This window comes from Hakea prostrata, chromosome 7 (genome assembly GCF_041222555.1).
Source record: "Hakea prostrata isolate BN-2017 chromosome 7, UWA_Hpros_2, whole genome shotgun sequence".
In the NCBI taxonomy this organism is placed as follows: domain Eukaryota; kingdom Viridiplantae; phylum Streptophyta; class Magnoliopsida; order Proteales; family Proteaceae; genus Hakea; species Hakea prostrata.
The window spans coordinates 44,660,791-44,794,354 of NC_142606.1; the positions used below are offsets into that span (position 1 = coordinate 44,660,791).

Here is a 133,564-nt window from a genome sequence, read left to right on the forward strand (position 1 = left end):
TTTGACACTAATTCAGGCGAAGGATGAGAAGGATGAGCTACACCAAGAGAAGGATGAGCTTCATCACTTGTCACCCGACGACGCTTCCTCGTGGCAAAATCCTCCAACTCAGAAGGAGAGGAGGAGGATGCCAAACAAGCACTAGAGTTAGAAATAGGAGCAGCACCTGCTGGGACCACACCTTCATCAGACGCCAACATAGTTGCCTCAGATGCCCGAAGAGTCTCCTTCGGGGGTGCACCAACAAGCTCACCAACAGGCTCACCAGCAGCACCATCGGCAACGGAGTGATCAAGATCTTCCTGGGAAAGACGAGCGATCACTTCGGGCAAAGGAGGCGCAGGGACGGCATCAATAGAAACTGCGGGAATCGACTTGAAGATTCACCGCCCAGCCGCCTTACGCTTGGAGGATTCACTAGCTGAAACCACCGCACTGGCCCCAACCACCACCGACGGAACGCTTTTCTTGCAAGATTTTGCTCTAATAAAGTTCGGGTTGATCTTGGGAGCCACTATGCAAAACAACAAAAAAACCAGCCGTATCAGTACAGAAATAAACGACATCAACAATGGGGAAACCCTAGTTTTCTAAAGCTTCGACTGGACCAACAAACTAAACCCCAAGTATAACTACTGTGCAGTTTACTTCGGGGGAAGTGGGGAAAGAGATGAGAAATCAAAAAACTCACTTGTTCGGAAATGGATAGAGCTGTCGTTGGAGTACGAGGAATACGGAAGCGAGGCCGAAGGACGAAAGGTTGCTTTGGCACTTTAGCAAATCTATCTTGCGAAGTCGGGATAGATGGAGAGTACCCACGAAGGCTTTAAATAGCCTAAGCTATAAGACGACGGTTGAAGGCTAAGGACAACCGACGACCCTGATCGAAACGACGCTTTGAAATCCGCAAAAAGCAAGATCAACGGTCGAAGGGATGCCACATGGAAACATGTGGAAGCGAGCACTGATGCGAGAGAAACCTCCAATCGTCGCACTTGCCATTAAAATAATGGATGTATTTCCGATTCATTGGAAACAGTGAATGGTTTACAAAAAGCGGGAAAACGTTTGAACTTCGCAGAAGGGAAACGTGTGGACTTTGCAATAAATGAAGTAGTGGGGAAGATTAACGCATCTTCCCGAAACGCATCTTCACAATATTTCTATAAGATCATTATTCGGCGAGGAATGAAAAGTTAAGTGATAAGTTTTATCATTAATACTTTGATATTGGCAAGACTTCGGCAGGAGACGGGGAAATTTTGAGGCCAACATGAATAAAGAAATGTCTATTCATTAAATTGAGGGTACATCTTTACAAAAGAACAACTCCCTAAGCCTTTTCTTCTTTGTTGCCCGAGGGACCCTGGTCAGGAGGACTTTTCTCAGAACCATGAGAAGAGCCTTCCTCAAGAGTGGCATCGGCTGAATCCTCTACAGCAACAACTTGAGACTCGGCTTGTGATTTCTCCTCCGGAAGTGCCGGCTCGTCATTCAGATATGCCTCATATTAAGGGTCAGCTAGAAAAGGATCATCTTCTCCCTGAGCCCAGTCTGGAAGATCCATACCAACTTTCCCAAAGACCTCTGGGTGGCATACCTCGCGAAAAGGAGCAAGTGTCGAAGTCGGGGATCGTTCCAAGGATCTGCTCCCAAACGTCGTTTTGCCCCATGCGATAAGCCTGAATGTTGTAGAAATCTAGCAATTCGGAGAAAGGTACGCTGTTCGGGTATTTCCGAATGCACTCCTTCCGAAGGTCCGGCTTTATATGCTCGGGCTTGCTAGGGATTGCCAACTTCGGATGTTCTTCGAGCTCCCTACTTTTGATTTCAAGGCTGTCACCAAACAACGTGGTAGCTGCCTTTTGCTTCCTGGCCTCGCGCTCGGCAGCGAGAGACACGAATTCTCGAAGCTTCAAGAGCTTCCTTGAGGGAGATCACTTCTTCCTCATGCTTTTTCTGCAGCTCCACGGTAGCTACGGTCAGCTGGTCTATTTCGGAATTGGCCTTGGCCAATTTCTCTTCACAAGTTTGCAGCAAGGAGCTGGTGCGACCAACCCGGCTCAATGCTTCCATGTGTTGATAAAAGCTCAACACAGCATTCCCTGGGAAGACGGAAGATATTAGAAGAAGTCATAAGAAATTATGAAAACATAAGTAAGCAAGAAGACCGGTACCTTGTAGATTGACTAACAAGGGAGGTGTCATCCAGGGCTTCAAACTCCGGCGATCGAAGGAGCAAAACCGAGGGAGCTCCACTGCAGCTTTCTCGGGATCCCGAGTGACCCCGTCGGTCATCTTCGGGGTCCACTGGGGATGAAGACCTCCTCACCATCCGTCGAAGCTTCGGATTTTTTGTTAGAGGGAGCATCAATTGTGTCATGCCTCCTCTTGGTTCGGACGGAGGAAGAGACGTTAGCCCTCTCCACCATTGGTTTCTTCCCTTTACCCAAAGCATCAGCTACAGGCTTGATATTCCTGATACCCCCGTAAGAGGGGTCGGGAGAGGGAAGAGAAGCCTCTTGATTTGCAGTCAAGACCCTGGGCGATCGTTGCTCGGCTGTCACAACGGCCCTAGCGGCCTTCACCCGCGAGGCTTTCGAGTTCGTTCGGGGAGGCACTTGCAAAGAAGAAGGACAAGAATCATAATTCAAGACATATCACTTCAGTCAAATCAAAGGATGATGGTTAGAAGCTCACAATGAGCCAAGCCCCGAAGATTGAAGGATGGAGTTATACTCCACTTCATATCCATGTATCTCTTGATACCACGGAATGGATTTGATCTTCCTGATGGCCGCCTCGTCTTCTTTGGATAAGGGTAGGCCCCGGTTACTTTCGGACGAAGAAGTAAACCTCCTCCAGGTGGTCGGGAAGTTAAGATCTGATGGAGGCGCTCGACAGAAAAAGTATCGTTCGCGCCATCTTTTGTGATTAGAAGGGCAAGTTCCTTTGACAAGGATGCTGCACCTCCAATCAAGTTCAGCCTTATTGCGTTTGGAAAGAAAGACCCATCCGGGAGGATGGGAGATAGAAAGAACATGAAAATGTACAAAAAGAGAAAGAGATGGCGTAATGCCAAGCTCAAAACACAAACCCAAGAAGCCAACGATGAGACGCCAGCTATTGGGGAGGAGCATTCCGGGACAAATGTTCCAGTGATTCAAAACTGTGGAGAATAAAGGATTAAAAAAGGAAAGCGAACCCCGCTTTCCAGGTGCATCTATGTACAGAGAAAATTCACCCGAAAGGGATGAATCAACCCTCTCATCAGGGTGGGGAGCCCTAACCTGATAAGAGGAAGGAAGGTCAAAATCTTGGACAGTTGAAAGAAGGGTTTCTCCATTATAAATGGAAGGAACAAAGCCAGGCCCACCATTGGACCCGGAGGTTTGAGGCTGCCTAGATGACTCGACAATCTTGGAAGATCCAGACTCGAGAAGGACAGGAGAAGTTTCGGTTTTTCTTTCAAAACCTTTTTGAGAAACTTCAGCGAACTCCTGCCAGAGGACGGTTAGGGTTTTGTTATCACTATCCGACTGTTCGGGAGCTGGAGAAGCAAAAGCATCACTGCTATCACCAACATGGGGTACTAAAGAAGCCCTATTGTCCGCCATTACTCGTTTCAGTAAACTACAAAAAGAAAAGACCAGTAAACTTATTGATTCAGTGAGACGGAAGCTTGAGAGCAGGAAGGCGCGAAGCAGACAACAAAGGTTCAAATTCCAGACAGGAAGAATGAAACCTACGAAGACAACGAACCGCTTTTAAAACTCCCGCACGAGTGTTCGGGAAAATCAACGATCAAGATTGAAAGACGTTTTGAAAGTTTGAACTCACGAATCCGAAATAGGCGTTCGGAAACCGTCGCCTGGATGACGTGAGCCACGACAGATCAACTGCAACGAAGATACGTGGCCTTACACTCACAACGCTCGAGGAAAAGTGACCACCGCATTAAATGTGATATGACATTTAATGAAGCACGCAGAGATCATCACCTGACGACGAACCCAGTTAAAAACCAAGCCCTCGGGATCGATCGAACGCTTGGTCTGGGGGGCTCGTGATATGGAGAGTTTATGATCAGACCGGGTTCATACCTGGTCCGACCCTCGACCCCGGTCGAGACGGAGAAAACCGAATCACTCCCGAGTGAACCGGATCCGGAAGATGGCTTGCTGAAGAAGAAAGCTTATTCGGCTGCAAGCGTGCCCTAATCTAACTTATGGATTAGGGTAATCACCCTGATGACAGCAGACTCAAACTGACGGCTGCGGATAATCATCATCAAAGGGATAACTATCGCATAACCTAACGGTTATCTCAGGCGTCCTCTACTAGTCCAAACTAGTAGAAGTCTATCGCTCAATTGATCTCAGTGATAAGATCCAACGACTACCCGAAGAAGGCTCGAGTGCATCCAACGAAGGAGATTCGAAGGTACACTCTATATAAACCTCACTACCATACAAGGTGAGGGAGAGATCAATCGATCAAAAAGAATACTATCTGAGACTCAGGTTCAGATACATACTGATAGATCCAAACTATCAGCGTCCTGCTATCTAGATCACCTTTCTCGTTTCTTCATTCATTAGCTCTGTGCTTCTAGCAGAGCCGTTTGTGATTAAGTTCATCAACTGACTTAGCCTTCGGAGGTGGACTCCCGACCCCAGCGGTCGGGCCACATCTGACACTTTCGTTTTGCAGGACATCACGTGGAGATCCAAGGGCTGAGCAGATTTTGGACGCATCACCCTCATACAAATATACTTTCCCCACAAAGAAGCCACCTTTAGTCATAATAAATTTATCTAACTCAAATACAAGTTTGAACCTTACTTACAGACTTGCAGACACATCCTAACTTTTGGGACATGGTAAACATCTGTCAAAGTGAGGGTTTTTCCAGAGATGAACTCAAGTTGCACTTTCCCTTTTCCTTTCACTGTAGTAGTAGAAGCATTTCCTATATAGTGAATGCTCCCATCTTCTTTTGACTTATACTCAGAAAAGAGACTTCTGTCATTACAGACATGTCTAGTTGCACCAGAGTCGACCCATCAGGAAGTGTCAACACCAAGAACATTAGCTTCATAAATCATAGCCACTAGGTTCTCTTTATGGTTGTTCTTTTCATCTAATTTCCTTTTCAGAAGTCAACATTCCTTCTTGATATGATCCATCTTGCTAGAGTGATAATAGTGACCCTTTTTCTTCTAAACATACTTTTGTTTCTTGTTGGGATAACTCGAGTTCCCCTTCCTCTTCATTTTACCATTGTCATTGTTGATGCAGAATTTGGTCCCTCCTAGTCGAACGCTCGAACCTGCAAAAACGTGCTCGACCAAGGTGGTCGAGTTTCGTCTCCGACGAACAAGTTAGTTCAGACGAACAAAGGAAGCTAGCTCAATCTCTCGATGTATTCAATAACTTAAGAGTGCATACTTGATAATGATGAATATGTGGGTATTTATAGACTTTAGAAGAGGTTACCTTCTCTGTGTAGTAATGGAGTTCGAATAGAACTATGTCATTGTTGCTAGCTTCCTGGGGAGAGGAGTCTTATCCGCCAAGACAGTATTACTTGGATTGTAGTTGTGGAGTCCGATCTGGATTCTAAGAGTAACCCGACTTGATCGAAATCCTTATCCTTATCTTTAAGGAGGTTGGATATAATTCAAATTGTATACCTTGCTTAGTACCTTCGTATTATTCGTGGTCTGACCAAGGTTTGATTGGTCTGGTTCTTCTTTGGTCGACCCATACAGGTCTATTATAAAATATCCATAACAGTCATTATTTTTCTTCCTCTCTTTAGGGTCTTTGCCTTCCTTCACTACAAGAACTTTGGATTTATCAGTACCATCACGGATTATGTCCTCTTTGATGAGCACATTTATGTGTGAAATCTTAGGGCATAAAGCAAGCATTTTATACACTTAGAGTGGAGCTACCTTGGGTTTTATGTTGTTTCTACAGATTTTATGACTTTTCAAGATTTAAGCAAATATTTGGAGTTTTGGGTATGAAACATGTAATTTTACACATCAAGAGCTACGTTCAAATTTTCAAGTGCGAAAATGGGCTTGATCTGGAGCATGATGGGCTAGTGATATGATTATGGGCCAACTCCAAAATATTTTAGAGATAAATAAGCAAATTTTATCTATGGATGAGATTAGAAATTTCAATCAAATCTACAGAGATATTATTGAGAGAGTCCTAATGGAGAAAAAGAGTCCTTGCATACTTCAATATCTTATTTCCTATTTGGATGTGATCAAAGAAATAAAAAGAGGAAAAAGAATTATATTCAGAAAAGGAAGAGGGAAAAATTCGGTTTTTGAATGTCTCTGTCCAATTTCAATCAAACCCTCCATCGAATGGTCATCTGGTGTCCGATTGAGCTTATTTTTTGAGGAGAGCTTCACGACTTCTTGATCCTCAAATCCAACGCTGGAATTGTGCATTTGATCTCTCTAAGTTAGTCCGATTAGTACGCCAAAACCCTAATTGGTTGAGTCAGATAGGAACTCTGAGTTTGATTCAAACTTTGTCAAGATTCATACTCCATGTAAACTCTATAAAAGGAGAGCATACTCCATCAAGGAAAAACGGGTTTTAGAGCTTAGTAGAAGCACTCTTTCTTTTCTCTTTAGTTTATTTAGGCTTTCTCTAGTTTTCCTTGATTACTTTGTGAGATTATAATTTCTAGATTGAATGTTTAGGTTTAATTTTTCTATGTAATGTAATTTCAAGTTCAAGTTTCAAGTTTCAAGTTTGAGGATTCGTTTTTCTCTAGTCTAACAATTGCAGATCTAGATCTGGTTGTTAGGGTTGGTTGATATTCGAATCATTTGTTCAATTCTTTTTTATTATTTGAAGTTCAAAGATGCAAGTAAGTAACATTCTTCAATAATCTTCTCCCCCCCCCCTCCATTCCCGCTTCTATCTACCCCTCCATATTCTTAATTTAGGATTTACTTTCAGCATTTATTTATTGCTTTCCCTTCCACTGGGTCTTTGATCAAAGATGCCTACAGTCGTGCCTCTCTTTGGTTAAGGTTTCCTTTTTCCTTTTATTGCTTTGTTTTTTACTTTCAGCATTTATTTATTGTTCTCCCTTCCCCTGGGTTCTTGATCAAAGATGCCTACAGTCGTGCCTCTCTTTGGTTAAGGTTTCATTTTTCCTTTTATTGCTTTGATTATTTCCTTTCTGCAATTTTTTTTTTAATATCCGTTCCCCCGATCAGTGGACTGTAAGCTACGGCAAAGGGTCCACGGTCAAAGTCATTATAATTATACTCCCCTTCCCTAGATCTAGAGCTGACACTCGGATCACTTCCCTTTTATTTTTATTTATTTATTGTTCGCATTTTTTTCTGCCTTTTATTAATTATGCGTTGGTTGTGTTTGCTTTATTTTTCGTCTCAATTTGATTGCATTAGATGTATGGATTAGGACCGCTCTTTGAGTTTAATTAATTAGTTAACAAATTTGAATCATTGCACTCTCGCATTATCATTAAGAGGGTTAAATTCTAAAGTGGCATATCTCCTTGAGATCGACCCGTTAGCTACACGATACCGTGCGCTTGCGGTTACTTTTAATTTCACAAACACTCTTCTTCAATTTGCATATCACTCTCTAATCCTACAAGAGTGACATCTTCGTATTTGTGTTTCAGACATTTTTTGTAGTCTTTCTAGGAGGTAGGCAGCTTATCTAAAATGGCTTAGACAATAATGCTTTCATCCATTTTCATACCATGTTGGAAAATTTGATTGAGGATTTGATTGATTTCATAAAACTGCTCCATTTTTCTACTATCTACCATAGTGTATCAGAAAGAGTTACTTTGCAAGGAACTTCTTGCTTGTCCCATCTTCCACTAGGTAGGTGTTCTGCAGAGCATCCCATATCTCTTTTATAGACTGCTTCTCATGGTACATGTCTAATAGAGTGTCAGACAAAGAATTCCAAATATGACCTTTGCAGCAATAGTCATCAGTCTCCCACATCTGCCTATTTCACGTCTTTGTGACTGTTTCATTCTCCTTCTCTTCTGGCTTGGGTGTCATCAATACATACACCACACTTAATTCACTCAATAGGAAATGCCTCTTATTCCCGCGAACTTGAAGTTGGTTCCATCAAAACGATCCAAATTGATATGTCCATGGCAAGTTGCTTCAGTGACTGCCATCTCGAAAATGAATTATGTCTTAAGATTGTAAATTTACAAGTATCAGAAGCATGAGAGCACAATGTGAAAGCTGGAACTTCTAGGTGCGTTACTATAGTCGTTGTCTTGAAGACGTAATTCGCCACCCACGAAAGGTGCTATAAGGTACTGGTGAACCGTCTCCCAGGATACATAGAAGCCCAACTCAAAGTTGTTTTCCCCAGGTTTTGCAAAGCATAGACAAAACCCAATAAAAGAGAAAATTTCGGATTCTTTTTGTGTCTTACTGTTGAGAAGCTAGAGGGTATTCATAGGCATTGAGGTGTCTGTACTGAACAATTCATAACCCTATTCATATGGGTGCACCTCTCTATAGGGATACAAATGCCTACGTTCAGATCTGAGCCGTCGAATCGTTCGGCTGCATGATCTAACGGTCCATATTGAACCATCGAATAGATATGTGTATCTTCTTATACCGGATTCTTGGAACTCATTGGATTTAATTCCATCACCCTTGATCAAAATACAAGGTTCAGATCTAAATGCTAAGTGCATGCGCCTAAACAGCCCACTACCCACGCCGCGCATGAACGAGTGCGCTCGGATGGTACATCGTCCTTGCTCGTACACTGCACATGTATTGGCGTGTCTTATTACTATAAATCAAAGTTAATAGGCATGCCTATTAATTAACTTGGATTCTGAATTTTCGGTTTCTGATGTGTGAATAAATAAAAACATTTCCTGAGATAAATAAAGGAAAGTTTTATGCACTTATAAATCCAATAAAATGGAACCTTCATTAGTATTTTTTTATTATATTAAAAATAATACAACAAATCTTTCATCTAAATCAGTAATCTATTGACAAATAGCATTCTAGAAATTCAAGTGCAGTAGTACGAGTCTCATAATAAGTATATATTTCCCATTTGTGTTGCAGAATGGCTGTCCTTAGTGGTGACTTTAAAGGCCCATGGATGTTCAAGAATGTTTCACTAGGGATTTTGTTGCCTACAACTTGGAACATGCTGATGATAAATGCCAAAAGCCCTATCTAGTATGGCCATTGTAGGGGATCAAGCTCAGATTAACACCTATCGATTTTCAGTTCAACCTTTGAAACTACAAATCTTACTTTTAGAGCCAAGGGGAAGAGAGAGGAGAACATTCATGAGCCATTAAAGGACAAAAGCCCAACCATGTTAGCCTTCTAAGAGCAGCTGGTGTTCTGTTTTCTGCCCCTCCTTAATCCTCCGTGTTAATATTAGTGGGTGTGTCACATCCACCCAGCCAATACCCTACCTGGCATACCCAAGTGTGTGATCCATAGCCCCGAAGATCAAGTATCGAGGAAATCATCCTCCCACATAAGCAATAACATAATCAAGAACATAAATAATCAATGTGCAAAGTATAAATGAGATATCCAAATAAGGAAGGAAATAAATCATATATCATCAGAGTACGAAAGGTAACAATAATGTCAAAATCATAAAGTAAAGTGAGGCGGAAATCTCACTCTACCAACAGCGAAATAGTAGTTCAGAAAGAAAAGGAAAAGAGATAAAAACTAATCCCAATAACAAGTGCAATGAGTAACTTGTCACACCCCGCCCGCAAGGCCCGGGTTACCCGCCCGACAACCTGTGGGTGCGATCCGTCACAGGATCCATGGTTTTAGTCTATCAATAATAATAAATACAAATACATGAATCAAGAGCAAGAATAGTACAATAATCAATAAAAAGGTTACAGGAGTCCAAATACTCCAATAAATATCCAAGAACGAACGAAAGAAGGAAGATCAAGAATCAAAAGTAATATCGAGTTCAGCGGAAGCAAAATAAGTAACTAAATAATCTTCATCTTCAGGAGGCTTCATGCTCTGCAAGTTCATGTATCACTGTCTGTGCCACATCAGCTTCAAATGAGAAGGCTCTTTCATACGAATCATCTCCAACTTCCGACGTTGTGCAACCATCTGTACAGTTTATATAATACATACAATGAAAGGAATGAGTTCCAACGAACTCAGTAAGGAACAAGCAATTCTCATATATATGTCAATACAATCCACGAATGCACAGATGAAATGATATGGATGGTATGCAGAAATATGAATGCTACTAAGATCTAACTATGCAAATCTCTAATGGCTGACATGCTTTAAGATATACACCAGCCCTCCTCTGGGTAAGTCTCATCACTCTGATCCGGCAAGGACTGGTTACCTCTCGTAGGGATCCTGGGCAAAGGGGTAAGTCCACACCTGGCTCTCAAAACCGTGGCTGGGTGTTAAGTCAAAACTCTCTCACCACGACCATTGGCAATGAGTACTGGCGCATGTCGGGGTTTCTAATCCAATGTAAGGTCATAATGGTAACATACTATATGAAGTCCAGATACTTCCCCTATGGCACCAACCAACTCGGTTCAGTATCCTTCGCAACCTAGGAGTGTGAATCCTCACGAACTGGCTACCTCTGTTGGACTCCACTCCTTAACCCTATGGTCATCCACATATTATTGGGGCGGATGCTCTCATGACTCCTCGCGACACCCGGTCCGCTCCTTGGACGTCCATGAGCCCAACCCTAACATATGCAACCCTAACATGACCAACAGTGGACCACTGAGTCTCCGCACGGACTGGTTACCGCTGTTGGATGAAACATAGTCACGTCACCATTGTCACGGGTCACCCGGCTTCAATTCCCCTGCCGAAAGGGTAATAGCATGTGGGGTACCTAGCCATGCAATTCTAGACTCCCTAAGTATGTCATCAAGTAATCATGATAGTGCTGGAGACATCAGCAGGCATGTATCCCATTCCACAGCCTTCTGATATCCCAAGCCAAGATATCCCAAAGGAATACCCCTTCCATCACAACTACACTACAATCACTCTTTATCATACCATGAACAGTTGTGCAATATCATGAAAGATGAAGTACATCAAGGAATACCACAAACAGCAAGTGTACAATAAGATTCACATGCTTTATACAATTACAGCAAGTTACATGATCAAAGAATAGTAAATAGAACAACAGAATCATCATGTATATGTAATTGCATATAAATAAGAATGCATGTCCTTACCTGTAATTATGTAAAATTCCTCTAACTTGAATTCCATAAACTATTATAAGACTTTTACTTGAAACAGAGAACACCTAGGCATAAGGTTACAAGAATATATAAGAGTCAAGAGTCAAAACAAATCCAAAATCAAACTTACACAGACACTGGAAACCGGCCGGTCACTTGAGCCAGTCGCTTAGGTTGAGCGACCGCCACTAGTGACCGCCCCAAAAACAAAGAGTTACAGATCCAAAACTTATGCTTCTGATCATCCGTTTTCAATTTGGATTTCGAGTGATCATGGCCAAAGTCTCGAATCTAACACTCCAAGAGACACTAGGTGAAAAGGAACCTAACAATTATCATAAATGGATTACCCAGAAACTTTCCCCTTGACTAGATCCATCCATTAACAAATGCAGGGATTTGTTTCTAGACAGGATCTCATCAAGAACATTGGAAAGGGAGTACAACAAATCAATTGGGTAACCACCAACAAAAAGGGGATGGGTTCATATCAATTAGAGCTTAAAAAGAAGAGAATTGCAGATGGAGATTCATTACCTTAATCAGAATCACCAAGAATAGAAGAGAAAAGGTTTCATAACATTAACAGCACTTCAGAGTTGAATCCCGTACGTTTCCACAGCCGCCTAATTGCCCAAAATAGCAATCCCGAACATAATAATGCGTTAATAGGGCGAGGGATGCTATTTATAACGAACAGGGGGCAAAATAGGGCAAAACCCTGAAAACAGACCGGGCGGTCGCTTCAGGCGGTCACTTGGTTCAATCGACCGCCACTAGCAACCGCCCCCATGTATATTGCTATACAAGGGTGCTTTGCTCATGGGGTTGAAGACCAAGTACAACCTAACCCAAATGAAGACATGGGGGAGATCATAGTCCGAAAAATCAATCTCAATAGGTCAATAATAAAGGGGTTAGGGTTTCATCATAACATATGGCTCATGAAAAGGTTATGATCATGGAAAGAGAGGGAATGATTGTTATCAAGAAAATAACAAGAAATCATAGGAAATATAGTTTAGGTTAATAGAAACATTACCCATGAGGTTTCCCTCACATGGAAGGTTACAAGAGGTTTCCAGAAAGATCATTCAAGGGTTAGGGTTAAGGTTTCAAGAATCTATTAGCTAGGGTTAAGATCATGATGATGATCATAGATCTCAAAGAATAGAATGAGATCATGGAATAGATGGTTGCAAAGATGCATCATCTTTTTCTTGATCTCAATCAAGAACAAGAACGAAGAAAGAATAATTAGAAATCCTAATTAGGCTAATTAGGTTAAACATGAATCATGAAGAAAATATAGTGATCAAGTTTAGGTTAACACAAATATCACCCAAGGGAAAGAGAAACAACAAATCAAGATTCACCCATGGGAAAGAGAAACAAAGAATGCACAATCTGAAAAAGTGTTGGAAAGTTTCCAACAGATAAAAGAACATTAGGGTTTCAGATATGGTTACCTCTCATAAGAGTTGGTTACCTCTCATGAGAGTTACCCATAATTAATTCTCACAAAAACAACCCAAGATAGATAAGGGAAAATCTCATTAGTATTTCAAAATAAAGAATGGAATTAGGAAGGGTCTACCAATGAGAGAAAATAAGGTTCTCAATTAAAGTGAAAGGAAAGAAATTCAAATCATATAATTAGGGATTTACTAACAAGAATCCGTGTATCCCACGAAAAGACTAGGGATAATAAAGATTCACCCTTAGGGCAAAGAATTTACAATCAAGAAAGGTTTTGGGGAGGGTCCAAATGAATTAATAGAAAATAAAAGGGTTGCCAATTGGTTACTCTCTCATGAAGGTTACCCAAGAATTTCCCCTCAAAATCTCTCCCTTTTTGGTTCCAATGGTCCAAGGAATATCAAGGATCAACTCCTCAATCATGAGGACGGACACAAGGGAAGGTCATGATAATAATATGAGACCTTCCCCACAATTATAAAGATAGGTAGAAAATTAGGGAAAGTATCATTAAGAGCTTTGGTGGAATCAAATTCAAGAATCATCGCCATATGGCTTCAAGATCATAGAGTGAATTGGGGGATTCACTTAAGGCTAAAAGAATTAAAGAAGAGGTCATTACAGTAGTGTAATACCCTTCTCATGATCAGAATATCAAAAGTAGAGAAGAAAGAATGAATTAAAGAAGAAACGAATTGAATACTAACCTTTTAGAAGAGGAACCGATGAAGAAATTTGAAGAGATGCTTGAGGATCTTCCTTGACTTCGAAGAAGAGGATCTAGGGATCTTCCCACGTTCTCCCAAGGCTTAGAAACAGATTGAGAGTGAAACACATGGAGTTCTCCCTTTTAAATAGCACAAAGAGTTCAAGAGTTACTAGGATTTCACCAAACTGACCCTGGTGGTTGATTGATTGCCAAAGAGGAAGTTCAACGGTCGATCCCACGCTATCAAGAGGTTTAGAAACATAATGGGAATATTTTACCACGAAATTAAAGAAATAAAGCTTTTGAAAACCTTCAAAACAGATATTTACCAAAATGCCACTGCCTGGACAGCTTGTTCAAAATAGGGATTTAATGGGCCTAACTTCAATATTTTTGGATGGGCTTCTTTCAACACATCATACTACTTACCTAGTATGGAGGGATGTCTTCAAACCAAGTCCAACTAAGCTTTAGGTCCATCAATCAAGTTCTTCTTCACAAATAAATAGTTCAACACCAAATCAAATAAGGTTTCCATGAGGAAACACCATCATCAATATCCATGGGTTTTGGGTCAAACACCATATCTTCTACTGAGATGGCCCACAAAGACATCTTCCTAATATTTCAAAGATAGTAAAACTGAAATCACGGTCAAACTTCAAGGTCAACATTAAACAAAACCTACAACACCCAAAACAGATCGGGAAACCGTTTTCAATCATATAGAGAACATCTCTATAAGTATAAATCTCAAAAATAGCACAAGGGCGCTTCCACTCTATCGACGAACTAAGCATTGTAGTAGCATGACCACCCGCGGAATCTTCAATGTAATCGTCGTAACCGCAATCACCTTCTTGGAGATATGTCTCCTCTCCCTGCGCTTCTTCATACAAGCAGTCATAATACTCTGAGCCTGTAGAGTAATCTAACAAGACATAGCACAAAAGGAGTGAATTTCAAAAGAAACTCAGTAAGGTAGTTAATCCACAATAACATAAATGGCAGGATTTCAAAGCAAAGTAGATGCAATGTGATATAAAACATATGATGCATTATGATTCTAACTCTAGGTATGCTGGTCTCTATTGTCAGACATGCTTTAAGTCATAGCACCGTACTTCTTTAAGAAGGTCTCATCACACAACGTCGTTTGGTGGTGGGTCCTCCATCCCTCGGGACAATCCATGGCTGAGGGTATAGGTCACCACTCTCTCACATCACCATTGGTCTAAGTACTAGTGCATGTCAAGGTAAAGCCTAGCCAAATGCAAGTCTTCTACTTAGTTACATCAACTCAACTTCAGATACATCCATTCCTCGCCCCTAGAGATCCTTTCCGGTATCCTTCACACTAGAGTCCTCATAGTCCTTGACTACGGACTCATCAACCCTATTGGTTATCCACATATGGTAAACGGAAAGCTCTCATGTCCCCTCACGAGTTGGTTACCGGTCTTGAGCGCCCATGAACCCAGGTCTATCTATATGCAACCCTACCAATGAATGGCCCCCACAATGTGATTCCTGTCCTCTCACGGGTTGGTTACCGGTCTTGAGCGCTCATGAATCCCCATTGCTACCACAGGTCGTTCGGTCTCAATACCCTTCCGATTAGGGTCTGATATAATGGGACATCCTAGCCAAACACTACTAGACAGCCCTAGGTATGACAACCAACAGTTTAGGAAGGTGTCAAAGGGCATCTCTGGAAACATCTCATAATATTCCCGTTGATGTCCAAGGACAGAAGTGTCAAAAGGACACCTCTCTTTTCCCAAACCATACCTACTCAGTTACAATCATCAATCAATCACATCACAAATATAGTAACTCCCCATATGGAAAGTAATCAAACACATGATCCAACTCATATATAATTGGTAAATAAAGTCATACATAAACTAAGTAATGTAAACAAGTAATGCTACTGTAATTAGAGTAGTTGCATCAATAGTACATCAATATAAGAATCTATTTATGGAAATAAATCAGAGAGATTCAAATATGGAAACTAAATCATGCAATCTATGTAGTTAAGGAAATAACTATCTTTACCTTAATTACTTCGCAAAGGATCTCGAGAATCAAGGAAGATCTTTTCTAAACTTGGAAAGGGATCCTAGACAATGTACATACCTTATTAGGGAAGATCTCCAGAAGATAGGAATCAAATCAACCAAAAATAAACCAAAACAGAGGCTACTATCTTCATTGGTCGATTGATTGGTCTACTGACTCAGTTGACCAACAGAGTCAGTGACAAACAAAATCAGAGATTTCTGATCCAAAATCCAAATTTTGTGATTCAAATTGCCACCAAACAAGAGGGAATATACAATGATAGTGTATTGGTCTATAGAGGACTTCAAAACCCTAATAACATCAAGTCTTCAAGTCACAAAATAGGAAATAAAAACTTACCATAAATAGGTCAGTCAAGGTTCTTGGAGAAATCATGGCAAATTCATGGAAGAGAAACTAAAGAATGATGGATTACTAATCTGATAAAGAAATCATAGAAAACATGTATAGAACTTCTAGAAAAACAGATCTAAGGTTGAAGAACTTTGAATCTAAAAAGGGAAAGAAGATGAAGACATAGATTCCTTCAAAAGCGAGTGATGATCTTGATTAAGATCATCCATCAAGCTTTAAATCCTTAGGAAAAGAGAGAAGATGAGTAAAGTGATGGTTGCAATAGAGATGCAACATCAACTCCACTGTTTTCAATTAGAAAAGAAAAGAAAAACTACAGAAACTAAAGATGGAGAAGAGAGGAGGATGATCCCATACCTTGTGATGCAAATGCAAGAGATTTGACGAAGATCCAACAAGAAAACCTCCAAGGATGCAAAGGAGATGACTTGAGAAGAGCTCTGGTTCGTTCCAGGAAGTTTGGACGCACAAAAGACGAATTAGACACGAAGTTGGGCTTAAATAGAGAAGTTAAGACCTAATTCAACAAAATAGACCTCATTGGTTGATTGATTGGTCGACTGGCCCAGTCGACCAAGCAGTCGACCAATCAGGACAACAAGTCCAAAATAGGGAATTGAACGCTCAGATCAAATCCAAACTTGAAGGGGTTTTGCACACACACCAAGTGGCTTACCTAGTATGTGGAAATGCCTTCGAACCAAGTCAAAAAGTACTCCAAGTCCATCAACTAATCCCATCTTTATCAGGGTGCAGTTTCCTTTTCAATCCTGAACAAGTTTCCATAAATGGAACACTATCATCAACTTCCATGGATCCTAAGCCAGACACCAAGTCTTCCATAAATAGTTGATTTCTTGCTTTACTTCGGGTTGTTAGACCTACAATCAACAGGGTTTCTGGGTCAAGGTTAGGGCTGGATTTCACAGGGTGGGTCCCACTACAATTTGTTCCATAGGTGGCGGCAAGATGGTTATGTAGTCTAAGATGACTACTGCTCTATTTAATTAAGTCTAAAGAGGACTCTAATTCCCTCCCTAAGATGAGTCTAAGGAAAACCCTAATTAAGGATTAGGGTTGAGGGAAAACATTATAAATAGAGGGATGGAAAACCAAACAAAAAAAACACATGATTTAGAATACTCTCTCATGCTCTCCGAATTCTCCAAGCTAATCCTGAACCTCCATCATTGTGGTTCACTGATTTGGAAGCGTGGAAATAACCTGTAGAGTTCACAAGCTGAAAGAACGGAAAGGAAACGCAAAGAGGCACCTCCAATGTCTAGATCCATTGCAGAAAATCACTAAGGTAAAGGATCTAAAACTCTTCCTTTCATTGATTTAGTTTAACATTGGTATCCGAGCCAGGTTGGGGTTAGGGTCGCTGGCAACGGCTAGTTTTATGGGTGTTGGTTGATAAGATCCATTGACATTAATGAGTGCCAAATTCAATCCTTAACCAATTTCTTGATCTCTACCCAATCTGTGGTATGAAATTGGATAAGTAGTTTTCTTTTCTTTTCTTTGTGTAGAAGGGTTTTTTTTTATGATTAAAAAAAAAAAGAAGGGGAGTTCTTGATAACCGCTCCTTACCATTTTTTTTGTTTAAAAAAAAAAACTAAGGGAGTTCTACGGAAGAGCTGTGAGATCCTCTTTGTAACCGAAATCTGTTGGATTTTTTTTATTTAAGAGAGAGTGAAACTAAGGGAGTTCTACGGATGAGCCGTGAGATCCTCTTTGTAATCGAAATCTATTGAGATTTTTTTTATTTAAGATATGGACTCCTAATCTCTCCTCTTTATGTGGAAGGGAGAGAGAGAGAGAGAGAGAGAGAGAGAGTGATCCACGTTTCTCTGTGATGTTTTTTTTGTTTTTATTAGAAAAAGATGCCTTTTTTTTAGGTTGAACTATTGCTGGAGTGAGGTTTGAACTCCTAAATTTGTGGTTATTAACCACAAACTCAAACCATTGGAGTTCTACTAGTACTATGTTTTGTTTTTTGAATTAAAAAGTTATTAGAAAACTGGAGTTATTTATGATTGCATATTTCTCTGTTTTGCATAAATTTTGTTTTTGTGCAATTTTTGTAATCATTAGCTTTACTGTCATGTTAGTTATATTGTTTTAACTTTCTTTGTTATGATGATTATGCAAAAATGAATTAGCAGTTAAACATTCCCATGGCGGTTTAGACCTTTGATTCGCTCCACTTGGTGGATGCAGAATCAATCTCTTCCACAATAGACCATAAAAAAAAATTTATTTATTTATGGAAGAGATCCTATTTGGTGTTACCATAACGACACATTTTATGTATATACGCTAGAGTTAGTATTTGAGAGTGATGTAAAGTGTGTATACCCTAGTAGTGTTGTAGTAGGATTCTTTGAGATATAATTAATGGGATGTAATTTTATTTATTTTTTGGAAGCCATGTAATAGGGTTGCCACCACACTGCGCATCACAATCTTGTACTGACTCGATGTGTCATTAGAAGTACCAAACTTTGGGTTCCTCTGGTGGGACCCATGCGCACCCATATGTACAGCTCAATTATGTGATAGGAGATGCCCATTCCTTCGATGTATACTTATTAGAATAATTTAAATTAATTATTCTCGATACATTTTTTGTGGGGTTTCACATCGAACAATGTTAGATGATTGACACCACAATATGGATTAAGGATAATTAATTTGGAAAAAATTCCAATGAGTGGTGAAAAAAATATATATACTATGTCCTTTTTTCGCATTCTGGATATAGTCTAGATGGCCTCTAAAATGTGATTGCTGACCTTCTCATGGGTGAGAAACTTCTCGTCCATGAGAACTTTGAGAAGTGGCAACGAAAAGTCCAGTACTACCTTAATGACCAAGATAGCATGGAGCATCTTACAACGGAAATGACTGTACTGACCAATCTCCCTTGGGAAAAGAGACTACCCAATCTCGTAGAGATAAGGATCTCTATGATGCTTGGGTTAAGAAAGACCGAAGTGCGTGGTTTTTCAGGCTAAGTGCCATGCAAGATGACCTACAAGGGGAATATGAGGTTTTCCTAACAACTAAGTCCATGTGGGACGAGCTGAAGCGTGCTCTTGGTGGTACATCCACAACTAGACTGCGAGGTATGATCCTCAAGTTTGAGATGTACCGAATGGGACCCCAAGCATAAAATGACTGAGCACATTAGAACTGTCAAGGAAATGGTTCGCAAATTAAAAGATGTTGCACATGACCTTTCTGATGAGCAACAGATCCATGCCTTGATTAGGACCTTACCTGATTCTTGGGTACCAATGAAACAAGTACTTGCTCATCTCGAGAGAATCAAGACGTATGCTGATCTAGCTCAACACCTTGAGATGGAAGCAGAGCGCCTAGAGGCGACCCGGACAACTGCTCTTGTTGCTCAGGCAAGTACACATAAGGGCAAATGGCCCAAATGTAAAGGACTTAAAAGAGGGAATCAGGAGGGCACCAGGAACTTGGCACCTAGGGAGGGAATGGTCAAACAGAAATGTGGAAAGCTTGGGGGTAAGGAAGACATGTCCAAAATAACGTGCTAAAACTGCCAAAAGAAGGGACACTTTGCTCGTGATTGCACTGAGTCAAAGAAGGTACCATCTTTATCTTTTCCTCGAACCTTGGGCTCTGATACCAATCTATCACGCCCTCCCAGCCGGTACCCTATCTGGCATACCCGAGAGTGTGATCCACAGCCCGAAGATCAGGTATCGAGTGATCAACCTCCCACATAAACAATAACATAATCATGAACAATCATAATAAAAGTGCGGAAGATAAACCATAGATCCAATAAAGAAAGAATGAATCATAACTGAATCAAAATAATAGATATAATCAGAGTGTCAAACAGACAAGTAAAGTGAGGCAAATATCCCACTCTACAACCAGCGAAAAAGTAGCTCTAAAAGAATAAACTAGACAAATCCTAATCCCAGTAGCAAGTACATTGGGTAACTAAATTGTTCTCCACTTTATAGACAACATCCTTATAAGTGTAAATCTCATAAATGGCACAAGGACGCTTCCACTCAATGGTCGGACTAAGCATCGTATGGAGCATAACCACTCGCGGGATCTTCAGAGTAATTGTGGTAACCGCAATCACCTTCCTGGAGATATGCCTCTTCGCCTTGCGCTTCTTCATAGGGACCGTCATAGTACTCAAGACTGCAGGATAGTCTAACAAACATTGTACAATAAAGGAATGAGTTTCAAAGAAACTCAAGTAAAGGCGATTAAAATCCATAATAACATAAATGGCGGGATTCCGGAACAATCATAAATGCAATATGATATGAGACAAGCAATGAATGAATGAATCTAACTCTATGTATGCTGGTCTCTATTGGCAGACATGCTTTAAGTCATAGCACCGTACTTCTTTAGGAAAGTCCACTCACATCCTCAACCATTTAAGATATCCTGGATTCTCTCACGGATCATTTCACCGGTCTTGAGCAGCCGATTGGTAATGGGTCCTTCATCCCTCGAGACAAACCATGGCAGGGGGTTAAGTCAACACACTCTCTCACAACCATTTGGTATAAGTACGGCGCATGTCGGGGTAAAACCTAGCCAAATGCAAGTCTTCTACTTAGTTACATCAAGTCAGATCCGAGATACTTCCATTCCTCGTCCCCGACGATCCTTTCCGGTATCCTTCACACTAGAGTCCTCATAGTCCCCGACTACGGACTCATCAACCCTATTGGTTATCCACATATGGTAAACGGGAAGCTCTCACGTCCTCTCACGGGTTGGTTACCGGTCTTAAGCGCCCGTGAGCCCAAGTCTAACCATATGCAACCCTACCAATAAATGGCCCCCACAATGTGATTCCCTGTCCTCTCACGGGTTGGTTACCGGTCTTAAGCGCCCATGAATCCCCATTGCTACCACGGGTCGTTCGGGTCTCAATACCCCTCCTATTAGGGTCTGACATAACAGGACATCCTAGCCAAACACTACTAGACAATCCTAGATACGTCATCCAACAGCTTTAGGAAGGTGTCCAGAGGGCATCTCCGGAAACATCCCATAATATTCCCGTAGTAGTCCAAGGACAGAAGTGTCAAAAGGACACCTCTCCTTTCCAAACCATACTTAAGCATACACATACATCAATTCATATCATCACATATATGGTAACTTCATATATGGAAAGAAATCAATAATTACCATCACTTGTATAACATTGATAAGTAAATCATACATGAATCAATTTAATATGAATAAGTAATGCTACTGTAATCAAAGTTATGCAACAGTAGTATATCATTGTAAGAATCTAATTTAGGAATCATATCAATGATATTCAAATATAGAAACTAGATTCATGCTATCTATGTAATTAAGGAAATAACCATCCTTACCTTTTATAACTCGCAAAGGAATCCTAAGAAATCAAGTAAGATCTTGGCAAACTTGAGAAGAAGGTCCTAAACAAGTATATACAACATATTAGGAAAGATCCCTAACAGAAAAGATACCAAAACATCCAACACAGACCAACTCGGAGTTGTTGTACTCATTGGTCGAGTGGATTGGTCGACTGGCCCAGTCGACCAATCAGACGACCAATGCAGACATTAGCCTAAAAAAAACAGAGTTTTAAGATATGAAATCCGAATTTGGTGGTTCAAAAGGGTACTAATCAAGGGGTAAACTACATCAGTAGTATTCTAACATATAGGGGAACTCAAAACACCAATCAAATCAAGATATCAAGATCCAAATTAGGAAACAAAAAGTTACCATAATTAGATCAACCATGGATCTTGATGAATTCGAAATAGAAATCAAAGACAAGAACAATAGAAGGATGGATCATTGCTTCAGGTAAAGGTATCATGATAACATACTTAGATCTTCAAGGAAATAGGCTTAGAAGCATAAATCTAAATAAGGAAATAAAACCTACCATATATGTAACTACCATGCTTTATGAAGAACACATAGTATGGTAGAAGAGAACAATTAGAGATTGATAGATTATGGATCATGGAAAGAAAACACAGTAATTAACTACTAACAAGATCAATATCGAAGATCCAAAGAGATCAGAATTCAAATCAGAAGTTTAACAAGATTAGATCATGGTTTGATCATGATTCCTTCAAAAGCTTGCAATGATCATGGTTAAGATCATTGTTCTAGCCTCAAATCCTTAGGATGATCATGAGAACATGTTCAGAGATGTTTGCAACAGAGAATGCAGCATCTCTTCTACTGTCTCAACTCAAAAAGGAAAGAAAAACAAAGATGGAGGAGAAGAAGAGAGAGTAGACATACCTTTTGATGCAAAAGGAAGAGTTTCGACGAAGATCCGTCAAGAAAACACCAAGGATGCAAGGGAGATGACTTGCAGAGGTCTTTGGTTCGTTCTCCAGAGTTTGGAGGCAGCAAATACGAAGTGGACTCGAGATTGGGCTTAAATAGAGCAAGAAAAACCTAATTGCCAAAGACAGCACTCATTGGTCGAGTGGATTGGTCGATCGGCCCGACGACCAATCAGTCGACCAATGCCGATCAAGCAAGTCCAAAACAGGGAATTGAAGGCCCAGATCAAATCCAATCCTAAAGGGGTTTTGCACACAAGTCAAGTGACTTATCTAATAGGTAGAAATGCCTTCAAACCAAGATAGAGAGCACTCCAAGTCCGTCAACTAATCAGATCTTCATCAGGATTCAGTTTCCATAAATAGAACTTCATCATCAACTTTCATGGATTCAAAGCCAGACACCAAGTCCTCCACTAGGATGGCCCAAAGCTGACTTCTTACTTTACTTCGGGTCACTGGACCTACAAATAACAAGGTTTCCGGGTCAAGGTTAGGGCTGGGTTTTACATTCTCCCCCCTTAAAGAAATTTCGTCCTCAAAATTGAAAGCGTACTCGTGCTTCCAAAGAGGTAAGGAAACTTCTCCTTCATGTCTTCTTCCTTCTCCCAAGAAGCTTCTTCAGGGGTATGGTTCTTCCACCGAATCTTCACCAAAGGGATGGTGCGATTCCGCAGCTGCTTGTCCTTCCTATGCAAGATTTCGGCCGGTTCTTCATCGTAGGTCAAATCAGCACTAAGTCCTTCAGGTGCTTGCTGCAAAATGTGTTCCGGATTCTCTATGTATTTTCGGAGCATCGAAATATGAAACACATTGTGAACACCAAGCAAGAGGCGGAGGTAATGCTAATCGATACGCAACAGGTCCAACCTTTTCCAAAATCTCGAAAGGTCCAATGTAGCGAGGGCTAAGCTTTCCCTTAACATTGAATCTCATCACACCCTTCATTGGTGAAACCTTCAGAAAGACTTTCTCTCCAACTTGAAATTCCAAATCGGTCCTTCTCTTATCAAGCATAAGATTTCTGTCTTGACTGGGACTACTTAATCCTTTCTCTTATCATATCTACCATAGCACTCGTAGCTTCAATCATTTCAGGACCTAAGACTTTTCTTTCACCTGTCTCAGTCCAGTACAAAGGTGTCCTACAAGTACTGCCATACAAAGCCTTGAATGGAGCCATGCCTATTGTTGCTTGATAACTGTTGTTGTAGGCAACTCAACCAAAGCTAGGTGTTCATCCCAATTACCACCCATATCCACCACACAAGATCAGAGCATGTCTTCCAATGTCCGAATTGTCCGCTCGTATCGTCCATCGACTGTGGATGATGAGCTGTACTCAAGTTCAATTGGGTTCCCAAGGCCTTCGCAAACTATTCCAAAACCTTGAGGTGAACCTAGGATCACGATCCGAAACAATACTCAATGGCACACCATGCGGACGAACCACATTATCCACATAAAGCCTTGCTAGCTTATCCAGAGTATGAGTGATCTTCATAGGAATGAAATGGGCTGATTTGGTCAACCTATCAACAATCACCCACACAGTGTCATTGCCTTTACTTGTTCGAGGCAAGCTAGTCACGAAGTCCATGGAGATATCCTCCCACTTCCAACTAGGAATAGGAAGGGGCTGAAGTAATCCAGATGGAGGTTGTCGAACGGCTTTCACACGCTGGCAAGTCTCACACTTGGCAACAAAATCATCAACATCCGCCTTTAGACCAATCCACCAAAAATGTTCCTTCAAGTCCTTGTACATCTTGGTGCTTCCCGGGTGTATAGTAAAGACTGACTGGTGTGCTTCCTTTAATATTTCCTTCTTAACTTCTTCGTTTGCAGGCACGCATAGTCTTCCTCTAAACAACAAAGCACCATCCATGGATATACCAAAGTCGGGGTCCGACTCAGGATTCGAAGAAATCTTCTCAACTTTGATCAAAAACTCTTGATCGAACTTCTGCAGAGCAACAATCTTATCTCTAAGACCAGATCTTGCCGTCATGGCGAGAAAGAATAAAATCAGAATTCTCGGGACGATTTCCAAATCAAAACTCTCAATAGAAGACCACAATGGTAAACTCAAAGCATTCAAATCCAAAGTCTTCTTCTGGTTCTTCCTACTAAGAGCATCAGCAACAACGTTTGCTTTTCCGCGGAGGTGATACTCGAATATCACAATCATAATCAGAGACTAGTTCCAACCATCTCCTTTGTCTCATGTTCAACACCTTTTGGGTAAAGAAGTATTTCAAACTCTTATGATCCGTGAAAATGGCAATCTTCTCACCGTAAAGGTAATGTCTCCAAATCTTCAAAGCAAAGACAACGGCGGCAAGTTCTAGATCGTGAGTGGGGTAATTCCGCTCATAATCCTTCAATTGCCGAGAAGCATAGGCTACGACCTTGCCATGTTGCATCAGTACACAACCCAAACCAATTTTTGACGCATCGGTATAAACTGTCATACCACCGGAACTATCAGGTATAGTCAAAACCGGGGCACTTGTCAATCTATCTTTCAACTCTTGGAAATTCTTCTCACAAAGGCGTCAGACCAAGCAAACTTTTCTTCTTTCCTGGTCAACTTAGTCATAGGAGCAGCCAACCGAGAAAAGTTCTCAATAAACCTTCGGTAGTAACCCGCCAATCCAAGAAAACTTCTTATTTCCGTTACTGACTTCGGTCTTTCCCAATCAGCCACAGCTTGGACCTTTTCAGGATCGACACGAATACCTTCGGCTGAAACTACATGACCAAGGAATACCACTCTCTTAAGCCAGAAATCACACTTGCTAAACTTAGCGAACAACTTCTTTTCTAACAACCTTTGCAACGTGAAACTTAGATGACTCGCAAGCCCCTCTCCCCCCTCGGGAAATAGATCAAGATGTCATCAATGAAAACAATCACAAACTTATCAAGCACATCATGAAATACTCGGTTCATGAGGTCCATGAACACCGCAGGAGCATTGGTGTCACGCCCTCCCAGCCGGTACCCTATCTGGCATACCCGAGAGTGTGATCCACAGCCCGAAGATCAGGTATCGAGTGATCAACCTCCCACATAAACAATAACATAATCATGAACAACCATAACAAGAGTGCGGAAGATAAATCATAGATCCAATAATGAAAGAATGAATCATAAACGAAACGGAATAATAGATATAATCGTAGTGTCAAAGAGATAAGTAAAGTGAAGCAAAAATCCCACTTTACATCCAAATGGAAAAGTAGCTCGAAAGAATAAACTAGATAAAAGCTAATCCCAAGAGCAAGTACATTGGGTAACTAAATTATTCTCCACTTTGTAGACGACATCCTTGTAGGTGTAGATCTCATAAATAGCACAAGGACGCTTCCACTCAATGGTCGGACTAAGCATCGACGGGGGAAAAACACCCGGGGGGGGTCGGGGGGAGGGGGGGGGCCGCCAACCCCCCCGGGGGGGGGAGGCCCGCCGCGGGGGGGCGGCGCGGGGGGGGGGGGGGGGCGGGGCGGAGGGGGGGGGGGAAAAAAAAAAAAAAAAAAAAAAAAAAAAAGAAAAAAAAAAAAAAAACGGCGCTTAAAATCCATAATAACATAAATGGCAGGATTCCGTAACAATCATAAATGCAATATGATATGAGACAAACAATGAATGAATGATTCTAACTCTATGTATGCTGGTCTCTATTGGCGTACATGCTTTAAGTCATAGCACCGTACTTCTTTAGGAAAGTCCACTCACATCCTCAACCATTTAAGATATCTTGGATTCCCTCCAACCATTTAAGATATCTCGGGCGACCGATTGGTAATGGGTCCTTCATCCCTCGAGACAAACCTTGGCAGGGGGTTAAGTCAACACACTCTCTCACAACCATTTGGTATAAGTACCGGCGCATGTCAAGGTAATACCTAGCCAAATGCAAGTCTTCTACTTGGTTACATCAAGTCGATCCAGATACTTCCATTCCTCGTCCCCGACGATCCTTTCCGGTATCCTTCACACTAGAGTCCTCATAGTCCCCGACTACGGACTCACCAACCCTATTGATCATCCACATATGGTAAACGGGAAGCTCTCACGTCCTCTCACGGGTTGGTTACCGGTCTTAAGCGCCCGTGAGCCCAAGTCTAACCATATGCAACCCTACCAATAAATGGCCCCCACAATGTGATTCCTGTCCTCTCACGGGTTGGTTACCGGTCTTGAGCGCCCATGAATCCCCATTGCTACCACGGGTCGTTCGGTCTCAATACCCCTCCGATTAGGGTCCGACATAACAGACATCCTAGCCAAACACTACTAGACAATCCTATATATGTCATCCAACAGCTTTAGGAAGGTGTCCAGAGGGCATCTCCGGAAACATCCCATAATATTCCCGTAGTAGTCCAAGGACAGAAATGTCAAAAGGACACCTCTCCTTTCCAAACCATACGTAAGCATACACATGCATCAATTCATATCATCACATATATGGTAACTCCATATATGGAAAGAAATCAATATTTACAATCATTTGTATAACATTGGTAAGTAAATCATACATGAATCAATTCAATATGAATAAGCAATGCTACCGTAATCAAAGTTATGCAACAGTAGTATATCATTGTAAGAATCTAATTTAAGAAACATATTAATGATATTCAAATATAGAAACTAGATTCATGCTATCTATGTAATTAAGGAAATAACCATCCTTACCTTTTATAACTCGCAAAGAATCCTAAGAAATCAAGTAAGATCTTGGCAAACTTGAGAAGAAGGTCCTAAACAAGTATATACAACATATTAGGAAAGATCCCTAACAGAAAATATAGCAAAACATCCGAAATGCACCAATTCTCGGAGTTGCCGTACTCATTGGTCGAGTGGATTGGTCGAGTGGTCCACGACCAATCAATCACGACCAATGCAGATAAAGAGCTTAGAAAATCAGAGTTTTGAGATATGAAATCCGAATTTGGTGGTTCAAAAGGGTACTAATCAAGGGGTAGACTACATCAGTAGTATTCTAGCATATAGGGGACCTCAAAACACTAATCAAATCAAGGTATCAAGATCCAAATTAGGAAACAAAAAGTTACCATAAATAAATCAAACATGGATCTTGAGGAATTTTGAAATAGAAAACAAGGACAAGAACAATAGGAGGATGGATCATTGCTTTCGGTAATGAAAACATGAAAACATGCATAGGTCTTCATAGAATAAGGCTTAGAAGCATAAATCTAAATAAGGAAATAAAACCTACCATATATGTACTATCATGCATCATGAAGAACACATAGTAAGGTAGAAGAGAACAACTAGAATTCTATGGATTATGGATCATAGAAAGAAAACACAACCATTAACCACTAACATGATCAATGAAAGAAGATCCAAAGAGATCGGAATTCAGATTAGGAAATTAACAGAGATTAAATCATGGTTTGATCATGAATCCTTCAAAAGCTTGCAATGATCATGGTTAAGATCATTGTTCTAGCCTTAAATCCTTAGGATGATCATGAGAACATGTTCAGAGATGTTTGCAACAGAGGATGCAGCATCTCTTCTACTGCCTCAACTCAAAAAGGAAAGAAAAACAAAGATGTAGGAGAAGAAGAGAGAGTAGACATACCTTTTGATGCAAAAAGAAGAGTTCCGACGAAGATCCGCCAAGAAAACTCCAAGGATGCAAGAGAGATGACTTGCAGAGAGGTCTTTGGTCTGCTCCAGCAGGGTTTGGAGGCAGCAAATACGAAGTGGACTCGAGGTTAGACTTAAATAGAGCAAGAATCAACCTAATTGCCAAAGACAAGACCCATTGGTCGAGTGGATTGGTCGATCGGCCCAGCCGACCAATCAGCCGACCAATGCAGACAAAGAAGGCCAAAACAGGGAATTGAAGGCCCAGATCAAATCCAAACCTAAAGAGGTTTTGCACACAAGTCAAGTGACTTACCTAGTAGGTAGAAATGCCTTCAAACCAAGATAGAGAGCACTCCAAGTCCATCAACTAATTAGATCTTCATCAGATTCTGTTTCCATAAATAGAACCTCATCATCAACCTTCATGGATTCAAAGCCGTACACCAAGTCCTCTACCGGGATGGCCCAAAGCTGACTTCTTACTTTACTTCGGGTCATCGGACCTACAAATAACAAGGTTTCCGGGTCAAGGTTAGGGCTGGGTTTCACATTCTCCCCCCCTTAAAGAAATTTCGTCCCCGAAATTGAAAGCGTACCGTGCTTCCAAAGAGGTAAGGAAACTTCTCCTTCATGTCTTCTTCCTTCTCCCAAGAAGCTTCTTCAGGGGTATGGTTCTTCCACCGAATCTTCACCAAAGGAATGGCGCGATTCCGCAGCCGCTTGTCCTTCCTATCCAGGATTTCGGCCGGTTCTTCATCATAGGTCAAATCAGCACTAAGTCCTTCAGTGCTTGCTGCAAAATGTGTTCCGGATTCTCTATGTATTTTCGGAGCATCGAAATATGAAACACATTGTGCACACCAGCAAGAGACGGAGGTAATGCTAATCGATACGCAACAGTCCAACCTTTTCCAAAATCTCGAAAGGTCCAATGTAACGAGGGCTAAGCTTACCCTTAACATTGAATCTCATCACACCCTTCATTGGTGAGACCTTCGTAAAGACTTTCTCTCCAACTTGAAATTCCAAATCGGTCCTTCTCTTATCAAGATAAGATTTCTGTCTCGATCAAGCGCAGACTTAATCCTTTCTCTTATCATATCTACCATAGCACTTGTAGCTTCAATCATCTCAGACCTAAGACTTTTCTTTCAATTGCCTCACCCAAGACAAAGGTGTCCTACAAGTACTACCATACAAAGCCCTGAATGGAGCCATGCCTATTGTTGCTTGATAACCGTTGTTATAGGCAAACTCAACTAAAGCTAGGTGTTCATCCCAATTACCACCCATATCCACCACGCAAGATCCGAGCATGTCTTCCAATGTCCGAATTGTCCGCTCGCATTGTCCATCGACCGTGGATGATGAGCTGTACTCAAGTTCAATTGGGTTCCCAAGGCCTTCGCAAACTGTTCCAAAACCTTGAGGTGAACCTAGGATCACGATCCGAAACAATACTCAAAGGCACACCATGCAGATTGAACCACATTATCCACATAAAGCCCGGCTAGCTTATCCGTAGTATGAGTGATCTTCATAGGAATGAAATGGGCTGATTTGGTCAACCTATCAACAATCACCCACACAAAGGTCATTGCCTTTACTTGTCCGAGGCAAGCTAGTCACAAAGTCCATGGAGATATCTTCCCACTTCCAACTAGGAATAGGAAGGGGTTGAAGTAATCCAGATGGAGGTTGTCGGACGGCTTTCACACGTTGGCAAGTCTCACACTTGGCAACAAAATCGCCAACATCCGCCTTTAGACCAATCCACCAAAAATGTTCCTTCAAGTCCTTGTACATCTTGGTGCTTCCCGGGTGTACAAGAAAGACCGACCGGTGTGCTTCCTTCAATATTTCATTCTTAACTTCATCGCTTTTGTGCACACACAGCCTTCCTCTAAACAACAAAGCACCATCCATGGATATACCAAAGTCGGGATCCGACTCAGATTCGAAGAAATCTTCTCAACTTTGGTCAAAAACTCATGATCGTAACTCGCAGAGCAACAATCTTATCTCTAAGACCAGATCTTGCCGTCATGGCGTAAAGAATAAAATCAGAATTCTCGTGGACGATTTCCAAACCAAAACTCTCAATAGAAGACCACAATGGTAGACTCAAAGCATTTAAATCCAAAGTCTTCTTCCTGGTTCTTCCTACTAAGAGCATCGGCAACAACATTTGCTTTCCCAGATGATACCGAATATCACAATCATAATCGGAGACGAGTTCCAACCATCTCCTTTGTCTCATGTTCAACTCCTTTTGGGTAAAGAAGTATTTCAAACTCTTATGATCCGTGAAAATGGCAATCTTCTCACCGTAAAGATAATGTCTCCAAATCTTCAAAGCAAAGACAACGGCGGCAAGTTCTAGATCGTGAGTGGGGTAATTCCGCTCATAATCCTTCAATTGCCGAGAAGCATAGGCTACGACCTTGCCATGTTGCATCAAGACACAACCCAAACCAATCTTTGACGCATCGGTATAAACCGTCATACCACCGGAACTATCGTATAGTCAAAACCGGGGCACTTGTCAATCTATCCTTCAACTCTTGGAAATTCTTCTCACAAAGCGCCGACCAAACAAACTTCTCTTCTTTCCCGGTCAACTTAGTCATAGGAGCAGCCAACCGAGAAAAGTTCTCAATAAACCTTCGGTAGTAACCCGCCAATCCAAGAAAACTTCTTATTTCCGTTATCGACTTCGGTCTCTCCCAATCAGCCACAGCTTGGACCTTTTCAGATCGACACGAATACCTTCGGCTGAAACTACATGACCAAGGAAAACCACTCTCTTAAGCCGTAAATCACACTTGCTAAACTTAGCAAACAACTTCTTTTCCCGCAACCTTTGCAAAGTGAAACTTAGATGACTCGCATGCTCTTCTTCGCTCTTCGAATAGATCAAGATGTCATCAATGAAAACAATCACAAACTTATCAAGCACATCATGAAATACTCGGTTCATGAGGTCCATGAACACCGCAGAGCATTGGTCAATCCGAAAGGCATGACTCTAAACTCGTAGTGACCATACCGCGTTCGGAAAGCTGTCTTGAAGATATCACTAGACTTCACTTTCAATTGGTGATATCCGGACCTTAAGTCAATCTTCGAGAACACAACCGCACCCTTCAACCGATCGAAGAGATCATCGATTCTGGGCAGTGGATATCTATTCTTGATAGTCAACTTATTCAACTCACGGTAGTCGATGCACAAGCGCATACTACCGTCTTTCTTCTTGACGAACAAGACCGGAGCTCCCCAAGGTGACACACTAGGCTGTACGAAACCTCTATCAATGAGCTCATTCAACTGATTTTGCAACTCTTTCAACTCAGTAGGAGCCATCCTATACGGAGCTTTAGATACCGGAGCGGCACCAGGGACGAGATCAATAGAGAATTCGACATCTCTCGTCCGGAGGCACTCCCGATAGATCATCGTGGAAGACATCAACAAAGTCGCAGACAACTCGACTTCGTCGACCTTTTCTCCACTATACCCTTGCCTTCAGATGAAGCATCATCCACTAGGGCATAGACTTGCATCAAGCAGCAGCATAAAGACCTTCTTACAAACCCTTCTCTTTTCACCTTGAAATTCAAAGACCGGACTTCCACATATATGGAACTCGAATCTTCTTTGAGGAACAAAGGAACACAGCTTTATGGGCTGTCAACCAATCAATTCCCAAAATAACATCGAAGTCCTTCATGTCAAGAATCACAAAATTGGCTTCCAAGTTCTTCTCACCAATCAACACAGACATTTAGATAACCCCTTATCTAGTTTCACAACAGACCAAGAGGTGTACTAATCAATAAACAACTAGACAACTTCTCGTGGATTAGGTTAGTCTTCTTGATGAATGCAGATGACATGAACGAATGAGATGCACCCGTATCAAATAAGACAAATGCAGAAATAGAAGCGACTAACAATGTACCCGTAATCACATCATGGCTTGGATCCCGCTCAAGATCGGAAATACCGAAAACTCTACCGTGAGGGAGGAGCAGGAGCACTCTTCACCACGGGGCAAGCGCTGGGCAGTGCCGCTTCGGGACAGCACGAGCAAAATGACCAGCTTGCTTGCAAGAGAAGCAAACCGGATTGCCGGATCCAACAGGGGTGGCTGCAACAGAGGACTTCCGAACAAAAGGCCTTGCACTCGCACTTGCACTTGCACTAGCATTTGCTGGTGGTCGGTTTCCGCCATACCGTTTAAACCGGCCGGGCTGCTGAAAACCCGTGTTCCCGACCTACACTCTTAGCCCGAAAGGTAGGAGTGGGGTAGGGTGTAGGTCTCACATAACGACGGTCATTGCGATCCACCGAACTGAATTCCTTGATCGCCAAGGCTTCGCACACGAGCACTTTCCTTCTCTCGTTTCTTCCAACTTCTTCGAGTTCTCGCACCACTTGAGCATAGCTCACTATAGGCCGGATCGTGAGATAAGCTTTAATGGCAGTGGCGCAGTCCTTTGAAGAACTTCTTTGCTTTGGCGAGGTCTTCCTTCAAAGAATCTGGAGCAAAGAAATGAAGCTCCTCGAACTTCGTTGGTACTCCAACACGTACAAAGTTCCTTGAGTCGAATCATAAACTCAGCTTCCTTTGCATCCTTCACCGCCTCGGGAAAGTAGTTCATACAAAAAGCCTCTTTGAATAACTCCCAAGTTACAACTCCCGCATGCAAACCTTCCAAAACAGACGAGTGGAGATCCACCATGCATCGCCTTCTTGTTGCAACTTCGCTCAAAGCAAACAAAATCTTCTCGAGCTTCCGAGCATTGCAGATGCCGGAAAGCCTTCTCCAACTCACGAAGCCACTTGTTAGGAAACAAGGGGTCCTTGGTAACACCAAGAAAAGTGGGTACTTGCATCTTCGTAAAACTCTCCATCAAAGTAGTATGAGGAGTTCCACCTAAACCTCCCGCATTCAGGATCGCGGCATGAGGATTCACATTAGCACCAGCCCGGGTCTCATTATGCAGAGTCATGAAACCCACCAACATCCGGTTGAACCGAGCCGCTTGTCGTCGCATCATATTGCCCATAATATTGGCAATATCTCTCGAAACTTCCAACATTCGGGGCACCAGGGATCTCATGAGTACCCCGATCAGCATTTGGTATCTCACCACCTCCATGAGGTACTTCACCACCTCCCCGAGGTATTTCACCACCTCCATGACCACCGGATTCACCACGCCCACTTCTCGTAGTAACCATTCTCGCAAAACCGAGAACATCAAAATACCGAATTTCGAAGATTCAACATAAACCACAAGTCCAAATGATTTGAAAACTTAAATCATGCTCAAATATATCCATATAGTCATCAAACAATATTCCATAAGGCAAAAATCACATTTTCCAAAAATTCAACAGCAAATGAGGTCACCGTGACCATTGGTCGAGTGGTTGGTCGAGTGACCCGCCGACCAATCGCCGACTAATGAAGACGTAATACGAAAATTCGCATTATAAGCCTCATTTCCACATTCCAACCTCATTCTAACTTCTTCCAAAGGTGAGAGAGCTCTAGGGAAAATATCCAAGAGTTCCCACAAGTGTTCTTGAGGTGATTTAGTGCTTCAACAACAACAACACAACACACCATCTTCACAAACAAGGTAAATCTCTCATTCTTTCTTCCATTTTCATCTTCTCATGCTTGCATTTCAATAAAACCATGCTTTACTTGTATCCAATGCTAGAAATCATGCTTAGGAATGCTTAGAAACATATTCCCTAGGTTTTAAACACAATGACATGCATAGACAACAAGTTTTAACACATTTGGTGCTCATCTCGCAAAGTTTTATACCGAAATCGATATCTTTAGAAAAATTTCGTTTTCTCTCAAACCGCTTGAAATTTTCGCACGAGATCAAATGCTACATGCTCAAGATGACATTGTAGATAGGTCCATACAATTTGATTTAACCAATTTCAACTTTTCAAAAATCCAATTTTGACCTAAATTGCAAAATCCCCAAATTTCTTCTTGCTGAATTTTTCGCTTTAATCCAAGTTTTCGATCGATTTTCATCAAAACAACTTCATAGACATGAAATTCCAAGTATTGTGCACATGCTAGTATGTTCAAATCAAATTTCCCCCAAATTTGAAATTTTCCGAAAAATTACGAAAATACCCTTTTGGCTCAAATCTTGAAATAGCACTAATTGGAAATGTCTCTTGTCTCTTCCACAGATACATCATGCAGAGGGGAGGACGAGGAGGAGGTAGAGGTAGAGGTCGCATCGTAGGTGCTCTCGGGGGGCAGAGGTCGGTTCCTTTCGAGCCCGAGAGAGGAGGTTAGGAGACCGGACCTATTTGACACACCTCGAGCCGAGTTTCGTACGAGGCCTACTTCAGCTATTGCAACATCGAGATGGGGCGTCTACTTCACTTACGCCAGCTCGTAGCCTTCAGATCCGGCAGAGGTTCGACACTTTACGGTGGACTCACCTCTTCACCGAGGATTTGCCGGTATACCCGGAGCTAGTGAGGTTGTTCTTCAAAGCAACCTTACTTACACAGAGGAGGCTCGGGGCCGGGGACATCCACTCGACTTGTCCTCGGGAGCAGTGGTCCACCAGACTCGCATTCGCTTCTCCACCCGGACACCGGCCGAGATCTTGCAGGTCCCTTACTACCCACAAGCAAGTGTGTGTGGATACCGCCGGAGCAGCACTCGGACAGCCATCCGATGCCGTACGAGCTTCGCGAGATATGCTCTACGCTATGGGATAGCCGCCGATGCTTCACACCGTGGACTAGCGGACGGATGACGGGTTCTCGCACGTATTATCGGTCGCATAGTCGGCCGGAACATCATGCCGAAAGCCGGACATCACCATCGGGTCACGGTGATGGAGGCCTTGGTCATTTACCGCATCTACATGGGCTTCGAGATCGATCTTTCTTACATCATTCAGCAGGTCATGCCGGACTTAGTTCTCGCGGCCTAGCATGCGGAACCTTTGCTATGGGAGGCTTCGACTTTGATCTTCGGGCATTTCGGGGTGAGTTTCGAGGATACTCCGATGGACACTAGATCACGGGGATACCCCATTGGGACTCGGACCATTCGACAGATGAGACTACATCGTTAGAGAGATCTCCGGTCCAGAGGGTGAGGATGATGATGAATCGGAGGATGAGGATGAGGGATCAGAGGATGGAGGAGAGGATATCGGTCCCGATAGTGATGATCAGGCCGGAGATGATACTGAGATATGCGCGAGGCCGAGCCCGTGCATCACGAGTTTCCTTCATCACACTTCGAGGCGGGTGGCCCTTCACATGCGGTTCCGGAGACTTCGGATCTTGGTGCACAGATGAGATCGATGACTTCCATGCTAGAGAGGATGGAGGTCGGACAGAGCAGATGTACGAGAGGATGGAATCTCGACAGACGAGGATAGAGCATCGGGTGACTCGGCCTAGCGAGAGGAGTTCGGAGCATATAGAGATCGAGTAGATCACCAAGATAGACCGTACCTTAGGATTTCCCATTTATGCATTTCAGATGTAATCATTGTAAAAACTTTTGAAATTAATGAAGTTCATTTTGTTTCTCTTTAATTATTGTATGTTATGCACTTTTCTTTTCCTTGCATTAGTGTCATTTGTTCAAGTATAATCATGGTACGTTATTCAGAAATGTTACGTTATGCCTCAAAGTTCAAGTTTCTAATTCAAGTGTTCTATTATTCACTTCTAAGAGTAGAAGAGTCACTTCAGATCAATGACTCGAGAATGTTCAGTTGTTGCCTTTTGTGGTTAGGATCTCCTCGAACCTTGGGCTCGATACCAATCAGTCACGCCCTCCCAGCCGGTACCCTATCCGGCATACCCGAGAGTGTGATCCACAGCCCGAAGATCAGGTATCGAGTGATCAACCTCCCACATAAACAATAACATAATCATGAACAACCATAACAAGAGTGCGGAAGATAAATCATAGATCCAATATTGAAAGAATGAATCATAAACGAAACGGAATAATAGATATAATCGTAGTGTCAAACAGATAAGTAAAGTGAAGCAAAAATCCCACTTTACATCCAAGCGGAAAAGTAGCTCGAAAGAATAAACTAGATAAAAGCTAATCCCAAGTAGCAAGTACATTGGGTAACTAAATTATTCTCCACTTTGTAGACGACATCCTTGTAGGTGTAGATCTCATAAATAGCACAAGGACGCTTCCACTCAATGGTCGGACTAAGCATCGTACGGAGCATAACCACCCGTGGGATCTTCGGAGTAATTGTGGTAACCGCAATCACCTTCCCGGAGATATGTCTCTTCGCCTTGCGCTTCCTCATAGGGACCGTCATAGTATTCCGTACCTGCAGGATAGTCTAACAACATTGTACAATAAAGGAATGAGTTTCAAAGAAACTCGAAGAAGGCGCTTAAAATCCATAATAACATAAATGGCGGGATTCCGTAACAATCATAAATGCAATATGATATGAGACAAACAATGAATGAATGATTCTAACTCTATGTATGCTGGTCTCTATTGCGCGGACATGCTTTAAGTCATAGCACCGTACTTCTTTAGGAAAGTCCACTCACATCCTCAACCATTTAAGATATCTTGGATACCCTCCAACCATTTAAGATATCTCGGGCGACCGATTGGTAATGGGTCCTTCATCCCTCGAGACAAACCTTGGCGGGGGTTAAGTCAACACACTCTCTCACAACCATTTGGTATAAGTACCGGCGCATGTCAAGGTAATACCTAGCCAAATGCAAGTCTTCTACTTGGTTACATCAAGTCAGATCCAGATACTTCCATTCCTCGTCCCTGACGATCCTTTCCGGTATCCTTCACACTAGAGTCCTCATAGTCCCTGACTACGGACTCACCAACCCTATTGATCATCCACATATGGTAAACGGGAAGCTCTCACGTCCTCTCACGGGTTGGTTACCGGTCTTAAGCGCCCGTGAGCCCAAGTCTAACCATATGCAACCCTACCAATAAATGGCCCCCACAATGTGATTCCTGTCCTCTCACGGGTTGGTTACCGGTCTTGAGCGCCCATGAATCCCCATTGCTACCACGGGTCGTTCGGTCTCAATACCCCTCCGATTAGGGTCCGACATAACAGACATCCTAGCCAAACACTACTAGACAATCCTATATATGTCATCCAACAGTTTAGGAAGGTGTCCAGAGGGCATCTCCGGAAACATCCCATAATATTCCCGTAGTAGTCCAAGGACAGAAGTGTCGAAAGGACACCTCTCCTTTCCAAACCATACGTAAGCATACACATGCATCAATTCATATCATCACATATATGGTAACTTCATATATGGAAAGAAATCAATATTTACAATCATTTGTATAACATTGGTAAGTAAATCATACATGAATCAATTCAATATGAATAAGCAATGCTACTGAAATCAAAGTTATGCAACAGTAGTATATCATTGTAAGAATCTAATTTAAGAAACATATTAATGATATTCAAATATAGAAACTAGATTCATGCTATCTATGTAATTAAGGAAATAACCATCCTTACCTTTTATAACTCGCAAAGAATCCTAAGAAATCAAGTAAGATCTTGGCAAACTTGAGAAGAAGGTCCTAAACAAGTATATACAACATATTAGGAAAGATCCCTAACAGAAAATATAGCAAAACATCCGAAACAGACCAATTCTGGAGTTGCTGTACTCATTGGTCGAGTGGATTGGTCGAGTGGTCCAGTCGACCAATCAGTCGACCAATGCAGACAGTAGCTTAGAAAATCAGAGTTTTAAGATATGAAATCCGAATTTGGTGGTTCAAAAGGGTACTAATCAAGGGGTAGACTATATCAGTAGTATTCTAGCATATATGAGATCTCAAAACACTAATCAAATCAAGGTATCAAGATCCAAATTAGGAAACAAAAAGTTACCATAAATAAATCAAACATGGATCTTGAGGAATTTTGAAATAGAAAACAAGGACAAGAACAATAGGAAGATGGATCATTGCTTTCGGTAATGAAAACATGAAAACATGCATAGGTCTTCATAGAATAAAGCTTAGAAGCATAAATCTAAATAAGGAAATAAAACCTACCATATATGTACTATCATGCATCATGAAGAACACATAGTAAGGTAGAAGAGAACAACTAGAATTCTATGGATTATGGATCATAGAAAGAAAGCACAACCATTAACCACTAACATGATCAATGAAAGAAGATCCAAAGAGATCAGAATTCAGATTAGGAAATTAACAGAGGTTAAATCATGGTTTGATCATGAATCCTTCAAAAGCTTGCAATGATCATGGTTAAGATCATTGTTCTAGCCGTAATTCCTTAGGATGATCATGAGAACATGTTCAGAGATGTTTGCAACAGAGGATGCAGCATCTCTTCTACTGTCTCAACTCAAAAAGGAAAGAAAAACAAAGATGTAGGAGAAGAAGAGAGAGTAGACATACCTTTTGATGCAAAAAGAAGAGTTCCGACGAAGATCCGCCAAGAAAACTCCAAGGATGCAAGAGAGATGACTTGCGAGAGGTCTTTGGTTCGTTCCGAGGGTTTGGAGGCAGCAAATACGAAGTGGACTCGAGGTTAGACTTAAATAGAGCAAGAATCAACCTAATTGCCAAAGACAGCACCCATTGGTCGAGTGGATTGGTCGATCGCCGATCGACCAATCGATCGACCAATGCGATAAACAAGGCCAAAACGGGGAATTGAAGGCCCAGATCAAATCCAAACCTAAAGAGGTTTTGCACACAAGTCAAGTGACTTACCTAGTAGGTAGAAATGCCTTCAAACCAAGATAGAGATCACTCCAAGTCCATCAACTAATTAGATCTTCATCAGGATTCTGTTTCCATAAATAGAACCTCATCATCAACCTTCATGGATTCAAAGCCAGACACCAAGTCCTCTACTGGGATGGCCCAAAGCTGACTTCTTACTTTACTTCGGGTCATCGGACCTACAAATAACAAGGTTTCCGGGTCAAGGTTAGGGCTGGGTTTCACAATTGGTCAATCCGAAGGGCATGACTCTAAACTCGTAGTGACCATACCGCGTTCGGAAAGCTGTCTTGAAGATATCACTAGACTTCACTTTCAATTGGTGATATCCGGACCTTAAGTCAATCTTTGAGAACACAACTGCACCCTTCAACTGATCGAAGAGATCATCAATTCTGGGCAGCGGATATCTATTCTTGATAGTCAACTTATTCAACTCACGGTAGTCGATGCACAAGCGCATACTACCGTCTTTCTTCTTGACGAACAAGACCGGAGCTCCCCAAGGTGACACACTAGGCTATACGAAACCTCTATCAATGAGCTCATTCAACTGATTTTGCAACTCTTTCAACTCGGTAGGAGCCATCCTATACGGAGCTTTAGATACCGGAGCGGCACCGGGGACGAGATCAATAGAAAATTCGACATCCCTGTCCGGAGGCACTCCCGATAGATCATCGGGGAAGACATCAACAAAGTCGCAGACAACTCTAACTTCATCGACTCTCTTCTCCACTATACCCTTGCCTTCGGATGAAGCATCATCCACTAGGGCATAGACTTGCATCGGTCGGAGACAGCACCTTCTTACAAACCCTTCTCTTTTCACCCCGAAATTCTAAGACCGGACTTCCACGAGATATGGACCCGAATCTTCTTTGAGGAACAAAGGAACACGGCTTTGTGGGCTGTCAACCAATCAATTCCCAAAATAACATCGAAGTCCTTCATGTCAAGAATCACAAAATTGGCTTCCAAGTTCTTCTCACCAATCAACACGGGACATTTAGATAACCCCTTATCTAGTTTCACAACGAGGACCAGTAGGTGTACTAATCAATAAACAACTAGACAACTTCTCGGGGATTAGGTTAGTCTTCTTGATGAATGCGAGATGACATGAACGAATGAGATGCACCCGTATCAAATAAGACAAATGCAGAAATAGAAGCAACTAACAATGTACCTGTAACCACTTCATGGCTTGGATCCTACTCAAGACCTGGAAATACTGAAAACTCTACCGAGAGGGAGGAGCGGGAGCACTCTTCACCACCGGGGCGGCTCTGGCAGGCCGCTTCGGACAGCACGAGTAAAATGACCAGCTTGCTTGCAGTAGAAGCACACAGGATTGCTTTGGATCCAACGAGGGGTGGCTGCAACAGAGGGCTTCGAACAAAAGGCCTTGCACTTGCACTTGCACTTGCACTTGCTGGTGGTCGGTTTCCGCCATCTTTGTCCTAAACCGGCCGGGCTGCTGAAAACCCGTGTTCGACCTACACTCTTAGCCCGAAAGGTAGGAGTGGGATAGGGTGTAGGTCTCACAAAACGACGGTCATTACGATCCACCAACCCAAAATTCCTTGATCGCCTGGGGCTTCGCACACGAGCACTTTCCTTCTCCGTTTCTTCCAACTTCTTCGAGTTCTCGCACCACTTGAGCATAGCTCACTATAGGCTGGACTCGTGAGGTAAGCTTTAATGGCAGGGCGCAGTCCTTTGAAGAACTTCTTTGCTTTCGCGAGGTCATCCTTCGAGAGAATGCGGAGCGAAGAAATGAAGCTCTTCGAACTTCGTTGGTACTCCAACACGGACGAGAGATCCCCGAGTAAGAATCATGAACTCAGCTTCCTTCGCATCTTTCACCGCCTCGGGAAAGTAATTCATACAAAAAGCCTCTTTGAATAACTCCCAAGTTACAACTCCTGCATGCAAACCTTCCAAAACAGGCCGAGTGGAGATCCACCATGCATTAGCTTCTTGTTGCAACTACGTTCAGCAAACAAAATCTTCCGAGCTTCCGAGCATTGCAGGATGTCGGAAAGCCTTCTCCAACTCACGAAGCCACTTGTTGGGAAACAAGGGGTCCTTGGTAACTCCGGTGAAAGTGGGTACTTGCATCTTGAGAAAACTCTCCATCGAAGTAGTATGAGGAGTTCAGCTAAACCTCCCGCATTCAGGGACTGCGGCATGAGGATTCACATTAGCACCAGCCCGGGTCTCATTATGCAGAGTCATGAAACCCACCAACATCTGGTTGAATTGAGCTGCTTGCTGCTGCATCATATTGCCCATAATATTGGCAATATCTCGGAAACTTCCAACATTCGGGGCACCAGGTATCTCATGAGTACCCTGATCAACATTTGGTATCTCACCACCTCCATGAGGTATTTCACCACCTCCCTGAGGTATCTCACCACCACCATGACCACTGGATTCACCACGCCCACTTCTCAGAGTAACCATTCTGCAAAACCGAGAACATCAAAATACCGAATTTTCGAAGTTTCAACATAAACCACAAGTCCAAATGATTTGAAAACTTAAATCATGCTCAAATATATCCATATAGTCATCAAACAATAATCCATAAGGCAAAAATCACATTTTCCAAAAATTCAACAGCAAATGAGGTCTCTGTGACCATTGGTCGAGTGATTGGTCGATCGACCCGGTCGACCAATGAGTCGACCAATGCAGACAGAATGCGAAAATTCGCATTATAAGCCTCATTTTCACATTCCAACCTCATTCTAACTTCTTCCAAAGGTGGGAGAGCTCTAGGGAAAGTCTCCAAGAGTTCTCACAAGTATTCTTGAGGTGATTTAGTGCTTCAACAACAACACCACAACACACAATCTTCACAAACAAGGTAAATCTCTTATTCTTTCTTCCATTTTCATCTTCTCATGCTTGCATTTCAATAAAACCATGCTTTACTTGTATCCAATGCTAGAAATTATGCTTAGGAATGCTTAGAAACATATTCCCTAGGTTTTAAACACAATGCCATGCATAGACTACAAGTTTTAACATAATGGTGTTCATCTCGCAAAGTTTTCATACCGAAATCGATATCTTTAGAAAAATTCCGTTTTCTCTCAAACCGCTTGAAATTTTCACACGAGATCAAATGCTACATGCTCAAGATGACATTGTAGATAAGTCCATACAATTTGATTTAACCAATTTCAACTTTTCAAAAATCCAATTTTGAACTAAATTGCAAAATCCCCAAATTTTCCTTCTTGCTGAATTTTTCGCTTTAATCCAAGTTTTCGATCGATTTTCATCAAACAAACTTCATAGACATGAAATTCCAAGTATTGCGCACATGCTAGTATATTCAAATCAAATTTCCCCCAAATTTGAAATTTTCCGAAAAATTACGAAAATACCCTTTTGGCTCAAATCTTAAAATAGCACTAACTGGAATTGTCTCTTGTCTCTTTCACAGATACCCACTATGCAGAGGGGAGGGCGAGGACGAGGTAGAGGTCGTGGTCGCATTGTAGGTGCTCTTAGGGGCAGAGGTCAGGTTCCTTCTGAGCCTAGACGGGAGGTTAGGAGACCGGACATGTTTGACACACCTCGGGCCGAGTTCCTGTACGAGGCCTACTTCGTTCCATTGCAATATCGAGATGGGACGTCTACTTCACTTACGCCAACTCAGAGCCTTTAGGATTCGGCAGAGGTTCGACACATTGCAGTGGACTCATCCCTTCACCGAGGATCTGCCGGTATACCCGGAACTAGTGAGGTTGTTCTTCAGCAACCTTACCTACACGGAGAGGAGGCTCGAGGCCAAGGACATCCACTTAGACTTGTCCTCGGGAGCGGGGTCTTCCGGACTCGATTCGCTTCTCTACCCGGACACTGGCTGAGATCTTGCGGGTTCCTTACTATCCACGGCGGTGTGTGTGGATACCTGCAGGAGCAGATCCGGACAGCCATCCGATGCCGTACGAGCTACGCGAGATATGCTCTACGCTATGGGATAGCCGTCGATGCTTCACTCCGTGGACCAGCGGACGGATGACGGATTCTGCACGGATTATCGGTCGCATAGTCGGCCGAAACATTATGTCGAAAGCCGGACATCACCATCGGGTCACGGTGATGGAGGCCTTAGTCATCTACCGCATCTACATGGGCTTCGAGATCGATCTCTCCTACATCATTCAGCGAGGTCATGCTGGACTTAGTTCTGCGGCCTAGCATGCGGAACCTTTGCTATGGGAGGCTACCGACTTTGATCTTCGGGCATTTCGGGGTGAGTTTCGAGGATACACCGGTGGACACTGGTTCATAGGGATACTCTATTGGGACTCGGACCATTCGTCGGATGAGACTACGGCGATCGAGAGAGATCTCCTGGTCCGGAGGGTGAGGATGATGATGAATCGGAGGATGAGGATCGGGGGTCGGAGGATGGAGGAGAGGATATCGGTCCTGATAGTGATGATCAGGCCGGAGATGATGCAGATATGCACGAGGCTGAGCCCGTGCATCACGAGTTTCCTTCATCACACTTCGAGGCGGTGGCCCTTCACATGCGGTTCCAAAGACTTCGGATCTTGGAGCACGGATGAGATCGATGACTTCCATGCTAGAGAGAATGGAGGTCGGACAGAGCAGATGTACGAGAGGATGGAGTCACGACAGGATAGGATAGAGCATCGGGTGACTCGGCTAGCGGAGGAGTTCGGAGCATACGAGAGATCGAGAGAAGATCACCTAGATAGACTGTACCTTAGGATTTCCATTTATGCATTTCAGATGTAATCGTTGTAAAAACTTTTGAAATTAATGAAGTTCATTTTGTTTCCCTTTAATTATTGTATATTATGCACATTTCTTTTCCTTGCATTAGTGACATTTGTTCAAGTATAATTATGGTATGTTATTCAGAAATGTTCTGTTATGCCTCAAAGGTCAAGTTTCTAATTAAGTGTTCTATTATTCACTTCTAAGAGTAGAAGAGTCATTTCAGATCAATGACTCAAGAATGTTCAGTTATTGTCTTTTGTAGTTAGGATCTCCTCGAACCTTGGGCTCGATACCAATCATCACGCCCTCCCGGCCCGGTACCCTATCCGGCATACCCGAGAGTGTGATCCACAGCCCGAAGATCAGGTATCGAGTGATCAACCTCCCACATAAACAATAACATAATCATGAACAATCATAATAAAAGTGCGGAAGATAAACCATAGATCCAATAAAGAAAGAATGAATCATAAACCGAATCGGAATAATAGATATAATCGTAGTGTCAAACGGACAAGTAAAGTGAGGCAAATATCCCACTCTACAACCAGCGGAAAAGTAGCTCTAAAAGAATAAACTAGACAAATCCTAATCCCAGTAGCAAGTACATTGGGTAACTAAATTGTTCTCCACTTTATAGACAACATCCTTATAAGTGTAAATCTCATAAATGGCACAAGGACGCTTCCACTCAATGGTCGGACTAAGCATCGTATGGAGCATAACCACTCGCGGGATCTTCAGAGTAATTGTGGTAACCGCAATCACCTTCCTGGAGATATGCCTCTTCGCCTTGCGCTTCTTCATAGGGACCGTCATAGTACTCAAGCACTGCAGGATAGTCTAACAAACATTGTACAATAAAGGAATGAGTTTCAAAGAAACTCGGTAAGGGCGATTAAAATCCATAATAACATAAATGGCAGGATTCCGAACAATCATAAATGCAATATGATATGAGACAAGCAATGAATGAATGAATCTAACTCTATGTATGCTTGGTCTCTATTGGCGGACATGCTTTAAGTCATAGCACCGTACTTCTTTAGGAAAGTCCACTCACATCCTCAACCATTTAAGATATCTTGGATTCTCTCACGGATCATTTCACCGGTCTTGAGCAGCCGATTGGTAATGGGTCCTTCATCCCTCGGGACAAACCATGGCAGGGGGTTAAGTCAACACACTCTCTCACAACCATTTGGTATAAATCTTGGCGCATGTCGGGGTAAAACCTAGCCAAATGCAAGTCTTCTACTTAGTTACATCAAGTCGGATCCAGATACTTCCATTCCTCGTCCCCGACGATCCTTTCCGGTATCCTTCACACTAGAGTCCTCATAGTCCCCGACTACGGACTCATCAACCCTATTGGTTATCCACATATGGTAAACGGGAAGCTCTCACGTCCTCTCACGGGTTGGTTACCGGTCTTAAGCGCCCGTGAGCCCAAGTCTAACCATATGCAACCCTACCAATAAATGGCCCCCACAATGTGATTCCTGTCCTCTCACGGGTTGGTTACCGGTCTTAAGCGCCCATGAATCCCCATTGCTACCACGGGTCGTTCGGTCTCAATACCCCTCCTATTAGGGTCTGACATAACAGGACATCCTAGCCAAACACTACTAGACAATCCTAGATACGTCATCCAACAGTTTAGGAAGGTGTCCAGAGGGCATCTCCGGAAACATCCCATAATATTCCCGTAGTAGTCCAAGGACAGAAGTGTCAAAAGGACACCTCTCCTTTCCAAACCATACTTAAGCATACACATACATCAATTCATATCATCACATATATGGTAACTTCATATATGGAAAGAAATCAATAATTACCATCACTTGTATAACATTGGTAAGTAAATCATACATGAATCAATTTAATATGAATAAGTAATGCTACTGTAATCAAAGTTATGCAACAGTAGTATATCATTGTAAGAATCTAATTTAGGAATCATATCAATGATATTCAAATATAGAAACTAGATTCATGCTATCTATGTAATTAAGGAAATAACCATCCTTACCTTTTATAACTCGCAAAGGAATCCTAAGAAATCAAGTAAGATCTTGGCAAACTTGAGAAGAAGGTCCTAAACAAGTATATACAACATATTAGGAAAGATCCCTAACAGAAAAGATACCAAAACATCCAACACAGACCAATTCTAGAGTTGCTGTACTCATTGGTCGAGTGGATTGGTCGATGGCCCGTGATCGACCAATCAGATCGACCAATGCGAGACGATAGCCCTAAAAAAACAGAGTTTTAAGATATGAAATCCGAATTTGGTGGTTCAAAAGGGTACTAATCAAGGGGTAAACTACATCAGTAGTATTCTAACATATAGGGGACCTCAAAACACCAATCAAATCAAGATATCAAGATCCAAATTAGGAAACAAACAGTTACCATAATTAGATCAACCATGGATCTTGATGAATTCGAAATAGAAATCAAAGACAAGAACAATAGAAGGATGGATCATTGCTTCAGGTAAAGGTATCATGATAACATACTTAGATCTTCAAGGAAATAGGCTTAGAAGCATAAATCTAAATAAGGAAATAAAACCTACCATATATGTAACTACCATGCTTTATGAAGAACACATAGTATGGTAGAAGAGAACAATTAGAGATTGATAGATTATGGATCATGGAAAGAAAACACAGTAATTAACTACTAACATGATCAATATCGAAGATCCAAAGAGATCAGAATTCAAATCAGAAGTTTAACAAGATTAGATCATGGTTTGATCATGATTCCTTCAAGAGCTTGCAATGATCATGGTTAAGATCATTGTTCTAGCCTCAAATCCTTAGGATGATCATGAGAACATGTTCAGAGATGTTTGCAACAGAGAATGCAGCATCTCTTCTACTGTCTCAACTCAAAAAGGAAAGAAAAACAAAGATGGAGGAGAAGAAGAGAGAGTAGACATACCTTTTGATGCAAAAGGAAGAGTTTCGACGAAGATCCGTCAAGAAAACACCAAGGATGCAAGGGAGATGACTTGCAGAGGTCTTTGGTTCGTTCCAGAGAGTTTGGAGGCAGCAAATACGAAGTGGACTCGAGATTGGGCTTAAATAGAGCAAGAAAAACCTAATTGCCAAAGACAGCACTCATTGGTCGAGTGGATTGGTCGACTGGCCCCGATCGACCAATCGATCGACCAATGCCGACAGCAAGTCCAAAACAGGGAATTGAAGGCCCAGATCAAATCCAATCCTAAAGGGGTTTTGCACACAAGTCAAGTGACTTACCTAATAGGTGGAAATGCCTTCAAACCAAGATAGAGAGCACTCCAAGTCCGTCAACTAATCAGATCTTCATCAGGATTCAGTTTCCATAAATAGAACTTCATCATCAACTTTCATGGATTCAAAGCCAGACACCAAGTCCTCCACTGGGATGGCCCAAAGCTGACTTCTTACTTTACTTCGGGTCACTGGACCTACAAATAACAAGGTTTCCGGGTCAAGGTTAGGGCTGGGTTTTACAAGATGTCAAGTTTCTAGAAGAAAATTACCCTAGTTTATCTGATGCACATAGAGATCTTGACTTCTATGAGATAGAGGAGGATCAAAGCATACCAAATCCTCTTGGCGAGGGTGGGGAAAGAACACATCCTTTAGTCGCTAGAGAAGATATTGGTCATAGTGCACCAAGTGGGAGCACGAATGCAGCCTTTGAACCTAGTGGGAGTGTACCTAGTGGGGACACAACACCCATAAACGATTGTGATCTCAATGCACGTAAAAGCACAAGATGACATATTCCCCGTCGGCGATTCAAGATTGAAGGGGACACCCTTTTGTGTGCCTTAGCTAATGAGGAGGAGCCTGCATCCCTAAAGGAAGCGCTATCATCACATGCTAAGGACAAATGGTTGGCTGCTATAGAAGATGAGTTGAGTTCTATGGAAAAGAACCAACTCTGGGAGTTAGTTGATCCTCCACCTAATTGCAAAACTATTGGGAACAAATGGGTTCTTAAGGTTAAGCGTAAGGCCAATGGAGCAATTGACAAATATAAGGCATGACTTGTGGCGAAAGGCTACACCCAAAGAGAGGGTGTGGACTATGATGAGACATTCTCCCCTATGGTGTGGATAGCATCCATTCATCTTATTTTGTCCATTGTGGCAAGACTAGATCTTGAACTCTTTCAAATGGACGTTAAAACGGCATTTCTCAATGGAGAACTGGATGAAGAGATCTATATGGATCAACCAGTGGGTTTTGAGTCCAAGGGACATGAGCGCAAAGTTTGCCGCCTTAAACGTTCCAAATATGGCCTCAAACAAGCGTCCAGACAATGGTATTTTGGATTTCATCATGCCGTAACTTCGAATGGCTTTGATTTCATTGAAGAAGATCATTGTGTGTATATAAAACGGTCCAAGAAAGGATTCTTAGTTCTCTCTTTATATGTTGATGATTTCCTTTTAGCAGGGAATGACATTGACATGATTGTCGCCACTAAAGAGTGGTTGTCCTTCACATTTGAGATGAAGGACATGGGCGAAGCCAACTTTGTGTTAGGCATCAAGATAGTGAGGAATCACTAAAAGAACATTCTTAGGTTTGTCTCAACAAACTTACTTAGAGAAAGTCCTTGAACGATTCCACATGCAAAATTCTAAGCCCATTGACACACCAATGGACAAAACGTGCAAATTGAGCCTAGATAAATGCCCTAAGAGTGAAGAAGAAGAAAAATCAAATGTCAAGAGTACCCTATGCTTTTGCGGTTGGTAGTCTGATGTACTCAATGATATGCACGTGCCCAGACATCTGCTATGCTGTTGGGATGGTCAGTCGTTACCAGAGTAACCTAGGACTTACCCACTGGCAGGCAGTAAAAAGGATTTTTCGTTACCGTCGTGGGACGATAAATCTCATGCTCATATATAGTGGTTCAGATTTGAGTTTGAGAAGTTACAGTGATGATGACTGGGGCAGTGATCAGGACCAGTGAAAGTCTACCTCAGGTTATGTTTTTGTCCTTGGAGGTGGAGCTGTTACTTAGAACAGCAAGAAGCAAACTTGCATTACTTTGTTCACGATGTAGGCTGAGTATGTTGCATGCTCAACTACTGTTCAAGAGGCAGTTTGGCTTAGAAGACTTTTGAGAAGTCTCAGCCTATTCTCACATGAAAATGATGTGATGCAGTGAATTAGTATATTTTATAAAGATGTCACCAGGCATGGAATTGACCCACTCACACGGGTAATTCACCTTGGCGTTTGTAGATAATGAGCAAGATGAGCCTAAGGGTTTGTAAGGCTTTAGGGGGCTTTCAAACCAATGTCAGACGCTAGTTGGAACTAAGATGAGATCTCAATGGTCGTACATAGAATCATCACATTTCTGTGTTGCTTGGATTGTAGCCGAATGTGAATCTTTTATAATTGGTCAATGTGTGACTGATTGTAGAAGAATCAGGTTAGGCGCTTTAAGTAGCGATTGAACCAAGATTTGTATGGCGTATTTTTTCTTTTGTGACATGCCCATATTAGTGGGAGTTACACCATAGCATGCATGTTTGTTGCATGTGCTGAAGTCGACTGATGATGAGAGTGATTGAATGGATCCCTGCTTCATCACTGTGTGAGCCATCAGGATCACATTTTGTTGATCCTACTTGTACCCTTTACTTTAGACTATGCCACAAAGAGGACAGTCTTTATGGCATAGTCAATGATGCTACTTTAGCTTGTTCCTTAGGATCATGGATGATGTGGTCTCGCAAGGCAAGATTGGGAAAGCAGTTGGGGATAATCCAAATGACATGAGGGCTATGGGAAAACTTTTCATTCTATACCCATTAATGATGTAACTCATTGCCTGGGCGACTTGTCATTGGACAAAGGCACAAGTACATCATATGAGGATAGTTCACATTGCTCACTATGAGGGATTGAGAATGTGGAACTGGGTATAATTGAATTGTTTAGGGTATAATGAGATAATTTTCAAGTGATGTGCTATGTTGGTTAGATGGAGATTTGATATAGCACTCCTACCCTAGATACATCTCTTAGGTCGCACGTTCCATTTCCGCATGAAAGGATTAGAGTTGATGAGAGCATTTGGATAACTTCGCCACCTTGTGGCGAGTGGGAGATGTTAATATTAGTGGGTGGGTCCCACTACAATTTTAGCCATAGGTGGCGGCAAGATGATTATGTAGTCTAAGATGACTACTCCTCTATTTAATTGAGTCTAAAGAGGACTCTAATATTCCCTCCCTAAAATGAGTCTTAAGGAAAACCCTAATTAAGGATTAGGGTTGAGGGAAAACATTATAAATAGAGGGATGTCAAACCAAACAAAAAAACACATGATTTAGAATACTCTCTCATGCTCTACGAATTCTCCAAGCTAATCCTGAACCTCCATCATTATGGTTCGCCGATTTGGAAGCGTGGAAATAACCTATAGAGTTCACAAGCTGAAAGATGGAAAAGTGAACGCAAAGAGGTACTTCCAGTGTCTAGATCCATTGCAAAAAATCACTAAGGTAAATGATCTAAAACTCTTCCTTTTATTGATTTAGTTTAACACTCCGTAAATCAGAGCCCTCAACAGAAACAAAGCTTCATCTGTCTCTAAGCTTTCTCTGCTCTCCAGATCCCCGCATGATTATTTGCTCAAACTCAGCATGGCAGTGGCGATGGTGTTGGGTAACCTGAAAGGTGGTAAGACATTGTGGAAGACATCAGAGAGATGACCTCGCAATTTCACGACTGTTTATTCGAGTATCATTTTCGGCAAGTCAATATCTGCGCTGATTTTTTGGCCAGATTTCTATTGGAGCTGGGGGAGGTGATTTTTTACTATAATCTTCTTCCGCCCAGGTTGGCTGAGTTTATTAATAGGAGCCTTTGGCAAAACTTATTTCCGTTTGTAATCTTATGTATAGTATTTCCTTCATTTATATGATACCGGTGACAGAGTACTGTCGACTCTTGTTCAATGATTTTCCTGGTAAGAAGCCACGTGATGGCTTAGATGGATCTTGTATAAAACATGGTGCCTATATTCAAGCTAAGATTAATAATTACCTAAGCCAAGAGAACTGAATAAGTCATAACTTTCGAGGAATTTGCACAACCCTATTTCAATTATGGATTCCATTGTAAATTGATATAATTAATTTTTGTTGTTTTAAAACTGAAACAAGACATAGGATACTTTCAGGGTCCTGTTGTCGCTTTTCCTCCGTCAACCAAGGCTATCACAGTAATCATTTGGCTTTCTTGGAAACAGATATTTTAAGGTCTTGGACTTGTAGGCCCTCTAGTTTAAAAAAAGAAAAAAAAAAAAAAAAGACAGATTTATATATTGTTAATTTTGGTATTGGTTTAGGTTTTGCCAAGTAATTTGACCTAATATTTCAGGAACGGATTAGTTAAATGGTATGAGAACTTCGACTAATCATATTCAAGTTGTATTTCAGTTTTCACTTTGTAAATGTAACAGCTCTATCTACAAAATTGTATTTTCCAGTGAGGAGAATGAATACACGAAGACGTTTAGACCATCTGTTCTCCATATGAAATGAAAAAGAGAGTTTTAATCTTTGCTCTGTCAATCTGCATCTTGTTCACCCGTCCGCTTTCTACCAAAAGATAAATAAAGTTGCACACAAGACCAACAGCAGAGTTCAAAATTCTAACTCACGAGAGGGAGAACTTACGAATGGATTTTCAAAAAATAATATCCGTTCACCATTTATGTTTTAAGATCAGTTTTTACCTAAAACACCATTTTTCTTAGAAACAATACTGAGAACAGATCAAGAACATATTCAGTGAACAGCCAAACGTGAGCTCAACATAAACGTTTCAGGGAGAAATAAGAAACGTTCATCTTGTCAAAGAATGTCGTTCTCAGCATGGAATTGTAACCAAACAGGTACCTAGCAAGCACAACTAGTTCTTGTTGAGCTTCTCAAAATGGGATTGACAAAGGAAGAATATTATAGAGCACCAGAAAGCACTACTCCAATGTTCTATTACTTGAAAATCATATTTACAACATGGGACTCATACAATTGTGGTTGATGAATCCCTTTTTCCACCCAATGTCTTGATTATAGCTTCCAAAACTCTAATCTCATCATCTTTCCTGGATATCTGCTCTTGCTTTGCACGCAGCTCCTCCATGTGTAACTCGAATACCTCTGCAATGATCAAGGGTTAGCATAATAATGTTTTCCTTAAGGAGATACATGTGCAAGAATAGTTGGGCATAAATTTAATTAGGGACAGTTGTATACTCTTCCTTGCTTTTATATTAATCCTGTTAAGAGAGTCAGAGTTAGAATTAAGTGCAGTTATGGTTCAGATAAAAGTAGGCACAGTATCTTTTTCAAGTCTTTAAATACCCTTCTTGTAAGCATATTATAAGATTCAGATGGATGACACAGTAATCATTGCGTAGCTTTCCCACTTGAGGCTGTGGACTGCATACGCTATCTTCTCCCAATCTTCCTTTGAATCTGAGTTCTCCTTCAGGTATTCTTTTGTCGTTTTTCTTTTTCTTTTTTCATCCTAGTAATTTTTAGTGCTGGGTGAGTACTCTGTTTTACTGCCCCTTCTCTCTCGATGTATTACTGGAAATCTTCCATTGTTGATGGTTTTGTTTCCACCTGGGATATAAGATTCTGGTTTCGTGATGTGTTGATTAATTATCATAAATCTTAGATTAACTTCCTATAAAAATGAGAAAATCTAAAATTGTTTTTGCACAGACGGGTTGATTGACTCACAACCCCCAAATTTTGGACCAGTTAGAGTTGATATGAGGGAGTTCCACCACTTGAAGGCTAACTTTCTATAGTCGAAGATCCTAATACCCAGCACAAAATACCTTTTTGTTTCTGAACATTAGTTGCGTTTATTCCCACACTTCCAACAAGATAGTCCATTCAATTAATATTTTAATCTCTTATATATCCCAGCTGATCTTTACTTGCTTTTAAGGATCTCTATGCTTCCAAATGTACGGATTTGACATTGAACTCTTGATTTGAGTCTACATTCTTTTGGGTCCGTTATCAATCTGAGTCAGGTTTTTGAACCCCAGACCTACGTCAATTATGAAGGCCAAGAATCTGGTAGTAATCAACAATGATAAGTGGTCATGTCACCAAGAAGTTACACAAGTAACGTCTACAAAAGGAGTGAGGCAAAGTCAACGTTAGGTTGAAAGCAATGAGGCTAAACCTGAGAAATTTGTGGGAGAGATTCTTGCTTTTATGAAGAGAAACCGACAAATAAGTTTCAAAGCATGAACATCTACATCAGCTCCTTCAGTTCATGCTTATAGATTGACGATAAACCTTCAAGGCATCAACCTGGTCAAGTTATACCACAGGATACCACACAACAAACCTTTTATTGGGACTATGGCGCTAACGTTAAGGTAACAGAGTTTAGTGCTGAATAAGGGCCATAGGAACTTGATTGGATCACCAAGGTTTAAAGGTCCTTGCACATCCTTGATGTAACCATAGAACAAAATTCGGTTGAAACTTGTAGAAATTTCGCATTTTGGGAACCTCGAAAAGAAAAACTAGGGGACTGAATAGAAATCCCAAGTTTCGATCAAAACTATCAAAATTTTGTTGAAACCTATCGAAACCTGGTTCAACCAAGCTGGACCAGCTGATTCATGAGAACAAAAAAAAATTCCCAATTTTTTGGGAAACATGGAAAATTTCGTGGAAACCTTGGATTTTTTTCTGCAAGTTTCGTAGTTTTCCCAAATTTTCAATTTTTTTGTTTATTTCATGTTTCCCCAAATACCACGACAAATGCCCCCTCCATCAGGACTTCCCTATCTAAATTGCGTATTCCCTCAGACTGGTTATCTTAGGCATGTTGATGACCAGACATAAAATGTTATGGGATGTTTATGTTTGTTGGTTGGAAGAGAGGATGTTCTAGGCATAGTACTACTCAGCTCACAAGATGGATCCACCGAGGCACTCCTCTTGGCATTGAGTTGTACTTTCCTTATATTGTCAGTTACTTTGTATTTGATGTTTTGAAGTATAAAGTTAGAAATTATATATTGAATGCTATATACTTAAGTAGTTAAGTTTATAGTGTACTTCTCGGACAACTCTACATTGGTGTTATGTACATTGAATGACATATCTACATTGATTTCTTTTAGCAAAATGCATATGCCAATGTGTTCTTTATACTCTAATTAGCTTAAATGCATGATGCCACCCTAAAATACTCCCTAAAACCTGTCGAAACTTGCACGAAAAAGTCTTAAGTTTCGTCCAAATTTTTCAGTTTCCCACCTAGGTTTACCATTTTCACTTGGTCGAAACTTGAGTTTCCCTCAAATTTTTTTCTTATGGATGTGACCCCAGGACGAGATTCAGTCTTCAAGATCCTCTTTTAGAGAACTAGCAGTAATTAGAGTTTAAACATTGCTATCCTAGGTCAACCCCTGGACAATTCTTAATGGACACAATTGTATATGACCAAGTCTTGCGGCAGGGGGGCCTACTATTTCCAAATCCTATGGCTAGGGTTGATCTAGGGATGATAGGGAGGGTCATTAGATTTTAAATGGGGTTCTTCATTGGTTCTAGACTGAAAACATAATCTGTTTCATACGATCTTCGTTAGTGAAGTTTTCATCCTCTATTTCTTTTGAGAACCTTGTTTTCTATAAAATTTTATGTGTTTTCTTTCAATGGCCATGTTCTAAATTTCTTCAATCAGATTTTGTAGATGGATCCCTTTATTTTCATAGATGATTGATTAATTTTTTATACAATTCGTAAGTTTCAATTCTAGTGTTCTCTTTCTCGTTTTTAATGCTTTGGGGTGACTGATTCGCACGATCTTCATTTGTGAAGTTTTCATACTCTATTTCTTTTGAGAACCTTGTTTCTATAAAAACAAAAATTCTGCATTTTCTTTCAATGGCCATGTTTTAAATTTCTTCAATCAAACTTGTAGATGGATCCCTTTATTTTCATAGATGATTGATTAATTTTTTATACAATTCATAAGTTTCAATTCCTGTGTTCTCTTTCTCGTTTCAACAGAGTTTAGTGCTGAATAGGGGCCATAGGAACTTTTTGATTGGATCACCAAGGTTTAAAGGTCCTTGCACATCCTGATGTAACCCCAAGTCAGGGTTCAGTCTTCAGGATCCTCTTTTAGAGAACCAGCAGTAAATAGAGTTTAAACATTGCTATCCTAGGTCAACCCCCAGACAATTCTTAATGGACGCAGTTGTATATGACCAAATAAGTCCTGCGGCAGGGGGGCTATGACTTCCAAATCCTATGGCTAGGGTTGGGGGGGGGGTCTAGGGTTGATCTAGGGATGATAGGGAGGGTTATTAGGTTCAGTATGTGATTCTTCATTGGTTCTAGACTGAAAACAGAATCTGTTTCTGAGTATTTTAACTTATCGTCCTAGAGTCAGGGTTTATTGGATGAGATAAGTGGAGGGTCTTCTAGGGCCTAGGGGTACGAAACAAGGGTTCTGTCAGGCCAACTTAGTGCTGGAAATTGAGAGAATTAATCATGATTCGTTGTTCTACAATTTCAGAATTAATTTCCTAATACATGATTGCTTATATTTGATTCGAATTGCATGATCATACTACTGTTTTTATGACTTACTTATAGTTACATTATTGCTGTAATTACTATAACTACAGTAGGACTTTACTCGTGTGATTCACTTGTTATTTTGATTATGAATGATTGGTTATTCTCTCATGAATGGTTTATCAGTTGTGCTTATGAGTGACTGATTTGGAATGTGTTTGCCTAAATTGTAATTGGGGAATGGGGAATGTCCTTTTGATATTTTTGTCTTTGGACACCAGTGGAGGTGGTATGGGACACTTTCCTATGGTGCCCCTTAACTCTTTCCATGATTACTGATTGATATACCTAGGGCTTGTGTAGCAGTGTTTGGCTAGGATTACCTTGTTGTATTAGACCCGATTCGGAAGGGAATTGAGACAGAGTAACCCGTGGCAGCAATGGGGATTTGTGGGCACTCAAGACCGGTAACCAACTCGTGAAAGGACATGAATCACATTGTGTGGGCCATTCATTGGTAGGATTGCAATAGTAGACTTGGGGTCATGGGCACTCAAGACCAGTAACCAACCCGTGAGAGGACATGAGAGCTTTCCGTTTACTATTTGTGGATGACCAATAGGGTTAATGAGTCCGTAGTTAGAGTTGGTTATAGCCATAGGATACGATGACTTTAGTGGGAAGGATATCGGAAAAGATCGCGAGACACGATGAATGGAAGTATCTAACCCTGACTTGATATAACTAAGTAGGTGACTTGCATTGGGCTAAGATTTACCTTAACATGCGCCAATACTCAGACCAATGGTAATGTGAGAGAGCAGTGACCTAAACCCCAGCCATGGAATGTCCACGAGGGATGCAGGATCCAATTACTACCGAAGAACCCAAGATACCGATATGGTTGAGGGAAAGTTATTTGAGACCTACCCAGAAGATTATGCTACTATGACTTAAAGCATGTCTGCCACTAAAGACCAGCATACATAAAGTTAGAAGCATATTTGCATGACTGCCTCATATCATATTGCATCTTGTATGTTTTGCTATCATGTTATATGTGTTATGGAATAAATTGCTTTGTTGTGTTCTTTTGAACTCATTCCTTTTTTGACAATGTTGTTAGATCTTTCTATAGGTTTGATGACTATGAGGGCCAATACTACGAAGCCCAAGCGGATGACTCATACAGTACACAAAGTACTAGCAGTTATGAATACGACTGTGAAGACTACGACTGTGAAGACAACTAGTATGAAGCTAGAGTTTATTAAGATTAGTCCGACTCTGGTGCTCATGTGTCGACGATGGGACATTGAAGCTTTTACTTTTAAACATACTATTTATAGATTTGAAGAGACATTAGTTTAGATATTGGTTTATTTCTTTTCTAGTACGTTTGAAACAATTGTAATCTCATTTCAGTTTTGATCTACATTTCCGCTGCTGATATAGAGTATTTTTCCGCCGAACTCTATGATTGATTTACTCTATTGGTATCTTATTTCCGCACTCTGATCGAATTGTAATCTCTCTTGAATCTTTATATGATTATTCATTTATAATATTTAAACATTGATTTAGTATTGCTCTTAATTTTATTATTGTAAATGTGGGAGGTTGATTTCCTCGAATTGGTCTTTGGGGCTATGGATCACACACTCGGGTATGCCAGATAGGGTACTGGCTAGGTGGATGTGACAATTTTTCCTGTCTTTTGGTCCATGTTTTAGAAGGCAGCCACCATCCAAGAGGAAGAAGGATCAACAAACTTGGTGAAATAAATGTATTTCAAGTTCTTATTTACTTATTGGCAATAAAATTGGTACTTTTTGAAAGTCTTCCATAAGTCAAGGCACGGGAGGATTTGAGTCCTGACTAGAAGTTAGATAAAGTTGGTCATCCAGCTTTTTTAACCCACGTGGCTCCAGCATGCCCATGCAAAGTCAATTCAGTCAGCCACGACTGACTGCGTACAGTCAAGAGCAAATGTTGTTGATACGTTTTAGGCACGCCCAATGGGACCCCAGACCAAAGGTTATGCTAAGAAGAGAAGAAATGCAGAAAACAAGACATAGTTGGTCGACTAGGGGGCAGAACCCCTACTAAGAGAGTATCAAGAAGCCATAGCCATTATCAGGTGCCACGATTTTATGCATCAACCTTGTCACAGGAATTCTACGGAATCGTTATTCAACTTTGCGGCTAGATCTTATTCTTACCTACATTGGTCATCACCAACTGGGGGCAGGCATGACTTCAACAAAGATAGGTAAATCTTGCAATTTGTGAGATCAAAGATGGAAAAAATGTTTGAAGTCTTACCTATTCAGAATTCTACTGAACTCGTGACTTCTCATTAAATAGAATCAGGGGGCATTGTTACACCCCTTGTCATTTTATGACAAGAACTTATCATGATTTTTTGTAATGGTTGATTGATAATGTATGACTAAACAGTCAATAATTGACAACCTACAAGTGACAGATTCTAAAACCATGTTATGTGCCTCATGGGGCTCACTTTGCTGTATGGTTGCTAGATTGGGTTTGCCTAGTATGGGATAGATTTGAGGGATTGATTTAACTTGTTCCATGAGATTTGGAGCTTTTAGTGCGTTGGTCAAGCCCCTAACAGATTTCATACTAGAGAAAAATGATTTTTCTTTCTACACACCTCTTCAGTGTTCCAAGATGTGTGGTTTGATTCAATCCTGGTAATGATCAGAACTAGACCAGTGTAATAGACATATTTATGTGATGTCTGTCCTATCTTGATTACTTATTCAGTTTGTTGTCTACTTTGCTTTTACTTCAGTTAAGTACGCCATTTATAACAATCTATCGTTATTTGCAGCACACAAAACATGCTGGTAGGAAACTAATACTACAAAAAGCAGTATTTTGACATGCTTCAGGTGCGAAGTGAGGTTTTCCATTCGCCTATTACATGAGGAATGATATAAACAGGATGGCTTTTAATAAGTAAACAATATAAATGTCATGAGTAGAAAAGAATCACAGCGTGCCAGCACTACTGCATGCTTCAGCAAAAGCTGCTGTGAGTATCGGAAACATCCTTAGTTCCTTGATTCATTCCATGGCATGAGATCTATTATGGTGTTTGGGATCCTTCCGCCTCTTCCCCTCTTATCGTTTTTTCCTTAACTGCTTCCTTCTTTGCCATCTGCTTCTTTGTTGTCTTCTACTTGTTCATCTTTTTCTTCTTTGTCATGATATAACAGTGTCTCCTTCTGCATCATGCTCATCCACAATGTCATGAATTCGGTGACACTTTTTTTTCTTCTTCTCTTTCTTCGGTCCAGCTAAATCCTGTTGAGTGCATTGATAAACCTTAACTATTTCATTGGAGATTGTCATCATATTATGAGTAAATGATCACATAATTCGAAGATTTCCATCTTCATATCCATGGTCATTGGATCAATCTACTTTAATACCAAATATTAGAACAACAAGAAGCCTCATCCCAACTAAAGTAGTTGGTTGGCTACATGAATCCTTGCTTTCCAATCAGCTCTATTAAGGCCTGATAAGTAAAAAATGGCATCCGGCCTGGTTGAACCACGGTCAGCTTAGTCGCACCAGTCAAGACTGGTTCACGAATTAGTAGGTACTGTAAGCATGAGGGAACCCGACAGTTATAGAAGGAGATATGATCCCGCAAATTCGAGATAGGCAATCGTGCCCTATATGGAAACTGTAACTAACTCGCAAAACCCTATGATCGACCAGCCAACAATGAGGATTACGGAATAAATCTAACGATCGGCAAAAAGAGGTAAATCTTATACAAGTCAATGCGTGATGCGAGGAGAAGGTAACTAAATCGTTTCCCTCCATTCTCATCTTTCAATTAAGCTCTGCAACTCATTAGAGCTCTGTGGTGATTCACTTATTGACTTAACCTTCGGAGGTGGCTTCGCAACCGTTTAGTCGGCCCACATCTGAAATTGTTTTGCAGGAATCCGAGGGTTGATCAATTTTTGGATGCATCATTTGGCACCGTCTACGGGAAACTATTCAAAAAGTCATGGTAAATTTCAGATCAACACTTCAAAGGAATCAAAATCAGATTCGTCCACCTCCTTTAGATGGAAATCTTGTTCCTCCAGAGGAGAATCCGTCTCGAGAGAACGATCAACACGAGGAAGAAGAAGTGATCGGAGGAGGACGTTTGAATGATCAAAATGAGAGATCCAGATGATCCTAGTCATTAAAGAACAAATGAATCAAAGCCAACAGCAGATGAATCAAATGCAGGTTCAATTCCTCGAGATGCAGGCCTGCTCCGAACAATGGCTAGTCGTTTGGGGGCTTCAAGGTACCCGAATCCTTATGATCACAAAGAGACAAGAAGGAAGGTTCGGAGAGCAGAAAGGAGGAATTCTCCAGTAAGAAGATGTTCGCCACGAAGAGGAAGAAACCCGACCGAGGGGCAAAATTTCCAGCAACCTCTTAAAAGGAACTTAAGGCAGCAAGAGGCCGAAGGCGAACGATCAAGAATACAAAGAACTGGGGAGCTCCCACAGAGAGATGATGCCAAGGTTCAGGATCAGTCACAAAGCAGTCAAACAGGGACCCTAACCCGGCTTGAGAGAGGCTTTCGGACGCATTCAACCACATCCCAACATTCGGACATAGATAGTGTGTGAACACCTAATGCCAGAGGAGTTCAAATTGATTGAAAACTGGCAAATATAAATTAGAAGCTAGGACAGCTTATAAGGGAGGGCAAGAAGATAGATGGTATATATTCAATTATCAAGAAGACCCCTTTCGTTGATGCAATTGCTAGGTAAGAATTTTCCCATAATTTCAGGCTACCAACCTTCTCCCTATTTGATGGATGTGGAGACCCGGTAGCCCATATGAGTTATTATTAGCAAACGATGGCAGTAGTTGGGATTTCGGTAGAGATCTTATGCAAGGTATTCGAGTCTTCACTAACGGGAGCAACCCAAAAGTGGTTCTCGAACCTGCCCTCGAGAAAGATAGCTAACTTCGATGAGCTCGCCTGAAAATTTATCGATCGGTTCTAAAGTGGTACAAACTAAGAAGACCGAAGAGACTATTTTCACTGTTAAGCAAGCAAAGAATGAGACCATTTGGGACTATCTGTAGAGATTCAATAAAACGACAATGGAGATCGAGAATCTTGACGAACAGATGGCAAAAACAAACCTATTTACAGGACTTACTTACAAGCGCCTTCTAGAGTTGTTGCTACAGGACATGCCAACCGCATATGCCGAACTTGTCCAAATGTGTCAAAAGGATGCAGAAGTTACAGAAATCCTTGATGTCCGACGAGGAGAAGCGAAGTTGTCCACCAAGGAGCAAAAGGCTTTCGAAAAAGGGCAGAGTTCGAGAGGACAAAAAAATGACCAAGGAAACAAGGGACGACCCGGTTGGAGAACGTTCGCCTTATCATGCTGAATACACCTAACGCTTGACGATCAAAGATTTTGATGCAGATCAAGGATCGGGACATATTGAAATGGCCGCCCAAGATGGTATCCAAATCTGAAGAAAAAAACTTGAACAAGTACTACCGATTCCACAGGGATTATGGGCATTACACCTACGAATACAGGCATTTGAAGGCGGAGATTGAGAGATTAATATCCCAAGGGCATTTGGCAAGTTATATGAAGTGTAGAGAAGATGATCGGGAAAGGAAAACAGCTAGCGAAAAAAATAAGAGAACGGTCAGGAAGTAGAGACCACAGACCTGAAGCTTCCAATCTCCTAAGAAAGGAAAGAGATAGTTAGGGCAAAGCGATCCCCAATCCTCACGATATTTAGAAGGTCAAAACCTGAATCCCTCAGGAAGTTGAAGGCAAAGTCAAAGTTTGTGGGATTGGGAGAGGTAATCAAGAAGAAAAAGACCAAGTCCTCAGGAAACAATTGTGTTCGATGAGGAAGATGAAAGTGGAATATGTACCCCTTATGATGATGCGATTGTGATAAAGGTGGAAATCGGTCATCGTGAGGTACACTAAGTGCTAGTAGATACGGGGTTATCGGCAGATCTCTTATCTTATAATGCATATCAAAAGTGGAAGATGGAAGAAGACTTGATGAGACCAAATTCGACTCATTTGTATGGGTTTCGCAGGATCCTCAACTATAGCAGAGGGAGCAATGCAATTGGATCTAACAGTCGGGACATTCCTGAAGGAGACGACTGTTTGGGTGAATTTTATTAGTAGTTCAAGAATTACTTGCGCATAATGTCGTCCTTGGAAAACCATCCCTAACCAAGTTAGGAGCAGTCATGTCAGCCAAACACATGAATAATTTCCCGACTGACAATCGAATTGGCAAGATAACTTATAATCAGAAAACCTCCAAAAAATGCTATATTTCTTATTTGAAGGACAAAGCTAAACACAAGAAGGCAGCCGCCATGCCCATCGAGGTCCATGACGATCGGGATGAAGAGACTATACAGAGACCCAAACCTATAGTGAAATTGGAAAGAATCCAGTTGGACCCCTTCAAGGAGGAAAAAGGAACCTTCATCGGTTCGGAGTAGCCAGAGGATTTCAAGGAGGAGCTGAAAGAGTTTCTTCAAAAAAATATCGATATGTTTGTATTGTCGGTAGCAGATATGCCAGGAATAGACAGCAACAAAGCAGAACACAAGTTGTGGATTGACCCAAAGGCCAAACCAGTTTTTCAAAGAAGGAACTCTTCGATTGAGAAATACGAGGCAATACGCAATGAGGTGGAAAGCTAAAGGGTTCAAGATTCATTGAAAAAATCGAGTGCCCAACCTGGTTGGCCAATGTTGTTATGATTAAAAAAGCGAATGGCAAGTGGCCAATGTGTACCGACTACAATGACTTGAACAAAGCATGCCTGAAGGACTGTTATCCTTTGTCCCGAATCGATCTACTCATTGATGCGACAGCTAGATATGAGACTCTAAGCTTCATGGACGCATACTTGGGATCCAACCAAATTTTAATGAACAAAGAAGATGAGAAGTTTACCGATCAAGAAATATTTTACTACAAGGTCATGCCATTCGAGCTAAGAAAATGCAAGAGCTACGTACCAGAGAGCGGTAAACAAAATCAAGGACTTGATCGGGTGAAACATGGAGACTTACATCAATGATATGCTCGTGAAAAGCCTTCGACGCTTGAGTCAGACCTAACAGAAGTCTTCAATGTACTAAGGAAATGTCAAACGAAGCTAAACCCAGATGAATGTGCATTTGGAGTATCTTCAGGAAAGTTCCTAGGGTTTATGGTTTCACAAAGAGGGATTGAAGCAAAACCTGTTAAGATTCAAGCGTTGATTGACATGGAGCCACCAAAAAACGTTCGGGACGTCCAATGCCTGACTGGTTTGAGGCGCGACAGGAGAACATGTTTATAGCATAGTCAAGAGAACGGTGCTTATCGTTCTTCAAAGCATTGAAAGATTTGAGGCGCGACAAAAAGGCATAATAGACAAAGGAATGCTAGAAAGCATTCGAGAACTTGAAGGAGATGTTGGGGAAGCCGCCATTGTTATCCCAACCAGAGAAAGGAGAAAGACTACAACTGTATTTGGCATCTTCGGCTTTGACAGTAAGTGCAGTCTTAGTTCGGGAACAAGAAAAGAGGCTGCCAATATACTACATAAGCTATGTACTTCTCGATGCAGACATTAGGTATTCGGAGATCAAGAAATAAGCTTTGGCGATAATGATGGCAGCAAGAAAATTAAGGCCCTGCTTCCAGGCCCACCCGATCGAGGTATTAACTAACTATCCCTTGAAAAAAGTGCTTCATAAGCTAGACCTTTCGGGAAGGATGGTAGCATGGTCGGCTGAGCTTAATGAATACCAGGTGTATTTTAAACCTCAAACAACTATAAAAGCACAAGCCTTGGCTGATTTCATAGTGGAAATCATGGCCCCCGTGATAGAAATTACCGACCCACAAACCCCAATGATGTGGAATATATAGACGGTTCAAGTAACAAACAAGGAGGGGGAGCTAGAGTTCTACTAAAGATTCTTGGAGGTTTTCTTATTTTGTACGCATTAAAGTTCAGCTTTGAAGCAAGCAACAACAAGGCCGAGTACGAAGCTTTTCCGACAGCACTTTGGTTGGCAAAGGCACTCGCCATCCTAGAGATAACCATTAACAGTGATTCTCAACTTGTGGTGAATCAAGTTCAAGGGGAGTTTGGTAAAAGAGCCCCTAATGTAGTACAGTATTTGATTGATCAAAACAGTAGCCAAATAGGACATTTCACAAGGAATCAATTTCAGATTTGATGGACTTAAGGTGAAACAGAATTCAGATGTGAAAGAGGGCTGAAACTAGAGTGGTATTATAAGGATAATAGCATTACAATACGGGCTGAATAGATTTTCAAAACAAGGGCAGAATTATGATGAAGAAATTGAAGGGACAATATGAGGGAATTGAGAATAACAATGTAAAACCCGGGCTTCATACCGCAAGGTGGATCAATTGGATCAAACACCAACCTAACTTGATCAAACACAAGGATTCTCCATAGAGAAGGAATGCTAACAAAGCAATTTGATTTCAATTGATGAGTTGGGTCTTCACCTCTTACATAAGTCTCTTTATATAGCATTCTAAAGAGACATAAATATTAATGGTAACATCCAATCACTAGTTAACACCACCTACCTATTAATAACTCAACTACTACCTAACTCTTGACAAAGGAAAACTCCTTTGACAATGAGTTCTTTTATTTTCAAACCATAGCCCCTATTATTGACTTTTCAAAAACTAGACTTAGACTTAGGTCTAGACAATGAAGTTCAACATATGTGGGCTAACTTTAACCAAATAAAATAGTCCTAGCCCATGAAAACCATAGGCTGATTCAGGTGATAGCTTTAGGCCTTTGATGGGTCTGATTCAATGGGCTTCTTCTTTCTTAAATATGTCTTCAATTCTACATCAGCCTCGATTGGTAAAGTATCAAGAAATGACACAAGTACTAAAGAAGGAATTCAAAGAAGTTCGGGTCTTATAGATCCCGAGGAAGGAAAACGAAATGGCAGATGAACTCTCAAGATTGGCAAATGCAAATGTAAAAACCCTTGAACCTTCGGTATACATCGAAGAGATTAACTTCCTGAGTACAAAGGCGAAAGAAATAATGTAAGTCTTCCATTATTTATCTTATGCTAGACCGTTACTGAGATGTTTAAGACCAGAGGGATTGAAAAGTGCACTAGCAGAGGTTCACGAGGGTATTTGCGGAGCCCATATAGGAGGACGAGTGTTGGCACACAAAGTTCTTAAGCTCATGTTATATTGGCTAAAGATGCAGGAGGATGCATTGTATGACATTGCAAAAACTGCCAAGTGCATTTTATCGTATCAAAAAACCTGCAGTACCTCTAACATCCATCTTAGATCCGATCCCGTTCGCTATGTGGGGAATTGACATAATGGGAAAATTCACCAAGGCCTCAGGAGGAAGGGAGTACTTGGTCACAGCCATCGACAACTTCACAAAATGGGTTGAAGCAGTTCCGCTTGCCACAATTACAGAGAAAAGGGTCAAGAAGTTTGTACTAGATTTAATGATACACCGATTTGGCCTCCCGAAGATATTGTTACCAATCATGGGACACGATTTGATAACCCACAATTTACCAATTTTGTGGAACCTACTTGATCAAGCATCATATGTCTTCTGTAGCATACTGCTAGAGTAATGGGCAAGTTGAAGTAACCAACCGAACCTTGTTAGATGGAATCAAGAAGAGACTGGAAGCAAATAAGGCCTTATGGGTTAAAGAACTCCTAAACGTGTTATGGGCTTACAAAACTACAGTTCGAAAGCCAACTGGGGAGACACAATTTAATTGACCTACAAAACAGAGGCTTTGGCTCCAGTAGAAGTAATGGCTGGGACTCTCAAAGAGAGGGAGAATTTGAAGAAAAGTCAAATGAGGAGGGTCTATTAGACAACTTGGAGTTCTTAGATGAAGTTCAAGCAAAGGCAACAGCCCGAATTCAACAATACCACAGAAGTGTATGATCCTATTACAATGCCCTAGTAACACATCGGCAATACCATCTGATAGATCTTGTATTAAGGAATATTGCAGCTTCAGACCCTCGGCACCAAAGGAAGTTGGATTCTTCATGGGATGGGCCATATAAGATCGTGAAATAGGTAGGATCGGGCACTTACCGACTGAAAAATCCAGCTACTCGTCGGGAATTCAACCGATCATGGAACGCAAGAAATCTGAGGAAATATTACCCTTATTTTTATTTTATGTACTTGGTCGAGATTTTGTAAAGCGCCTCAAACCTAGTAGTCAATGAAGTTATTCTTTTCAAAACCAAACCTCTTTTGAATGGGGGGCATATCTGTATGATCAAAAGAAAGAAAGAATTCAAAGGCTTCGATGCGCCCGACTAAGACCTTCTAACAAGAAAAAAAATCACAAAGGTAAGGCTTCGATATTCCCAACAAAGACCTTCTAACACTAAGAAAAAATTCTTGTGAATGTTTTCTAAAGGAAGGCTTCGGTACACCCGACTAAGAACTTCTAACACTTGAGAAATTCTCGTGAGTTTTTTCGAAGTAAAGGCTTCTGTATGCCTAACTAAGACCTCCTAACACTTAGAAAAATCTAAAGATTTTTTTCTAAGGAAAGGCTTCGATACGCCAAACTAAGACCTTCTAACACTTAAAAAAATCTAAGGATTTTTCCTAAGCAAAGGCTTCAGAAATCCCGATTAAGAGCTTTTAACAGTTAGACAAATCTGAGAGTTTTTATAGGTTTTGGTTCAATCACAATCAATCACAGTGCACAAAACAAATTCAATCCCAAGTAACAACAGATGTAGAGAATATAACTTTTATTTATTGAAAGGCCAGAGCGGGCCAACCCTTACAAAAAAATGCCGAACGCAGTCGGCATAAGAGTTACCCAAAAAAAAAAAGGGAAAGGCAAGTAAAGTAAAAGTAGGATTAACGCTTGAGAGCATAAGTGGCAAGTTCGGGAACTTAAGGAGGAGACCATTCAGGGAGATCTGTGTTTTCATCAGCAACTTTGAGCTCGGGGGAGGCAGGAGGCTCATCGCTCAGATAGCCTTGAATGTTCGAGTCAGCAGGCTCTTAGTCAAGTTTCTCAAGCATCCTTCCGGGAGCATGAAGGTTCAGTTCATTGAATACCTCAACATGGCAAACTTTTTGATGAGGCGTGGTATCAAAGGAGGCATCTTTCCTAAGGATGGACCTCCATACTTTGTTCTGCCCATCTCGGTATGCCATAGAATTATAAGAAACCATCAAAGCGCATAAGGGTTTGCTATTGAGAGACTTACAAACACAAGCTTTCCAAACATCTGCTGGAACATGTTCAGGCTCTAAAGGAATGACACAATCTTAAAGTTCGTCCGTTTCCTTTATTAACCCTTGCACCTTGGCATCAGTTTCTGAGAGAGCCTTCTGTAGCCTCACAACCTCTCACTAGAGCTCACCAATTCTACTAGTAGCAACCATAAGCTCCTCCTCAGCCCTTCTTAGTTCCACATTGTCCTCCCGAAGGCGAGAGACTTCTCTCTCCTCGGCCTTCATCTCCTCCTTGTGGCGTTGTGATCAGACGCTGAGACAACCGACCTAAAGCACAACCTCCATCATCCTATAGAAGGCGTCAACAATCACCTGCAACAAATAAAGGTTAGGGATCGGGAAAAGAAACTTGAAAGACTTAGAAAATTACTAAAGGAGCAAAAGCTTACTTGTCCGAAGAGTTAATGAACTCCTTGTCAGTGGTAGAATCAAGGATCTTGCGATCTTCAGGCATTGGTCGCCCATTCCAGTGCCAGTTCGCGACCTTGGTAACACGATCATGAACAGTAAGCTTCTAGCAAGGGACAAACAGTTCCTCTCGAACCCTCTTTGAAGCAGCATCGTCAAAAAGATCATGCCTCCTCTTGGTCAGGACGACATCATCGTGGGTTGACTCTACCACGTAAATTGGGGCTTTGCCCTTCCCGACTGGTTCTTGACGAAACCTCAACAAGCCCTTGGGGGCGTAGCTAGTGGCTTTTGGGGGTGGGTGAGGAGCTTCAGGCTCCTTTCTCTTTATTCTGGCTACCCTATCTTCAGCAGCCTTGCACCCCTAGTTCGCCAGAGCTTTCACCAACCTTGGCTTGTATTTAGGAGGCACTGCAGAAAAGAAAGCAGCAAGAATTAACAAAATACAAAGGTAAAGCAACAAAAATAAAGTACAATGATCGGGAGCCCAACAGGGGCTAAGCCCCACCATTGAAGCACTACTTCATACTCCATGGCAAGACCATGTATCTCCTGATACGTCATGGATTTTATGGTTTGAACGGCGCTGTCTTCGTCAGGAGATAGGGGAAGAGGACGATTCATCTGGGCATAAGAATTTTGACAGTTCCAGGAGATCGGGAAGTTGAGGTCCCCCGATGGCGCTCGACAGAGCAGAAACCGATGACGCCACCCTTTGTGATTAGAGGGGCAAGTACCCTCGGTAAGGATACTACCCGACCATCCCAGTTTACTCCTGGGACGTTTGGAGAAGAAAACCCAACCGGAAGGGTTGGATTTGCCAAAATAATAGAACTGAGAGAAGAGAGGCAGAGAAGGGGTAAGACCTAATTCAAAGCAAAGACTGATAAAGCCGACAATATGACGCCAGCTATACAGGAGGAGCATCTCAGGACACAGGTCCCAGTGATTAAGAATTTTTGCGAACAAAGGGAGAAAAAGGGGAATCGAACCCTGCTTTTCAAGGTATTAATATAAAGAGAAAGCTCCTCGGGAGGGTCAAAGTTAACCCTCTTGTCAGGATTAGGGACCCGAAGGAGATACGAAATAGGTATAGAATAATGGTCAAAAATATCATCAAGTGCAGCATGACAAGGAGACAAAATAACCTGGACCCTGAGAGGCCCTCTTTGACTGTCTAAAGCTACCAGCAGTGGCTTTGGAAGGAGTTTTGCGCTTTTGGGAAGTAGGGGATGAGGTAACAGCTTCGTCTTCTATAAGGTTCCTTGGTTGCTCCCTACAAGAAGACTGGGCAGAAGGACCAAACCAACAGTCAGTAATCCTAATATTCCTATCCCAAAAAGCTCAACAGAAGCAGTGGGGCTAGATTGATTGGTTGAGTCATCTCCTTCGACCATTCGGTCAATTGAGTCGTCTTTGGATGTTCTTCCACTACCCATGGCCAAAAAGAAAAGGGGATGAACTAAGGGAGTTTCCAAGGGAAAGGCGAAAGGGGACAGGTCCCTAAATTGGTAGGAGAGCTGGTCTCAGAAATGAAGAAGGAAAAAGATAGAAGAGAACAAGTAAAAGGCAATGGAGACTTAATTGTGAAGATTCAAAGGAGGTTAGAACTGATACCGAAGGCTTGAAAGCAGCAAGTTGCTCAGAGTTTGCACAAGAGAGTGCTGAAGTTCTTCGAACACAAAGAATTCGCAAATCGACAAAGTAAAGATGAAACTAGAACACGCAGGGGCTTAAATAGATCTAAAGGAAAAAATTTATACGAACGAGATTGATTCAAATCAACGTCCGAGTATGAGCTACAGTTCAAACCATACCTTCAACAAACGAGATTAATCCAAGATCAATGGTAAAAGAATGAAGACGGTTCGAGAAAGAAGCCTTCATGATGGCACCTGTTCCCAATGAACATGTGGCGTTGCAGGTGCAAGTCACGATTAACAAATGCTGCTTGAGAAGAGGTGACTTTCCTGACAATGAATGCGACGCTTGAGGGGCGGTCGAGATATCAAGGAACGCTTAAAACTTCCACCTACTACACCTAAGGCTCGCAATCGAGAAAGACATACCAAGCGATCGGTCCCCTGAATCCCAATCCTTGGTCGGGGGGCTCGTGATAAGTGAAAAATGGCATAAGGCCTGGTTGAACCATGGTCGGCTTAGTTGCACCGGTCAGGATTGGTTCACGAATTAGTATGTACTGTAAGCATGAAGGAACCCGATGGTTATAGAAGGAGATGTGATCCCGTTAAATTCGGAATAGGCAATCGTGCCCTATATGGATACCGTAAGTAACTCACAAAACCCTACGATCAAACAGCCAACAATGAGGATTACAGAATAAATCTAATGATCAGTAGAGAGGTAAATCTTTATAAGTTCATGCGTGATGCGAGGAGAAGGTACCTGAATCGTTTCCCTCTGCAACTAGTTAAAGCTCTATGGTGATTCACTTATTGGCTTAACCATTGGAAGTGGCTTCCCAACCGCTGAGTCGGGCCACGTCTAACATTGTTTTGCAGAAATTTCAAGGTTGATCAATTTTTGGACGCTTCAAGGTCATACTAGATACAAGGCCTAAACCATGTATATCCTTTCTCACCAATTCTCTTACAATTATCTTAGGTCCTACCCTAGCTCTTCTAGTTCCTTCGATTTGGATTAAATCACTTCTCTGTACAAAGGCCTTTAAAGGCCTTGGTTGGATATTGTCATACCCCACCGCAAACGGGCCGGGTCTCAGTGCCTGACCTGGTTTCACATGACACCCGATGCTCCCTTAGATCATAGATGCAATACCATAATCATTTAATCAAGTCATAACACATAATCATAAGCAGGAAAGTGAGAAGAAGATATTCAAATATCAAATATAAATATGAAATTCTATGTCATGACAATACCCGTTAGGACTCTAGTATTGCAGGTGTATACTTGCATAAACAAAAGGAGAAGCAGGGGGTCACATAAGCAGAAATAAAAAGGGAACCAAATCCGAGACAGAGATTGTAGGACAGCTCAACCAACTGACATAGAAAAAAAATGAATTGGAAAGTAGGGGGAATACATTAGGAACGAAACTGTTATATTGGGGAAGGGAAGGAAGGACGAGGTAGATTGGATTACTGCCGGGGAATTTGTAAGGTAGGCCTTGCAAGGGGAGAGCTATTCCTCTCCAGTAGCTATAGATGAAGAATGGTATTGCTGAATAAACCTAATGCTACGCGCTGAACTATGTTTGCTCTTGTTTGTTCTTGAATGAATGATTAATAAAGTTATTATCGTTGCCTTATGCTGGTTTAAATCCATTTTTGCTACGTGTTTCCTAAGTTGATTGAGAAGTGAAATCAGAGGGAGAGAAGCCACCATTAAGCCAAATTTGGACCTTAACAAAATGGTGTTATGCTTAAAACTGAAAGCATTTTTTGGTAATTGCTTAACACTTAAAGTTAAATTACCAAAAAAAAACTAGTTGGTTGAAGGTGCTCTCTTCTCTACTCTGTCACGTAGGACACAGGCAGGGGGCCCTCCTTATTTTTCTCCTCGTCTCTCTTTCTTTTGTTGGGCGCACGCACTCCACCATCAACGCTCTGCGTTGTACACCGTGCGGAGGTTTCTCAATTAACCAAAAACCATGGCAAGAACTACCCACCCTTTAGTGAGACGAATAGTGAGCATAGAAATCCAATCGGTTGATGTGGATGCTACATCTCAGTATTGTCTTATAGCTTTTTACATGTGGATGCTACATCAAAGTATTTCTTTGTTACAATCGAAAACAAATTAGAGATTCTTGTTTATTTTAGTAAAAGACGCTTCTGCTGGCACTTTTAGCTACATGAAATATTTTAAGGAACTATAAAGGGTTAGAAGAAATACACCAAAATAAAATATTTTACACACTAACAGTTTAGACTATTGATTAAAATAATTTAATTGGTTTCAAATTTATACAGCATGACATTACTTGTTTGATCAATGAATAGGAGTTTAGTGGGAACCTATTTACTTGACCATTAACTCTAGGCTCAACATTCATTCAGGCTATCATGTAGTCATTACATAACATTTTTTTGAATATGGTTACAATGTGCTTGTTTATGCTTGGTTTGACACTATTATGCATATTTTGATTTACATATTTAAATTCATAGCAATATTTGCTGAAGTACCAATGTGGAATTGATCATAGGCAGTTTTTGGTCAAATATAATGGTGGTAAATAGCTAAAGCTTCAATATCACTTTCAGCCACAGGTGGTTTTGCCACAAGCGGTTTAACCATGAGCAATTTTTCTACAGACAATTTAGTTGCAACTGGTTTTGCCACAAGCAGTTTAGCCGGGCAGTTTTACTATGAACGATTCTGCCAAAATTAGCTATTAACCTTAGTAAATAGCAGTTTGCTTAAGTACTAGGTAATATCAAAGTTTCTACTCATGAGGTAATTCAAGATACGCAAATCCTTGATTAACAAATGACCCTACAAAAGTGGTTTTATGATCATAGAGGGTTTTTGCATTCCTTATTTCTTGTCTACACCTGCAAAGAGTTCACGCCAATGAGTTGTTAATCTTGTAATGGCAGATAATTATGTTTTTGTATATTAAGAAACGTCTCTTGTTATCGTTTAAAATTGACTATTCATTCGTTGAATTTGAATCAAGTCTAAGTGATGAAGGATTATGGAAGTCATGGAAAAACACCTAAAGAAAGATGTCTTTATTAGTTTAGCCCAAGTGAGAGATTGTTAGGGTTTTGGGCTTAACTAACACTGGCCCATTATATAGGTCCATGTTCACATAGAGTTTTTAGGCAAGGGGCATTACGGACTTTGCCATTTTGGGAGTGGCTAGGGTCACGAATTGTTATAAATAATACCTTAGGTCTTCACAACTGTTACTCTTACGTGAACACGATTTATTTCCTAGCAACTAGAATAAATAGGGAAAGGTTGTGGAAGATCTAGGGTCAAGCACTTCATTAAAGCTTTGAGATCAAGAGATCGATAACAAATGCAAGGAGGCAAGAGGTTTATCTTCTTTCTTATTCAATTAACTATTGTATTCTTATTTATATATGGTGGGCCTATTGTTGGGAAAACTCGATTTTAATCAAACCCTAAATTGACCCAATACATAGAATATGATAATTAATCAAAGAGAAGATAAATTCCATACCTTCTCCTCATATACGTTGTCAATCACTTGATCTCTAAGCATTAATCAAGAGTTAGACCTTAGATCTTCCATAGCCTTTCCCTCTCTATTTTGGTTGGTATGAAATAAAACACACATGTAAAGTGATGACTGTGGAACCTAAGCTATTATTTATAATAATCCCTAACCCTAACCACTCCCACAATTAGTAATACCATTGCCTAAAAACCCTAAGTGAATATAGACCTAAGTAATGGGCCGGTGTTAGTTAAGCCCAAAAACCCAATAATCTCACCTCAGTTACACTAATGAAGCCACATTTTCTTAAATGTAGCTATAACTCCCAAAATCCTTCATCAATCAAACACTTGATTCAACCAATAAATAGTCAATTTTAAATGGTAACAAGAGATGTTTCTCAACATACAAAACATAACCATCTGCCAATACTAACATTAGCAGTTCATTAGTATGAACCCTAGGGTGCAAACAAGAGATAAGGAATGCAAAAACCTTTTGTGGTCACAAAATCATTCTTTGTAGTAGGTCCCTTTGTTGATTAAGGATCAGCCCTAAATTACCTAAAAAACTTTGATATTAAACCAGTACTTAGGCAAATCGCCATCACTTATGTTAATATCTAACATTGGCAATTGCCTATGCCCTATGGCTAAACCACTTGTGGTTATAGCTATACCGCCCATGGCTAAACTGCCTATAGCAAAACTGCCCGTAGCAAATGCACCTATGGTTAATCGCCATATTGTAAGCTTTGGCTATATACCACCCTTATCTTTGGCTAAATATTGTTTGTGACCAATTCCACATTGGTACTTTGGCAAACATTGCTTTAAAGTTGATAGTCAATCAACATATGCATAATAATGGTAGACCAGGCATAAACTAGCACATTGTAACCACATTAAACAAATTATGTATTAAATATATGAAAATTTAAATGAATGTTGAGCCTAGACTTAATAGTCAAAATAGATAACCTCCCAATGAACTCCCAATAATCGATTAAAACAAATAATGTACTATCATATAAACTTAAAACCAAGAAAATTACTTCAACCAATAGTCTAAACCATTAATGTATAAAATGTTTTATTGTAGTATATTTCAACTAACCTTTAGAGACCTTATTAATATGTAGTGTAACTAAAAGTGCAAGTGGAAAATGTCTTTTAGTACGATAAACACATACATCTACTTTGTTTTTGAATGTAACCAAAAATACTTAGACATGGTGTACACAACTAAAAAACTATGACACAACTAACCTATTAAGATCTCTTGATTCAAGATGAGAATTAAAAATTCCATATGATAGAAAGCAAATATAATTAAGCAACATACTTGTGGTGTTCTCAAGCTCCCTTGTAACTTCTTGTGCATGTAGCTCAGCAGCTCGTTGGGATGCTTCAGCCTGTCGCTTCTCTGCACGAGCACGAGCTGCAGATGTAATTGCAGCATCAAGCTCTCGTTCTAATGTCTCTACCCTTTGTTCAAGTGCCTGCACATGCAAAAATTATCTAGAAGTGCTACAGTTATAAATTAGTAAAAAGTGAATGTTTTTAGCTGCATGCTTGCCATCAATAAGCAGCTGTTGAACTACAAGCAGTAATACCTTCTAGTTAAGATAGCCAGTATATACAATTGCAACAGAATAAAAAATATTGTGCAAACCTACTGGTTTATTTCATATCTGCAAATGTTAAACTGAGTTGGAAGCTCGATAATTAAGAGTTTATGTACAGACCACCAGGGGGGGGAATTCTTTTTTTCTTTTTTGGGTGGGGGGGGGGGGGGGAGGGAAGAGAGTAAGAAAGGCATTTTACTGGAACCATGACAACGATGTTGGAGCACTAGGGAGGGAGCACAGAGAGCAGGTAGTTCAAAAGTGGCCAACATAGAATTCATATGGTATTATTATATGGAAATGCATGACATACTAGCTGCTATGCTAAATTTAAATAATCATTAGCCTCAGGTGTCTTTTATAAGGAAATGTAATCTTCCAATAGTTCATTTTGGTCCAGCCAACCTTACAAGCATAATCTAAGATCCTCGACCACAGCCAGCCAAAACCCACTGCTGCTAGTGGGAGATCCAGATGTCCATGAACAACTGCTCAGCTTTGTCCCCCTAAATGGGGCTGGCTATATGGATCCTTGCCCTGCTATCAGAGCTCTTTAAGGTCATACTTACAAAGCCTAAGCTATGCATGTTTTTCTCACTTCTCCAAAGGTCAATTTAGGTCTGCCCTTGGTTCTTTTAGTTCCTTCAATTTGAATAGGATCAATCCTTCATACTGGAGCATCCAAAGGCCTCTATTGAACATGAACAAGCCATCTCAAACAACTTTCTCATAGCTTATGCAGATATCCCATCAAATGCAAATAAACAACCATTTGAACTTAGTGGTTTTCATAGTTTTACCCACTTTGTACTACTTGGTTAGCCACATAGCCAAATAAACCACAAACATTTTTCCAAATTCCACACCTATTTAAATCCTAATTTCCGAATTAGATACTAACTTTCAGTTTTAGGTAAGCCCCAAGGAGAGTTGAGCATATGACCTCTTAATTGTCAAGTAGTCTTTTTCAAGTTTTCAACCGATCTAAACCCACTTGGGTCTACTAAATGTTCACATTAAAATCTAACTTAAAAGGCTGCACTTCAGAAGTCTACCCAATAACCAGAAAAGACAGCAGTTCTGTTCAAATCCTTTCTGTTCTTCCTAAAGCAGTCAAAAAGAAAAAAGAAAAAAAAAATTTCCTATCGGGGAGGATGTGTTACCATTAACAGGATTCATAAGCTAGTTTTAGACCACAGAAATAAAATCATCAAACCCTAAAGAGAAGACTAAAATGTAGAAAAATAAAAGAACTCAAAATATATATTTAAAATCTAATATTAAAAGGAAAACTAAAGGGAAACTTGGCTCATTAAGGCCTAGACCTGACCAAAGCCCAGGAAAGAGAGAGAGCCTTGACCATATGAAAAATTATTACAATGTTTAGAATATTAACCATATCATCAACAGAACTCACTCTCAAGCACTAACTACATATTTTAGGATTTATGGAAAGAAACCCTCAGGGAATTGGTTATGCTGTATCCAGCATCATATTTGATAGGAAGATGAACAAGCTAAAATTGGGAGGGTCAAGCTAAGCTGTGGCTTGAAGGCTACCATCACATTTTATATCATAAGAGAGAGTCCATGACTACAATGAATCTACATAGGGAATGGATGGAAGAACTTTGCTTTTCCTCAAGGAACAGATTTGCGTCCCCAAAATTGTATAGGTCTGCAAGCACATGAACCATGACTCCCTCAAAAACTACCAAAAGTTAGTAGCTAAAAATTCAACTTGACACCTTTAGGTATGGTATGTATGGCAATAAAACTTTTGAAAACCAAAAGTACATACAGCAACAGGATTGAACAGAAAAATATGCTCTAAAGTCTTAACTAAATATAAATAATATTAATGGGTATATCTTTTTATAAAAGGAAAAATCAGTATCAAATATTGAAGTCCAGGTTAAAATTACTTGATGATGCGTCAATGAAACTGCAGCCTAATAGAATTTCAGTTACCATGAGACAAAATTTGATTCCCTCACTCAAAACCCCCAAACTAGAGTCAAGTATCAATATGCAATCTGAGCAGAGGCCATCTGAATATTACAAAAAAATGTCAAACCATATAACTGCTTCCATGTTCTATACAATTAACATAGAAAATACATGAATGATGAAGCAGCAGCACTCAGGTAGAAAGGTTCTAAAAAGGGTTATAGAAGGCCAGAAAGAACTTGGTTGAAGTAGAGAAAGAAAAACAATATCATCTAATTAACAGAATATAGGGCACACATGGGTACATATAGCAACCTCATGTAGTTACGGCATATTTTCATTTGTTATGCAAACATAACCTATAATTCCAATTCAGCAGAAATGAAACAAAAACTTCCAAAAGAACTACATGTATAATGTCCCAAACAATGGGAGAGGAAAAAATACAAACTAACCAAGTGTGATGTCAAAATTAAGCATTTAAACAAAACAACAACAACAGCAACAACAGCAAGCCTTTTCCCAACTAAATGGGGTTGGCTACATGGATCCTTGCCTTCCAATAAGCTCTATTCAAGGTCATACTAGATACAAGGCCTAAGCTATGCATATCCTTTCTCACCACTTCTCTTAAGGTTATCTTAGGTCTGCCCCGAGTTCTTCTTATTCTTTCAATCTGGATTAAGTTGTTTCTCCGCACAGGGGCATTTAAACATCTCCATTGAAGGTGGTCATGCCACCTCACTTGACTTTCTCATAGCTTATCAATTACCGAGCTACGCCCAGGTCCAACTCGAATATCATCATTCACCATATCCTTCCAAGTTTTGCCACTCATCCATCTTAGCATCCTCATTTCTGCTACACCAAGTTTATTTATATGATGCTTCTTAACATCCCAACTCTTTGCACCATACATCATATCTGGTTGTGTGATGGTCCTATGGAATTTTCCTTCGAGCTTTAAAGGAATACTTTGATCGCACAAGACTCTAAACGTACCTCTCCACTTCATCCACCCTAATTTAATTCTTTGGGAAACATTGTCCTCTATATCACTTTTTTTAGTTATGATTGAGCTAAGGCATCTAAAATAATCACATGTGGAATCTCCTTTTTATCAAGTCTCACCACCTCATCATTTGTCCAATCATGATCTAAGTTATACATTAGATATTTGTTCTACTTAGTTTAAAGCCTTTTGAATTTGATTACAAATTTGTTGTCCATGACTTCAACTTGGTATTGATCTCTACTTGAGTCTCATCTACCAAACTAATAGCACCAAAGTATAATAGACCAAAGAAACTCATCATGAATGTCTTTGGTGTTAAATATCCATTATAAGTGCAGATAAACATGGGCTTAAAAGCTGATCCTTGATGTAATCCAAATGTAATATGAAATTCACTACCTTGTTCCCCCCTTGTTCTTACACTATTGAACCATCATACATGTCTTTAATTATGTCCACATACTTGCAACATTTCTTTTCTCTAGTACTTCCCAAATTGACGCTCAAGGGACTCCATAAGCTTTTATTAGATTAATAAAGACCATATGAAGATCTCTCTTACACTCTCTATACCTTTCCTAAGTCTCCTAATAAGTAAATAGCTTCCACTATACATCATCCTCGTATAAAACCAAATTGGTTCTCTATAATGGCGATTCTAAACGAGTTTCAATTACCCTCTCCCATCATTTTATAATATGACTCATCAAGTTTATGCCTCAATAGTTATTACAGCTTTGACTATTTTGTTTATTTTTGTGAATTGGTACCATGATGCTTTTCTTTTATTCAACTAGCATATTCCTTGTACTCATAATCTTATTAAACAACTTGATTGGCCAAGCTAGTTCATAGGTTCCGAAGCTCTTGATGTAGCCTCATCAGGATGAGGACCAATAAACGAAAATCTTGCTTATCAGCAGACAATTTAGAGTTTACGAAACAATGCGGCTAAGGGATTCAAGGTTTCTTAGGGCTTTTAGGTTACTAGGATGCTTGTACAAGGTTTGAATTAGGGTTACAGGTCTAGGGTCTTGAAACAAAAATTCTGAACCTTATTGTTTTCAATTTAGATTCAAGTCCCTAGTTTTTAGGGTTTTTAGAAGGTAACTAAGGCAGTGATTGAGATCCAGTGCGAATGGAAGTGTGTGGGGGGGGGGGGGGGGGATATAGAAGGAAAGGGAATTATGAGGAAGGGTTGAGAGATATGAAGTTTAGGGTTTTGGGAAAGAAGAGGGATGGCCGATGCTGATGGAGTGATGAATAGCAGGGGGCGATGGTGGGGAAGGTGAAAGGGATAACATGAATTGTTAGTAACCTGTTTTAGAAAGCCTGGGGATGGTGGATGGATGAATGGAGGCAGACCAGCAGCTCTGCCGAAGAATTTTCCTTCAATCTGAAACCCTAAAAAGCTCTATTTGACACCTAAACTTCCTGCAACAAACTTCTCAGTAATTGTATTCTCAAAACTATGTGATGTAAACCGGATCTAGGGCAATGGTTAAATTAGTAATTCCCTAGACTTAGGGTTTAGCCCAGGATTTTCCAGCAAAAATAGAGGGTTTAATAGGCTCCAAACACAGCTTGGGTATGCTGAAATTGAAGTTCCAGATCTGAATTTATATTGGAGTTTAAAATTCAGACTTGAAAGATCAATCCTAGACCAGGTAGGGTTAGGGTTAGGTTTCAGCCAAGGTTGGGAAAGAGGCTAGGGTTGACTGTGGGTGTGGGCAGGACTAGAAACAATTCTGTCTGAAGTCTCAGATGTGATTCCAAGGGTTTTGTGTTTGAAACTTGAGTTCTAATAATTCTGGAAATCTATGAAAAATTCTGCAACTTCTTCACAAAGAAGATGAAGTGCAGGTTCTTCTTAAGGCCCAGAATTAAAGTCGTGATGGGAGAACTGAAGTTAGAAGTTGATCCTACAGGTTAGGGGGATTCTATTGAGGGTGGAATGGGGCTGATCTGATGAGGGAATATGAGATTCATAATTAGGGTGGGATTGGAAACTGTGGGGAAGAAAAAAGGGGAGGGGAAGGGTTTAAGACTTAGGGGAGGGGCTGGATCTTGGGCTGGATCTTGCAGAGGACTAAAGGGAAAGGGGCAGGGGCTAGGTGTGATGGGTCTGGGATGGTATAAGCATGGAATAAATTTTGGTCGAAATTGTCAAAATTTCGACCAAATGCCTGTATATTCTGAAACCAACACGAAATACAAAAAATTTCAGAAAAGTTAATTGTTTCAACCGAAACAATACAAAATTTCAGTCGAAATGACACGAAATTTCGTATTGAGCTGAAACGATACACTCAAAATTAAAAATTTAAAACATTTCAATCGGAACCTGCAATATTTCGTCGGTTCCACCAGCTCTAGTTTCGACCCTATTTACCAATTTTTCTCATTTCTCTTGCATTCTACCCTTATTTTAGCAACTCCTTTGCATTCTTTTTCCACTTTTACTCCTCCATTGTTGGGTGATGAGCACATTTATGTGTGAAATCTTAGGGCATAAAGCATGCATTTTATACACTTAGAGTGGAGCTACCTTGGGTTCTATGTTGTTATTGCAAATTAGGACTTTTCAAGATTTAAGCAAACATTTGGAGTTTTGAATATGAAACATGCAATTTTACACGTAAAGAGGTCCATTCAACTTCTCAAGTGCGAAAATGGACCTGATCTGGAGCATGATGGGCTAGAGATGTGATTATGGGCCAACTCCAAATTATTTTAGAAATAAAGAAGTAAATTTTGATCTATGGCTGATATTAGAAATTATCAATCAAATCTACAGAGATACTATTGAGAGAGTCCTAATGGAAAGAAAGAGTCCTTGCATGCTTCAATATTTTATTTCCTATTTGGGACTTGATAAAAGAAGGAAAAAGAGGAAAAATAATCATATTCAGAGAATGAAGAGGGAAGAATCCCGTTTCTGGGTGTCTCTGTCCAGTTTTGATCAAGCCCTTCATCGAACGGTAATCCAGTGTCCGATCGAGCTGATTTTTGGGGGAGAGCTTCACGACTTCTTGATCCTCAAATCCAACAGTGGAATTTTTCATTTGATCTCTCTAAGTCAGTCCGATTAGAGAGAACTCTAAGTTCAATTCAAACTCTGTCAAGAATCATATCCCATGTAAACTCTATAAAAGAAGAGCATACTCCAGCAAAGGAGAACGTGTTTTAGAGCTTAGGAGAAGCACTCTTTCTTTTCTCTTTAGTTTATTTAGGCTTTCTCTAGTTTTCTTTGATTGCTTTTATGAGATTCTAATTTTTAGATTGAATGTTTAGGTTTAATTTTTCTATGTAATGCAATTTCAAGTTCAATTTCAAGTTTCAAGTTTGAGGATTCATTTTTCTCGGGTCTAGCAATTGCAAATCTAGATCATCTAGATTTGGTTGTTAGGGTTGGTTGAGATTCGAATTGTTTGTTCAATTCTTTTTTATTATTTGAAGTTTAAAGATGCAAGTAAGTAGCATTCTTCAATAATCTTTTCTCCCCCCTCCATTCCCGCTTCTCTCTAACCCTCCATATTCTTAATTTAGGATTTACTTTCAGCATTTATTTATTGTTCTCCCTTCCCTTGGGTCCTTGATCAAAGATGCCTACAGTCGTGCCTCTCTTTGCTTAAGGTTTCCCTTTTCATTTTATTGCTCTGTTTTTACATTCTGCAATTTACTTTCAACATTTATTTATTGTTCTCCCTTCCCCTGGGTCCTTGATCAAAGATGCCTACAGTCGTGCCTCTCTTTGGTTAAGGTTTCCCTTTTCCTTTTATTGCTTTGATTATTTCCTTTCTACAATTTTTTCTCTAATATCCGTTCCCCCGATCGATGGACTGTAAGCTACGGCAAAAGGTCCACGGTCAAAGTCATTATAATTATACTCCCCTTCCCTAGATCTAGAGCTGACACTCGGATCACTTTCCTTTTATTTTTATTTATTTATTATTGTTCACATTTTTTTCTGCATTTTATTAATTACGCGTCGGTTATGTTTGCTTTATTTTTCGTCTCAATTCAATTGCATTAGATGTATGGATTAGGACCGCTCGTTTAATTTAATTAATTAGTTAAAATCTTTGAATCATTGCACTTTCGCATTACCATTAAGAGATTAAATTCTAAGTGGCATATCTCCTTGAGATCGACCCGTTAGCTACGATACCGTGCGCTTGCGGTTATTTTTATTTTGCAAACATTGGGATTTTGGGAATCAAACAAGGTAAGTTAACAAAGTTCTCCATTTTTTGTTTTTGTTTTGTTTATGGCTCAAATCAACTTAGATTGCTTACAAATTAAAGTATGTCTAGTCTAGAGTGTGGATCTATGAATTTGTGGTGTCAAAAATAAATTTTTAGTTCTTCCTAGTATTTTTTTATTTTTTTGTTATTAAAAATTATTTTGTAAATTATATATATTGCTAAAAATGTATTTGTATACTTGTATAGTAGATGTATATGTATGTGAGACAACATATTGCAATGATGGTGTTGAATCAAATTTTTTTTCTGTTAATTATTTATCTTTATTATTTGAAATATATTTAAATAATTTTAAAAAATAAATTAATTTATGTTTTAAATTTAAAAATAGGATTAGTGGAAGCATGTATGCAATTTTTGGAGCAGGTTATGGAGCTTTTCAAGATAACTAGTATTTATAAATTTTTAAAATATTTTTAAAATTTTTAATTTATTTAAATATTTTTTTAAATTATTTAAATATTTTAAAATTTTATATTTAGGTATTAAAAAACACTTATTTATCTTTTTTAATCTAAAAATAGGAGTTTTTTTATAAGTGCATATATAATTTTTTGAGCATATTGTGGAGCTTTATAAGATACATAGTGTGTATTTCTTATATTAGATGCTCACTTTCAAAGATGTCAGACATAGCTTAGCAATACGAGAGGACACTGACAGCTGATAGAAGAAGAGTTAAGTGTAATAACTACAAGAAACAAATAAGAGGAAGTGCAAAAATAGGGGTGTGGTAGGATGCCAAAAAGTGCCCCCATAGGTCAAGAGGGCAATGGCCTCATACTTGGTTGGGAAAGCCAAAGAAGAAAGAGAATAGAACACAGAGGGAGGAGTTCGAGGATACATTCCTAGATAACTTTCCAAAGCTAGGAAAGCAGGATTTTGATCTAAAGCAACCAGGAGAGTATGGATGTGACCTTCACCCAGAGTTCACACAAATCAGGAGGGCGATGATAATGAGTGGGTAGAAGGCAAGGGTTGATGACATGAGGAGGCAACAGAGGGCTATGATTGTGGGTCCTCTAGAGAGCTAGTAGGTATGGGAGGCACACACAGCTCCCAAGTCCCTATAAAGAAGAGTCAAAGTGTGAGGGAGGAGATTCCTATCCCACGGGCCCTAACAAGGGGTCGAGCTTCATCAGCACATCCTACAAATCCGCATTTTGAGATTCTTTATAATGACCCGGCCCTATTTAGGATGCATGAGCACAAGCAGACAAAGTTGAAGCACTTGTGGGGGAGTGTGAAGGAGAAAACGAGGATGGTTTACTCTAAATGGGCTATATACCATAGTATTGCAGCACATACAGCCCAGTGGCCCCTACTATAGGGATATGATTGAGGAAATAAGCAAAGCTAGGAGTGGTGTAAACGAACTCATATCACACAAGATATAAAATATCTATTTGCCTAAGCATAAAGAGGAGTTGAATGAGTATATTAATGGATTAAAGCCCATATGCGGCTTATTATGCAGTGACTATGATGGCTAATGGTTGGACTGGTCCCATTAAACAATCAATCATCAATTTCATGTGGCATTGTGATGGGAGGACAATGTTCCTCAAGTAAGTAAATGCATCCAATGAGAAAAAGGATGCAAAATACATCTATAAATTATTGAAGCAAATGGTGAAGGAGGTTAGAGTGGAGAATGTGATTCAAATTGTGACTGATAATGGCTCCAACTACAAGAAAGCTGGGTTAAAGATGCAGGGGAACCCTAGGTATAAAAACATTCTTCTACTTCTAGTACTAAATTTCATTTTTAAATACAGATATTACATATTTACATTACATATACACTTTATAACTTTGTATTGATGCCTTTAATGGACAAATATAAGCTCTTTTGGACTTCATGTGCTACTCATGGCATTGACTTAGTGCTTAAGGATATAGGAAATGTCAAGCTTGTGAAGAAGACCGTGGAGCAAGCCCAATAAGTTAGCAACTTCATATATAACCACACCTATGCATTAAAGATGACGAGGGACAAGTGTCAAGGTGACTTAGTGAGGCCAAGCATAACTAGATTTCTACCAATTGGATAGCACTACAGAGCTTTGAGAGCAAGAAGACTGGCCTTAGGAGCATATTTGCATCAGAGTAGTGGTTTAACTAGGGGGGTTCTTCATCCATAGGAGGAAGGAGAGCACAGTTGACCATACTTGATGACAGTTTCTAAAAATAATGTGAGGACAATGGCTTGAGCATGTGGTGCATGTGTTGACTGTTGAGGATAGTAGATCAGCAAAGAAGACCTACTCTACCCCGTATATAGGCTGCAATAGATAGGATGAAGCAACAAGTTGCTCAGGTCTACCCACACGGCAACAAGAAAATCCTCGACATTATCCAAGTTAGATGGGAGTCTATGTTGTAGCATCCACTACATAAGGCTTGTGAGTTGTTAAGTCTAGGAATCAATTTAATTTTTATTATATTATCACACAATTAAGTATTAATTATTCCCTTTTATTTTTGTTTTTTCTTACACAGCATACTATCTAAATCCCAAGTACCATTACAAAGACAATCTTGGGATAAGGCAAGATTTAATAGATGTCGTCCAAACTATAGTGGAGAGGTAGGAGCCGGATCCATCTAAACAGGCATTCATCCTTACGGAGGTGTGATAATGATTTGATATTCACAATTCATAGTATTATACTAAATCATTAAATATTAATCTATTTTTTTTTTTCCTCTATATATTAGATAAAGGCATTTAGGGATGCCACTGGGAGCTTTGGTTGTTTCGTGGCTGTATCAAGAGGGGAATCCACCCCTAAGGGTAAGTTAATTCATTATATATTTATAAAAGAAATTTAGGTTGAAATTGTCAAAATTTCAACCGAAATACATGCATTTTTGGAAAACAAAACGAAAAACCAATTATTTTGGAAAAGTTATAAGTTTTAACCGAAACGATACAAAATTTCGGTCAAAACGGTCTGAAATTTCGTATCATTTTGAAACGATACTATCCCAGCTATAAAAATGAAGTGTTACGAGTGAAACTTGCGTAATTTCATAGGTTCCGTCAGTTTGACCGAAATAGCCCCTCTAGATTTCGACACCAAACCCCTTTTTTCCCATTTCTCTTGCTTTCTACCCTCTTTTCACCTATTTTAGCAACTTCTTTGCATTCCTTCTTCAATCTTGCATTGAGTTTTTGAGAATCAAAGAAGTTGAGTTAACAAACTTCTCCATTTTTTATTTTTGTTCTGTTGATGGCCGAATCAACTTAGATTGCTTTCAAATTAAAGTATGTCTAATCTAGAGTGTTGATCTATGAATTTGTCGTGTCAAAAATAATTTTTTGGTTCTTCCTAGTATTTTTTATTTTTCTGTTATGAAAAATTATTTTATAAGTTATATATATTGCTAAAAATATATATATGTATACTTGTATAGCAAATGTATGAACTTCAAATTAATGTATGTGAGACAGCATATTGCTATGATGGTGTTAAATAAAAATTTTTGCTGTTAATTATCTATTTTACTTTATTAAATATTTTTTAAATATTTAAATATGATAAAAATACTAATTAATTTATGTTTTAAAATTAAAAATAGGAGTATTAGTAGAAGCATGTATGCAATTTTTGGAGCTGTTGTGGAGCTTCTTAAGATAATTAGTGCATATTTTATATAATTTTTAAATTATTTAGACATTAAAAAAATACTTTTTTATATTCAAAAATAAAAGATTATTATTATAAGCATTATGTAATTTTTGGAGCATATTGTGGAGCTTTTCAAGATTACTTAGTGTGTCTTTCTTGTATCAGACACTCTCTTTCAAAAATGTCACACATAGTTTGGTAACAAGAGAGGCCATTGACAGCTGATAGGAAGAAGAGCGAGTGTAATTACTACAAAAAAACAAATAGGAGGAGCTGGGGCCACTAGACTGAAGGTGCACTTAGCTGGGGAAACAAGGGATGTAGTAGGATGCCAAAAGATGCCTTCAGAGGTTAAGAAGGCAACGGTCTCATACTTAGTTAGGGGAAAGCAAAAGAGGAAAGAGAAGAGAACACAGAGGGAGGAGTTCGAGTATGCATGCCTAGATGACCTTCCAGAGCCAAAAGAGCAAGATTTTGATCTAGAGCAACCAAGAGAGTATGGACGTGACCTTCACCCAGAGTCCAAACAAATTAGCAGAGCAATGATGATGAGCAAAGAGCATGCAAGGGTTGATGACATAAGGAGGCAACAGAGGGCTATTGGTTGTGGGTCCTCTAGAGAACCAACAGGCATAGGAGGCACAGGCAACTACCAAGTCCCTATGAGGATGAGTTAGAGTGAGGCAGGTGGTTCCTATCCCAAGGCCCCAACAAGGGATCGGGCTTCATCAACACATGCTACAGATCCAGGTCTACAGATTCTTCACAATGATCCGGCCCAATTTAGGAGGCCTGAGCAAAAGCAAAGAAAGTTAAAGCACTTATGTGGGAGTCTGAAGGAGAAAGTGGGGATGGTTTTCTCCAAATAACCTATGTACCATAGTATTCCAGCGCATACAGCCTAAGGGCCCTACTATAGGGATATGATTGAGCAGATGGGCAGGGCTAGAAGTGGTTTATAGGGGGGGCCACTCCATATGAGATATATAACGTCCTAAGCATAAAGAGGAGTTGAATGAGTATATTAATGGATTAAAGCTCATGTGGGCTTATTATGGAGTAATTGTGATGGTTGATGGTTAGATTGATCCCACTAAACAGTCAATCTTCAATTTCATGTTGAATTGTGATGGGAGGACAGTGTTCCTCAAGTCAGTAAATGCATCCAATGAGAAGAAGGATGCAAAATACATTTATAAATAATTAAAGAAAGTGGTGAAGGAGGTTAGAGTGGAGAATGTGATCCAAATTTTGACTGATAATGGCTCCAACTACAAGAAAGTTGGGTTGAAGATGCAGGGGAACCCCAGGTATCAAAACAAGCCTTTACTTCTGGTACTAATTTTCATTTTTAAATACAAATATTACATATTTACATTACATATACACTTTATAACTTTGTATTGATGCCTTTGATGGACAAATATAAGCTCTTTTGGACTCCATGTGTTGCTTACTACATTAACTTAATGCTAAAGGACATAGGAAAGGTCAAGCTTGAGAAGAAGACCGTGGAGCAAGCCCGACAAGTTAGCACCTTCATTTATAACCCCACCTATGCATTAAAGATGATGAGGGACAAGTGTCAGGGTGACTTAGTGAGTCCAGGCATAACTATATTTGCTACCGTTGGATAGCATTGCAGAGCTTTAAGAGTAGGAAGACTAGCCTTAAGAGCATGTTTGCATCAGAGTAGTGGTTTAGCTGGGAGAGTTCTTCATTCGTAGGAGGAAGGAGAGCATAGTTGACCATATTGGATGATAGTTTCAGGAATAATGTGAGGACAATGGTGAAGATGCTTGAGCCTGTAGTACATGCGTTGAGGATAGTAGATCATTAGAGAAGACTTACTCTACCACGCATATAGGCTGCAGTAGATAGGATGAAGCAAAAAGTCATTCAGGTCTACCCACACAGCAACAAGAAAATCCTCGACATCATCCAAGTTAGATGGGAGTCTATGTTACAGCATTCACTACATAAGGCTAGTGAATTGTTAAGTCTATAAATCAATTTAATTTTCATTACATTATCACACTACTAAGTATTGACTATTCCCTCTTATTTTTGCTTTTTCTTACACAACATACTATTTAAATCCCAAGTACCATTACAAAAACAATCTTGAGATAAGACAAGATTTGATAGATGATGTCCAAACTATGGTGGAGAGATTGGAACCAGATCCATCTAAACAGGCATTCATCTTTATGGAGGTGAGATAGTGATTTGATATTCACAATCATAGTTTTATACTAAGTCATTAAGTATTATCCTAGTTTATATATATATATCAGATAAAGGCATTTAAGGATGCCATTGGGAGCTTCGGTTGTTCCATAGCCGTATCAGGACAGGAATTTGCCCTTGGGGGTAAGTTAATTCATTAAATATTTAATTGATTATATTTTATCTTTAACTTAGTTATTTAAGTATTGAAATGACTTGGAGTCTATGTTTGTTGTAGCTGAATAGTGGTTGCAATTTTGACGTAACTCACCCCACTTAAGTAAGATTGCAAGCAAAGTGTTCTTCCAAACATGTTCTGCCACTGGTTGTGAGCAAAATTGGAGCACCTTCAGCCTCATCCACTTTAAGAGGCGCAACCGATTGGGTGTGAAGCGTCTAGAGGACCTTGTCTACTTACACTGTAATATAAGATTGAGGGAGGATCATATTAGACAATGGATGGACAGAGAATGTAATAGTATCGTGTTGGCTGACATATTTGAGATGGATGGTGATGATAACCCAATAGTTGACTAGATCAGGGACAGTAAAGAGCCCTTGCTGGATGAGGAGGGAGGTCGTCCATGTAGACAGTTGCCAGAAGAGATGGGGGCTGATGTGGAGGACTTCATGGCCCAAGAGGGGAGTTCACATGCAGCACCCACCCACCCCTTCGTGCCACACCCTAGTGCATCCACCCAAAGTAAGGATTTAATTGCCTGGTTCGACATTGAGGACGATGCGACTTAAGCACCCCCCAACGACGACGATAATGATAATGATGGATGATGGAGGGGATGAAAAGGGTGTTGGACCTCATAATCAGAATTTAACTGATCCTAAAGACAGACCACCAGCACCAGCAGTACATGAGAGTCAGGAAGGGGGAGGATGTGATGCAGAATTGAAGACATATTTAAGAAAGAAGAAGCCCATTGGATTAGGCCCATCCAAAGCCTAAAGCTATCACCTGAATCAGCCCATGGCTTTCATGGGCTAGGACTGTTTTAGTGGGTTAAAGTTAGCCCACATATGTTGGACTTCATATTCTAAACCTAAGCCTAAGTCTAGTTTTTGGAAAGTCAATAAAAGGGGCTTTGGTTTGAAAATAAGAGAACTCATTGTCTAAGGAGTTCTCCTTTGTCAAAAGTTAGGTAGTAGTTGAGTTATTAATAGGTAGGTGGTCTTAGCTAGTGGTTGGATGTTGCCATTAATGTTTATGTCTCTTTAGAATGCTATATAAAGAGACTCATGTAAGTGGTGAAGACACAACTTATGAATTCAAATCAAATTGCTAGCTAGCATTCCTCCTCTTTGGAGAACCCTTGTGTTTCATCAAGGTAGGTTGGTGTTCAACCCAATCAATCCACCTTGCGGTGTGAAGCCCGGGTGTTACATGTTACATTGTTATTGTCACTTTCTCCATTATAGTCCTGCCCCTATTTGAAGATCTATTCAGCCCGTTATAATACCATTCTAATTTTCAGCCCCATTTCCCATCTAAACTCTGTTTCACCTTAAGTCCATCAAATTTGCAATTGACTCCCTATGAAAAGGTCCTATTTGGGTACTGTTTTGATCAATCAAATTCGGTATCTACATTAGGATGACCACCGAGATTCACAAGCGAGAGTTAGTTCACCCACACGACAAAAGATTCAAACCATACTGGAGCTACATCATGAGGCAAAAATGTTTCTTTGACATATTTGAGGAACGGGAAAGGGAGACAGCACAAATATAACACGGAGTACATACCATCATATGGGTCTTATCCTCCGACTGATGCGGAGAGCTTGGTGGGATCCATAAGATCAATAAGCATAGACGATTCCAAAGACTCCACCTCCAAAGGATCCAAATGGCATAGGCCTACAGAGTCCTCATATGATACTACTGTGGAGAGTATTGGTTATACTGAGTCGACTTATGAAGCTTATGGTTATGGACCTTATGGTGTCCCTCCCACTATCACCTATCAGAGTCAACCACTGGAACCTATTGTCAGTATGGAGCTTATGGTGTGCCAGCCCCCGCCCACAACTAGGGTGTTCCTTCATTTGTTGAGCAAATCTTCCACTCTATACCATAGCCATCACCAACCTTTCCATAAACAGTTGAGCCAATTCCTTATCCAGAGATTCAAAACTTCCCACCATCAAGACATCTTAGGCATGTGGATGAGGCCACATACAGAGCTGCAGTAGCTGACTACGTCGACAACTATATGGGGCAAACATCATGGGACTAGTATTGTCATTTGTGGGGTGCAAAGGGAAGAGGGAGACATAGAATAGAGTAGACTTGCAATTGGTAATATCCTCGCTTCTTCTCATATATACCATATACTTGAATGTTTCCTTTTCAATGGTTTTTTTGGTTAACCAGTAGTTCTATAGCGTTAATTATGCTTGAAATAGGTCTTATGTAAGAATCTAAATCATTTCGAGTCCATATGAGGCCCGAAACTGAAGTTCGAAACTTCAGTTAAAAAAAATCACAAGTTTCAACGAAACTTGAAAATTTCGGCCTTTTCCTAGGTCGAAGTTCCTGTTTCGATCGAAATTTCTTTTATGTATATATTTAATTAGTTATATTCTATCTTTAACTAAGTTACTTTAAGTATTGAGATGACTTGGAGTCTATGATTGTTGCAGTTGAATGGTGGTTGCAATTTGAACATGACTCACCCCACTTGAGTATGATTCCAAGCAAAGTGTTCTCCTAGACATGTTCTGCCACTGATTGTAAGCGAAATTGGAGCACCTGCAGCCTCATCCACTCAAAGAGGCACAACCAATTAGGTGTGAAGCGTTTAGAGGACCTTGTCTACTTAAACTATAATATGAGACTGAGGGAGGATCATATTAGACAGGGGATGGACAGAGAGAGTAACAATATCAAGTTGGCCAACATGTTTGAGATGGATGATGATGATAGCCCAGTAGTTGACTGGATCAGGGACAATGGAGAGCCCTTACTAGATGAGGAAGGAGGTCGTCCCAGTAGATAGATTGCAAAGGATATGGGGGCTAATGTGGCATACTTCATGGCCTAAGAGAGGGGTGCACATGCAACGCCAGCCCATCCATTCGTGCCATACCCTAATGCATCCACTCAGAGTGAGGGTTTGATTGCCTGGTCCGACATCGAGGATGATGCGACTTAGGCACCCCCTAACAATGACGATGACGACAACGAAGACGATGACGATGATGACGATGATGACGATGATGGAGGGGATGAAAAGGGTGTTGGACTTCACGATCAAGATTTAACTGATCCTATGGACAGACCACCAACACCAGCAGTACGTGAGAATCAAGGAGGGGGAGGACGACCACCGAGATTCACAGGTGAGAGTCAGTTCACCTACGCGACACAAGATTCAGACCATAGTGGAGCTGCATCTTGAGGCAAAGATGTTTCATCAACATATTCGAGGAACGGGAAGGCGAGATAGCATGGATATAGTATGGAGGACACGCCATCATATGGCTTTAACCATCCAGCTGATGCAAAGAGCTAGGTGGGATATATGAGATTGATGATTCCAGAGACTCCACCTCAAGAGGATCCGGATGACATAGGCCTGCAAAGTCCTCATATGATACTGTTGGGGAGAGTATTGATTTTACTAGGTCGACTTATGGAGCTTATGGTTATGGACCTTATAGTGTCCCTCCTAGCTATCAGACTCAGGGTCAACCACAAGTGGAGCCTTATGGTCATAGAGCTTATGAAGCTTATGGTGTCCCTCCCATTATCACCTATCAGAGTCAATCATTGGAACCTTACTGTCATTATGGAACTTATGGTGTCCCCGCCCCTACCGACAACTAGGGTGTTTCTTCATTTGTTGAGCATATCTTCCACCATATACCACAGCCACCACCAACCCTTCTATATGCATTTGAGTCAATTCCTTATTTGGAGATTCCCAACTTTCCACCATCACGACATCATCTTAAGCATATAGATGAAGCCACATACAGACTACAGTTGCCGACGTACATCGGATGTGTATTATCATTTGTATGGAGTGCAGCAGGAAGAGGGAGACATGGAATAGAGGATAGAGTAGACTTATACGTGGTAATATTCTCGGTTCTTCTCATATTTACTATATACTTGAATGTTACCTTTTCAATGGTTTTTTTTGGTAAACCAGTAGTTCCATTGTGTTTATTATGTTTGAAATAGGTAGTATGCAAGAACCCAGATCATTTTGGGTCCATATGAGGCTCGAAACTGAAGTTTGAAACTTCAGTAAAAAAATCAAATGTTTCAACCAAAATTTCGGTTGAAACTTGAAAAAATTTGGCCTTTTCCTCGGTCGAAATTCATGTTTCAACCGAAATTTCTTCCTTGGGTATAAGAAGGGGGAGGAATCTTAGAGCTGTGGCAGTGAAGGGAGGGGAGGGGAGAGGTGGCAGACAAAAGGAAAGGGCTGGGGTTGGGGAGGCTGTGCTGTACTTACTTGGGAAAGGTACTGGAAGTCGAAGAAAGTTGCTGTAGGTGCTGATTTGATGCTTTGAATTTTGTTAGAATGCTTGCTTGAATGCTGGAAAGTAATGAAGAACAATCTCAGAGACAACCCCAAGGTCCCCCCCCCCCACAGGAAACCCACGATCAATTCGTTCATTCATTCAAAACTGAAATCAAATTACAAGGAAAGGCTATTTATTGAATTATAGCCTGGGAAAGCACACACTGACTCAAACTTAGGATGTCCCTTCTGATAAGGACTCCTTTACAAACTAACTTGGACTCTTGAATTTAAAATACTGACTGAACTAAATAAGATAGGAAACCTATCCTAACTCAATCTGGACTCTTTTAAACTTGACTCACAAGTAACTTATCCAAAACAATTCAAATTGACTCAAACAAAACCCTTGAGACTCCAAATCACAGACTCTAAGTTGGAAGTAAATCCAACACTCCAAAATGGAGCAAAATGCCCAAATTACCCCTCAAGGGGGTTTTGGCCAGATTAAGAAGGCCTGTTTGAGCCCTCTTGCTGGCTCGATTGGGGTCATATTTTGTGTTCACATCACTATGTTTTGTTACAGGCATAGGCTGTCTATTTATAGCCTTCATTATTGTCTCCTAACAGTACTTAACATCAAAAACAGAATTCAAATAGGACTTCTAATTTAAATAGGATTTCTACTTATATCATCCTAAACTAACTCAAATAACAATTTAAAAACAGATTCGGACCCCTAACGAACTCCTAATTACAAATAGTCCCTTCATATTGAATCATGCTTCTATGTTGCTGAGCAGCAAGCCTAGTTCATGACTCAGGCCTCACGGCTCTTTTTGGGTGGATGTGGTGACCTACATCAGCTCTCCCCTTCTTGGAAACATTCCTCTCTAATGAACGCGAAAGCCATATACTTCTTATATAGATCCGGACCAATTCTCTTAAAATGATCAGTAGGTCCACGTGCTCTCATTCCTAGGCTTTCCCTTCCACTTAACAAGGGAGAAACGGTACCCTGGCCTTTACGAGTCTTATGCATGTTATTGAGAACTTCCTCAATTGAGTCTTCAATGGAGGGCTGGAGTTGAGGCAGCCGCAACATATACCATGAGTCTCCCTCGTCTGAGTGATGCCTTGAGTAGAGGGATAGGTCGGCCACATTGAAGATGTTGCTAATGCCTATGTCAGGAGGTAGTTCTAACAAATAGGCATTTGGGCCGATGCGCCTAAGAATCTTGTAAGTTCCCATCTTCTTGGTCTGGAGCTTGGTGTTGACACCTGTTTGATGGCTTGATGCAGCTCTAGGTGGACCCTCACCATAACCACATATCCTGACTTAAACTTAACAATCCTTCTATGCTTGTCTGCATTGCTTTATGAATCATAGTCTTGAGAGCTATATGCCTTCTAGCATTAGTGTGAACCTCTATGATATGCTCAAGAACTCATCCACTTCTGTATTTACCCTGGCTTGTGCTGGCACTCAGGCTAAATCAATGTGCTTTTGAGGTTGTATGCCTAGAAGTGCCTCAAAGGGGGTCCTATCTATGGTTCTGTTCACTGAGTATAGCTAGCAAGTATTCTCATAATCCCTTACCAAGCTTCACAATAGATTTCCCAGGCTTTGGTTCACTTCAGTCTGACCATCTGTCCGAGGGGAAAGTAGAGGAGAATAGCAACTTTGTATTTGTTATTAGCCATAGGGTTTTCCAAAACCGATCTAAGACTATAGTGCTAGTAGACCATAGATCCACACAATTTCCTTGAAGAAGAATTTGGCAATATGACTAGCATTAAAGGTCTTCCTACAAGGGATGAAATGTGCCAGTTTTATGAACCTATCAACTACCACAAAGATAGAGTCATGCATCTCCAAGGTAAGAGAAGTATAGCCTTGTATTTTGTTTTTCCCCCTTGGCCAATTGACACACCCTACATCTATAACTACTTCGACCTCTTTGGACAAGCAGGCTAGTAACATCTATCAATGACTTGGGCTACGGAGTTCCTATTCCAAAATATCCTCCCTGTACTCCCCCATGCAACTCTCTAATGATATGTTGCCTAAAGGAGGAGTCTGGGATACATATTCTTGTATTGAGGAATAGATACCCATCATGGATGGCGTACTTAAGGTGTTGGCCACCCTACTATAACTCTCAATATATTGCTCTAAAGTCCTAGTCACCGGCATACTCATCGAAAATCTGTTGGATGCCAAGGGCTTGTAATGAGAACATGGTAAGGTTAAGACCTTTCAGCTGAGAGCATCTACTACTTAGTTCACCTTCCCTGCTTTATACTTCAGAGCAAATACAAATTCTTGTAGATAGCAAACCCACTTGGGATGCCTGTGGCATATAGATTTTTATGAGTGGACGTGTTTTAAGGCCACATAATTTTATTATTATTAAAAAAAAAAAAAGAGGAATCAACTCTTTGCACACCAGATAGTGTCTCCAATGTCTAAGTACCTGGACTACTGCATAGAGTTCCAGATCAAAGGTTGAAAGTTGAGTCCTGGTATCGTTCAACTTCTCACCATGGAAGGCAATGGGTGGCCTTGCTTCTTCAGAAATCCTCTGATTCCTACACAAAAACTTAGTCAAAGTTAGGAAGGCTAAGTATAGGGGCTTCAGTCATCTTTTTATTGATTAGGGTAAAAGCCTTGGTGGTAGCAGGGGTTGACTCAAACGTTCCTTCTAAGGTTTCAGTACACTCGTTAGGGGAGCCATAATGATGTTGGAATTCCTGATAAACCTTTCATAAAAGTATACAAGCCAGTTGGAACTCCTGACTTTTGTGAAACTTTTTAGAATAAACCAATCAACTATACATCTGACCTTCCCAGGATCTAATCCACACCATTGATGAGTTGATAAATCCAAGGAAGATAACTTTGGGCATTTTGAATGTGCACTTCTTCAGGTTCAAGAACGAATTTTCTCTCCACAAGACTCCCATTACTTCTTGTAGGTGGTCCAAGTTCTCCTCTAGCTTTTTACTATATGCTAAGATATCATCAAAATAAACAACCTAAAATTTCCTAATGAAGGGTTGGAGTACCTGTGTCATGACCCTCATAGAAGTGTTGGGTGATTGGTTACGCCAAAGGGCATAACCTTCCATTCAAATAGGACGCCTTTTGTCTTAAGTGATGTCTTCCACTCATCCCCAAGTTTGATTCAAATTTGATAGTACCCACTTTTTAGATCCAACTATGACAAGATGAAGGCCCTTGTAAGCGTATCTAACATGTCATCTAGTCTAGAAATAAGGAACCTGTATTTTACTATGATTTTGTTGGTGGCCCTGCTGTCAACCCACATCCTCCAAAAGCCGTCCTTCGTAGGGTTAATAAGGCTGGTATAGCACAAGGACTAAGGCTTTTAGAGATAAACCCCTAATCTAGTAATTCTACTCCCTGCCTCTATAATTTTTTATATTCTACTGGACTCAACTAGTAGGCTGGTAGGTTGGAAGTACTGACCCCAGAACTAGGTCAATAACATATTGGATGTCCCTTAGCAACAAGGGTAGCCCACTAGACAGATCTTTTGGCATCAGGCCTACAAATTCAGAACGGCCTTATGGATTGGTGCTGTAAGTTCAACCTCGGGCTGTGGGATCTCTACCTGGCCAATGCTATCAAGGTACTTCTTTGCTGGGACCTTGAAATTCCTTAGGTGGAACAACCAAGAGCTGTTGTTTGGTGCTTGATCTCTTATCTGTCCCGAGGGCATGCCTTTTCTTAATTTCTTTTGACAGATTTAGGGGTGGGAGTACAATTTTCTGACCTTTGTGGTCAGATTTACATTTATTTTCCTTACCCATAATGGTGACATCATTATCATAAGACCTCCCAAGATCATGTTTGGCAACCTCATGGGAATGACATCACAACAAATCTCTTTGGAGTATGAGAGTAGGCTGATGGGTGTGACACACCTCAAAGAAACCTCTAGCCTATCACTATTGAGGTGGGATACTTTGTAGGGTTGAGGATGCCTTTTAGTCTTGAGACAAGCTTTTCCTACAAAACTCTCAGACACCACAAGGACACTGCTGCCACTATCCACTGTTACCGGGGCTAGATATTCACGTGTCATAAGTCTAGTGTAGAAAATGCAGCTACTTCTCTAGTCTTCTCCCTCTGTTTTTGAAACAAAAATTTGAACTTTATATTCATGTGAGGGTCTTGGTCCAAGTACTCTTCAACATATAAGTCTTCTAGATTTGCTTCTAGTGGAGGACAGATGACTTCTTCTTCAAGATCATGTTGATTGGCATCAAGGACAGCAACTCCACTTCTTTGAGGGCGCTCTCTGGCAAAGTGCCCCTTCTCTAGATAGTAGTAATGTTCTCCAAGGTTGATCTTCTTGTTGGGGCCCCTTCCCCTATAGTCTGCTCTAGGAGGGTTGACACCACATGTGGGTGCATTCCTCAGGAAGTCAAGATCCTGATTGTCATCTCTCCTCTAGGACAGAAAGGTTTCAGCTCATATGGCCTTATCAAATAATTGCCTAATATCATGTACTTTAGTCACTCCAAGTGCCATCTAGATCTCATATTTTAAGCCAAGCTTGATCGGGCCATAGTCTAGAGTTTGCTCTCCCTAGTCCATGTTCTAGATCCTAGGGGTGAAGCTGTTGGATATAATCAACAAAGGCATATTACCTTGCTTCAAGGTATGGAACTGCTCTTGTAACCTAGTTTTGTAGTGGTCAAGTAGGGCAGCTCTCTTATCATAGGTTACCTGTGGACTAAGAGAACAATTAAAATCCTAGAGCTCGAGCTTGACCTTGTGATGATCTCCGCCTCTCCTTTGATATTGTCCTCCATTAAATTAGGATACAATGTGGTTTTCTAGTGCGAGTGATGTATGATAGGGTCTTCCTTCAAGGGGTCTTTCAACACCTTCAAACCTATCATACATAGGATTGTCAAACATGGACTCTCTGGTTCCTCTCTCTTTCTTCTTTAAAAACAACTGTAAGAACTCTTGTATAGACATCTCTGTCAACATCTTCCCTATTACTTTGATTCCCGCTAGTTTCTTCACAACGGTGATTGACTATTTGGGAATTTACCAGGAGAGGTCAAACAGGCAACTCTTCCCTACAAGTTTATTCTAGTCAAGCTATCCTGGTTGCCAATCTTGTACCTGTGCTGAAACATCTGCTAGGGCTTTCTGCAAGCTCTCCAAAGCCTTGTGATGTGAACCAAATTCTTACCTTGGCCAAAACCCTAGAGTAGCCCCAAGGCCACTCCAATGTGGCGGACCTAGGGCTGGCCAAACCCTCTTAGAGAGGTATTCTGGTCAATCTAGCCCTAATTACGTTGCTGATTTATTTCTCAGAATTCTCTTTCTATTTTTCTGAAGAGTCTTGTTCAGTTAGGAAGTCTAGTGACTCTAGTCTGAGTTACAGATGAGTTCTTGAGTCTTCGGATTCTTCTTTAAGATAAGACACTTAACAGTCTTTATTTACTAGAAGAGTTCCTTTGGTATTTAAGTCCTAGGGAGAATATATTTTCAAGGAATTCCATTAGATCTTTGATTATTATTTTGGATGGTTGAGATTATTTGTCATGAGATCCTAATCTATACAGGAATCCCACTTAGGTTTAGAGTCTTTATAGTAGGCTATAAACAAGCCTATTCTTTCTTTGTAAGTTTCATAAGTCTGATTATTTGAATATGAATATTGAGTTGAGGATCGTGGTTCCTTTTCGAGGGGATGGCGGATTTTAAATTTTTAAGTCCAATTTCTTCTTCAAAGATCAGCAAACTCCATCTAGCACCCTTCTTCCAGAGATTCTGGCAAGTTCCAAGTACAACAAGCCCTAAACTCTCTCCCCTCTCTTCCCCTCCATCGCAGGTCATCCCCTTCCCCTTCCCCTTCCATCACAGGTCATCCCTTCCTCCCCCCCCTCCTTCCCTTGCAGCATCCCCAGCCCCTTCCCCTACCAACATAAGACCCTCGCTTCCCCTCCCTTGTTCTACACAAGCAACCCCAGCCCATCCCTTGCTGTCGTAACTTGGCAGCAGCTCCCCTAGGACCCCACGACACCCCCAACCCCTTCCCCTATCCCGTATGACTCCTAAACCACCCCCTACCCCTACCCCTACCCCTACCCTACCCTACAGTAACCCACCCCCACCCCTACCCCTTCCTTCTCTATACCTCTCGGTCCCTCCTTCTCTTCTCTTCTTTCTTGCGGCAAGAACAAAAACAGAAAATGAAAAGAGAGAAAGAAGAAAGAAGGAACGAAAAAACAAAAAAAATTAATAAAAATAAGAAGAAAGAAGAAAAGAAAAAGAGAAAGAAAGAAAAGCAAAAGGCAAGGAAATTTCTTATCCAAGATCCAGCCATCTTGTTCCCACCATTATTTCACCCTTCTTTAGGAATACTCTTAGACACCCAAGAACAGCCCATAGAGAATTTGTTAAGCCTCAAACTTATTTCCCTTCCACCCCGTCTAGTTTTTTATTAAATCCATATCTTACCCATAACCTTCACATTTAGGTCCCCTCTTGATTTCAGTGTCCTAGATATTGTTGATACATCCCATATTTCTGTGCTAACCAAATTCTTTCACCCAAAATTTAACCATATTATTCATTTGATTGTTGGAAGATTCTGAGCAGACCCACAATTTTAGGAAACTCTTCTAAGAAATGCTTTCCCTGAAATTGTGTTTCCATCACCTTGGGAACTGCTGATTCATCCATAGCTCTAATACCACTCTGATATAGCCCCACTGGGATGAGGAGAAATAAACCAAGACCCTTGGTAATGAGCATACAATTTAGGGTTTACAAAACCCTTCTGCTAGGGATTCAAGGCTGTTTAGGGCTTTTAGGATTCCAGGATGGGTATACAGGGTTTGAATTAGGGTTATGGGCCTACGACTTCTTTAAACAAAAACTCTGAACCTTATCACTTTTCAGATTCATATTCAAGTCCCTAGGTTTTTTGGATTTGGAAATTTAGGGTTTTCAGTTTTAGGGTTTTTAACTAGGACAAGGACTGGATGGAGTGCAAATGGGAGTAGGGGTTGTGGACCTAGAAGGAAAGGTAGTTCTTAGGAAGGGATTGAGAGATATGAAGTTTAACATTTTAGGGAACAATAGGGATGGCCAAAGGGGATAGAGGCAATGAACAGCAAGGGACGATTTTAAGGGGGGGGGTGAAAAGGATAATATGAATTGTTACCAGCCTGGTTTAGAAACCTGGGAGGATGGAGAATGGATGAATGGAGGCAGACCAGCAGCTCTGCCAAAGGAATTTCCTTCAATTCTGAAACCCTAAAAAGCTCAGCTTAACACCTGAACTTGCAACAAAAAACTTCTCAATAACTGAATTCCCAATACTGTGTTTTGTTACAAGCGTAGGCTGTCCATTTATAGCCTATATTACTTACTCCTAACAGTACTTAACATAAGAAACAGAATAAAAATACGACTTTTAACTTAAATAGGACTTCTACTTGAAACAGGATTTCTACTTACCTCATCCTAGCCTGACTCAAATAACAATTTAAAAATAGATGGGGCCTTAATTCCTAATTAAAATTAGGCCCAGCTAAAGTCAAGTAGGACTGTCAAAATTACCAAAATACTCCTGGTATCAAATCATGCTCCTATGCTGCGGGGCAGTAATCTAGGCTGCTGAGCAGCAAGTTTAGCTCTTCTTTCAGGGGCATGGGGGCTCTCTTTGAGGTGGGTGTGGTTGACCTACATCACATCTTCCATACTTCTATTGGGATTTCATCAAAACCTTTTGCCTTGCCTACAAATATGCATCCCTTAAAGTTTCTTTTACTTCGGACATCATAATTCTTCGCATATATGGCCGAAAATTGGTGACATAGCAAATGGTGCAATCATTCGAGTTACAGATACCTGAAGTATGTTGATCTAGAAAGTTAGAGCATGGTTGTCAAAGCGTCCGCCTAGGCGGCAAAGCAGTTTTTCAATCACTTTGTTTTGAACCGCTTAATTGATGCCCAATCTGCAAAGGAACTCAAAGGCCCAAAGTGACAGAGAACCTATTTTTGCTCCGAGGGTGCTGCCCCCACACCTCTGTCGGGGCAACCTCCTCGGATCCCCGCCCACTCACAGTGTAACAGGACCCCATGCCCCGTCGGCAACTGAATGTGAAGCATAAGCCATACTCAACATCAAGAATCAATGAATCAGTAAATGCCTAGGCAGACGGTTTGACAACCATGGTTTGATGAGATGAACTTATGTTTGTGTTTTTTCTTTTGAATAATTTTTCATAATTATGATTCTTGTTTTTTTTGGACGAATGTGACTATTGAATATTTGTTTAGCTTATTATAGAAAGTAGTTGTATTGAAAAGTAGTTTAAAAGTAGTTGTATTGAAAATTTTGACCCAACCGCTTTGGTCGCCTAATTGCCTAGGCAAAGCCCCAATCACTTTGGTCGCCTTGCTGCCTTGACAACCATGAGTTAAAGAAATAAAATTTTCATCTCTTTTTGATATCCTCATCACGTACTAGTACTTCACCATCTTCACTTTTAATACATCCAACATGGTTTAAATCTCTACTCTTTATATCCCTTATTTTAGCCATCTTATAGATAGTTTTTTCCCCTTCCTTTGTACGTAGCTTATTATTTAAATCTTCATACTTTTTTTGCCTTGCTTTCCCTACTATTTTCTTAGCTTCATTTCTAGCCAACAACTTGCACTTGAAACTTAATTTCCCAGAAAATGGGAAGCATGGAGAGAAAACGTTAAAACCAACCAACCATGTCAAAATATGCTTATAGACCAAAACCAGCAAATATAACATAATTTCCTTTTTGGCATCCTCATTGAATTTAATTCACCTCATAAATAACCACGCAAGTTGTAAAATCCTCGTGAATTTCTTCACTAGAAACAAGCAGCTAGTACACAAGCAAGCAAAAAAAGAAAATTTAAAAATTCAATAAAGTAGAAAACTAGGCGAAGAAATTTGGGACAACTAAATAACGAAGCATATGACCTTTAAAGGTGGACAACTTAGGATACCTTGATAATTCGTGCCTGCTCGGAGCTCAAAGAGGCTTTTGCAAATGTTTCTTCGTCCACGAAGATAGCTTTCTTAATGATCAGCTTCTGGAGAGACTCTAGATTGGACGCCATTTCCGACAAATTCACAACCGACGCCTTCCATCTCTCGTTTGCTTTACCAGTATCCTCCATTCTTGCGTAAATTAATCTGCTTCCGATTGAATTTGACCAACGAATCTTTCAATTTCTCCGCGCAGTGAAGATGGAAGTCATACGAGGGTTTTCTGGGATTAAATCCTCTCTCGGTTTCGGTTCCGGTTCACCTAGCAGAAAGAGACCTGGCGTAGGAAACTCGACATTTAAACTTTTCCGGATGAAACGGTAAGATTTTTATTTTATTTTTTGTTTTTGTGTTTTTCTGGTAATAAAAACGGAAGGCAGTAGAAATTAGGAACTAAGGGCAAATTGCTAGGGAGAAGCGCCGCTCCGAGCGGTCAAAGGCCCATATCACTTTTCGGGTCCAGATTTGCTGCGCTGCTCCCAAGCACGGTCCGAACTAAGTACCTTTTGATAACTCACCGAAATTAAATTTTTAGTATTTCTTGCTTTGTTTTTTGGCCAAAACAAAAAAGTACTTCTTGGCTTCTTGCTTTGAGAAGCAAAAAAAAAAAAAATTCGAAAACCATGCAATAAAATTATTTCATTTGACATGATTTTACAACATAAATTGAAATTTATAAAAAATTTGACTTGAAGAAATTTTTTCCTTTTTTTTTTTTTAAGAAAAAAGATCATTGAGAACAAGAGTTCATACAAACAGTAGCATATGTCTTACATGATTGCAGAAGCTAAGGATTTGATGAAGGCCACTCAGTCGGTAGCTCAACCAACAAGGCCAACCTGGACAAAGAATCTATTATACAATATGCAAACATTGAAAACAAACAGAATTGATAAAAATCAGTTCGAGAAGCACTTCCATGCAATAACTAATAGTAGTTGTTTGTTTCAAGTGCAGTTTGGGTTTAAATGAGATAGTTTTAGAATGGGTATTTATGGAATTTAGTACCCTAAATATAACAATGACAAATTTCATAAATTTCATTACGATTTTCAAATTTTCTACTTCCAAAAGCAAGTTTTATCAAACTCCTAAAAAAGTGTTTTTGCTTCCACAAACACTCTCTCTCTGCACAATCCTGTTCGTCCCTTCAGCCGGTTGAACCTGCAAAGATGAGCTCGACCGTGGAGGTCGAGTTTTCACCTCCGACGATCTAGTTAGAAATCCGACTAAGGAAGGCAAGAAAGTAATGAACAATAATAATACGAATAGTGATGGCTCTATTCAGCGTACCTTTCTCTTATGCTCCCTTACCTTTTTATAGATTTTCTATGTATGAGTTTGAGTAAGACTCAAACCCTAGTTAGGTTGTGATCTGACTCTTAGTCATTGAGTCCTACTCAAACACGAGTAGTTGAGTCGTGACTGAATACTATTTCCTTGGCTAGAATCTTATGCAGATTTACCTTGTTATTCAGCCTTTGTATTTATTCGACCGACCTTGACTTGGTCGGTCTATCTTGATCCGAGCTGGTCGAACTAGGCTCAAACCGAACTGGTTTGATTCCGATCTGGTCGGACTGAGCTTAAACCGAAGTGGTTTAAGTTTATTTATTCTTTCCTTATCATAAGCCCCCCAGTCTCTGAAGTCCGAGCTTTCTCTTGTTCGGGCTTTAGAGATTTGGTGACCGAACACAATTTAGCCTCCGACCAGTATAACTTTGGATTTTTACAATATCCAGACTGATTTTGGGAGATCTTCACGCCTGACGTCATCTGACAGACTGTAGTTTCGTGAAACGTGTATTGATGGCACACGACTTTTGGAGGTTCCACCTTTATGGACACATGGCCTTGTATTGATGGTCTTTAATAATGACCTTTTGGAGTTAAAAAACCTGAGAAGATTAACCATTTACACTTTCAAATTATCAGCGCCAGATTGGAATCTTTAGAAGAGATCTTGTGTAGGATCATTGGATGTGGAGGTCTTTAAAGCCATTAGATTAGGACTTTTCCTCTTTTTATCCCTTAGATTTGGATATTCAGGAAGTATATATAAATCTGTCCTTCTTTTTCCATTTCTACTTTTTACTGTGCTTACTGTTGTGTCTGTGGAGAAGACGGAAGTTGCAGATTCTCTAAAGTGCCTTTTTTCGACCTTCATAGGAGTTCTTTCTTCAATTCCTGCCACAAGTAAGTTCATCTTCCTCTCCTGGTTATTTCCATCTATTTTATTCTTCATTTGGTGTTGTATTTTGAGCGTGCTTTCCCCTTTCTGTTTTTTTTTTTTTTTTTCCTTGGGCTTTGCTTGTCAGTTCTTTCATTTCTGCAACTCTAGCCTTAGTATAGACTTCTTGTTTGTGATGGGTGTTAAGAAGAAGGCTTCTAGGCCCTCTAGATCTTCCCCTATCCCCCCCTCTTCTGGTAGCTCTTCTGTTCGTTCTGAGAACAGTGGAGTTGCTTCTTCTGGATACAGTGACACAGAGAGTGACACTGAAATTGATCTGACCTTGTCTCCTGGTACTCGTCCAAACCTACTTAGTGATGCTGAATTAACTTCATTAAGTATTCGTAGTCGGTTCAGTACGAACAGGACACGTTGGCTGCTTAAGCTTTCTTCTTCAGCCTTAGCTCTTGAGAGAAGTCGTCCTAGGACTTCCGAACACATAGATTTCGACCCTAGTACTTCGGGTCCCAGTTTTTATCTGTCCGAGCTTATCGAAGATGATTTGAAGGACATCCGAGCTCGGTACTCTATTCCTGATAGCTTCATACTGAGGGTTCCTTCTTTCCATGATCGGGCTCACCGACCTTCTCCTGGTGAGTTTGCAGTGTATGAAGATGCCTTTGTCAGTGGTTTTAGACTTCTTGTGCACCCAATTTTTTCTGATATGCTTAATCATTTTGGGATGTGTCCAGGGATGTTGGTGCCAAATAGTTGGCGCAACATAATTTGTTTCTGGGGATTCTGTAAACAGTCTGAGGTCGGTGTCCTTCCGACCTTACCTTTATTCCTTCAATTTTTTATGTATAAAAAACAAGAACAAAGTCGTTGGTTCTATCTCTCCAAACGAACTTCTCTGCAAACTGGGTGGGATGTTATAATTTTCATAGTTTTATTTGAAAATTCAAACAATTTATTTTCCTAAAGGTTGAGTCTTTTCCTAAAAGACACCTAAATGGCCAATAGGTGTCTTTGCTAACAAACATGCCTTAAAGGTAGAGGTTTGTTCTTTGGAAGACAACCTTTAGTAGTGTCTCTTAGTCTTCTATATAAAGGTGGGAGATGTTTTGTTTATTATTGCGCAAAAATGTTTTTGAAAAGCTTTGATTTTCTTTAAGTTGTGTCAAGGAAAGTGAATTGGTGAATATAGCTTTATGGATCTCTTAGTCCATCAACTACGTGGTGCACCGTCTATGATGGAGGGGTTGACTGATCTTAGGGGTGAAAATGCACTTAGACCCGTGTGCACTATTCGGGGCGTTTAAATACCTTAAAGAAAGTGTCGTTACCGGCACGTTTCAACTTCATCAATTTTCGTTTATCAAGATGGATGTACGTAACAAAGCTTTCGAAAAGGGTTTTGTTCATGCCATTTGAATCAAGATAAGTTTTCTAATTCTGCTTTATTTGTCTTATATGATTGCCTGTGTTAATATATTAACAACATGGGAGGGTAACTTTGTAGGATCAGGTACTCTTCCAACCAATACCAAGGGTTGGAGGTCTCGGTACTTCTTTGTTCGGTCCCCCTCTTTCCCCAGCTTTCCAACCTCCTGGCCCAAATTGTAAAACCCAGCCCTAACCTTGACCCGGAAACCTTGTTATTTGTAGGTCCGATGACCCGAAGTAAAGTAAGAAGTCAGCTTTGGGCCATCCAAGTGGAGGACTTGGTGTCTGGCTTTGAATCCATGAAAGTTGATGATGAAGTTCTATTTATGGAAACTGAATCTTGATGAAGATCGGATTAGTTGATGGACTTGGAGTGCTCTCTATCTTGGTTTGAAGGCATTTCTACCTATTAGGTAAGTCACTTGACATGTGTGCAAAACCCCTTTAGGATTGGATTTGATCTGGGTCTTCAATTCCCTGTTTTGGAATTGCTGTCAGCATTGGTCGACTGATTGGTCGATTGGACCGATCGACCAATCCACTCGACCAATGAGTGCTGTCTTTGGCAATTAGGTTTTGCTTGCTCTATTTAAGTCCAATCTCAAGTCTACTTCGTATTTGCTGCCTCCAAACTCTTTGGAACGAACCAAAGACCTCTGCAAGTCATCTCCCTTGCATCCTTGGTGATTTTCTTGACGGATCTTCGTCAAAACTCTTCCTTTTCATCAAAAGGTATGTCTACACTCTCTTCTTCTCCTCTATCTCTTATTTTCTTTCCTTTTTGAGTTGAGACAGAGAGAGGAGATGCTGCATTCTCTGTTGCAAACATCTCTGGACTTGTCTCTCATGATCATCCTAAGGATTAAAGGCTAGAACAATGATCTTAACCATGATCATTGCAAGCTTTTGAAGGAATCATGATCAAACCATGATCTAATCTTTGTTAAACTTCTGATTTGAATTCTGATCTCCTTGGATCTTCTATATTGATCATGTTAGTAGTTAATTGCTGTGTTTTCTTTTCATGATCCATGATCTATCAATCTCTAGTTGTTCTCTTCTACCATACTATGTGTTCTTCATGAATCATGATAGTTACATATATGGTAGGTTTTGTTTCCTTATTTAGATTTATGCTTTTAAGCCTATTTTCCTTGAAGATCTAAGTATGCTTTTCATGATACCTTTACCTGAAGCAATGATCCCTTCTCCTATTGTTCTTGTCTTTGATTTCTATTTTGAATTCATCAAGATCCATGGTTGATCTAATTATGGTAACTTTTTGTTTCCTAATTTGGATCTTGATGGCTTGATTTGATTAGTGTTTTGAGGTCCCCTATATGTTAGAATACTACTGATGTAGTTTACCCCTTGATTAGTACCCTTTTGAACCACCAAATTCGGATTTCATATCTTAAAACTCTTGTTTTTTTAGGCTCTCGTCTGCATTGGTGTCGATTGATTGGTCGACTGGACCAGTCGACCAATCCACTCGACCAATGAGTACAGCAACTCCAGAATTGGTCTGTGTTGGATGTTTTGGTATCTTTTCTGTTAGGGATCTTTCCTAATATGTTGTATACACTTGTTTAGGACCTTCTTCTCAAGTTTGCCAAGATCTTACTTGATTTCTTAGGATTCCTTTGCGAGTTATAAAAGGTAAGGATGGTTATTTCCTTAATTACATAGATAGCATGAATCTAGTTTCTATATTTGAATATCATTGATATGTTTCCTTAATTAGATTCTTACAACGATATACTACTGTTGCATAACCTTGATTACAGTAGCATTGCTTAAATTGATTCATGTATGATTTACTTACCAATTATATACAAAGTGATTGTAATTATTGATTTCTTTCCATATATGAAGTTACCATATATGTGATGATCTGAATTGATGCATGTGTATGCTTAAGTATGGTTTGGAAAGGAGAGGTGTCCTTTTGACACTTCTGTCCTTGGACTACTAGGGGAATATTATGGGATGTTTCCGGAGATGCCCTATGGACACCTTCCTAAACTGTTGGATGACATATCTAGGATTGTCTAGTAGTGTTTGGCTAGGATGTCCTGTTATGTCAGACCCTAATCGGAGGGGTATTGAGACCGAGCGACCCGTGGTAGCAATGGGGATTCATGGGCGCTCAAGACCGGTAACCAACCCGTGAGAGGACAGGAATCACATTGTGGGGGCCATTTATTGGTAGGATTGCATATGGTTAGACTTGGGCTCACAGGCGCTTAAGACCGGTAACCAACCCGTGAGAGGACGTGAGAGCTTCCCGTTTACCATATGTGGATGATCAATAGGGTTGATGAGTCCGTAGTCAGGGACTATGAGGACTCTAGTGTGAAGGATACCGGAAAGGATCGTCAGGGACGAGGAATGGACGTATCTGGATCGACTTGATGTAACTAAGTAGAAGACTTGCATTTGGCTAGGTTTTACCCTGACATGCGCCGGTACTTAGACCAATGGTGATGTGAGAGAGTGGTGACTTAACCCCCAGCCATGGAATGTCCCGAGGGATGCCGGACCCATTACCAACTGATGATGAATGATTGAGACCTTCCTAAAGAAGTAGGGTGCTATGACTTAAAGCATGTCTGCCATAGAGACCAGCATACATAGAGTTAGATTCATTCATTCATTGCTTGTCTCATATCATATTGCATTTATGTTTGTTCTGAAATCCTGCCATTTATGTTATTATGGATTTAATCGCCTTCTTACCGAGTTTCTTTGAAACTCATTCCTTTATTGTACAATGTTTGTTAGGCTATTCTGCAGGTACTGAATATTATGACGGTCCCTATGAAGAAGCGCAAGGCGAAGAGGCATATCTCCAGGAAGGTGATTGCGGTTACCACAATTACACTGAAGATCCCGCGAGTGGTTATGCTCCGTACGATGCTTAGTCCGACCATTGAGTGGAAGCGTCCTTGTGCCATTTATGAGATTTACACTTATAAGGATGTTGTCTATAAAGTGGAGAACAATTTAGTTACCCATTGTACTTGCTACTGGGATTAGATTTTGTCTAGTTTATTCTCTTTTGGAGCTACTTTTCCGCTGGTTGTAGAGTGGGATTTTGCCTCACTTTACTTATCTGTTTTGACACTCTGATTATATCTAGCACTCTGATTTATATATGATTCATTCTTTCCTTATTTGGATCTATGGTTTATCTTCCGCACTTTTATTATGATTGTTCATGATTATGTTATTGTTTATGTGGGAGGTTGATTACTCGATACCTGATCTTCGGGCTGTGGATCACACTCTCGGGTATGCCAGATAGGGTACCGGCTGGGAGGATGTGACACAAATACCCTAAGGAGGATTCAAATGCCATTCCTCCTTTATCTCATTCCGAACAGGAAGCAAGGGATCGAATTCGGATGATCCCCACTGAAGATCGGAACTTGCTTGCTGTGAATGGATATTGTCCGGAATATCCGAATATCCTTCATTACTGGGGGTTCTTGAGTGGTAAGAAGAGTTTCCTCTTTTTGTCTATTTGTTTTGTTTTTTTTTTTTTGTTTTGTTTTTTTTTTTGTTTTGTTTTGTTTTGTTTTGTTTTGTTTTGTTTTGTTTTGTTTTTTATTTTATTTTATTTTTTTATTTTATCATTTTTGTACCAAGTTATCTTACTCGGGAAAATGATGCAGTGATGCTCGGAGAGGATGACTTTGAGGAGGTCGCTGCTACTATGCAGCAAGTGGAGGTGAAACATCCGATTAAGTCGGATAAGGCTTCAACTAGTCCTGTCTCTTCCCCCAAGGGAAAGGCAGTCAGGGTCCGAAAGGAGAAACCTGGTGACCTGCCTCCCCGCCCTTCGAAGAAAACGTCCAGCTCGGAGAAAACTTCGGATTCCGAGCTTCCTCCCCCTTTGGGAGATGAGGTGCCTTTTAAAGACACTCCCAGGTCGGAGCCTGGAGCTTCACAGCCATCCAATATTCTCCGACCTGATTGGTCTTTGGATTCTAGCTCCTCGGTATTTGAGGGAACTTCCTCTGTCATTTCCCGAGTTGCTAATGAGTGGATGTCAGGAGTGCTTCTCCCTGCCGACATGGCTTATCTGGAGAGTTTTGGTCGTCTCAAAGCTCATGCTATTACTGTTAGGCAAGTGATCTTCCTGCCCCTTTTTTTTTTTTTTGAAAATTTTATCCCTTTGGTAATTGTATCTTTAACCAGTTTTCTCTTGGTTATAGGATGGCTTGCGCTATGGCTCAATCCGTAAGTCAGAGTATTCATTCAGCTCGAGAGGATTATTTTGCGTTGCAAAAATCCGAGCAATGCATTAAGGAATTGGAAAAAGAAGCACCATCTTTGAAGACGAGCAAGGATTCTTTGATTGCTCGGGAGGCCGACCTTCTCAGCGAGGTTGCTGCTCTGAAGGGGAGAAATGAGGCCATGGAACTTGAAAAAACTTCTCTTCAAACTAGCTTGGAAGAAACCCAAGGCTCCTTAGTCGGGAAAGATGCTGAGATCTCTAGCCTCCGAGCTAAGTTGGAGAGCTCGGATCACCAAGTGGCGAAGCTGATGAAAGCAGTTGAGGAGAAAGCTCCTTGTGTTTTCGAAGATATCCCCAACGAGCTTCGCTTTGAAGTGACCAAGAGGTGGGTCAAGACATCTAGTTGTAAGAAATTCATGGCCAAAGTAGTTGTGCCCGGGTATATTTATGCTCGGCGTCATGCCTACCAGGGTATCATAGCAGCTTTCAAAGACTTGGATTTGGAACGATTTCAAGATCTGATCGATCTTGAATCTATGACGACCTTAAGATTCCCCGTCCTTCATGGTGTGCTTCCCGAGCAAGGTTTCCTAAGCCGCAACCAGTTGAAGTGGCTGAGTTTTTAGATTCCAACTGGGATCCCTTGCCGGAGGTTGGTAGCTCGGGAACCTCCACGTCGAAGAATGTGTCAGGTCTGAAGAAGCCAGATAGTAAATCTTAGCCTTTCTTCCTGTAAACTTGATTATTATCGTCCTTGAGCTTTTTTGAGATGATCCTTTTTTGTATGGATAACTTTTTTTGTATGGAATGAAATATTATTTTAATCTCCAAAGATGTTTTTGGTCAATTGTTATTCCTTTCTTTCCAAGTATCATCTTCTTGTGCTCGGGGAACTTTTATTTACCGACCTTAGTAGGTCAGTTGCCTAAGTATCTTAGGACTTTTGTGCCTTAGTTGCTTAGGGCCTTTGTTACCGACTTTATTAGGTCGGTTTGCCTAAGTGACTTAGGGCTTGTGGTGCCTAAGTTGCTTAGGGCTTTTGTGCCTAAGTGACTTAGGGCTTTTTGTGCCTAAGTGACTTAGGGCTTTTGTGCATAAGTGACTTAGGGCTTTTTGTGCCTAAGTGACTTAGGGCTTTTGTGCCTAAGTGACTTAGGGCTTTTTGTGCCTAAGTGACTTAGGGCTTTTGTGCCTAAGTGACTTAGGGCTTTTTGTGCCTAAGTGACTTAGGGCTTTTGTGCCTAAGTGACTTAGGGCTTTTGTGCCTAAGTGACTTAGGGCTTTTGTGCCTAAGTGACTTAGGGCTTTTGTTTTCCGACCTTAGTAGGTCAGTGGCCTAAGTGACTTAGGGCTTTTTGTGCCTAAGTTGCTTAGGGCTTCTGTGCCTAAGTGACTTAGGGCGCTTTTTGTGCCTAAGTGACTTAGGGCTTTTTGTGCCTAAGTGACTTAGGGCTTCTGTGCCTAAGTGACTTAGGGCTTTTTGTGCCTAACTGACTAAGGGCTTCTGTGCCTAAGTGATTTAGGGCTTCTGTGTTCCAACCTTAGTAGGTCAGTGGCCTAAGTGACTTAGGGCTTTTTGTGCCTAAGTGACTTAGGGCTTTTGTGCCTAAGTGTGTGAAACCCAGCCCTAACCTTGACCCGGAAACCCTGTTGTTTGTAGGTCCGACAACCCGAAGTAAAGCAAGAAGTCAGCTTTGGGCCATCCCAGTGGAGGACTTGGTGTCTGGCTTTGAATCCATGAGTGTTGATGACAATGTGCTATTTATGGAAACTGAATCTTGATGAAGATCGTATTAGTTGATGGACTTGGAGTGTTCTCTATCATGGTTTGAAGGCATTTCTACCTATTAGGTAAGTCACTTGGTGTGTGTGCAAAACCCCTTTATGTTTGGATTTGTTCTGAGCCTTCAATTCCCTGTTTTGAACTTGCTGAACTAATTGGTCGACTCATTGGTCGACTGGACCAGTCGGCCAATCCACTCGACCAATGGGTTCTGTCTTTGGTAATTAGGTCTTGCTTGCTCTATTTAAGTCCAATCTCGAGTCTACTTCGTATTTTCTGCTTCCAAACTCTTTGGATCGAACCAAAGACCTCTACAAGTCATCTCCCTTGCACTCTTGGTGTTTATCTTGACGGATCTTCGTCAAAACTTGTGTTCTTATACAAAAAGGTATGTTTACACTCTCTTCTTCTTCTTCATCCTTGTTTTCTTTCCTTTTTGAGTTGAGACAGTACAGGAGATGCTGCATTCTCTGTTGCAAACATCTTTGAACTTATCTCTCATGATCTTCCTAAGGATTAAAGGCTAAAGCAATGTCCGTAATCATGATCATTGCAAGCTTTTGAAGGAATCATGATCTAAATCATGATCTCGTCTTCGTTTATCTTTGCTTTAAATTCTGATGTTCTTAGATCTATTATATTGATCATATTAGTAGTCAATCGCTGTGTTTTCTTTACATAATCCATGATCTATCAATCTCTAGTTGTTTCTGTGAAATCCAGCCCAAGCCTAGCCAGGGCACCCTATCTGTTTTGGGTAAAGAAGGGTTAGTTTAAATGTTTGACCTTAAAGTTGGACCTTGATTTGATCTTAGCTTGTTGCTTGTAGACCCTTTTGGTTGACGATTTGGTGTCGGAACCCAAGCCCATGGACATTGTCGATGATGCCCCTCACTTGAGAGCATTGTCAGTGTTAGTTTTGAATCTGCACACCGAAGAGGGGTGAATTAGTTGAAATACCTAATGAACTCCTGTGCTCAATCCGATTATATTTCCCGAAACTAGACTTCTTAATGGACTTCCAGGAGAAAACCCCACTCAATTTGACCCCATATAACCTTCCAAATCCTTGTCCGAAGTTGCTGAACTATGTCTGGCAAATCCTGCTTGCGCATCGAAGAAGGTGAGCCTAGTTGGTGGACCTAATGAACTCCAATTCTTGATCCGAAGGTATTTCTGGAAACTAGACTTCTTGATTGACTCGTAGAAGAAAACCTCACTCAATTTGACCTTGTATAGCCCTCCGAATCCCTGTTTGAACCTTGCTGTCCTGATTGGTAGACTCATTGGTTGACTGGACCAGTAGACCAATCCAATCGACCAATGGTGTCTGAATTTACCAATTTGGTTCTATCTCCTCTATTTAAGTCAAATCTCGGGATTACTTCGCCTCCTATGCCTCCTAAGCCCCTGGAATGAGTTAGAACCCTAATCTAATCAATTCCCTTGCATTCCTTGGTGATCTCTCACAAGACTTGAAGTAATCTTCTTCCTCTCGCATCAAAGGTATGTCTACTCTCTTTTCTTTCTTCTCCATCTCTGATTTTCTTTCTTTAATCTGTTCTTGGCTGAGATCAGGAAGAAGATGATGCACTCTTGCAACCATCCACTCCATGATCTCATCTTGTTCCTTGAGATCTATGATCATCATCATGATCTCAACCCCCACCAAGTGGAATCTTTGAAAACCCTAACCCTAATCCTTTGAAACCCTAATCTGGGTGATTATCTGAGAACCTTTTTGGTAACCTCCCATGTGAGGGAAACCTCATGGGTAATGTGGAGGTTGATCTAAATTCAATATTCTTTAATTCTTCTTGTTGTAATTGGCCAATCATCAATTCCTTCCCTCCTGTGATCTTAACCTTTTTATGGGAACCATAAGGGTGAAACCCTAATTTCTTGGGTTAGATCAAGAACCCATCTTTTGACCATGATTATCTTCCCATAATGTTTCTATTAACCTAAACAAGATTTTCTTATTATGTTCTTGATTGCAACCATTCCCTTTCTTCCTGTGATCATAACCTTTTCCTGAGAGCCATAAAGGTTGAAACCCTAATTTCTTGGGTTAAATCAAGAACCCATATTTTTACCATGACTTGATGATTTTATCTTCCCATATGATTCTAATACATCCTAGGAAGTTCCCCTTCGAATTTCGGATCAATCCGACTTCAAACGAAGAAGTTATGGCCAAAACAGTTTTCACTATTCCGATCTTGACTCGATTGGTCGTGATTGATTGGTCGATTGGGTCAATAGACCAAGGCAATCGACCAATGAAGTCAGTAGCTTCAATTTTCGCTCGATTTGATTCGTTTGCTCTCTGATCTTTTAGGTATCTTTCCTAATGTTGTATCTATGCTTGTTAGGGGTTTATTTGCCATGTTTGGTGTCTCTCTCTTTGATCTTTGGATTATCTTCGGCGATAATCAGGTAAGGACAGTTGATTCCTTAACTACATAGATTGCTTGTTCTCTGGTTTCTACTTTATGAAACTATGAGATTACCTACTGTTATTGTATTTTAATTCTGATCTCCTACTGTGGGAACAGTAGCACTTATTTATATCATCTTTTCATTGTTTATGTTATATGAATTACTTATTCTTTGCTTAATCGATGTTGCTTTTACATTCTCTTTTATATGATGAACTACTGGTTGTGTATGTCATGACTGATCTGAGAATGTGTTTGCTTAAGTTTGGTTTGGGATTGGGAAGTGTCCTTTTGACACTTCTGTCCTTGGACATTATCGGAAATAGTATGGGATGTTTCCGGGGTTGCCCATCGACACTTTCCCGAATCAATGGTTGTCATACCTAGGGATGTCTAGCAGTGTTTGGCTAGGATATACCCCTGTTATATCAGACCCGATTCGGAAGGGTATTGAGACCGAACGACCTGTGGTAGCAATGGGGATTCACGGGTGCTCAAGACCGGTAACCAACCCGTGAGAGGACGGGAATCACATTGTGGGGGCCATTTATTGGAGGGTTGCATATGGCTAGACTTGGGCTCATGGGCGCTCGAGACCGGTGAGTTATATCCGTGAGAGGACATGAGAGCTTCCCGTTTACCATATGTGGATAACCAATAGGGTTGATGAGTCCGGTGAGTAATATCCGTGACTCTAGTGGAAAGGATACCGGAAAGGATCGCCCGGGGCGAGGAATGGAAGTATCTGGACCTGAGTTGATGTAACTGAGTAGATGACTTGCATTGGGCTAGGCTTTTCCCTGACATGCACCGGTACTTATGCCAAATGGTTGTGAGAGAGTGTGTTGACTTAACCCCTTACCATGGAAATTGTCCGAGAAGGATGCAGGACCCATTACCAATCGGTCGCCCGAGATATCTTAAATGGTTGGAGGGAATCCAAGATATCTTAAATGGTTGAGGATGTGAGCGGACCTACCCAAAGAAGTACGGTGCTATGACTTAAAGCATGTCTACCATAGAGACCAGCATACATAGAGTTAGATGCATACATACATTACTTGTTTCATATTGCATTGCATCTTGTTATGGTTTGCTTCCATGTTATTTATGTTGTTATGGATTAACTTGCCTTCATTGGGTTTCTTTCGAAACTCATTCCCTTTTTTTGTACAATCTGTTGTTAGACTTCTCTACGAGGTTTGGATTTCTTTGACGGCCCGTATGAGGAAGCGCAAGGTGAAGAAGATGAAGACTGAAGAACCAGAAGAGCTGACTGAAGATGTGGATTTGATTTCCTTTGTTTCTTCTAGACTTATCTTTTACTTTACTTGTATTAGCTTAGAGCTTTATTTAGATTTCGATCTACCTTCCGCATGTGTTTGTAGGGTATATTTCCGCTATACTCTACAGTTGTCTTTTGATTTGGTATCTTGTTATTCCGTACTCTGATATTCTATAGTGATCCTTCTGAGATCCTTTCTTGACTTTTATTATAAATTACTTGAACATTATGATTTGTTCTTGCTTTTGATTATGTTATTGTGCGAAATGGATATGATTGTTCCTAAACTTGATCTTTAGGGCTGTGGATCACACTCTCGGGTATGCCAGATAGGGTACCGGCTGGGAGGATGTGACAGTTTCTCCTCTATCATACCATGCTTTCTTCAAGAATCATGACTGATACATCTATGGTAAGTTTTGTTTCCTTATTTAGATTCATGTTCTTAGATCTATTTTCTTGAAGATCTAAGTATGCCTTCCATGATATCTTTATCAAAATCAATGATTCATTCTCCTATTGTTCGTGTCTATGATTTGTATTCTTAATTCTTCAAGAACCATGATTAATCTAATTATGGTAACTTTTTGTTTCCTAATTTGTAACTTGAAAACTTGATTCGATTAGTGTTTTGAGGTCCTCTATATGTTAGGATACTACCAATGTAGTTTACCCCTTGTTTAGTATCCTTTTGAACCACCAAATTCAGTTCTTTATTCTTAAAACTCTGATTTTGTAGGCCACTGTCTCCATTGGTCGACTGAAACAGTAGACCAATCCAATCGACCAATGAGTACAGCAACTCCAGATTTGGTCTGTTTTGGATGTTTTGATATCTTTTCTTTTAGGGATCTTTCCTAATATGTTGTATACACTTGTCTAGGACCCTCTTCTCAAGTTTGTCAAGATCTTACTTGATTTCTTAAGATTCCTTTGCAAGTTATAAAAGGTAAGGATGGTTACTTCTATAATAGCATAGATTGTGTGATTTTAGTTTCTATATTAGAATCTTTCGGATTTGTTACCATAATTAGATTCTTTTATGAATATATTACTGCTGTATTTACTTCAATTAAAGTTGTATTATTTACTTGCTTTCTTTAGTTTATGAATGTCTTTAATTGTTAACTGTATATGAGATGGATCTTATTATGGTATATTTTCTATATACTGTAAATGTACATGATATGATTGATTTGTGATTGTGATTGATTAAGTATGGCTCGGGAAGGAGAGGTGTCCTTTTGACACTTCTGTCCTTGGACATCGAAGGGAATAGTATGGGATGTTCTCTGAAGATGCCCATTGACACCTTCTTGAACTATTGATTTTCATACCTAGGGCTGTCTAGCAGTGTTTGGCTAGGAATAACCCGTTATATCAGACCCGATTCAGAAGGTTATTGAGACCGAACGACCCGTGGTAGCAATGGGGATTCATGGGCGCTCAAGACCGGTAACCAACCCGTGAGAGGACAGGAATCACATTGTGGGGACCATTTATCGGTAGGGTTGCATATGGTTAGACTTGGGCTCACGGGCGCTTAAGACCGGTAACCAACCCGTGAGAGGACGTGAGAGCTTCCCGTTTACCATATGTGGATAACCAATAGGGTTGATGAGTCCGTAGTCAGGGACTATGAGGACTCTAGTGTGAAGGATATCGGAAAGGATCGCCAGGGGCGAGGAATGGACGTATCTGGATCTGACTTGATGTAACTGAGTAGAAGACTTGCATTTGGCTAGGCTTTAACCCTGACATGCGCCGGTACTTAGACCAATGGTGATGTGAGAGAGTGGTGACCTATACCCCCAGCCATGGAATATCCTGAGGGATGAAGGACCCATTACCAACTGATGATGAGTGAATGAGACTTTCCTAAAGAAGTACGGTGCTATGACTTAAAGCATGTCTGCCAATAAAGACCAGCATACATAGAGTTAGATTCATACATTCATTGTTTGTCTCATACCATATTGCATTTATGTTTGTTTTGTAATCCTGCCATTTATGTTATTATGGATTTAACTGCCTTATTGAGTTTCTTTGAAACTCATTCCTTTTGTACAATGTTTTGTTAGATTATTCTACAGGTTCTGAGTATCATGACTGCTCGTATGAAGAAGTGCAAGGAGAAGAGGCATATCTCCAGGAATGTGATTGCGGTTACGACAATTACCCTTAAGATTCCGCTAGTGGTTATGCTCCGTACGATGCTTAGTCCGACCATAGAGTGGAAGCGCCCTTGTGCCATTTATGAGATTTATACTTATAGGGATATTGTCTATAAGATTGAGAACAATTTAGTTACCTATTGTACCTGCTATTGGGATTAGATTCCATTCTGTTTCTTCTATTTTAGAACTACATTTCCGCTGGTTGTAGAGTGGGATTTCGCCTCACTTTACTTATTTGATTTAGACACTCTGATTATATTTAGTACTCTGATTTATATATGATTCATTCTTTCCTTATTTGGATCTTTGGTTTATCTGTTGCACATCGATTATTATTGTTCATGATTATGTTATTGTTTATGTGGGAGGTTGATTACTCGATACCTGATCTTCGGGGCTGTGGATCACACTCTCGAGTATGCCAGTTAGGGTAATGGCTGGGAGGATGTGACAAAGTGACTTAGGGCTTTTTGTGCCTAAGTGACTTAGGGCTTTCGTGTTCCGACCTTAGTAGGTCGGTGGCCTAAGTGACTTAGGGCTTTTTGTGCCTAAGTGACTTAGGGCTTTTGTGCCTAAGTGACTTAGGGCTTTTTGTGCCTAAGTGACTTAGGGCTTTCGTGCTTAAGTGACTTAGGGCTTTCGTGTTCCGACCTTAGTAGGTCGGTGGCCTAAGTGACATAGGGCTTTTTGTGCCTAAGTGACTCAGGGCTTTTGTGCCTAAGTGACTTAGGGCTTTTCCTTTCGACCTTAGTAGGTCGGTTGGTGAATTTTAGTTTTTGTCAATACTCCCATGATCATCTTAGCTAACTATTATAGCTTGAGCTGTAATGATACGTAGAAATTTCAAAAACTTTATTCAAGAAATTCAAAATGTCTAAATCACAAACTATTGTGGGTATCTGAACAATTTAATGACAAAAACTGAAAGAAAAATCCAAAATTTGTTGAGGATTTCATACTATTGATAGTATTTCCTCAAGTTGTTTGAATTCCAGGTCCGAGGTATGAGTTGGCCGGTCTCTGGATCGCTCAACTTGTATGCTCCTGGGGCAACTTGTTGTACTACGATGTACGGTCCTTCCCAGTTGGGAGCAAGCTTTCCTTGATTTGTAGGATCAGAGGCAGATGATTTGCGGAGGACCAGATCTCCAGGGAGGTACTGTCGCAGTTTAACCTTTGCATTGTAATGTGTTGCAATGCGTCTCTGGTATTCCTCCAATCGATATTGTGCTTTATCTCTGACTTCCTCAATGAAGTCTATGTTTGCCCTCATTCCTTCGATGTTTGCTTCTTCATTGAATTCTTCTTCTCTGATAGATCCGACCTTAACCTCTACGGGAATCCGAGCTTCGACTCCATAAGCTAGTCGGAATGGAGATTCGCCGGTGGTCATCCTGGCAGTAGTTTGGTAAGACCACAGAACATTTGGTAACTCTTCTACCCATCTGCCTTTAGACTGGTCCAATCTTTTCTTTAATCCTTCCAACATTGATCTATTAGTAACTTCCACTTGGCCATTGCTCTGTGGATATGCTACAGAAGACCAACGGTGCTCTATACCTTGCTCTTTATAGAAACGTTCGAATTCAACATTTTCAAACTGTTTACCGTGGTCGGTGACAATGATTTTTGGGATACCATACCGATACATGATATTATGTGTGACGAATTTTTTCATCTGGTCGGTATTGATGGACGCCAGTGCTTCAGCCTCCACCCATTTAGTAAAGTAATCGATTGCCACCACTAGGTATTCTCTGCTTCCTGTGGCCTTAGGTAGTTTTCCTACCAGGTCTATCCCCCATCTAGCGAATGGAATTGGAGAGAGGGTTGATGTTAGAGGCATTGCGGGAGCATGAGGTATGTTGGCGTGTGCCTGGCATTTGTCACATTTGCGGACATGAGCTTTTGAATCGTCTTGTAACGTGGGCCAATAGTATCCTTGCCTTATTACCTTGTCTGCTAAGGCTCTGGCTCCTATATGACCTCCATAGTTTCCTTCATGAATTTCTTTTAGGATGACAGCTGCCTCTGGAGCCCCTACACATCGTAACAATGGTCGGGTGAGAGACTTTTTGTACAACTTGTCATTTCTGACAGTGTATCTGACTGCTCTCTGCTTTACAGTTCTAGCTTCTTTTGGATCTTCTGGTAGTAAATCACTTTCCAGATAATTGATTATTGGAGTCATCCAACCGTGCTCGGTCTGTATGTGCATCTGGTCGGTCAGATTGATGCTCAGAAACTGTAGCTCTTCCATATATACAACCGGGTCTGCTTCCATCTCATCCGTAGCCAACCTAGATAAGGCATCTTCCTGCTCATTTTCTGCTCTAGGGACTTGTTGGATTTGGATGTTTTTGAAGAATTGTCTGTATTGGTTGACCATGGTCAGATATTTAGTCATCCTTTTTTCTTTTGCTTCATATAGCCCATTCACTTGATTCACAATTAGTTGTGAGTTGCTTCTAACTTCAATGTTCTGAATGTCAAGGGCTTTTGCTATGTGAAGACCGGCTATCAGTGCTTCATATTCTGCTTCATTGTTTGAGGCCTTGAATTGGAAGCGTAGTGCATATCGTATTTGGAATCCTCCTGGGCTGATTAGGAGCAATCCCGCTCCACTCCCCTGTGCGTTGCTAGAACCATCCACTGAAAGTATCCATCTTTTGATGCTTTTGAGAGTGGCCTCTTCTTCTTGCTCATGCTTTGGTTCAGAAGTTTCAAGGATGAAATCAGCTAGGACCTGAGCTTTAATAGCTGGTCTTGGTCGGAACTCTATTTGATGCTCACTTAGCTCAACTGCCCATGATACCAGTCTTCCGACCAAGTCTGGTCGGTGCAGTATTTTCTTCAAGGGAAAATTTGTCAATACTGCAATAGGATGTGACTGAAAATATGGTCTCAGTTTTCTTGCTGCTATGACCAAGGCCAAAGCTTGCTTGTCCACTTCTGGATATCTTGTTTCAGCATCAAGGAGCACATGGTTCACATAGTAAACCGGGTTTTGCTGTTTTCCTTCATCTTGCACTAGTACTGCACTAACAGCCAGGGGTGAAGTTGCCAAGTAGACGATTAGTTCCTTTCCTGTGGTCGGTCGTACGAGCAGGGGTGGAGTAGTTAGCTTTTCTTTCAGATGTTCGAAAGCTTGTTGACACTCCTCGCTCCATTCTGGTACTCCCTTTTTGGAAATATTTTTTAAGGCTTGAAAGAAAGGTGAACATCTCTCTCCGACCAAGTGTATGAACCTGTTTAAGGCTGCTACCCGACCAGTGAGACTTTGTATTTCCTTGATGCTTTTTGGTGGTTTCATCTCTTGTATGGCTTTTATCTTCTCCGGATTAGCTTCTATTCCTCTTTGGGATACCATGAACCCCAGAAATTTTCCTGAAGATACTCCAAAAGCGCATTTTTCCGAGTTGAGCTTCATTTTGTATGCTCGGAGTACCTCAAAGACTTCTGCTAGGTCCTTTAGATGGTTGAATTGAGATGTGCTTTTTATCAGCATGTCATCAACGTATACCTCCATATTCCTGCCTATCTGTTGTTCAAAAATTTTGTTGACCGCTCGCTGGTAGGTTGCCCCAGCATTTTTCAGACCAAAGGGCATTACTTTGTAATAATAACTATCCCTGTTTGTCATGAATGCTGTGTGTTTCTGGTCGTCTGGTTCATCAAGATTTGGTTGTATCCTGAATAAGCGTCCACGAAACTGAGCATCTCATGCCCGGCTGTTGCATCGATAAGCAAGTCTATCCTTGGTAGAGGATAACAATCCTTTGGACAGGCTTTGTTGAGGTCGGTATAGTCTGTGCACATTCTCCATTTTCCAGTGGCCTTTTTTACCATCACCACATTGGCCAACCAGGTTGGGTGGTCGATGGGTTTAATGAATCCGGACTGTTTTAGCTTCTGAGCCTCTGTTCGGATTGCCTCATGCTTTTCCAAAGAAAAATTTCTTCTTTTTTGTATTACTGGAATTGCCTGAGGGTCAATATTTAACCTGTGCTCGGCTACTTTTCTGTCTATTCTGGGCATGTCTTCGGCCGATCATGCAAAGAAGTCAGTATTTTTCTGTAGAAAGCTGGTTAGATTATTTTTGAATTCTTCTTCTTGTTCTACTCCGATCATAGTTCCCTGATCTTCCCTTGAATTCAGCATAATCTTTTCCAATTTTTCTACTAGTTCGGCTCTTTGCATGTTTTCTTCATCACGATCATCTCTGACTTCGACCGCCATGGTAGAGCTTGTTTTTACTCGCTTTCTCATGTAATTGGCGTAGCTCTGCCTGCTACCTTTTTGGTCGGCGGAACATTCTCCTATTCCCTTTTTCGTTGGGAATTTCATCTTCATGTGTAAGGACGATACTACCGCCTCCAGGGTACAAAGGGTTGGTCGTCCCAAGATCATATTATAAGCTGACAAATCTCGGACGGCCATAAAATTTGTTTGGATGACCATGTCTCTGGGGTGTTCACCGATACAAAGATCTAATCTGATGGTGCCCTCTGCTCGGGTTGAGGTTCCTGTGAAACCGTATAAGTGCGTCCCACAAGGGATCAACATCTTCTCGTCTAGCTGTAATTTATGGAAAGCTTCTAAGGACAAGATATCTGCTGATGACCCTGTATCTACTAGGACTCTATGGACCTTTGTTCCGGCCAGAGTGACTTTGATGACAAGGGCATCGTCGTGGGGAGTGTTTTAGCCCTGCTTATCTTTGGTTGAGAAGGTGATCGGTTCTGAAGTGATCTTCTCACCTGGTTTCTCAAGCTCAGCATTCCCCACATATCGTGCTTTTCTTTTGGCTTGTCTACTGGACTCCTCAGTTGGGCCACCTAACACAGTAAATATTGGTGGTTGTTTTTGATTGTTTCCTCCTTCTCGTGGTCGGGACTTGTTTTGGCGTCCTTCTCTTGTCACGCCCTCCCAGCCGGTACCCTATCTGGCATACCCGAGAGTGTGATCCACAGCCCGAAGATCAGGTATCGAGTGATCAACCTCCCACATAAACAATAACATAATCATGAACAATCATAACATGAGTGCGGAAGATAAATCATAGATCCAATAATGAAAGAATGAATCATAAACGAATCGGAATAATAGACATAATTAGAGTATCAAACAGATAAGTAAAGTGAAGCAAAAATCCCACTTTACATCCAGCGGAAAAGTAGCTCTAAAGAATAAACTAGATAAAAGCTAATCCCAGTAGCAAGTACATTGGGTAACTAAATTATTCTCCACTTTGAAGACGACATCCTTGTAGGTGTAGATCTCATAAATAGCACAAGGACGCTTCCACTCAATGGTCGGACTAAGCATCGTACGGAGCATAACCACCCGTGGGATCTTCAGAGTAATTGTGGTAACCGCAATCACCTTCCTGGAGATATGTCTCTTCGCCTTGCGCTTCCTCATAGGAACCGTCATAGTACTCGAGACTGCAGGATAGTCTAACAACATTGTACAATAAAGGAATGAGTTTCAAAGAAACTCGGTAAAGGCGATTAAAATCCATAATAACATAAATGGCAGGATTCCAGAACAATCATAAATGCAATATGATATGAGACAAACAATGAATGAATGAATCTAACTCTATGTATGCTGGTCTCTATTGGCAGACAAGCTTTGAGTCATAGCACCGTACTTCTTTAGGAAAGTCCACTCACATCCTCAACCATTTAAGATATCTTGGATTCTCTCACGGATCATTTCACCGGTCTTGAGCAGCCGATTGGTAATGGGTCCTTCATCCCTCGGGACAAACCTTGGCAGGGGGTTAAGTCAACACACTCTCTCACAACCATTTGGTATAAGTATCGGCGCATGTCGGGGTAAAACCTAGCCAAATGCAAGTCTTCTACTTGGTTACATCAAGTCAGATCCAGATACTTCCATTCCTCGTCCCTGACGATCCTTTCCGGTATCCTTCACACTAGAGTCAGCGTATCCTATGGCACCGACCAACTCGGACTACGGACTCATCAACCCTATTGATCATCCACATATGGTAAACGGGAAGCTCTCACGTCCTCTCACGGGTTGGTTACCGGTCTTAAGCGCCCGTGAGCCCAAGTCTAACCATATGCAACCCTACCAATAAATGGCCCCCACAATGTGATTCCTGTCCTCTCACGGGTTGGTTACCGGTCTTGAGCGCCCATGAATCCCCATTGCTACCACGGGTTGTTCGGTCTCAATACCCCTCCGATTAGGGTCTGACATAACAAGACATCCTAGCCAAACACTACTAGACAATCCTAGATATGTCATCCAACAGTTTAGGAAGGTGTCCAGAGGGCATCTCCGGAAATATCCCATAATATTCCCGTAGTAGTCCAAGGACAGAAGTGTCAAAAGGACACCTCTCCTTTCCAAACCATACGTAAGCATACACATGCATCAATTCATATCATCACATATATGGTAACTCCATATATGGAAAGAAATCAGTAATTACAATCACTTGTATAACATTGGTAAGTAAATCATACATGAATCAATTCAATATGAATAAGTAATGCTACTGTAATCAAAGTTATGCAACAAGTAGTATATCATTGTAAGAATCTAATTTAGGAAACATATTAATGATATTCAAATATAGAAACTAGATTCATGCTATCTATGTAATTAAGGAAAATAACCATCCTTACCTTTTATAACTCGCAAAGAATCCTAAGAAATCAAGTAAGATCTTGGCAAACTTGAGAAGAAGGTCCTAAACAAGTATATACAACATATTAGGAAAGATCCCTAGCAGAATATATATCAAAATATCCGAAACAGGACCAATTGCGGAGTTGCTTTGTACTCATTGGTCGAGTGGATTGGTCGAGTGGTCCAGTCGACCAATCAGTCGACCAATGCAGACAGTAGCTTATAAAATCAGAGTTTTAAGATATGAAATCCGAATTTGGTGGTTCAAAAGGGTACTAATCAAGGGGTAGACTATATCCGTAGTATTCTAACATAAAGGGGACCTCAAAACACTAATCAAATCAAAGTATCAAGATCCAAATTAGGAAACAAAAAGTTACCATAAATAAATCAAACATGGATCTTGATGAATTTTGAAATAGAAAACAAGGACAAGAACTATAGGAGGATGGATCATTGCTTTCGGTAATGAAAACATGAAAACATGCATAGGTCTTCATGGAATAAGGCTTAGAAGCATAAATCTAAATAAGGAAATAAAACCTACCATATATGTACTATCATGCATCATGAAGAACACATAGTAAGGTAGAAGAGAACAACTAGAATTCTATGGATTATGGATCATGGAAAGAAAACACAACTATTAACCACTAACATGATCAATGAAAGAAGATCCAAAGAGATCGGAATTCAGATTAGAAGATTAACAGAGATTAAATCATAGTTTGATCATGAATCCTTCAAAAGCTTGCAATGATCATGGTTAAGATCATTGTTCTAGCCTTAAATCCTTAGGATGATCATGAGAACATGTTCAGAGATGTTTGCAACAGAGAATGCAGCATCTCTTCTACTGTCTCAACTCAAAAAGGAAAGAAAAACAAAGATGGAGGAGAAGAAGAGAGAGTAGACATACCTTTTGATGCAAAAAGAAGAGTTCCGTCGAAGATCCGCCAAGAAAACTCCAAGGATGCAAGAGAGATGACTTGCAGAGGTCTTTGGTTCGTTCCGAGGAGGGTTTGGAGGCAGCAAATACGAAGTGGACTCGAGGTTAGACTTAAATAGAGCAAGAATCAACCTAATTGCCAAAGACAAGCACCCATTGGTCGAGTGGATTGGTCGACTGGCCCGATCGACCAATCGATCGACCAATGCCGACAAAGAAGGCCAAAACAGGGAATTGAAGGTCCAGATCAAATCCAATCCTAAAGGGGTTTTGCACACAAGTCAAGTGACTTACCTAGTAGGTAGAAATGCCTTCAAACCAAGATAGAGAGCACTCCAAGTCCATCAACTAATTAGATCTTCATCAGGATTCTGTTTCCATAAATAGAACCTCATCATCAACCTTCATGGATTCAAAGCCGGACACCAAGTCCTCTCTCTGGGATGGCCCAAAGCTGACTTCTTACTTTACTTCGGGTCATCGGACCTACAAATAACAAGGTTTCCGGGTCAAGGTTAGGGCTGGGTTTCACATTCTCCCCCCCTTAAAGAAATTTCGTCCCCGAAATTGAAAGCGTACCTGTGCTTCCAAAGAGGTAAGGAAACTTCTCCTTCATGTCTTCTTCCTTCTCCCAAGAAGCTTCTTCAGGGGTATGGTTCTTCCACCGAATCTTCACCAAAGGAATGGCGCGATTCCGCAGCCGCTTGTCCTTCCTATCCAGGATTTCGGCCGGTTCTTCATCATAGGTCAAATCAGCACTAAGTCCTCTTAGGTGCTTGCTGCAAAATGTGTTCCGGATTCTCTATGTATTTTCGGAGCATCGAAATATGGAACACATTGTGCACACCAGCAAGAGACGGAGGTAATGCTAATCGATACGCAACAGGTCCAACCTTTTCCAAAATCTCGAAAGGTCCAATGTAACGAGGGCTAAGCTTTCCCTTAACATTGAATCTCATCACACCCTTCATTGGTGAGACCTTCGGAAAGACTTTCTCTCCAACTTGAAATTCCAAATCGGTCCTTCTCTTATCAAGATAAGATTTTCTGTCTCGATCTGGGCGAGACTTAATCCTTTCTCTTATCATATCTACCATAGCACTTGTAGCTTCAATCATCTCAGGACCTAAGACTTTTCTTTCACCTGTCTCAGTCAAGACAAAGGTGTCCTACAAGTACTACCATACAAAGCCTTGAATGGAGCCATGCCTATTGTTGCTTGATAACCGTTGTTATAGGCAAACTCAACCAAAGCTAGGTGTTCATCCCAATTACCACCCATATCCACCACACAAGATCTGAGCATGTCTTCCAATGTCTGAATTGTCCGCTCGGATTGTCCATCGACCGTGGATGATGGGCTGTAATCAAGTTCAATTGGGTTCCCAAGGCCTTCTGCAAACTATTCCAAAACCTTGAGGTGAACCTAGGATCACGATCCGAGACAATACTCAATGGCACACCATGCAGACGAACCACATTATCCACATAAAGCCCGGCTAGCTTATCCAGTATGAGTGATCTTCATAGGAATGAAATGGGCTGATTTGGTCAACCTATCAACAATCACCCACACAGTGTCATTGCCTTTACTTGTCCGAGGCAAGCTAGTCACAAAGTCCATGGAGATATCTTCCCACTTCCAACTAGGAATAGGAAGGGGTTGAAGTAATCCAGATGGAGGTTGTCGAACGGCTTTCACACGCTGGCAAGTCTCACACTTGGCAACAAAATCATCAACATCCGCCTTTAGACCAATCCACCAAAAATGTTCCTTCAAGTCCTTGTACATCTTGGTGCTTCCCGGGTGTACAAAGAAAGACCGACCGGTGTGCTTCCTTCAATATTTCTTTCTTAACTTCTTCGTTGTCGTGCACGCACGCGTCTTCCTCTAAACATCAAAGCACCATCCATGGATATACCAAAGTCGGGGTCCGACTCAGATTCGAAGAAATCTTCTCAACTTTGATCAAAAACTCTTGATCGAACTCTGCAGAGCAACAATCTTATCTCTAAGACCAGATCTTGCCGTCATGGCGTAAAGAATAAAATCGGAATTCTCGTGGACGATTTCCAAATCAAAACTCTCAATAGAAGACCACAATGGTAAACTCAAAGCATTCAAATCCAAAGTCTTCTTCTGGTTCTTCCTACTAAGAGCATCAGCAACAACATTTGCTTTCCCAGGATGATACTGAATATCACAATCATAATCGGAGACGAGTTCCAACCATCTCCTTTGTCTCATGTTCAACTCCTTTTGGGTAAAGAAATATTTCAAACTCTTATGATCCGTGAAAATGGCAATCTTCTCACCGTAAAGATAATGTCTCCAAATCTTCAAAGCAAAGACAACGGCGGCAAGTTCTAGATCGTGAGTGGGGTAATTCCGCTCATAATCCTTCAATTGCCGAGAAGCATAGGCTACGACCTTGCCATGTTGCATCAAGTACACAACCCAAACCAATCTTTGACGCATCGGTATAAACCGTCATACCACCGGAACTATCGGTATAGTCAAAACCGGGGCACTTGTCAATCTATCTTTCAACTCTTGGAAATTCTTCTCACAAAGCGCCGGACCAAACAAACTTCTCTTCTTTCCTGGTCAACTTAGTCATAGGAGCAGCCAACCGAGAAAAGTTCTCAATAAACCTTCGGTAGTAACCCGCCAATCCAAGAAAACTTCTTATTTCCGTTACTGACTTCGGTCTCTCCCAATCAGCCACAGCTTGGACCTTTTCAGGATCGACACGAATACCTTCGGCTGAAACTACATGACCAAGGAAAACCACTCTCTTAAGCCGTAAATCACACTTGCTAAACTTAGCAAACAACTTCTTTTCCCGCAACCTTTGCAAAGTGAAACTTAGATGACTCGCATGCTCTTCTTCGCTCTTCGAATAGATCAAGATGTCATCAATGAAAACAATCACAAACTTATCAAGCACATCATGAAATACCCGGTTCATGAGGTCCATGAATACCGCAGGAGCATTGGTCAATCCGAAGGGCATGACTCTAAACTCGTAGTGACCATACCGCGTTCGGAAAGCTGTCTTGAAGATATCACTAGACTTCACTTTCAATTGGTGATATCCGGACCTTAAGTCAATCTTCGAGAACACAACTCGCTCCCTTCAACTGATCGAAGAGATCATCGATTCTCGGGCAGCGGATATCTATTCTTGATAGTCAACTTATTCAACTCACGGTAGTCGATGCACAAGCGCATACTACCGTCTTTCTTCTTGACGAACAAGACCGGAGCTCCCCAAGGTGACACACTAGGCTGTATCGAAACCTCTATCAATGAGCTCATTCAACTGATTTTGCAACTCTTTCAACTCAGTAGGAGCCATCCTATACGGAGCTTTAGATACCGGAGCGGCACCAGGGGACGAGATCAATAGAGAATTCGACATCTCTCGTCCGGAGGCACTCCCGATAGGTCATCGTGGAAGACATCAACAAAGTCGCAGACAACTCGACTTCGTCGACTCTTTTCTCCACTATACCCTTGCCTTCGGATGAAGCATCATCCACTAGGGCATAGACTTGCATCAAGGCAGACATAAGCACCTTCTTACAAACCCTTCTCTTTTCACCTTGAAATTCAAAGACCGGACTTCCACAAATATGGAACTGGATCTTCTTTGAGGAACAAAGGAACACAGCTTTGTGGGCTGTCAACCAATCAATTCCCAAAATAACATCGAAGTCCTTCATGTCAAGAATCACAAAATTGGCTTCCAAGTTCTTCTCACCAATCAACACAGACATTTAGATAACCCCTTATCTAGTTTCACAACAGACCAGTAGGTGTACTAATCAATAAACAACTAGACAACTTCTCGGGATTAGGTTAGTCTTCTTGATGAATGCAGATGACATGAACGAATGAGATGCACCCGTATCAAATAAGACAAATGCAGAAATAGAAGCGACTAACAATGTACCCGTAATCACATCATGGCTTGGATCCCGCTCAGATCGGAAATACTGAAAACTCTACCAGAGGGAGGAGCAGGAGCACTCTTCACCACCGCAGGCAAAGGCTGGGTGCCGCTTCGGACAGTGCACGAGCAAAATGACCAGCTTGCTTGCAAGAGAAGCAAACAGGATTGCTGGATCCAACAGGGGTGGCTGCAACAGAGGGCTTCGAACAAAAGGCCTTGCACTCGCACTTGCACTTGCACTTGCATTTGCTGGTGGTCGGTTTCCGCCATATCGTTTAAACCGGCCGGGCTGCTGAAAACCCGTGTTCTCGACCTACACTCTTAGCCCGAAAGGTAGGAGTGGGGGTAGGGTGTAGGTCTCACATAACGACGGTCATTGCGATCCACCAAACCAGAATTCCTTGATCGCCAAGGCTTTTGCACACGAGCACTTTCCTTCTCTCGTTTCTTCCAACTTCTTCGAGTTCTCGCACCACTTGAGCATAGCTCACTATAGGCCGGATCGTGAGATAAGCTTTAATGGCAGGCGCTAGCCCTTTGAAGAACTTCTTTGCTTTGGCGAGGTCTTCCTTCAAAGAATCTGGAGCAAAGAAATGAAGCTCCTCGAACTTCGTTGGTACTCCAACACAGCACAAAGTTCCTTGAGTCGAATCATAAACTCAGCTTCCTTTGCATCCTTCACCGCCTCGGAAAGTAGTTCATACAAAAAGCCTCTTTGAATAACTCCCAAGTTACAACTCCCGCATGCAAACCTTCCAAAACAGGACGAGTGGAAATCCACCATGCATCGCCTTCTTGTTGCAACTTCGTTCAAAGAAACAAAATCTTCTCGAGCTTCCGAGCATTGCAGATGCCGGAAAGCCTTCTCCAACTCACGAAGCCACTTGTTAGGAAACAAGGGGTCCTTGGTAACTCCAAGAAAAGTGGGTACTTGCATCTTCGTAAAACTCTCCATCAGTGCAAGTATGAGGAGTTCCAGCTAAACCTCCCGCATTCAGGATCGCGGCATGAGGATTCACATTAGCACCAGCCCGGGTCTCATTATGCAGAGTCATGAAACCCACCAACATCTCGGTTGAATTGAGCTGCTTGTCGCCGCATCATATTGCCCATAATATTGGCAATATCTCTAAAACTTCCAACATTCGGGGCACCAGGGATCTCATGAGTACCCCGATCAACATTTGGTATCTCACCACCTCCATGAGGTACTTCACCACCTCCCCGAGGTATTTCACCACCTCCATGACCACTGGATTCACCACGCCCACTTCTCGAGAGTAACCATTCTCGCAAAACCGAGAACATCAAAATACCGAATTTCGAAGATTCAACATAAACCACAAGTCCAAATGATTTGAAAACTTAAATCATGCTCAAAAATATCCATATAGTCATCAAACAATATTCCATAAGGCAAAAATCACATTTTCCAAAAATTCAACAGCAAATGAGGTCACCGTGACCATTGGTCGAGTGGTTGGTCGAGTGACCCAACGACCAATCGGTCGACCAATGAAGACGTAATGCGAAAATTCGCATTATAAGCCTCATTTCCACACTCCAACCTCATTCTAACTTCTTCCAAAGGTGAGAGAGCTCTAGGGAAAATATCCAAGAGTTCCCACAAGTGTTCTTGAGGTGATTTAGTGCTTCAACAACAACACCACAACACACCATCTTCACAAACAAGGTAAATCTCTCATTCTTTCTTCCATTTTCATCTTCTCATGCTTGCATTTCAATAAAACCATGCTTTACTTGTATCCAATGCTAGAAATCATGCTTAGGAATGCTTAGAAACATATTCCCTAGGTTTTAAACACAATGACATGCATAGACAACAAGTTTTAACACATTTGGTGCTCATCTCGCAAAGTTTTATACCGAAATCGATATCTTTAGAAAAATTTCGTTTTCTCTCAAACCGCTTGCAATTTTCGCACGAGATCAAATGCTACATGCTCAAGATGACATTGTAGATAGGTCCATACAATTTGATTTAACCAATTTCAACTTTTCAAAAATCCAATTTTGACCTAAATTGCAAAATCCCCAAATTTCCTTCTTGCTGAATTTTTCGCTTTAATCCATGTTTTCGATCGATTTTCATCAAAACAACTTCATAGACATGAAATTCCAAGTATTGCGCACATGCTAGTATGTTCAAATCAAATTTCCCCCAAATTTGAAATTTTCCGAAAAATTACGAAAATACCCTTTTGGCTCAAATCTTGAAATAGCACTAATTGGAAATGTCTCTTGTCTCTTCCACAGATACATCATGCAGAGGGGAGGACGAGGAGGAGGTAGAGGTCGAGGTCGCATCGTAGGTGCTCTTAGGGGCAGAGGTCAGGTTCCTTTCGAGCCTAGAGAGGAGGTTAGGAGACCGGACCTATTTGACACACCTCAAAGCCGAGTTTCGTACGAGGCCTACTTCAGCTATTGTAACATCGAGATGGGGCGTCTACTTCACTTACGCCAGCTCGTAGCCTTTAGGATCCGGCAGAGGTTCGACACTTTACAAGTGGACTCACCTCTTCACCGAGGATTTGCCGGTATACCCGGAGCTAGTGAGGTTGTTCTTCAGCAACCTTACTTACACGCAGAGGAGGCTCGGGGCCAGGGGACATCCACTCGGACTTGTCCTCGGGAGCAGTGGTCCTTCGGACTGGATTCGCTTCTCTACCCGGACACCGGCCGAGATCTTGCAGGTCCCTTACTATCCACAGCGTGTGTGTGGATACCCGCAGGAGCAGATCCGGACAGCCCATCCGATGCCGTACGAGCCGCGAGATATGCTCTACGCTATGGGATAGCCGCCGATGCTTCACACCGTGGACTAGCGGACGGATGACGGGTTCTGCACGTATTATCGGTCGCATAGTCGGCCGAAACATCATGCCGAAAGCCGGACATCACCATCGGGTCACAATGATGGAGGCCTTGGTCATTTACCGCATCTACATGGGCTTCGAGATCGATCTCTCCTACATCATTCAGCAGGTCATGCTTGGACTTAGTTCTGCGGCCTAGCATGCGGAACCTTTGCTATGGGAGGCTTCCCGACTTTGATCTTCGGGCATTTCGGGGTGAGTTTCGAGGATACTCCGATGGACACTAGATCACGGGGATACCCCATTGGGACTCGGACCATTCGACGGATGAGACTACATCGGTTAGAGAGATCTCCCGGTCCGGAGGGTGAGGATGATGATGAATCGGGAGGATGAGGATCAGGGATCGGAGGATGGAGGAGAGGATATCGGTCCCGATAGTGATGATCAGGCCGGGAGATGATACGAGATATGCGCGAGGCTGAGCCCGTGCATCACGAGTTTCCTTCATCACACTTCGAGGCGGGCGGCCCTTCACATGCGGTTCCGGGAGACTTCGGATCTTGGTGCACAGATGAGATCGATGACTTCCATGCTAGAGAGGATGGAGGTCGGACAGAGAGCAGATGTACGAGAGGATGGAGTCTCGACGAGACAGGATAGAGCATCGGGTGACTCAGCTAGCAGAGGAGTTCAGAGCATATAGAGATCGAGTAGATCACCTAGATAGACCGTAACCTTAGGATTTTCCATTTATGCATTTCAGATGTAATCATTGTAAAAACTTTTGAAATTAATGAAGTTCATTTTGTTTCTCTTTAATTATTGTATGTTATGCACTTTTCTTTTCCTTGCATTAGTGACATTTGTTCAAGTATAATTATGGTATGTTATTCGTAAATGTTCTCGTTATGCCTCAAAGTTCAAGTTTCTAATTTCGTGTTCTATTATTCACTTCTAAGAGTAGAAGAGTCATTTCGGATCAATGACTCAGAATGTTCAGTTGTTGTCTTTTGTGGTTAGGATCTCCTCGAACCTTGGGCTCGATACCAATCATCACGCCCTCCCAGCCGGTACCCTATCCGGCATACCCGAGAGTGTGATCCACAGCCCAAGATCGGGTATCGAGTGATCAACCTCCCACATAAACAATAACATAATCATGAACAATCATAACATGAGTGCGGAAGATAAATCATAGATCCAATAATGAAAGAATGAATCATAAACGAATCGGAATAATAGACATAATCGTAGTATCAAACTGATAAGTAAAGTGAAGCAAAAATCCCACTTTACATCCAAATGAAAAGTAGCTCTAAAGAATAAACTAGATAAAAGCTAATCCCAAAGAGCAAGTACATTGGGTAACTAAATTATTCTCCACTTTGTAGACGACATCCTTGTAGGTGTAGATCTCATAAATAGCACAAGGACGCTTCCACTCAATGGTCGGACTAAGCATCGTACGGAGCATAACCACCCGTGGGATCTTCGTGAGTAATTGTGGTAACCGCAATCACCTTCCCCGGAGATATGTCTCTTCGCCTTGCGCTTCCTCATAGGAACCGTCATAGTACTCAAGACTGCAGGATAGTCTAACAACATTGTACAATAAAGGAATGAGTTTCAAAGAAACTCAAGAAGGCGCTTAAAATCCATAATAACATAAATGGCAGGATTCCGTAACAATCATAAATGCAATATGATATGAGACAAACAATGAATGAATGAATCTAACTCTATGTATGCTGGTCTCTATTGCGTACATGCTTTAAGTCATAGCACCGTACTTCTTTAGGAAAGTCCACTCACATCCTCAACCATTTAAGATATCTTGGATTCTCTCACGGATCATTTCACCGGTCTTGAGCAGCCGATTGGTAATGGGTCCTTCATCCTCAGACAAACCTTGGCAGGGGGTTAAGTCAACACACTCTCTCACAACCATTTGGTATAAGTACCGGCGCATGTCGGGTAAAACCTAGCCAAATGCAAGTCTTCTACTTGGTTACATCAAGTCGATCCAGATACTTCCATTCCTCGTCCCCGACGATCCTTTCCGGTATCCTTCACACTAGAGTCAGCAGATCCTATGGCACCGACCAACTCGGACTACGGACTCATCAACCCTATTGATCATCCACATATGGTAAACGGGAAGCTCTCACGTCCTCTCACGGGTTGGTTACCGGTCTTAAGCGCCCGTGAGCCCAAGTCTAACCATATGCAACCCTACCAATAAATGGCCCCCACAATGTGATTCCCGCCCTCTCACGGGTTGGTTACCGGTCTTGAGCGCCCATGAATCCCCATTGCTACCACGGGTCGCTCGGTCTCAATACCCCTCCGATTAGGGTCGACATAACAGACATCCTAGCCAAACACTACTAGACAATCCTAGATATGTCATCCAACAGCTTTAGGAAGGTGTCCAGAGGGCATCTCCGGAAATATCCCATAATATTCCCGTAGTAGTCCAAGGACGTATGTCAAAAGGACACCCTCCTTTCCAAACCATACGTAAGCATACACATGCATCAATTCATATCATCACATATATGGTAACTCCATATATGGAAAGAAATCAATATTTACAATCACTTGTATAACATTGGTAAGTAAATCATACATGAATCAATTCAATATGAATAAGTAATGCTACCGTAATCAAAGTTATGCAACAGTAGTATATCATTGTAAGAATCTAATTTAGGAAACATATTAATGATATTCAAATATAGAAACTAGATTCATGCTATCTATGTAATTAAGGAAAATAACCATCCTTACCTTTTATAACTCGCAAAGAATCCTAAGAAATCAAGTAAGATCTTGGCAAACTTGAGAAGAAGGTCCTAAACAAGTATATACAACATATTAGGAAAGATCCCTAGCAGAATATATATCAAAATATCCGAAATGCACCAACTTCGGAGTTGCCGTACTCATTGGTCTAGTGGATTGGTCGAGTGGTCCAACGACCAATCAGGCGACTAATGCAGACAATGAGCTTATAAAATCGGAGTTTTAAGATATGAAATCCGAATTTGGTGGTTCAAAAGGGTACTAATCAAGGGGTAGACTATATCCGTAGTATTCTAACATAAAGGGGGACAAGAACTATAGGAGGATGGATCATTGCTTTCGTAATGAAAACA

General features: G+C 40.9%; 1 protein-coding gene across 2 annotated transcripts; it reads right to left on the minus strand.

Annotated features, from left to right (window-relative positions):
• Window positions 1-51,551: 51,551 nt before the first annotated feature.
• LOC149011247 (uncharacterized) lies at window positions 51,552-100,760 on the minus strand. Of its 2 annotated transcripts, none has more exons than XM_089160438.1 (3): window positions 100,402-100,735; window positions 73,482-73,638; window positions 51,552-51,757 (listed from the first exon to the last, which is right to left on the minus strand). In XM_089160438.1, the coding sequence occupies exons 1-3, from the start codon at window positions 100,573-100,575 to the stop codon at window positions 51,621-51,623; spliced, it is 468 nt and encodes a 155-aa protein (XP_089016564.1). In that variant the 5' UTR covers window positions 100,576-100,735; the 3' UTR covers window positions 51,552-51,620. The 2 variants fall into 2 exon arrangements, with proteins under 2 accessions (XP_089016564.1, XP_089016565.1); XM_089160439.1 differs by lacking the exon at window positions 51,552-51,757 and adding an exon at window positions 54,883-58,498 and having other exon boundaries at window positions 100,402-100,760.
• Window positions 100,761-133,564: the final 32,804 nt, after the last annotated feature.

What these genes read in the sequence shown, in the direction of transcription:
- LOC149011247 (XM_089160438.1), bottom strand. Translation starts at nt 100,575, where the DNA reads ATGGAGGATACTGGTAAAGCAAACGAGAGATGGAAGGCGTCGGTTGTG. An exon ending in AGCAGGCACGAATTATCAAG is followed by an intron (nt 73,639 to 100,401) that starts GTATCCTAAGTT and finishes TTGCATGTGCAG; the next exon opens with GCACTTGAACAAAGGGTAGA. An exon ending in GGAGCTTGAGAACACCACAA is followed by an intron (nt 51,758 to 73,481) that starts GTATGTTGCTTA and finishes TGATCATTGCAG; the next exon opens with AGGTATTCGAGTTACACATG.